The sequence below is a fragment of the Loxodonta africana genome, chromosome 13, assembly GCF_030014295.1.
Source record: "Loxodonta africana isolate mLoxAfr1 chromosome 13, mLoxAfr1.hap2, whole genome shotgun sequence".
Taxonomy (NCBI): domain Eukaryota; kingdom Metazoa; phylum Chordata; class Mammalia; order Proboscidea; family Elephantidae; genus Loxodonta; species Loxodonta africana.
Genome location: NC_087354.1, coordinates 41,026,684 through 41,139,182, shown reverse-complemented (window position 1 = coordinate 41,139,182; position 112,499 = coordinate 41,026,684). Strand labels below are relative to the sequence as shown.

The 112,499-nt window shown below is 48.3% G+C and overlaps 6 protein-coding genes across 18 annotated transcripts; 1 reads left to right on the top strand and 5 right to left on the bottom strand.

Annotated features, from left to right (window-relative positions):
• Positions 1 to 2,930: 2,930 nt before the first annotated feature.
• ULK3 (unc-51 like kinase 3) lies at positions 2,931 to 9,990 on the bottom strand. Of its 7 annotated transcripts, none has more exons than XM_064267270.1 (16): positions 9,825 to 9,990; positions 9,004 to 9,144; positions 8,800 to 8,920; positions 8,148 to 8,252; positions 7,301 to 7,444; positions 7,001 to 7,083; positions 6,351 to 6,506; positions 6,143 to 6,248; positions 5,911 to 5,951; positions 5,520 to 5,562; positions 5,306 to 5,370; positions 5,142 to 5,220; positions 5,028 to 5,068; positions 4,600 to 4,647; positions 4,307 to 4,373; positions 2,931 to 4,183 (listed from the first exon to the last, which is right to left on the bottom strand). In XM_064267270.1, exons 1-16 carry the CDS (start codon positions 9,924 to 9,926, stop codon positions 4,167 to 4,169), a joined length of 1,359 nt encoding a protein of 452 aa, XP_064123340.1. In that variant the 5' UTR covers positions 9,927 to 9,990; the 3' UTR covers positions 2,931 to 4,166. The 7 variants fall into 7 exon arrangements, 4 of the variants coding, with proteins under 4 accessions (XP_064123340.1, XP_064123339.1, XP_010592055.1 ...); XM_064267269.1 differs by having other exon boundaries at positions 5,520 to 5,622; positions 9,825 to 9,989; XR_010317395.1 differs by lacking the exon at positions 5,028 to 5,068 and having other exon boundaries at positions 5,520 to 5,622.
• Positions 9,991 to 11,086: 1,096 nt separating this feature from the next.
• SCAMP2 (secretory carrier membrane protein 2) lies at positions 11,087 to 33,783 on the bottom strand. Of its 3 annotated transcripts, XM_064267268.1 has the most exons (10): positions 33,607 to 33,783; positions 21,205 to 21,273; positions 20,678 to 20,776; positions 20,026 to 20,154; positions 18,638 to 18,755; positions 17,903 to 18,031; positions 17,097 to 17,256; positions 15,943 to 16,044; positions 12,826 to 12,946; positions 11,087 to 12,633 (listed from the first exon to the last, which is right to left on the bottom strand). In XM_064267268.1, the coding sequence occupies exons 1-10, from the start codon at positions 33,661 to 33,663 to the stop codon at positions 12,499 to 12,501; spliced, it is 1,119 nt and encodes a 372-aa protein (XP_064123338.1). In that variant the 5' UTR covers positions 33,664 to 33,783; the 3' UTR covers positions 11,087 to 12,498. The 3 variants fall into 3 exon arrangements, with proteins under 3 accessions (XP_064123338.1, XP_064123337.1, XP_010592058.1); XM_010593756.3 differs by lacking the exon at positions 20,026 to 20,154 and having other exon boundaries at positions 11,089 to 12,633; positions 33,607 to 33,782; XM_064267267.1 differs by lacking the exons at positions 15,943 to 16,044; positions 20,026 to 20,154 and having other exon boundaries at positions 11,088 to 12,633.
• Positions 33,784 to 41,595: 7,812 nt separating this feature from the next.
• MPI (mannose phosphate isomerase) lies at positions 41,596 to 48,949 on the top strand. 2 transcript variants are annotated; one of them, XM_010593757.3, is made up of 8 exons: positions 41,596 to 41,683; positions 42,338 to 42,465; positions 43,251 to 43,451; positions 44,210 to 44,351; positions 44,669 to 44,851; positions 46,683 to 46,856; positions 47,771 to 47,979; positions 48,300 to 48,949. In XM_010593757.3, the coding sequence occupies exons 1-8, from the start codon at positions 41,668 to 41,670 to the stop codon at positions 48,516 to 48,518; spliced, it is 1,272 nt and encodes a 423-aa protein (XP_010592059.3). In that variant the 5' UTR covers positions 41,596 to 41,667; the 3' UTR covers positions 48,519 to 48,949. The 2 variants fall into 2 exon arrangements, with proteins under 2 accessions (XP_010592059.3, XP_064123332.1); XM_064267262.1 differs by lacking the exons at positions 41,596 to 41,683; positions 47,771 to 47,979 and having other exon boundaries at positions 42,302 to 42,465; positions 48,300 to 48,446.
• Positions 48,950 to 50,016: 1,067 nt separating this feature from the next.
• On the bottom strand, positions 50,017 to 65,056 carry FAM219B (family with sequence similarity 219 member B). Of its 3 annotated transcripts, XM_064267264.1 has the most exons (6): positions 60,648 to 65,056; positions 55,613 to 59,149; positions 55,317 to 55,404; positions 54,505 to 54,582; positions 54,018 to 54,066; positions 50,017 to 52,540 (listed from the first exon to the last, which is right to left on the bottom strand). In XM_064267264.1, the coding sequence occupies exons 2-6, from the start codon at positions 55,824 to 55,826 to the stop codon at positions 52,373 to 52,375; spliced, it is 597 nt and encodes a 198-aa protein (XP_064123334.1). In that variant the 5' UTR covers positions 55,827 to 59,149; positions 60,648 to 65,056; the 3' UTR covers positions 50,017 to 52,372. The 3 variants fall into 3 exon arrangements, with proteins under 3 accessions (XP_064123334.1, XP_064123333.1, XP_064123335.1); XM_064267263.1 differs by having other exon boundaries at positions 55,613 to 65,056; XM_064267265.1 differs by having other exon boundaries at positions 50,017 to 52,537; positions 55,613 to 65,056.
• A 129-nt stretch (positions 65,057 to 65,185) lies between these two features.
• On the bottom strand, positions 65,186 to 77,886 carry LOC135227262 (cytochrome c oxidase subunit 5A, mitochondrial). 2 transcript variants are annotated; one of them, XR_010317394.1, is made up of 6 exons: positions 77,731 to 77,886; positions 70,606 to 70,722; positions 69,102 to 69,223; positions 67,458 to 67,581; positions 67,030 to 67,110; positions 65,186 to 65,352 (listed from the first exon to the last, which is right to left on the bottom strand). XR_010317394.1 is itself a non-coding variant. In XM_064267266.1 (5 exons), exons 1-4 carry the CDS (start codon positions 77,828 to 77,830, stop codon positions 67,468 to 67,470), a joined length of 453 nt encoding a protein of 150 aa, XP_064123336.1. In that variant the 5' UTR covers positions 77,831 to 77,882; the 3' UTR covers positions 65,186 to 65,352; positions 67,458 to 67,467. The 2 variants fall into 2 exon arrangements, 1 of the variants encoding a protein (XP_064123336.1); XM_064267266.1 differs by lacking the exon at positions 67,030 to 67,110 and having other exon boundaries at positions 77,731 to 77,882.
• Positions 77,887 to 87,242: 9,356 nt separating this feature from the next.
• Positions 87,243 to 91,458, bottom strand: RPP25 (ribonuclease P and MRP subunit p25). Its single transcript, XM_023552917.2, has one exon. It carries the CDS (start codon positions 91,313 to 91,315, stop codon positions 90,674 to 90,676), a length of 642 nt encoding a protein of 213 aa, XP_023408685.2. The 5' UTR covers positions 91,316 to 91,458; the 3' UTR covers positions 87,243 to 90,673.
• Positions 91,459 to 112,499: the final 21,041 nt, after the last annotated feature.

Here is a 112,499-nt window from a genome sequence, read left to right as displayed (position 1 = left end):
GTGGGAGGGTGACCAGGGAGCTGGCTAGGTCTCCCTTCCCCCCAACAGCCAGATGGTCTCCTCTTCAGACACTGAAGGCCCCAGGCAGGTGCTGGGGACATGTGGGTGACGTTCATTTGCTGAGCCCGAGCTCTGGCAATGCCTACTGACCCAGCTGATGCTCAGCCCTGGTGAGGCAGAGAGTTTCTGCCCTCTGTCCTTACAGACCTGACTGCCCTGTCTCAAACCCAGTGCCTGGCAGGCAAAGCCGTTCCCAGAGTCAGAGGCTTGGGAGAGCATGGGCTGGGTTCAGGGCAGCAGCAGCACTGGCGCTGCCTCGGCCTTATTCAGCGAGAGCTGTGCCTGTGTGCCTGTGTGTATGAGAGAGAGAGGTCATTTGAGTGTCTTAACAGATCTGTAAGCTCATACCAAAACAAAAAAAATCAACCTCGTTGCCGTTGAGTCGATTCTGACTCATAGCGAACCTACAAGACAGAGTGAAACTGCTTCATAGGGTTTCCAAAGCCATACGTCTTTAAGGAAGCAGACTGGTGGGTTCGCACTGCCAACATTTTGGTTAGCAGCATACATGGCTTTAAATGTTTTTGTACGTGTGTCTGTGGCCTGTTGCTGTCTGTATCTGAGTGTCTGTGGGTTTTCGAGTGTATATGTGTGGCTGTGAGTTACCCTGAAGGAGGGTGGTCATTGATGTGTCCCCAGCCTCAGCACTGGGCCATCTCCCTCTGAGGAAGGACTGGGACAGCAGACTGGCCTCTGGGGACAGGATCCCTTCTCCATGGCCTCCTGGAGGAACCAAGGCTCTGTGTCCTTCTCCATGCCCTATTAGCAAGAGACAGGCTGAGCGCAGGGTCACCTGGGTCCCTCAGCTGGCTCCAGAGACACCCTGCCTCTCCCAAGCTGCAGGGGCAACTCTAGGACCCAGGGCTGCCCCCTTGGACACAGAGAAGGCCCAGGCTCAGGCACTCCCAGCTTGACCCAGTGCTGGTTCTGGGCTTGGGAAACTTGAGTAGAGGTGGGAGAACAGGGCAGGGTGGGGCACCCAAAACATTACTGGTGGATGTCTGCCCTGCTTTGGTCACTTTCAGAGTGTTGAGGATGAGAGGTGGAAACAACCCCCACAGACTAGCAAGTGTCCCAGAGGCCTCTGCCATTAGGGGAGGAGAACTCTATTGAGAGTGAGCCCCCACCCCACCCCCAGCCTTGATCCTTGGCAGGTGACCTGGACTCAACCGGCCTGGAGGCCACTCAAACTCTACCCAGGGAAGGCCCCTCCCTAGCAGTCCCAGCTTCCCAGGCCTTCCCTGCACCCAATCCCTCCATTCAGGCCCCTTGTCTCAGCCAGCCAATGTGGGTATCATATTCTCATAAAAAGACCAAACTTAATGGTCTGACTGAGACTGGAGGAATCCCGGCGGCCATGCTCCCCAGACCTTCAGTTGACACAGGACAGGAACCATCCCCGAAGACAACTCATCAGAAATGAAAGGGACTGGTCAGCGGGTGGGAGAGAGACGCTGATGAAGAGTGAGCTAATTATATCAGGTGGACACTTGAGATTGTGTTGGCAACTCTTGTCTGGAAGGGGGATGGGAGGATAGAGAGAGAGGGAAGCCGGCAAAATTGTCAAGAAAGGAGAGACTGAAAGGGCTGACTCTAGAGGGGGAGAGCAAGTGGGAGTAGGGAGTGAGATGTATGTAAACTTATATGTGACAGACGGATTGGATTTGTAAACGTTCACTTGAAGCTTAATAAAAGTTATTAAAAAAAAAAATTGGGGTCTGTGGGCCAGCCTCCAACCTACCATCTTACTGTTCAATTAGTCTTCTAACCTGTCCTTCCTTGTTCCCACTCCACCTCCCTCCAGTCCTCTCCATCACCCCACAGCCAGCTCCATTCATCCCCCTCCTTCCTCTCCCTCACTTTACTTATCGAGGCTTTTGTGTCCAGCCTATTTCCAGAGATAATCTGAAGTACGTTCCTCTCCCCAGATCTGAAAATAACACTTTATTGAATTCTTATTATGTATCAGGCTCATGTACAGTATCTCATTCAATCCTTACAGATTCCCACAAGGTACTTATTATCCTCATCCTCATTTTACAGAGGAAGAAGTTGGGGTTATTCACTGGGCCCCAAGCCTCAAGGCCAAATGTGGTCTAGCCAGGGTCTTCGCCCTGGCAGCCAGCTCCTCCAGTCCTCTGGACCACTACTTCACACTGCCTCCCAATGGCCAGCTCAAGATCTTCAGGGAGATTAGCTCCCTTCTAGAAGCCCTTTCCTGTCTGTAAGGTAGACTGAGCATCTTGGTGGCATCTGAGAAGTCTAAGGAACTGCTCCCTTGGGCAAAGGGTGGCTGCCCAGATATGTGGGCACCCCTCCCTTAAGTTCCCAGGGATGCTCCCAACAAGTGCTGTTCAGATCAAGACCTGAGGTGTGTGTGAGGGCCTGCTGGAAACCACCCCAGTTTGGGGGTCCTAGGGGCTGGTTATAACCACGAGACCCCAAAGGATGCCCTTTCTCCCTACTCCAGCTCACTGCTCACCACCAGCTCAGGATAAGAGAGGTGGGAGCCTAGGCGAGCCTTGTCCAGGGTGAGGGAACATGCAGTCTGAGCACACAGCATCCTGTAACTGAGCCTGTCCTTCTCAAGGTGCAGACGGAGCTCTGGGGTGCAGAGGGGAAGGGCCTTGACAAGGCTTCTAATCCCATGCTTTCCCTCTGCCCCTGGTCCCTTAGATGGTGGGCAGGGATGGCGGCTGGTCAGCCTGAGTCTCCCTATCCCCCAGGGCCTGTGGCTACCACCTCACCACCCCGTGACCCTCCCCCAGCCCTCCTTCAGGTTACCCAGCTTTTTCTGTGACCCCTCTGGCCCCCACCTATGAACAGGGGCTACCTGTGGTGCTTTCCCAGCTCAAGAAAAGAAGCACAAGTACAGAAAATAATTTAATAGACAATGAATTACATTCTTTATACCCAGCCTCCTGCAAGGAGAACAACAGAAGACTTGCCCCAAGGAGCATTTAAGGACAGAAGGGTTAGAGCCACCAGCCCCTTCTCTGATTTTTTGAAAGTGGCCCCAGCTAACCCCAGGTGTGTACATTTTGCTCCAGATTATACTCACTCTGCCCTCTGAAAGCCCACGCTGTGGGCTGGGGGATTTGCAGCCCCACTAGAGAGCTGGGGTAATCAAGGCCCAGAAAGGGGAAGGGGCTTGCCCAAGTCCCCCACGAGGGTAGCAGCAGTGTCAGGCCTAGAACCAGGTCTCCTGGACTGAACTGATTCCCCTGCAGGCACATGGGTCAGGCAGCCCCCATGCTTCTCCCTCCCAGGCCCCTGAATCCAGCCCAGGGCCAGCTCTGCACCAGCGGGGGCATTCCCAGTGATGAAGGAGGTGGAAGGGATGAGGACTGAGGGCCCTTCCTCAGGAACAAAGCATGGGTTTCTCAGATCTGCCCCACCCCTACACAAAGTACATTCTTTTCATGCTTGAAGGTTTTTTTTTTAAATTCTGAGGTGGTGGGCAGGGTTCAGCTCCCAGGAAGACTGGTGAGTTCTGTGAGGCTCAGGAGACACCATGGGGGTGGGTGGTCCCTGAGGGGTCTGAGTGCCCCATTCCAGGACAAGAAAGGAGGTGAGTTGGAATAAGGGCCCTCCAGGAAGGACAGAGGTGGGCAGAGGGGGTGCTGGCTGCTGTTCAGGAGGGGGCCAGCACAGAAGTATCCTGCAGAGGGCCCCTGCCCTCTTCTCACACCAGAAATGCTAGAAGGCTTGATCTCCCCTCCCCCCAGGGTAGGGGGCCAGACACAGAAATAGACAGGCTCAGGACCCAGCAACTACCCTATAACAACTTTTTAAACTTCCAAGGTAGATATCACATGAAAGCAATACTCTTCTCCCAGGAGTCCTGGCCCCTCACCCCCAGGGTGAAGGCCTAGTGCTCACAGGATGGGCCACTGGACCCTCCAGGGGATAAAAGGCATCCCCAGGGAGGCCGGAGGCCCTGGGGTGTGGGGGTGTCAGAGCTGCCCACCCAGGAAGCCCCTCTCTAGGGTGCTCCCCAGGGCTGTAGAGGGCCATGGAACTCAGGGCATTGATCCACAGGCCCTGGAGGTGGTATGCCCCTCAATTCCAGGTGGCCCATGGTCTGTCCAGTCATCCTCCTGAGGTCACTGCAGGGTGCAAGCTATACATACAGGGGCAAGGGGGTGGGTTGGTATCAGGTCTCTGGCAAGAGGCAGAACCTAAGGCCACCCCCAAGCCTTCGCCCCTCCTTGGGAGAAGTATCAGACCCCAGAGAATGACTCACAGCTACGAACCGACTCCAACAGCCCCTCTTTGTCCAGGGTCTCTGCTTCCCAGTGAGACTCCCTCATCTGTGGGACATAAGACAGCACAAGTGGTGAGAGGCAGCCAGAGACAGTGACAGGAGGCCACAACAAAGAGCCATTGAGCAACCAAGAATGTGAAGAAGAGACAGGGATGGAGAGCCCTTTGGATGGAGACTGGAGAGGGAAACACACTGAGGGGTGGGCACAGACAGCCACAGGCAGAAGCAGAGCCCATAAACCCTTGCCCCGTGCAGCCCCCCCATGCCCCCACCTTGACCTGCTCCTTCAGGTATTCAGCTCGAGCCATGAGATTCTGAACCTGCCAAGGGAAGACATGCCCAAAGGTGTCAGACAATAGGCCTCCTCCTCAGCCCTGGAGCTCTCCAGAACCCTCTACCATTAGAATGGCTTCCCCTCTGAGATCGCTACCTGTTCTCTCCTCCAGGAAGCCTTCCTGACAGCACCAGCCCAGCAGACTTTTGGCACCAGTTCCCAGAACGTGACAGTCCTATTGCCCTGATCTGAACACCCCAGCCCCAATGGCGCAAGTGGGGCTACCCACTTACCGAGTCTGGGAGGTTTGACTCCCAGTCTTGGAACACCCTGAGGAGGTCCCCACAGACCAAGGTGGTCCCCAGAGAGAAGCAGAGTGAAAGGGGAAGAGGAAGCCCCCCTAACCCTCCCAACCCCAGCGGGCACCTCAGCATGAAGCAGCTCCCGCCTCCGGCCTGGGGGCTCCGCTGCAAAGAGATAGATGCAGTGAGGGCAGGGCTGTCAGGGGCTGGGCAGGGTGTGGTGCTGGAGGGGCCTCACCTGCAAGCAGCAGCAGCAGCTCCCCCAGGCTATGCTGGTACATGTCCAGGGCATCCTGCTCCCTGCCAGCTTCCTCCTCCTGCAGCCGCACAGACGTGGGTGGGTCACAGACATGACCTGGATTCCCCCCTGCCCCACCTGGGCCCCTCCCACTGGGTACCCACCTTGGCCAGGGCAGCTGAAGCCACTTCCAGGGCAGCTAGGAGGCGTGGCTTGTCCCGGGCCATCTCTGGGAGAAGGGTGCAAAGCCTCAGGGTGAGCAGGGTGAGAGGGGCAGCCTGACTTCTTGTCTCCTGAGCCTCCCCAAGACTGCCTCCCCTGCAGGCTGGAAGAAGGTTTGCTGGGAGCCTGGTGGGTCAGCCAAGGACCAGGGCCTACCTCTGAGCAGGTCCCGAGTGGAGGTTCCCTGCCTTAGCAGGGCCTGATTGGAGGAGGAGACAATGGCCTTGAGCTCCTCAGCCCGGGACACGTACTGCCCCACCTGTAGGAGGGCAAGGGGCTGAGGAGGGCTGCCCCACCCCTGCCTCCCTCCATGGGCCCCACTCGCCAGCACCCACCTCCAAGCCGTCCCTCTGGGTCCTCAGCCACTGCCCCAAGCTGTAACCACATGTAAGGGGTCAACTGAGGCTGGCCTGACTCCCTCCCAGCTCTACGTTGCAGGACAGAAAGTGTAAGTTCTGAGACAGCCATTCCTCCAGGGCCCTGGGGATGCCTGGACTTTCCCCCCACACTCACCCCACTTTCTTGTGGGGACTCCCTACTCACCCACCTTTGCCTTAATTGCCTCCTTCCGTTGAGCATCCATTTCATCTGCAGAAGGTGGGGTTTATATGAGAAGTCTGGGGGGTGACCCCTGCCCCACTCTAAACCCTCCAGGACCCCTAAAGCCTCCAAATTCCAGGTTTACTCCCTGGATGGAAAGTGCTGGAATCAATCCCTGGCCACAATGGCTGACCCCACCCCTGCTGCACCCAGGGCTCCAGGCCTGGCCTGGGACTCACAGTGCAGGGCAGGCACGAAGAAGTCCAGGGCCTTGCAGTAGAGAGATAAGGCGGCCGCCGCATCCCCCTCCTGGTCCTTCTTCACGGCCTGTACCACCAGGGCAGTCTGGGGGGCAGGTGGATTAGGAGGGATGCCCACCTCCCACCCTCCTATGCTCCACAAGAAGAGAAAGATCAGTTCTCCTGAGTCCACCCTTGGGCAGCTTACCGCTTGCGCCAGGCTCTCCCCGCTGGGCATGTGCTCCAGGTCTACCCAGGGATGAGCAAAGAAGTCCTGGAAGGAGATGCGGCGGCCGGGGTCCCGCTCCAGGAGGCGCTGCAGTAGGTCCCGGCAGTCACGGGAGAGCAGGGGTCGCAGGGGAAGCTGCAAGGCCAGGGCACCGATCATATTGGGCTCCAGCATGTCAGCCCCCAGACCAGGGGCCTACAGGATGCCCCAGAGGTACACGCTTGAAAGGTGGAGGATCTGAGACCCGGGACGAACAGTCACGGGGCAAAGTGGTGGCGCCAGCAGAGAGCCAGGCCTCCTTCCTCGGGCTCCTCCAAGCCCCTCACTGCCTTTAAAAAAAAAAAAATTTTTTTTTTTTAACTGCCTTTAGCTGTTATATAATCTGGGGGCTCCTGGGACTACTGGCCCCTTGGGAAGGCTGGCCCGGGTCTACTTTGTTTTCTCCCCACAGAGGCCTGCACAGTTCTCTGTGGGGCGGGACCTGTGCTGCCCATTGTGGGTTGATCTGGGACCCTGGGCGCCTCGACTTCCAGTGGCTTGGAGCCCACACTCCTGTCTGTGGCAGGTGGGACTGAGGTCTCCACCCTCAGGGCCCTGACTCCCTCTATCCCCCCAGTTGCCAGACCCACCTCAATAACCCGGTTGCTACGGATCTTCTCTTCCAGCTCTGAGAATGACCTGGAGGCAAAGGGGGGCTGCCCGAAAAGGGCTTCTGTGGAAGGAGGCAGAGGGGAGGCCAGGAGGAGGTGAGGTCAAGCCTAGCCTGGCCCACTCCTGGGGAGGGGGCCAGACACCCCTCGGAGCTGGGGGCCCAGGGAGGTGGAGTGAGAGTTCTTACTAGAGCCCTTTAGGAGTGGGCCAGAGAGAGGCCCTGACTGAGGACACACAGCGCAGACCCTGGGGAGGGGAGCAGGGGACAAAGCTCTTACCATACAGGATGACCCCCACAGACCAAAGGTCCACACGGGCATCATACTGCCGCTGACACACCATCTCCGGGGCCATATAAAGGGGGGAACCTCGGAGCACATGCTTCTCATCCCACGGGGACATGTGTTGTGCGAAGCCAAAGTCTGCAGGCAAGAGATCGGGCATCAGGGCTCAATTCCCAGCCACTTCCACTCCCGGCCTTTGAAGCCTCTGCCCCGGGCTCCAGCTGCAGGGCCCCACCTCCAGACTCACCAGGATTGATCCTACTTCCCAGCCTTTGCTCATGCCCATTCTCTGCTTAACCTGGAATGCCCTGCTACATCTACCTCCTGGGTTGTAAATCCTGGCCCCTGCACAGCCCCTCAGGCACCTTTTTCCCAGGAAGCTCACCTGATCACACTAGCTACATGGACAAGCCCCTGCTAGGGGTTAGAACTCTCCCTCACTGCCCCATCAAGCTTAGATGATGCAAGACCACATTCTCTGGCTTCTAGCCTCAAGTCAAATATTGTCCAATCTTGTTAGTCCCCTCAACCACCGCCCTCCCTATCCCCAACCTCACACCCTCCTACCCCTGCTATAGACTGAATCACAGTCTGAGCTCCAATCCTGGTGACAGGCTGAGCCCTGATCCTGCCCCCACACTGAGCCTTAACCCCACTCATTACACTACAGGAGTATGAATGACCAATGAAAAGTTCTACCTTTTGACGATGGGGCCCAGCCCTGGCTGGCCAAGCCTGCTACTATTTGATGACTCAATAGAGGTGCTGAGTGAGCCCAGGCAGAGGGAGGTCTCTGCACAGCCCCCCTCCAAGCCACAACTCTGCTGTTCCAGACACAGACCTGCCAATTTGAGGTGGGGCTTCTCCAAGGAGCTCAGCAGAATGTTCTGTGGCTTCAGGTCCAGGTGAGAGATGTTCCGTTCATAAAGGAACTGCAGGGCACTGGCTGGAGGGCGGGACCCATGCAGGGAGAGAGGTTAGAGAAGCCCATCCCCACCTGCCTCTGCAGCTCACACAACCCTCTTCTGGCCTGGCTGGTCCACTGAATACTTCACGTATATGCTCCAAGCTCCTGTCACTTCTAAGAGTTTGCCCCCTTCCCAGAGTGTCCTCCCTCTTCTCTTCTACCCCTTCACAACCCCCACCCCCACCCCAAGAAGCCTCCCAGGATGCTTCAGCACTTTAGGATCTCGTTCTTTTCCTTGACAAAACAGTTGGGTCCTTCCCACTGGGCCTTGGACTATTCTACGAGGTCCTTATATTATGCTCTACACGTGGAAGCCTGGACCCCCACTGATGGGGCCTCCTCTCCCCCTGTTTCTCTCACAACATCCTTAAGCCAGAGCTGGGCACATGGGAAAGGTGAGGCCATGAAAATCCAAGCTGGAGCAGGAGACAATGCAAAGTGTGCCAGGGCTCCAAGCCTGGGGCAGATGGGCTGGGAAAGCAGAGAACATAGGAAGGGGTGTCAGGCTGGGCTCAGAGGCTTTTACCTAACTGCTGCATGAAGACACGAGCCACCTTCTCGGGCAGAATCCTGCGGGTATGGATGAAGCGAGACAGGTCACCACCTGCACAGAACTCCATGATGAGGTAGATGTTGTCGCTGTCCCACTGTGGTTAGAGGTAGAGAGGTAGCCTAAAGAGGGTGTCCCTTCTCCAGGCCCTTTGGGGATGGCTCCACCCCAGGCCTGTACCTGGAAGTCTTTCAGCTGTACGATGTGCGGGTGTCGAATGCCCTTGAGGATCTCAATCTCTGTCAGGAGGTTTTCCACGGACGCCTTGTTCAGACTTTTCTTGGCCACACACTTTATGGCTACAACCTCACGGGTGTCCTTCTGAAAGAAGATTTGGGGGCTCTGCCTTGAGGGGGCCAGAGCACATGCCTGGCTGGAAGGGCCCTGCTTCCCTCTGCCCCCGCCCTCTCACTGGGCCCATCCACTCACTCCAGGCCAACAATAGAGTTTTCCCTTTTCAGCCTAGTGAGGCATCTGGATTCTGGGTTCCCAGTTTGCCAACCCAGACTGGTGTTGTCGAACTCTCTGCTCCATAACTCATTTCACTATATTCTAGAGGATCCCGGCCAAGGGATGTGACTGGGTGCTCTAGAACTGCCCGCTCTCTCTCCTAACTGGGACCAGCCTTTTAGAACCTGTCCCAGCCTCCTCCCAGCCCAGGTGGAATCTTTTGAGCCTGTTCTTCGGCCACAGACACCGAGGCTCCATCGAGGTCTCCAACCCCGGAGGATGTCCACCTGCCTCCCCAGACAACACAGGGGTGTGTAGGTGTGCTTGTTTTTAAGGCCTGGGGGTGGTGGTCAGCTCCAACCTTCATAGACGGTCAGCAGGAGGCAGGACAGGCCGCCTGCCCCTAACTGCTCTCATGCCGTCTCTAACCTCTCCCCGTTTCCCACCCGGCGGGGCTTATTCAGGGTTTGGAGGGCTAGGTGCCAGGCCCTCCAGTTCTCCTCATGCTCCCCAATTCGGCCTCAGACAGGGAGCCAGCCCCCGGCCCTCACCTTGGAGTAGGCCTTGTACACCGTGGCGTACGTGCCACTGCCCAGCCGCTCGGTGAGAATGAAGCCGTCCAGCCTCGGGGGGCCCCAGCCGGGCCCCGCCATCCCGGCCGCCCCGCGCCCGCACACGGGTGCTTCCTGGTTCCCGGCGCGGGGTTCCGGCCGGGAGCGGAGCGGCGGAGCGCGGGCGGCCCGGCTGGACTCTATGCTGCCCCCAGCGCCGCCCGCCGGGAGTGCAGCGCGGCGGGCGGGAGGCGGGGCTGCGGGCAGGGCGCCGGCTCCCCACCGCCCCCGCGGCCCCGCCCCGCGCCCCAGCCTGCACCCTGCAGGGCGCCTCCCCGGACTCTGTCGCTGGAAATCAGCCACCAGCCAGCCCCCTCAATGTCCATTTGGGGATACGGAGGACCTGCGGAGGAAAGCCGGGGATAGCAGAAGATGTCACCCGGGGAATCGAGGGGCGGTTCATCCAATAGGCAAGGTAAGTATTGTTTTCCTTGCCTACCAGATCATCTGTAGTGTTAAATTTCACATTTTTCCACATCAGAAAGATTCTGCTTCTAGGTATGGCGGATGTCTGTCTTTCCCAACCCCGCAGCACCTTCCCACAGAATCAAAGCCTCTTTTCAAATTTACAACCCCTGACAGAGATGGATGAACCCAGTAAGCAAGGTAAATACGGGCTCACTTGTATTTACTAATCTGTAGAGAACAGTTTCACATGGGTTTGAGAACGGCACCCAAGTGAAACAGTAAGAACATACAAGTAAGCGCAATGGTTAAGATCTCCACTGCTAACCAGAAGGTCCGGAGTTCAAATCCACCAGCCACTCCTTGGAAACCTTATGGGGCAGTTCTACTCTGTCCTATAGGGTTGCTTAACTCCACAGCAAAAGCTTTGGTTTTACCTTCTTACTGGGTCATCCGCCCCTGGGGGAATCCCACCCAGGCACAGATGGCATCCCGTGGGGTGGAGGTGTAAGATTCAAGGGGGCCTGCCCCCTTCTCCATCCCCACTGGGCAAGACCCGCAGCTCTGAACTTAGTACTGGGGCAAGAAAAGGCATTTCAAAGAGGTCAATTTGCTTTTTCCAGGGATCCCATCTGCCATTTACTCTTCTGGGTTTGACTTCCTGTTGCAGACCAGCCAGGGAACCAGGGGGCTAGATGCTGCAGCAGCATCTTAACTTCCCTCTCTGGCCTGTTGCTGGAAGTGCCTCAAACCCTACCCAACCCTTAAGACCACTTCCATCCTCCCAAGTCCACCAGACATTAAGACCAGTCTTGTCTGAAAATGTTTTTATTTAAGCACAAAAAATTGAGATAAAACATACACATTTTTATGTACATGGAGAAAAAAATACCAGAAAGGAGTTTACAAAACCTTGGTCACTGTCATCATCATTCAATGGCTCTGCAGCTGGGTGGGCTAGGAGCCTTAGGGCTGCCTCGGGGTGGGTGGGCCCCGGGCCCCAGAAGCAGGGGCTGGCTAACTTTTTGGGAAGCCCCTCAGTCCACACACCATGCAGCTTCTAACCGTGGGCTCTCAGGCTCGCATCACAGTGACACACCTCTTGGGGAGTCCCCAAAATGAGTAAAAGATGACCTAGACTCTACTGGAGGTGTGGGGGGACCTCGGAGGATTCGTCTGCAGCGTTCAGAAAGGTGGCTTGTCAGTCCAGCCTAAAGGGTGCAGTTATGGGCTGATTCACCCTGCCCTCCCCAAGGGTCACACAAGCTGGATATTGCTGATGGTGGTGGGTGAGGGGGAAGAATCTGACGCTAAGGCAAATGGCAGCTGTCCCTCAGAGGAGAGGCAGTCAAAGCAAACAAGGCCAAAGAAACCACACCAAGACAGTAAGACCCCACCCTCCTGGGCAGAACATCATGGGGTCAATGTCCTCTATCCCTCCCGTTCCCACTCCCTAAATCTCAACTCCATTGCATATTCAGTAAGTCTGAAGCAGGAAGGGCTCAGAGAGGGCTCCAGAGGACTCTAGGGCACAAAGTGTTGCCCACACCAGGTGGGTGCCAGGGGCCTAAAGGACTATGAATCTGTGAGAAAAATGGGGCAGAGGTGAGGCTGGACAGCCAGGCTAGAGGCTCTGGAAGCCCAGAGACCATCCTAGAGCAATCCAGGGAACAGAGCTGACCACCTGTCCAGCCTGCAGCTCTTCTATAATGGCACCCTTCAGAGGCTACCCAGCCTGGGCAGTAAAGAAGAGCAGGACTGTGAACGCCACAGGCTGGGTCTGTGGAGCCAGGTTCAGGCTAGGCCTGTAGAGGGAAAAGTGGAGAGGCAGGACTCTGGAAGAAATAAGACTCCGGGGCTGAGGTCGGCCAGGGCAGCCAGTTATCCCACGTGGTGTTGGGGGGGGGGGCTTTAGTCCCACTGCTTCCAAAGAGATAACAGAGCCCTACCAAACCACCTGTAGAGAAAGCAAGCCAGTTTTTTTTTTTTTTCTTTTCTTTTCTCTTGTGTAAAAAATAAGTCCCTTCCTCCCTCACTTCCCCTCAGGTGTAAGGGAGAGCTGGCTGCTGAGGAAGGAAGAAGAGCCATGGCAAGACCCTCTTCAGGTCTGTGCTGGGCATAACCATCATATAAGGCACCCACGGAAAGTGCAGCTCAGAAGGCAGGTGAGAGAAAAAGCTGGGGCAGAAGGAGGACAGAGCCGAGAGGGCTAATTCTCCTGGAAGGCTCCTTGGGCAGCAGAAGAGGCAGCGCTGCGGAAAGTCCTGCTGCTGAAGATGCCCTGGGAAAACTCTGCTTGGGCCTGCTGAAAGCTGGCCCCTGTTCGGCGGTACAGGGAGTGCACCTGGGGAAAGAGGCGGGCGTGAGAAGCACTGCCAGGTACCCAGCTATCCAGGTGATACTCCCAAAGGTGCTACCAGGAAGCCAAGCTTACTGGCCTCCACCCAGAGCCTTGGGGGCCACTGGACATTTGGGGACCCAGGAGGCCCAACTGCAGTGCTAAAGAACATCCCATGATGCAGGCACCCCCACTCACCCGCTTCAGGAGGACGAGTGCAAGCACGGCACAGAGGGTGAAGAAGCCAGCCACCACTAACATGATGATCGACACGGGTAAGTTGTCTTTCTCCGTTGTGGACAGGGCTGCGATCCAACCGCTACAAAGGGAGGAAGTGGCCAGAGGGGGCGTAAGTGGGCTCCTCTCGAAGCGGCTGCTGTGTCCACCCACCACCTGGACATTTCCTGGCAGCACTGAGCCCTGTGGGCCAGAAGCCCTTGGCCTGTGAGAAGCCAGGCGTCTTTGAGCATATGGGGCCTCAGAGATGGATTCACATGGGAATCCCATGCAGGTGGTAAGATGTGGCTGCTGCCCTCACAGAGTCAGGTGGAACACTGGACTGGGCCTTTTCCTGCTGCTTGGGAGTGGAGAGAGGCCTGGCTACCCACTCCTGAGGACCTGCCCTCTGGGAAGGAGGACCATTAGCCAATCTGCTGCACTCCCCCTGCCACCTCACTCCTCCCAACAGAGCCCAGAGACAGCCCCTCTCCTCCCCAGCTCTGCCTTTAGTCAGTCATGTCACTCCCTAAGCCCCAGTGTCCTCATCTGTAAGACAGAATAATATCATCACACTTCCCAATTTCCAAACTTAACACAAAAGTACAGTAATCAAAACAGCGTGGTACTTGGCATAAGGACAGGCATATAGATCAACAGAATTGAGAGTCTAAAAATAAACCACACATCTATGGACAACTGATTTTTGACAAGGGTGCTGAGTTCATTCAGTGGAGGAAGAGTACTCTAACAAATGATGTTGGGACAACTGCATAACCACATGCAAAAGAATTAAGTTGGACCCTTACCTCACACCACATACAAAAAATAAGTCAAATTAGACCAAAGACCTAAAAGTAAGAACTAAAACTATGAACACTTAGAAGAGAATATAAGGGTAAACCCTCATGACCCTAGATTTGACAACGGTTTCTTAGCTATGACACTAAAAGCACAAGTAACAAAAGAAAAAATTGGACTTCATCAAAATTTAAAACTTATGTATCAAAGGATACTATCAGGACAGTGAAAAGATAACCCACAGAAGAGGAGAAAGTATTTGCAAATCACACATCTGATAAGGGGTTAGTATCCTGAATATATAAAAAATCCTCACAACTCAACAACAAAAAGACAAAAACCCAATTTAAAAATGAGCAAAGAACTTGAATATACATTTCTCCAAAGAAGATATACAAATGGCCAATAAGTATATGAAGATGTTCCACATTATTAGATATTCAGGAAATGCAAATCAAAACCACATGGAAATACCACCTGCCATGATGACTATGGAAACCCTGGTGATGGTAGTGGTTAAGAGCTACAGCTGCTAACGAAAAGGCTGACAGAATCCATCAGGCACTCCCTGGAAACCCTGTGGGGCAGTTCTAATCTGTCCAATAGGGTTGCTATGAGTTAGAATTGACTCAACAGCAGTGGGTTCGGTTTTGGTGAGTTTTAGGATGGCTGTTTTTTTTTTTTTTTTTTTTATAGTAAAAGAAAATGGAAAATAAGTGTTGGTGAGGATGCAGAGAAACTGGAACCCTTGCGCATTGCTGGTGGGAACGTAAAATGGCACAGCCACTGTGGGAAACTGTTTATCGGGTTCCTCAAAAAGTTAAACACAATTGTATGATCCAGCAATTCCGATTCTAGATATATGCCCCAAAGAATTGAAATAGGTATTCAAACAAAAACGTGTACATGAAAATTCACATCAGCACTATTCACAGTAGCCAAAAGGCAGAAACAACCCAAATGTCCAACAACTGATGAATGGATAAAAAACGCTGTGTATTCATACAATGGAATATGATTTGGTTATAAACAGGAATGAAGTATTTACACATGCTACAACATGGAGGAACCCTGAAAACATTATACTACGTGAAAAAAGTCAGACACAGAAAACCATATATGTATATGAGATATACAAAGTAAGCAAATCCATAGGAAAAAAAAGCCGAGTATCAGGCTGAGGAGGAGTGAACAGGAAATGAGTGCTTAATAGGAGCAGTTTCTGTTGGGAGCTAGAGAGAGGTGGTGGTTGTACAACATTGTGAATGTACAAAGTGCCACCAAACCGTACACTTTAGCATGGTTAAAACGGTCAATTGTTATATGTATTTTACCACAATCAAATAAATAAAAAATAGAATTAATAACAAAAAAAGGGGGGAATAGTATCACCTATCCATTTCCTAGTATCATGAGGGGAGATGAGAAAATGGTCATGGAAGGCTCCAGGGAAGCATTAGGAGACCAGTCTGCAGAGCTCACCTAGTCTAGCAGGGAGGGGCAGAACCAGGAACAGAACCCAAGTCTCCGATTCCCAGCTGAGGGTGAATCAATCAGCAGTTTTTAATCACAGCCTGTCTACCAGGATCTTGTGAGTAATGAAATTAGGTCACTGTCAGAGAGAAGAGGCCGAGCGAGAAAGAGCAAGGTGAGAAGACGACGTTGGTGGGAGGGCAGTGGTCATGTGCTTGGAGTGCAAGACAGTCCTCTCCCCACCACTTTGGACTTGGCGGCTCTGGTGGAGGAAGGGGACCAAAAATAGTGCAGCCCTTCCAGGCTCAAGCTTTCAGCCAAGTGCTGACCTGACCCTTCTGCAATGCTCCCTGTGCACTGGAGCAGAAAGGAAAACATCAGCCCTCAGCTCTTCTTTTTGAGACTAATTTTGAGCTAAGAACTGCAGTGCTCGAGAAACTCGAGCCAGCCTTATGCTCAAAGAGGGTGGCAGGAAGTGCCTCTCTGGGGAAGGCTCAGGCCCCATCTACTGAGTCACAGGACTGCTGAAAAAAGTCACAGTGGGGCCTGTGGAAGTAGCACCAGCCTCGAAAGGGGTGTGGTAGGAGAAATCCAGTACCAGACACAACATTAGTAGCCTAAGGAGTTAGGCCACGTTCACCCACATTTCAGAAAACGTGGAGAGCAAGGCATACAGTGTATAGTCTGGATCACAACCAAGCTGGTCCACCTGCCTCTCTCCCTGCCGTGGTGAGAGGAGGCTCATCTGGGAGCTGGGAAACAGGGTGAGAGAGGCTGAGCCCCACGTCCAAAGCATAATTCCCTCTGTGCTGCCCCAGGCCTCACCTATTCCCCAGATTGGGAAGGCCGATCATCTGGATGATGTAGACCCCTATTTGACAAAAAAATACAAAGAAGAACACGAAGAAGCTGAAAGAGTTGTCCGACCTGTGGAGAGAGCAGGAAATGAGAAGTCACCCAAGGGCCTGGGCCACGTACCTCTCATTCCTCACTTAGTATGACAGCTGCAGAACCTAGGTGCCAGGAGGCAGGATGGGGGAGTGGGCAGAGCTCAGGGGACCAGCCGCACTGTCCAGGAGGACATACACAGACACCCACAGCCATAGTCAAGAAAGGCTTGCCTTTCACTGCCTTCCAATTTAAAGCTCTTCCAATCAAAGAGCTGATAAAGTCCACTCCTCAGGCAGAGGACAATATAAAGAGCTTAACCTCCATCTCCCAGACCATTTACTTGTGTTTCATAGCAGGCTAAAAAAAAAAAAAAAACACCAAGCCAAAGGCATAAATCTCTAATAATAAAACTGTAGGCCTGGGTGGAGGAAAAAGGTATTTGGGGACGTAGGGAACACCAGATAGAATTCCTAAAAGGTTGTGCACCTCCATCTGTGTGTCCTTGAGGCGTAGAACACAGTGAGGGCTCAGGTCCCCCGCTGAATACATGGGATGATGGAATAGGTCAGCCGTTGTCCCCCACCCCTTTCCGGGGCCTGCTGGGCTCCTAGCCCGGGAAGCATCAGCTCTGACAAGCATCAGCTCTGACGTACAGTTCCAGAGCCCCTAGGGGTCTGGAAGGATTCATTAGTGTGGGGAAGCAGAGAGAGGGGAGAGGAGGGAAAAAGGCGCACAATAAGAGTGGACAGATAAGCCACTGAGAGCACCTATCCAGCTCTATCAGTGAAGCACACCTTAGTCCTCAGAAGGGCCCCCACCCTCTCTGTGACTGGAATCTCACCCACCAGACAGACTGGGAGCAGCAGGAGAGCAGGTAAGGCTCCTGATCGCTCTCTCTGGGTCTCCCGTGCCTAGGCCCAGACAGGCTTCTGATCCCTATCTGCTCTGGCTATTGGTGGCAATGGGAAAGTGAATTTCCCCACCGTTCTGTTCTGCTCCCAGACTGGGATGGGGTGCCAGGGACTATGGCCCTAGGCTTGTTACCTGCAATGTCAGCTGTACACTTACCCTTGCTTCAGCCCACTCACCTAAAGGCCTTATAGATGGGTCGGTACCAACAAAGGAAGGCACAGGGGGTGAAGATCAGAAACCACAAGATCGAGAGGCCAAACTCCACTCCCTTCGAAGTGTTGGCTGTGAACCAGGCCAAGCAGGCAAGCAGGTTCAGAAACAGAGTCAGTGAATGCACTGTGGAGGGAGGAGGGAAGAGAGAGATGAGCTTGCATCAGCATGGCTGGCAGAAGGGCTTCCAACATGTCAGACCACCCCCAGGAGAGGAAATGAGGTCCCTGCTGCAAGGTCAGCTATAAAAATAGTAGATGGCCCTAGGCAGGGTCACCTCCCAAATTCTGGTTTTCTGGGATCTCAAAATTGGGGACCAAACTAAGTTCCTAAGAAGGGCTGGGAAAGCCCAGGTATTGGCAGGGAGGGAAGGGTGCGGACCCAGCTCTGATCCTTGGGGAACAAAATCTTTCAGCAACTCTTTTCCCTGGCTCCGGATGGCTCACAACAGAACTACAGGAAGAGCCTTTTTTGCTCACCCTTAGGAGCCCAGGGGCTTGTGGAGAAGAGATGGCCTTCTCCTAAGGAGGGCCCTTCAGTATAATGAGCTCCCTGGGAAGTTCATCTGGCTAATTCCACCCTACCTGATCTATGGTGTGGACCGCCCCTTGGGAGAAGGTTCCCAGGACAGGGAGCAGACTGGGAGGGCCAACTCTCTGCAGAAAGCTGAGAGGAAGTTTCCCACACCAGGGAGGAGCAGGCAGAAGACTGAGGGCTCTCGAGTCCCACCCCATTTCACCCTTTGGCTCTGAGAGGCAGGAGCCAGACTCACACATCCAGAGATAGTAGAGCATCTTGCATATCCGCTGGTAGTCAGCAGGGATCTCTGTGGAGAAATCCTGGTAGAAGCAGGGCTTGACAGGGCACCAGGAGGGTAGCGGCGGCCAGTTGTTTTCTCGCACTGCATGGAGAGAGGAGAGTGGAGACGAGGTGAAGGCCCAGCCTCAGAAGCAGCACTGAGGCATGCACGCACTCGCCCAGTTTATGAGCCAGACCAGGGCTGTGAGAGGGGCTCCTGTAACTATGGCTCGGGGGTCTTCACAGAGCATGGAGTGGGACAGGAAAAGGGTGATGGGACACAAGGAGACAGAGACGGTCACTCCAAGACAATGGTCCCAAAAGTACTGTGAGATACAAAGGGCAAAACAGCATATGGGATTACCTTTATTAACAACCAGCCCGTGAACATGACAACGGGGGTCACTGTCACGAGCAAGGAGCTGTGGGATCAGTGCCCCCAGTACATCAAAGAATTTTAGAGCTAGGAAGAAGCTCAGAAATAATCTACATCCTTCAAGACTACATTATAGGTCTTCTGACTTCCAGCTGGCTGCTCTTCCCTAGGACCAGCACATTCTAAGGTGGTCAAGAGCTCAGCTAAACCTGTGAGGCTGCCCCAGGAACAAGCAGGTTCAGGGTTGAGTGCTGGGAGGGCCCTCCCTGCAGGGCTCAAGAAGCTCTCCTGCCCCAGGACACAGGCCCCAGGGGCCCCAGCAGCCTCTCTTACCACGTAAGTTGGCCACAGTGTTCTGCAGCTCCCGCTCCTTGCGGTCAAGCTCAGCAGCTTTCCTGTCCAGCTCTTCCTGCTGCCGAAGCAGGCCTGCCTGGGCTGCAGAGGCTACGGCCTGGAGGGAACGAGGGCAGATGGCACAGCCGGGCACAAAAGAGACGGACAGTGTCAGCCTGGGCAGGAAGAGGGGCCTTGACCCGTGCAGGAGAGCCACAGGGAGTCCCAGAGGCAGTCCAGGCCACACAGGAGTGTCTTGGGCACCAGAGTCACCCACGGGGAGGCCAAGGTGACCTGTCTCCCGCTGCCCCCACACCACCTTTGGCCCCTGAGAATCACCAGAGCTCTCCTCTCCCCTTCATCCCTGAGCTTGAGATAAGAGAACTATCCTGAGTGGCTTTCCCTCTCCTCCCCCACACTGGAGTCCAGGCAACATCCAGTTATAGTGACCTTTGGGGGTAATGCAAATGGAAAGGGACCTCTCAAGAGGCTAGCCTATGGCCAGAAAGCAAGACCCAAGCCTCCTTTGAAGAACTTGGAGGGGCACAAGTGTGAAGGGGTGCAGTGCAAGCTGGCTAACAATGAGTGGGGAGGGAAGAAGACACCTGAAGATGGACGTGTGTACCTGAACCTTGACGATTTACACCCCTGCCACCCCCAGGAGCACCTCCTGAGGGGTACCTGAACTGAGGGGATCACCTGCGCTGTGACTGGCTACTGCCCAGGACAGCCCCTTAGGCTTGGCCCTGCTCTGCGCCTTGCTTTCATCACTTGCAGAGTCCAAACTTTATCCGTTCTCCAGGCTGTGCAAGGCCTCTGGGTGAAGTCACTAGGGAACTGTAAGTGAGGCTGAGCAGAACTGGTCCCAGGGCCCGAGTGTTCCAGCCCAGGGCCCTGGTCCTGTGGAGTATGGCACCTATTAGGACTGGGTTCATCCTGAAGAATGATCTAGTTATTTTTACGGAACATGTATCAAACCGGTCATCTTGTAGAGTAACAGGCCAGGCATATGCATATACACACACATACAACCTCTTCAAAAGCAGTTCTCCAAAAGGCTAAGCTTGCCTTTGGGAGGTAAGTTTCAGGCATGAGGGGCAGGAGCAGAGCGGGAACTGACTGCACTGAACCACACTGAGGGTCTTAGCCCCCTCTCCCCAGGTCTATGACTTCAGTTGAGTTGAACCCAGGTCCCTGCAGCCCATCACCCAACTAAACAAGAAAGGCTTGCCTCACCTCCACAGGTTCTAGGGCCACTGGAGGGGCAGCACCTTCACCACAAGCCCGGCCAGACCCTGGGAGCAGCCTGGGGCCCGCTAGGGTCCGAGCCCCGTTTGGAAGGCTCCACGTGCCTTGCCCTCCCTTGTGCTCATCTACACTTTGCCTACCTTCGAAAGCTTTCGCATGTAGCTGTTTCTGAGAATACTATCTCCTCCTAGCAGCATCTGCCTCTCTGAGCGCTCACTCACTGCCAGGAACCTGGTAGGCAGGAACTTGCTGGCCTGTCTAAGCAGGAGCTGCAACACACAACTCCACTTTGTGTCTCGCTCGCAGGACAGCGATGAACATGGGGTGGGCAGTGAGGCGGTGGATGGAATGTGGCCGTACGGGAGACAAGATCCACAGTATTTGGTGAAGGGACAAAGGAAAAGAGGAAGGCAGGCAGGAATATATCAGGGAAGGAAGGAAGAGATGCTGCGTCCTGAGCGAGAGAGAAGAAGCCAAAGGCTCAGGGCGGTTCTGGAGCAGCATGGCAGAGGCAGATGCTCCTCCTTAAGATACCAAGGACCACAGCCTGGTGTGGAGCTTTTTTTTTTATTGTGGTGGTACATGATTTGGGGTGAGGGGTTATCAGGTGGCCAGGCAGTTCCTCCACTTGAAAGATTAAAGTGACCAGCTCCAAAGAAATCAGCCAGAGGACCCTTGAAGGGGAGCCAGAGACTAAGGTCCACTGCCCACCCCCAACCTCAGGGCTCAGTTGCTGGTCTGGTGCTTCCCACACAGGAGAGGAAGGGCCAAAGGACTCTCTGTCCACAGTACCTGCGGGGTTGGCTGGGCTGGTTCCACGGAGGGCTGGAGAACTGCTGGTCCTGAGGACCCAGGGAGCTGTGTGACTGGAACTGTTGTTGCTGCATTTGTCTGCAAGAGACAGACAGGGGGGATGAGTGGGGCAAACATGCAGCAGGCTGAGCAAAGTTCCAGATCTGACGCCCAGGAGCACACAGGTTGCTGGGCCTTGGCCCCTGCCTGTGTGCGGCACTCCCTCTGGGCCTACCTGTGCCACTTCTCGCCCCATCTGATGCCTCGCTGAACCCAGAGCACTCTCCTCTCCCGTCCTCCGGGCAGGCTGCTCTGCTCAGGGAGGAAGCCACATCATGGCTCCCAGGGCAAGAATTTCAGAGAGCCCTTAGTGATTTCCCCCCCTTTACCCCCACCTGAGTTCACTTTAGGACTCTGATGGCTGCAGCTCCTCAAAGCTGCTCCTTCTCTGCCAAGATTCCTTGCCTCAGACACCCCAGCACCACCCAGAGGATCAGGGAACTCAGAAAGACAGCATGCTCACTAACCTCTGAAAAGGGGTTGAATTCAGCCAGGCTACCCTGCGGGGCATTCGTCAGCTGGGTCACAGAGGGATCCTGACCAAAAAACAAAACAAAACAAAACAAAAGCCATTTAGACACTGAGGACAGATGAGAGCCTTGAGGGGGTGGGATTACCATCTCTTGGCCCCCCCTGAGGAGAGGGCTTCTGAAACCTGGGTTCTGGATCTAGGCCCTATTGAGAATTTGCATTTCTAACAAGTTTCCTGCTGAGAACTTGCATTTCCACCCCAGATATACTGAATCAGAATCTACATTTTAACAAGATCCCCAGGTGATTCTTATGTATAACAACCGGGGAACTTGTTAGAAATGCAAATTATCAGCCAGGAACTTGTCAGAAATGCAGCAGGGGTTTGAACTGGATCAGACAGGTTCAAAGGTCTGGAGCCCTGCTGGGGCCAGCATGCAGTCCCAATGACACCTGGCTGCAGTGAGGCTGTTGACTGTCCTTTCCAGTGTCTTGACAAGCCTCTCCTGACAGCACCTCTGCCCACCCCTAGCCATACCACAACCGCAGTCTCTTCACCCTTTCTGGAACACAAGAGGGTTCCGCCCAGGTGACTTCCCAGGAGCGACCCAGAGCCAGCTTTGTATTTGGAGGGAGGCTGGGGAATAGACACTAGTGAGTTCTTGTCAGTGCCCTTTATAGAGTTCAAACTGTTAACAGTATTTACCTCCAGGGAGTGGAGCTTTCTTTTGGGGGGGAGGGTGAATAGGGTGGTGAGGGTGGAGACTTTTCACTTTATAACCTTTCTGTCTGGTTTTATTTCTTATCTGACAGAAAGCATTTACTCCTCTTATTTTTTAAAGGCGCCTGCTTCGGCTGTCCATGCTTTCCTCCTAAAAGCAGGCAGTGCTTGCCATGAGGAGAAATGTGAAGGGCTCAGATGGAAATCCAGGAAAACGTGTGCCTTTTTTTTTTTTTTTTCCTGGATTCTTTTCAAAGAAATGCAAAACTGTCCTCAGAACACAGTCTTTTCCTAAGTTTTCAATCCTCCCTTCTCCCCCTCTGATCTCCACTTGAGGCCAGGCCTTCCAGCCCAGGGCCTGCACGGGGCTCCCTGCTACCCTCTTTACCCAAGTGGCCTTCCTGTTGGCCTGGGGCTGGCTTCAACCTTTCCTGTAACAGGCATGGGGCTCAGGTCCAGCTTGACAGGGACACCTAGCTTGGGAACAACAGCCACGAAGGACAGGCAAACTGCCACTGGACTGCCAACCCTTATTACAAGGCCTCAGTTAGCCCTGGGGAAGAGTATGCTTCCCTGGTCTTATCACCCTGCCCCTCTCACCACTCATCCAGTCACTCAGGACCATCCTCACTTCTACCAGGAAGCCTTCCCAGTCTGAACTCTTAGGCACAACGTTCAAATTAGATAGACCCTTGGAGATCAACCCTTTCAATTTACAGATGGGGAAACCAGCACTTGCCATGGTGAAAAAATAACTTGTCCTAGGTCACAAAATGGGAGCTCCCTCCTATTATGAACATCTACAGAGCTGAGGGTCAGCACTAAATGTGTTCTGACTTCTTTACACACACTAACTTCCCACCCGGGCCACCAGTATTCCCAGAGCCTAGCCCAGAGCTGGGCACACAGCCTGACCTCACTACCTGTCTCTGGAAGGGAGCAGGGTCTTATCCTCTGCACCCTACTCCCCACCAACCTCCTCTGCCAGACACTGCGGTCAGATCATTCCTGTTGGACAACACTCCCTGCTCTGGTAGCTCCTGCAACTTGGACAGAGTGACAAGGTGAGGTTGGGGAGGCCAGCTGGAGCTGGAGGGACTGGGCCTAGGGTTATTTGTTGGCTCAAAAACTGACAGTCTTCTCCCAGATTTACGGGGCTGGCCTCCTACAAGGAAGATTTAGGGCTCAGTATCTGTTCCCCTTCAGACTCCAAAGACACCAAGCCACAGGTGGGTGAGTGAGCTGAAGGCACTGCAATTACATCTGCCATCCCAGGAACTGGTTACTCAAGTCTGAGTCACACAGGAAGCGGGGCAGAGGGATGGCTCTGGTAGCAGTTTCAGGTGCTGCCATAAAACACACCTGGCCAAGGTGCACACGTTTAATAAGCATCCCCCAGGCCCATAAAGAGATGTCATTTCCTTTACCAACATTGGTCAGAAGGGAATTCTGGGGGTGGGGTGAGGAGACGGAGGGCTGACTACCCTGTCCACACTGATCCCTCCTCCTTCCTCTAAAATCTTAAAGACTCGGCCCTGGACCCCTCACCAGGCTCAGGAAGGACAAATCCCACCTCCACTGGAAAGCTGTGAACAGTTTGCAGCCAGATGCACTGGTGCCTCACTCATACTTGTAGCTCTCTGGTGCTCAGTGAAGGGCCTGATGCAGAGCACAGCTCAGTAAATGCTTGAGAATAAACGCCTGCCTGCTGCAGGCCCTCCTCTATTTTTTCTAGGTGGCACAGAGAAATTGCAGCAGCAGCCCCAAGGCCCAGAAGCACCTTGCTTGGGAAGAGAAGCCTCGAGTACTCCAAGGGACATGGGTATTTCCCTTCTGAAGCAATTTGGACATTTCCTAAAAGATGTGGGTGGCTTCAAGAGAAGCTGAGGCCTGGTGAGAGAGTGGGGGAGAAAAAGGGGGCGGAGAAGAGAGCTTACATTTACTGAGTGTCTACTATGTGCAAGGAAACTCTGGTGGCGTAGTGGTTAAAAGCTATGGCTGCTAACCAAAAGATCGGCAGTTCAAAACCCCCAGGCGCTCCTTGGAAACCCTACGGGGTGGTTCTATTCTGTCCTTTAGAGTCGCTATGAGTCGAAATCGATTCAAAGGCAGTGGGTTTGGTTTCTTGGTTTACTATGTGCAAGGCATACCACACACTGACACTACAGTAAAAACCTAGTCGCCCCAGAAATGGCTGCTATGTCAAGCTGCCAGAAAAGACAGTTCTACCAACCTCTGTCAACCTGGTTCCTCAAGAGAATTAATCCTTGCTGCCCTAAACCATTCGTTGTCTGTAATGAATTACCACCTCCTTTGTGCATCTAAAATGGTGCTGGTTCCAGTCTATCCTTGAGTGAGCTGAGAAAGCCATCACTCCAGTTTCTGTGTTCTGTGGCTCAGGTGAAGAATTTGGCTGAGAAGGCAGTCTCCTTATTTAACCCTCACAACCACCCTGTGAGGGAGGAGTATTTATACTTTGCGGCTGGAAAAAGCCCAAGCTCAGAGAAGGCAATTAGTTTACCCAAGATCTCAGGCATACTGGTTGAGCCAGATTCTGAATCCAGGTTTGTCTGTCTCCAAAGACAGGCAATTGCAAATCTGAGAGGGTAAGGCCCAGGTCTCTCTTGGTCACCAGAGCGTCCCCAAAGCCTACGCCAGTGCCTGACCAACAGAAGGCGCTCCATAAATATGTGGCTGAATGAATGCACCTGCTCCAGGGGGACCCTGACCAGGGCAGTGGGAGTGACCAGGATGATGGCTGCTGCCCAGTTCCTGGCTTTCAAAGAGCTAGTTCTTGGGAACATCCTTGGGAAGACACATGCAGAGAGAGTCTTGCAAATAAGGACCACAGTGACGTGTCAGGCTGAGGACCATCAGCTTTTATTCCAAGTCACAAACAGGAAGTCAACAGCATCAACCTTCCTTCTCACTCACCGAGCATCAACTGGCTCTCAAGTGGGTCAGGTAGTTGTTTAAAAAGATGGTGAGGGCTAAGTTTCACCTATGAAGAAGGAACTTAAAACACCCTCAGTGCATTAAGGATGCAGACAGGCTAATGCCCTTTACTGGATTTATAACAAATAAAAAGCTCCTAAACTCAGTTCTTCTCGTTCAGCGACAGTTACAAGCAGTTGCGAGGGATGCACCGAGGTAAACAGGGCACAGCTCTTGCCCTCTGAAGTCACAATCTGGTAGGTGAGATGAGTGTTGTGCTGGGGACCACAGGTGCAGCGTGCTGCCACAGGGCCCAGAGGCGGGTGACGGCAGGAGGGGGAAGGAAGACACTGAGGAGGACCAGGAGGAAGGCAGGAAGAGGTAAGCAAAGCCCACCACAGCTCTAGGCCAGGGCACATTTCCATCTAGCTGGGTGTGAGGTAAGAGAAGAGGCTGGCAGAGTTAGGCTGAAGCTCTGCCCTGAAGGGCCTTGTTTTTAAGTGGTTTGAGAATCTCTTCCCATGTGTCTCACAGGCTCTGGCTGTGCTTGAGCTCTTTGTGACTTCCCCTTGCTTAACCCATCTTATACTGCACCCAAACTCCTAGTGTGGGATTTACTTCAGGCCCCAAACAATACCTCATGGACTAAGAAAAACTCAAGGTCATTCTCTGTGGGAGGCAGAGAGCCAGCAATATTTTGGAACTTTTGGAGATGAGGCTGTATATCATAGAATGAGAAAGGACAATCGTCTCCAGCATGGCTGGCTGGGTCCCAAGCGCACAAAGAGCCATGATTAACCCTGGTACACCCAGAACCTGAGAGTACATCCCAAGGAAATATGATAAAAACACGTAAAAACCAGCATCTGCAAAGGTATTCACTGCAACAGAGCTTATAATGGGGGAAGCAGGAGACAAATATGCAGCAACAGAGAGCACGAGTATGCTTCAGTGCACATCCCCTCAACGGCTTATATGGCCATTAAAAAGATCACAGTTCTGAAGACAGTGCAGCAATAGCCAAAAGGTTCTGCTACAGAAACACCAAACGACGCCTATGTAAAAAGCACACACATGAAAGAAACACAGGCAGGAAAACACATCAAAATAATGGTTACAGAAGACTAGTAGAGACATACGTATGACTTTTTGTTTTCCAAATTTTCCATGTGATTATGGTACGTGTATTTATATTTTAAACACAAACACATTTTTGAAAAGAGCACAGAGAGCCGGGGCTTCAAACTGCTTGTGGTTCGAACCCCTGCTGAGAATTTGTTTTTCTACCCCCAGGTATACTGAATCGGAATCTACAGTTTAACAACATCCCCAGGTGACTGAGATGTACTGAATCAGAACCTACATTTTAACAAGACCCCCAGGTGACTCTGGCCCTTAAGAATCACCTGGGGATCTTGTTAAACTGCAGATTCTGATTCAGTATAGCTAGGGTAGAAATGCAAATTTTCAGCAGGGGGTTAAACCAGAAAGAACCGGTTCAAAGTGCTGGCGAGAACCCACCAAAGGAACAAGGGGTACTCTCAGCTCTCCCTGCCACAGGCAGTGACGTACAGAATTGTCTAGAAAATTAATGCCAAACTACCTGGCCTGGCACTGGAGGTCTTTCGTGGGCTGGCCCCAGTACTCTTCTAAGCATGCTCTACCCTCAGACGAACTGAGCCCCTTGCCACCTCCTCTCATTTTTGTCTGTTTGCTCCCCAAACCACCATTCCACACCAGACACTGGGCCAGGGGCAAGACAGGACAGTACATGATCAATGCTGTGACAACAGCATGAGGGCAAATGCAACAGGATCCCTGAGGAGAGACTGACTAAAGCTGTCTGGCGAGTCAGGGACAGCTTTACTGAGGTGGTATCTGAGCTGGAGCTTGAGAGATGAAGGAAATTTAGCAAGCAGTAAAGAGGGAGATGGGAAATCCTGGTGGCGTAATGGTTAAGAGCTACGACTGCTAACCAAAAGATCAGCAGTTTGAATGCAATCCACCAGGCACTCCTTGGAAACCCTATGGGGCAGTTCTACTCTGTCCTATAGGGTAGCTATGAGTCAGAATCAAACGCTACAAGTTTGGTTTGGTTTTGGTTTAAAGAGACAAGAACGGCACTTGCAAAGAAAAACAGAGGGTGTGCACCTTTAAAAAGGACTTATACGTGTTCAGGAAATGGGAGAAGGTCATGGAGGCGGGGGAGCTGAGGGTGTGTAGAGAGAGAGGAGCCTGAAGAAGGGGTTGGGGCCGGACTGTGGGGGTTTGGACTTTGCCCTGTGAACAATGGGAAACAACCAGAGAACTGTAAGCAGGAAGTGCTGCGATCACCACTGCCAGCAGTGAGCAAGGTGCAATGAGCAAGTGAAAGATGATGGCAGGAAGACAGGCTGAGGACAACAGACAGTCCATGGGGGTAACAGTGAGGAGCAAGGCATGGCAGCTGGGGATGGAGAAGGAGGGATGGACTCCCGAGACCCTTCTCAGGTAGATGCCACAGGCACAGCAACTCTTTAAGTTGTTAAAATGGAGGGACCGCACTAATTAGATAGTAAACAAGAACTAATTTAGGCGAAGGAAAAGACAACGTACAATACAGGAGAGGTCAGCACGACTGGACTAAACCAAAAGCAGTTGCCTGAATAAACCAAACGCTTTGAAAACCAGTGTAGCAGAGGTAGGGCCTGGGGACCATGGTTTCAGGGGACATCTAGGTCAACTGGCATAATAAAACCTATTAAGAATACATTCTGCATCCCATTTTGGAGAGTGGCGTCTGGGGCCTTAAACGCTAGCAAACAGCCATCTAAGAGGCATCAATGGGTCTCAACCCACCTGGAGCAAAGGAGAATGAAGAACGCCAAGGACGCAACGTTAATTATGGGCACAAGAGACAGAAAGGGCCACATAAACCAGAGACTACATCAGCCTAAGACCAGAATAACTAGAAGGTGCCTGGCTACAACTGATGACTGCCATGACAGGGAACACAACAGAGAATCCCTGAAGAAGCAGAATAGTGGGATGCAGATCTCAAATTCTCATAAAAAGACCAGACTTAATAGTCTGAGACTAGAAGGACCCTGGAGATTATGGTCCCCAGACATCCTGCTAGCCCAAGACAGGAACCATTCCCAAAGCTAACTCTTCAAGCAGGGACTGGACTGGACTATAACAGAAAATGCTACTGGTGAAGAGTGAGCCTCTCGGATCAAGTAGACACATGAGACTATGTGGGCACCTCCTGTCTGGAGGGGAGATGTCAAGGCTGAGGGGGACAGAAGCTGGCTGAATGGACACGGAAATACAACGTGGAGAGGAGTGTGCTGTCTCATTGGGGGAGAGCAACTAGGAGTATTCAGCAAGGTATATGTAAGTTTTTGTATGAGAGACTGACTCGATTTGTAAACTTTCACTTAAAGTACAATAAAAATAAAAAAAAAAATGGAGGGACTGCAGGACAAGAGGAGGGAAAGAAATAAGTTGAATGACAGGGGTTGCTAGCTTGGGTAATGGGTGAATAATGCCACCATTAACCAAGGTAAGTGATCATGGGAAGAACAGGTTTTTTCAGGCTCTCTATGTACATGGAAGTAGGGAGAGAGTCTGAAGAGATACTGAGTCAGACTGGAGGTGCCTGTGGAATATATCCGGTTGGATACGTCTAGGTGAGGGTTGGAAATACTGGTTTGAAGCTCAGTAGAAAGGTGAGGGCTAGAGATCTAAATCTTGGGATCACTGGTATATGCAGATGATATTCTGAAGGTATAGGAGTGGAAGAGAAGTAGAGAGGTAGAAAGTGAGTAAAGTGCAGGGGACAGAACTCAGGGACACCCTTAAATATATGACAGGAAGTAAAAACAGGCTGGAGTCCTTGATGTTAAAACAGCCAAGGATGGAGAGCATTTCAAACAAACGTGTGTGTTGCAAGCAGCAGACGTACCCCAGGCCCATGGCTCCCAAAGGGACCGCTGGATCTTAGAGCGCCGAGCAGCAGCAAAGGCTGTAGAGGCAACAGGTGGAACACGGGCACGCAGGGCTGACAACATGCAGAAGCGACTTTTGGTTCTTGATGCTCCTTCACCTGAAACAGCCTCTACTCCCACCTGCCAGGCCTTCTTCTCTCAGCCCCAACCCTTCCTACCACGGGGCTCTGCCCTTCCTCCTCATATTCCTCAGTTCTTTCTGGCAACTTTTTTGATTCCCCCTATCTTACCCACAACATAGTGCGCATTCCTTAGCTCTCCAGCCAGATTAGAAGCTCTGACAGGCCACTGACCACATACTGTGCCCATTCGCCTTTTGCCCCCTACACAGCCCCTGCGGCAGAGGTGCTCAGTGATGTGCACTAAATGTGTGAGCATCTCAAAAGGGCACTTGCTGAAAGGGTCACACCTTGCTAACGCACGTGGCACCCTTCTCTGGGTGGGTGGCAGTGCCCCTTGTTTGTCTAGTTAAATATTACTATTTCTCTGAATACTGGACTATCTACATCAAGTGGCTCCAGAGGAAACTTAATGGAAGTGTACAGTCATAGGTCTGTTTCTGGCCAAGTGCTTCCTAACACTCAGCCTGGCTCCAGGTGCTAACCCTAATGTCTAGCCAAAGAGGGTAAAAGGCAGGAACACCCCATTAGGGCAGCTGTCTGTAGTCAGAGTTAAACTATAAGAACCTTCCATTTTCAAATTTCTTGAGACAACATTCTGCTCATGGGCAAAGTTCTATGCCAGATCCATCTGGTGATTTTGAGAATTCTCAAAGCTGTAATCAGGCCGAGCCAACCTTCTCTGGGAAATGGTGAGGCTGGAATGTCTGTGCAGAAGTCCCTGGGCAAAGCAAATGGTTAAGGGCTTGACTGCTAACTGCTTCAGAAAAATAGGCCATTGAAAACCCTATGGAGACAGTTCTACTCTGACACACATGGCATTGCCATGCATCTGAGTCAACTTGATGTAACTTTGTCACACTCAAATCATGTTTCTGCCACCACTTTCTCCTCCCACTGGAGAAAAATGCTTTAAATCCTTGGGAAGCAGCCACACCATTGAGGTTATCTTTTAACTGCAAGGAGGCAATGTGTGAAAGTGACATCATGTGATTTGGCAACTCAAGAACACTGAAAGGCTTTCTCTGTTCAGCACCATCACCTATTCCACTCCCTCCTTAAGATCAATGCTGTCTGCCTGGGATAACTGGGCAGAAACACTGAGTAAGAAGGCAGTCCTGGCATTTCCCTAGGTGTTCTGATTTTTAGTGGCCTGCTGAAAAACGAAATGAACAGTGCAACCCTTAGCCTCTTGACCACCTGACAAGACTTAATGAAAACCGTTTGGAGAGAGGAGCCCTTGAATCAGACAAATGCAGGGGCCCACATATCCACACGGTACAAAGCAGATGTGCCGTAGTTAACACAGGGATCAGGGTGTGCTAGGGGAGGTTGTGAAATTCCAACACTTGGCTTGCAGTTTCCTGCTTCCTCCTAGGAGTCTGGTAAACCTCTGCTGCACTCTCATGACTTAACTCTCCATTCACAGTTCCGTTGCTTTGCAGAAAGTTTTAGAATAGTCACAGTTATACCCATTCCTAAGGAAGAGATCATCAAAGCACACACCTACACCATGGGGCAGGAGGCTGGTAAAGAATCAAACCAAGCCTACTGATGTCCAGTTGATTCTGACTCATAGCGACCCTACAGGACAGAGCAGAACTGCCCCAATAGGACTTCCAAGGCTGAAATCTTTACGGAAGCAGACTGCCATATCTTTCTCCTGCGGAGCAGCTGGTGGGTTTGAACTCCAAGGGTGCCTTTAAGTTGATTTCCTTATCCTGGTAAACAGTTTTACAGGATATTACAAGAGTCAGCAGAAAAAGGGTTCCATGGTTGAGTAGTTTTGAGAAATGCTGGGTCAAATAAAGTTGAACAAATGTCTTCATTGTAGGGTTTCTCAGAACCTTTAGCAAACTAGCGGGCCTTGTCAATCTTTAAGAAAAATGGAATAGGCAGCAATTCCCAAACTTCTCTGACCATAGGCCCTTGAGCACATTTCCGGACAGGTGTTACTCAGAACATAATGTGGCACATGCTGCTTTGAAGTGCTGTCCTAAAAAGCACAATAAAACCTCTATTGCTGCATCCCCACACACAGGGGGAAAAATAGCTTGGCGAATACTAATGTGTTACTCTCACCACTACCACTGCTCTCATTTCAGGACTGGTGAGGACAGTGACATCGCATTCTTTCCTCAGCTGGCCTAAAATAACCCCACGGCATTTAATATCAATGTACGTGCTTCTAAAACAGGTCTGTCCTGAGAATGAGACCCAAGTCTGGGCCCCTTCCTGCTGCTAATTAACTAGTGACTTTGGCAGGTGCCAGCCTCCCTGGGGTCTTGGTTTCCTCATCTCTAAACAGTACGGGTTAGACTAGATTTCTAGGGCCCTTTCTAGCGTTAACAGTCAACCATGGATTCTAGAATGCTAAGTTTATTTCTGTAACCCACCTTCATGGTGTGAAGGAAAAAATGACTTTGCTCTGAAAGCTGACTCAGTGTGACACTTTCTAAGCCTATTGGCTAACTGCTGTCTCCTCAGCTCTGTGCCAACGTCTTGGGTAAATGAATCTGGGCTCACGCCCTGCCACCCAGAGCTGCACCCTCCCAAAGACCCAGGGAAGCAGACAGACACTACCATCTCAAGGAGAGGGAGAGCAGCTCTGACCAGGAGAAGGAACTCAGGGGCTTCACGTCCAAAGTTGCTTCTCCCCATACAACCATGTGTCAAGAGGAAAAACTCAGCCCAAGATGAGGAGGGACAGAATGGCAGCCAGCCAGCTCTCCTCTTCCCACACAGGATTCCCCACCAGCTGCTGCTGTTTATAGGACCACAGCTGCTTCCTGTCCTGCCATATCCTGGGGCTGCCTGACAGACAGGCTGTCTGGCTTGAATGCAGAAGTTACTTCTACTATAGTCTGCGCAATCATTCCTGGGGCTGGAGATGTGGTCTGAGACTTTCAAGTAGCTACTAATATAGGGCAGGACTCAGCCCAGTTATCTTGCCCACTGCCAGCATCGGAGACAGGCTCTCTGCATCTCTGGACAGCTGGCTGCCTGCCTATCAGATAGCAGACATTTTATTTCTGATTCTGACAGGACTGGGGAAAAAAAAAAAAAGTAAATCATCATGTATCACATGCACCAAAAGGCTACCTAAATCCTTACTGAAACCCAAATTCCAATATTATGTACCAATTTTGTAATCAAAGCAAAACGGTTACCAGAAGACACTGCAGGATAAAATGCAAATGTTCTTTCTTTACAGCTACTAGAGGTGACTGTCTTACATAAGAGACAAGGTCCTTCCAAAGGTTCTGTCAAGAAGTATTAAGCTGCAAGAGAAGCGCTCAGAATTCCCGGATGTTACAAGGAACAAGCTACCAAAAATTGCCTTGAGGGCTCCCATTGGATAAGTCACCCTGAGTCGAGTAAGAAGCAAAATGCTTTCACTCTCCTGACAGCATATAATTATTTAAAGTCTCTTTGTCTTTGATTGGGAAGGTTATGCTCTGACCCTTTGAGGGATTCAAGGTGGAAAAGCTCACGCTGTTTTGAGTCTCAGGAAGGGACCCACCAAACACTTCCCCAAACCTGCAGGAAACTTTGAAGCTGCCAATGACCAAAACAAAGTAACAAAGAACAAAATAAAGTACAAAATAATGTGCCTGGTGACACCCTGACAGAGCAGAAAACATCAGGGCTCATAAAGCATTGGTCAGCACAAGTAAGCTTCCCTAGAACTGTTTTGAGCATCCATGAAACAAAAGGCACAAGGAGCTCTGGGGCTAACAGGAGTCCCAGCTTTTCATCATGGAAAGAGAACATCCCTGTGCTCTCAGTTCAAAGGCAGAAAGGTTTTGGCTTTAAGTAGGAAGACTATCTCTTCCTTGACCGTTTACCCAAAAGGTCAGGCCAACTCATAGGTCAGTGTGTCTCAACTACCCTGTCACCACCCACCCACACACACCTCAGGCCAACATTCCTTTGTGCTTAAAGACCCTCAGAGCCCTCACACTTTTCTTCCCTCCCTAAACTGATCTCTTCCTATCTGGTCAAAACCGACTCCAAACTAGACCCATGACCAAGGTGTGGAATTCTTATTAAGGCCATTTTTCAGCTTGGGCTACCTTCCCAACTTCTCCCAGCCTTCCTTTCCTGACAATTCTCCGGGGCTCTCCTATATGCTATTACGCTAGTTTGCCTGTTGGGGTGAGGGGTTTGGGCTTTTCCCAGGTTTCTCCATTCCATCAGAGGCTTCCATCTCCTCACTGAGTTGCTGTCGCCCCCTCTCCTAAGGTGACTCAAGACAGGTGACTCCCCTGGACGGCAAGATGTGGTAGCAACATTTCCCCCTCAGGTGGGGTGGCTTCTCTCCCTGACGCTGGGGGAATCTCGAGGGTCCAACCGTGCCTGTTCCCGTCTCCCTCCCCAATAGTGCCCACTGAGGGGTGCTACGTCTTGGTGGCTAAAAGATCCCACCTCCTCCTAAGCTACCGCGCCCCGCCCCCTCCACAGTGCCACCTGCTGCTAGTCCCGCCCCCCAAACTCTACCATAGGCCAGCCCTCAGAGCCCGCTTTCCCATTGGGCAGATGGCCCGTGCCTCCTACGCCACGTCTCCGGACTCTGGCGAAGGAGGCCCGGGCGGCGGCCCTTGGCCCCAGAAAGGTGTCAGCTGGGGGCTCTACCTGGAAGGGGTTTACGTCCACTGGGTCCGCGAAGGGGTTGGTATCGAAGGCCGACATGGTGGTCGGGGCCGGACGGACAAGCTCCGCGAGCGCTGCAGCCTCCCGGCACCCAGACCCAGCGGCGCTCCGTGTAGACCCTTCACTTCCGGGAGCGAGGGAGCGGTTCTGGCGCAGGCGCAGTGTCCTCCCGAGAGGGGCGTTCCTGTGACGTCACAGAGGTCCGCCCCTCCCATCCCACCGCAGGGCCCAGCCCTGGGTTACAGGGTGTTCTGCTTGTAATCCCAGTGCTTGGGGGTTGGGGCCTTGCTGAGCGACAAGGAAGCCAGAAGCGGGGCTGGAGCCATTCCAACTGTCTCTGTCTTATAGCTTCAAATTTTGTGTTTCTTAAGTATACTTAGTCTGTTCACTTCCTTGGAGGCCAAGTTCGGAAGTCGGCCCTGGTCCCATAAGAATTACGGACCCTAAAGGATAATTAAGATTTAGACAGAGGAAAAGACCGTAGAGCAAGAGCATAGACCTCTACTCTGCTAAACCTCCTCCCTTGTTGAATGAGTGAATAAACAAATGGCATCTCTCTCACTGGGAAGTGGACAAACCTTAGGAAGTCATGGGGAACAGGAGCCTGAGCCTACCTCCCCGGGATTGGTGGATGGAGTTCCCGACCTGAGAGGCCTTCGCAGGGCTAGGAAAGGGATCTAGTGGAGGGGGCTGAGCAGAAGGGTCCTGAGGAGCTGTGCTCTGGGAGAAAAAACACAGGACCGTGCAGCTGCCTCCTACTGAGCTGAAACCCCTGATGTCAGCAAGTTTCCCTATTTAGGGAAGAGGATCCCTGGGCCCAGATGAGTTTAAGGCCTGAGCTGGGATTTGAACCTGGCCATCAAACATTTATTAAACGAATGAGGGAGTGAAGTAAAAGGGCTATCAGCCTTGGGGGAGATGGCTGATTGACTCCCCACATCACATCTGTTGCTGTAGAGTTGATTTCAATTCTAGTGACCCCATGTGAGAGTAGAACTACTCCATTGCCGTTTTCTTGGCAGTAATCTTTTTTTTTTATAACTTTTATTGTGCTTTAAGTGAAAGTCCACAAATCAAGCCAGTCTTCCACACAAAAGTCCACATACACCCTGCTACACATTCCCAATTACTCTCCCCGCAATGAGACAGCCGGCTCTCTCCCTCCACTCTCTCTTTTCTGTTGTGTCCTTTTCACTAGCCTCTAACCCCCTCCACCCTCTCATCTCCCCTCCAGGGAGGAGATGCCAACATAGTCTCAAGTGTCCACCTGATCCAAGAAGCTCACTCCTCACCAGCATCCCTCTCCAATCCATTGTCCAGTCCAATCCATGTCTGAAGAGTTGGCTTCAGGAATGGTTCCTGTCCTGGGGCAACAGAAGGTCTGGGGGCTATGACAACCGGGGTCCTTCTAGTCTCATTCAGACCATTAAGTCTGGTCTTAAGAGAATTTAGAGTCTCCATGCCACTGCTCTCCTGCTCCCTCAAGGGTTCTCTGTTACGTTCCCTGTCAGGGCTGTCACTGGTTGTAGCCAGGCACCAACTAGTTCTTCTGGTCTCAGGATGATATAGTGTCTGGTTCATGTGGCCCTTTCTGTCTCTTGGGCTTGTAATCGCCTTGTGTCTTTGGTGTTCTTCATTCTCCTTTGATCCAGGTGGATTGAGACTCATTGATGTATCTTAGATGGCAGCTTGCTAGCGTTTAAGACCCCAGACTCTTGGCAGTAATCTTTATGGAAGCAGATCTCCGGGCCTTCTTTCTGCAGAGCGGCTGGGTGGGTTCTAACCACCAACCTTTAGGTTAGTAGCAGATGGAAAAGCACTTTCACCACCCAGGCTCCTGCACTCCCCACATACCCACCTTATTTGTTCACATCTCTCTACCTTTGTTTATTTCTGCTGCCACCAAATCCAGTCACAGTCATTTCTTACCCTAGACTAGTACAGGTCTGCTAATTTGTCTCCTTCCCCTTTTATCATCTTATGGTATATTATTTTTCATGTTGCAAGCAGAGATCTATTTAAAGGGGCAAAATTATTTTGGAACTTTTTAAAGTCTTTCAATTGCTTTCCATAAAGGCCCAAATTCTTAATATGGCCTCAAGGTCCTACAGGATCAGCCACCACCTATCTCTCCTTCTCACCTCTCCTCCTACTCACTCCATTGCATTCCAGCCTTCCTGGTGGCTTTTCAGTTCCTCAAACTTCCCAAGTTCCCTACTGTCTCAGGGCCTTCCCCAGCATTGCTGTTCTTTTTTGTGATTTTAGCCCATGTCCCCTGTCTTCCTCCAGTTAACAATCCAAACTCAGATGCTCCTCCCCAGAGGCAGACTCCCCTCACTCCCTAGGTTACATCAGGCTCCCCCATCGTAGGCTCTCATATTACCCTGTACTTTTCCTTCATATGCCTATTTTTGCAGATTGTAATTACACACTTGTATAGGTGGTTATTTTTGTCTGACTTCCCCCCTCAATTGTTAAGTTTCATGAGGGCAGGGACAAAGTCTATTTCACTCACCATTGTATTTCTGGCACTCACATAGTGCCAAGCACATAATAGGCCATTAGTAAATAATTGCTTTTTCCCCCATCCAATTCTCTTACCTTCCTCAACTCTGTCTAAATGTCAACTATCCTTTAGGATCTGGCTTAACTCTTCTCTAAGAAACATACCCAAGTGGGAGGATAGGAAGGCATGCGTGTTTGTGTCTGTCATGGATTGGATTGTGTCCCCCCAAAATTTGTGTATCAATTTGGCTAGGCCATGATTCCCAGTATTGTGTGATTGTCACCATTTTGTCATTGCTGTGATTTTCCTATGTGTTGTAAATCTTTTCTTTATGATGTTGATGAGATAGGATTAGCGGCAGTTATGTTAATGAGGCAGGACTCATTCTACAAGATTGGATTGTGTTTTGAGCCAAACTCTTTTTTTTTTTAATAATTTTTATTGTGCTTTAAGTGAAAGTTTACAAATCAAGTCAGTCTCTCACTCAAAAACCCATATACACCTTGCTACACACTCCCAATTATTCTTCCCCCAATGAGACAGCCTGCTCTCTCCCTCCACTCTCTCTTTTCTGTTGTGTCCTTTTCACCAGCTTCTAACCCCCTCCACCCTCTCATCTCCCCTCCAGGGAGGAAATGCCAACATAGTCTCAAGTGTCCACCTGATCCAAGAAGCTCACTCCTCACCAGCATCCCTCTCTAACCCATTGTCCAGTCCAATCCATGTCTGAAGAGTTGGCTTCAGGAATGGTTCCTTGTCCTGGGGCAACAGAAGGTCTGGGGTCCATGACCACCGGGGTCCTTCCAGTCTCATTCAGACCATTAAGTCTGGCCTTATGAGAATTTGGGGTCTGCATCCCACTGCTCTTCTGCTCCCTCAGGGGTTCTCTGTTGTGTTCCCTGTCAGGGCTGTCAGGGTTGTAGCCAGGCACCATCTAGTTCTTCTGGTCTCAGGATGATGTAGTTTCTGGTTCATGTGGCCCTTTCTGTCTCTTGCACTCGTAATCACCTTGTGCCCTTGGTGTTCTTCATTGACCTTTGCTCCAGGTGGATTGAGACCAATTGATGCATCTTAGATGGAGGCTTGCTAGCGTTTAAGACCCCAGACACCACTCTTCAAAGTGGGATGCAGAATGTTTTGTTAATAGATTTTATTATGCCAATTGACTTAGATGTCCCCTGAAACCATGGTCCCCAGACCCCTGCCCCTGCTACACTGGCCTTTGAAGCATTCAGTTTATTCAGGAAACTTCTTTGCTTTTGGTTTAGTCCAATTGTGCTGACCTCCCCTGTACTCTGTGCTGTCTTTCCCTTCACCTAAAGTAGTTCTTATCTACTATCTAATTAATGAATACCCTTCTTCCACCCTCCCTCCCTCTCCCCTCTCCTAACCACAAAAGAATGTTTTCTTCTCAGTTGAAGCTATTTCTCAAGTTCTTATAATAGTGGTCTTATACAATATTTGTCCTTTTGCAACTGACTAATTTCACTCAGCATAATGCCTTCCAGGTTCCTCCATGTTATGAAATGTTTCACAGATTCCTCACTGTTCTTTATCGATGCGTAGTATTCCATTGTGTGAATATACCATAATTTATTTATCCATTCATCTGTCGATGGGCACCTTGGTTGCTTCCATGTTTTTGCTATTGTAAACAGTGCTGCAGTAAACATGGATGTGCATATATCTGTTCGTGTAAAGGCTCTTATTTCTCTAGAATATATTCCAAGGAGTGTGATTGCTGGATCGTATGGTAGTTCTATTTCTAGCTTTTTAAGGAAGTGCCAAATCGATTTCCAAAGTGGTTGTACCATTTGACATTCCTACCAGCAGTGTAGAAGTGTTCCAATCTCTCCACAGCCTCTCCAACATTTATTATTTCGTGTTCTTTGCATTAATGCCAGCCTTGTTGGAGTGAGATGAAATCTCATTGTAGTTTTGATCTGCATTTCTCTAATGGCTAATGATCGTGAACATTTCCTCATATATCTGTTAGCTACGTGAATGTCTTCTTTAGTGGAGTATCTATTCATATCTTTTGCCCATTTTTTAATTGGGTTATTTGTCTTTTTGCAGTTGAGTTTTTGAAGTATTACGTAGATTTTAGAGATCAGGCGCTGATCAGAAAGGTCATAGCTAAAAACTTTTTCTCAGTCTGTGGGTAGTCTTTTTTACTCTTTTGGTGAAGTCTTTGGATGAGCATAAGTGTTTGATTTTTAGGAGCTCCAGTTATCTAGTTTTTCTTCTACGTTCTTCATAATGTTTTCTATAATGTTTATGCCATGTATTAGGGCTTCTAACGTTGTCACCATTTTTTCTTCCATGATTTTTATCATTTTAGATTTTATATTTAGGTCTTTGATCCATTTTGAGTTAGTTTTTGTGCATGGAGTGAGTTATGGGTCTTGTTTCATTTTTTTGCAGATGGATATCCAGTTATGCCAGCACCATTTGTTAAAAAGACTGTCTTTTCCCCATTTAACTGTTTTGGGGCCTTTGTCAAATATCAGCTGCTCATATGTGGATGGATTTATGCCTGGGTTCTCAATTCTGTCCATTGGTCCATGTATCTGTTGTTGTACCAGTACCAGGCTGTTTTGACTACTATGAGCCAATCTCTTTTGAGATATAAGAAAGAAGCAAGCAGAGAGACAAGGGGACCACATAACACCAAGAAAGCAGCACTGGGAGCAGAGTATGTCCTTTGGACCCAGGGTTTCTGCTTAGAGAAGCTCCTAGACAAAGGGGAGATTGATGACAAGGACCGTCCCCCAGAGCAGACAGAGAGAGAAAGCCTTCCCCTGGAGCTGGCACCCTGGATTTGAACTTCTAGCCAACTAGATTGTGAGAGAATAAACTTCTCTTTGTTAAAGCTATCCACTTGGTATTTCTGTTATAGCAGCACCAGACAACTAATACAATGTCTCTTTAGAAACAACCTACCCCTAAGTCCCTACAGCCGCTCCTCCCAGGGCAGCATACAGAAATCTTTTCTGTCTGCAGCCTGAGAGAACAGACTTAGGTACCCACAACTGAGGCTGTCCTGCCTCCTTGTCTGCTCCATCCTAGTCCAGTGCTGGACTGGTGAATAAATAATAAGATTTACTATTGCCAGTGTAGAGTCCACCCACCCATCTATCTCTGAAGATCTCCTAGGATCTGTCCACTTCCCTATGAGAGCGACACCATTTATTCACTCATTCTCTCATTCGTCACGGGAGGAGGTAGAGCAGAATAGAGCCCAGTACTCTTGGCTTAGTTACTTCGCCTCTTCAAGACTCATCTTTTTCATCTCTAAAATGGGGCTAATGACAGTACCTATCTGATAGAGAGCCCTGGTGGCTGCAGTGGTTAAAAGCTATGGCTGCTAACCAAAAGTTTGACAGTTCAAATCCACTGCTTGGAAACCCTATCGGGCAGTTTTACTCTGTCCTATAGGGTCACTATGAGTTGGAATCAACTCAATGGCAATGAGAAAAAAAAAAAAAAATCTCATAGGGTTGCCTTAAGAATGTGATAAAATTCTTGAAAAGGTTTAGTAGCACAATATCCAGTGTGTAACAAATGTTAGCTGCTGTTATAGCTTGACCTACAGCCTAGGCACTGGCAGAAATGTGAAGCTGAATTAGACATTACAATGTGGTAGGAAAAAGAGAGATGAAAGTGTATCTTTACCAGATAATAAAATGGAATTAGTTCTACTAGAGGAGCAAGAGGTGAAGGTGGAAGGATCTAGGTTCTCAAACACCCTGGTTTCCCTTACGGTTGTATTTTTTTGTGTGTATATGGGGGTAGGGTTTCTAGTCCCCTGTCAATCTGAATTCCTTCTTCTGTGTGAAGAGACTATAAGGAAATGATCCTAGTTCTGACTTCGGTGGTGGTGGTGGTAGTGGTGGGTGTTCTGAGAACCCCTTGTGCCTTAGCTAATCCCTCCTTCTTCTCGCAGAAGGTTCATATGGTGAGGAGATTGGGAATGAGGAGGAGGGATATTCCAAAATAAGAGATAGGTGAGCTGCACAGTTTCCATGATTCTTGTATTTTCCATTTTCTTATCCCTTTATGTCTGGTAAAGCTGCTTTTGAAATGTGGACTGATTTAGTAAGCCAAGGACCCCAAGGGAGATTGCTGTCCACATCTGGACAGAACATAACAGAGAAAACAGCACCCCTTCTTTTCCTGAGACAAGTGTGCTAGAGGCTGTGGGAATCAGTGTTCGGGGGGGTGGCTGCGGGTGGAGGGCAGAGTCAGGACTGCAGTCTCTCACTCCAGGTTTCCTGGGGCTTTGGCTGCTGTGCACCTGGGCCCCTCCAGCTGGCTGCCCTCTTCCTAGGCTGTTGCCTGAGGAGGTCTGGATGTTAGAGCCTTTCTCCACAGGATGTAACAAGATTACTCCACAGCCAAGTCCCAATCCCAGCTGTTCTTCCCCTTGAAGAGCTCCTGGTGACTCTCCTGACTTCTGTGTGTGCTACTGTGAGGAGTTCAGCCTGGAGGAGGGGCCAGAGTGCTGAGCTCTTGCAGCACTTAGGGCAGGCAAGGTCAGAGGAGCATGGAGCAGACTGCTTTACACCCCTCATCATCCCACCTGACCCCCAAACAAGTCTGCAAGGCAGGCATTATGGTTCCCATTTTACAGAGGAAGAAAGACAAACTCAGAGAGGTTAAGGGCCTTGCGTATGACATTTGCAACCAGCCATGAAGCATCAGTGAGTTCCCACTTGGATCATAAGCAGTTCTTTGCTGAAACCCTCTACTGACTGAGATAGGGTGAAACCCGAAGTCCTCTCTGACCACCTCGCTACTCCACGCCCCTCTACGTCCTGTTCACTCTGCTCCAGCCACACAAGCCTTTTGCTATTTACTCCTTGAACATGACAGATGACAGGTATGTTCCCGTGTTCCCACCTTACAGCCATTGTTCTAGCTGTTTTCTTTGCCTGAAACTGAAACGCTCTTCCCTCATTCCTCACCTCCAAGTCTTTTCTCAAATCTTATTACCTCATTGAGGCTTACACAGACAGCCTTTAAATTCGGCAAACTGTCTCCCACTCTGCCTTACTTTTTTACCTTTCAATACTTATTACTTTTCAACATACTCTATGATTTAGTTATTTATTATGCTTGTTTGTCTCTCTTCCAGCCGTAGAATGGAATCTCTAAAAAGGCAGAGCTTCTTGCTTTCAGGTCATTATCTTGTTCTCTGACCTGACGTGTCTGCAGTCTTTAGAACAGTGCCTGGTGCTTCGTAGGTGCTCACGAAGTTTGTGTTGGATGAAGGGATGAATGAATGACTACTGAGATTTAAGACGGTGTACTGGAAAACCCTGGGCTGATGTGGGCTCTTCCTGATAGGTAGAGGGTGAGAGAAGGAATCCATTCACAGAGTGTCTAGTCATGTGTCCCGGATGGCAGCGGGGAGTTCAAGGGCTTCCGAGGCGGCGTACAAGAACTACATTTCCCGTGAAGCTCTGGGCCCAGCGGGGCCGCGGGTGCTGCCGGGAAGAGCATACGTGTGGGAAACCAGGTCCGGTGCTGCGAGGATGGCGGTTCAACGAGGTGAGGTGTTGGCCGAGGTGCCGGCTAGTGTGGGGGTGTCCTGTGGAACCTTCCCGGCTTCATCTGCCAGGTCGAACCCACCCCATGGGGCTCTGCTGAAAGATAAATGGGTGCCAGACAGGGGTGGGAGCACCTGCTACGGGGATGGAGCAGTTAGTGCAGCCCCAAGGGAGGATCTCGGGGGAGGGGGCTCTGCTGTCCGCACGTCTGCGCGTGGGTCACTTCGAGACGGGGTGCCGTGGGATGGGTACCTCACGTTTTCTCCCCGTCACCTCAAGGTAGTTGGCAGCTTCAAGTCTGCAGAAGATTCTTACTGCCCGTTTTACAGAGGGGAATATTGAGGCCTGCAGAGCAGGCCTTAACCTACCAACTTACGACTCCGTCCCCAGTCAGAGGAGCCCTGGTGGCTCAGTGGTTAACCGAAAGATCGGTGGTTCGCCGGAGCAAGATGTGGCAGTCTGCTTCCTGAAGATTTACAGCCTTGGAAACGCTATGGGACAGTTCGCCTCTGTCCTACGGGGTTGCTATGAGTCGAAATAGACTCAGTGGCAGTGGTTTTGGTTTGGTCTCCAATCAGAACTCTCAGCTCATTGCCAGTACTCTAGGGTTAGACCTGACAAGTGAAGTTGAAACTGACCCTCTCTCTGTCCCCAGTGTTTGCACTCTCCTGTGTGGTGCAGCAGTATGCCTGGGGGAAGTTGGGGTCCAACAGTGAAGTGGCCCTACTGCTGGCCAGCAGTGATCCACTGGCCCAGATCTCAGAGGACAAGCCATATGCAGAGGTGAGACTTGGACTGTATTTCAACCCACCACACCCTCAGAAGAGACTCTTCTGCTCAAAGAGCCTGAGGCAGGCCATATGGATCAGCTGCGAGGGCAGCAAGGTGGAGGGGCCCCTCTTAGCTCTTCAAATCAGTGCACGTTGATGGACCTAGATGGTGGGACCAAAAAAAGAGAGATTTTGATATAATGGGTTGGGATTTCCAGTACCCTTCTTCCCCCAAGAACTCTCAGAACTCTTAGTACTTACTGAATTGTAATTCAGCCTGGGGGCACACTCTTTGCCAATTAAAAGTTTTCTTTGACTAATTTTTGCAGTTTTATTAATCTGAAATATGTATTTCTCCTGCCCATTTAGTAGGAAAACAGCCAAGGCATGGGAAAGAAAGCTTTAGCCTCTGCTTCTGAGACTGGAATAAATGAATGTTAACCTCTCTCAGAGCTATGTGAGAGTCACAGCTCTTCAGTGACCTTGACAGTACAGGTGTCATTCTCTTCATGGGACAGAGGAGGAAACTGAAGCCCAGAGAAGGGCAATAACTAGCCCAAGGGTCCACAGCTGGTTAGAGGCAGAGCCTGGACTAGAGCCTGGCTTTCCTGACTCCTCGTGTTTGCGGGTCTACTGCCTTCTGTAAGTTGATGATGGCGTGAGCATAAACACCCAGTCCTGGGGGTCTGTCCCAGGACTTGAATGCCCTGTGGAGAGCATGGGGGTAACTGGGATTAGGCAGGCAGCCTGGTGGCGCCAGGTTCTTCTGCATTTCTCCCAAGTTTTCTGTCTTTCCAGCTGTGGATGGGAACCCACCCCCGGGGGGATGCCAAGATCCTTGACAACCACATCTCACAGAAGACCCTAGGCCAGTGGATTGCTGAGAACCAGGACTCGTTGGGGTCAAAGGTCAAGGACACTTTTAATGGCCAGCTGCCCTTCCTCTTCAAAGTGCTTTCCGTTAAAACGGCCCTGTCCATTCAGGCACATCCTAATAAGGTACAGGATTGGGGCAGGGTAGAGAGGTGAGGGTAGAGAAACGCTTGTCAAGGACCTCCCATGGCTTTCACTGATGTTTTTATACCACCCATGCCAGGCTCTAGCCCAAAGCTAAATCCAAACCTGACAACTCCCAATTTAGCTCTACAAGGCCAGTTGCTAGGTGACATATGCTGGGCAGCTGGGTCTAAGTTGACAGCTGACCAGCCTGTACGTGGGAAGCTTCTCTAAGCCCTTTCCTAGGCAGCTCGTTCTGAGCTCTCCTCACTCAACCCAGGTTTGTTAATACATACCTGCCATCTTCCCATCTGGCTATCGGCGAGAGTTACCTTCTAGGGCAGTGCCGGTACCCTAGCTGTTGCCTCAGCCCTATCCCTGTGGAGCCTTCTGCACAAACACTGAGTCACCACCTAAGCAATTATGTGTCCAAACCCCTCATTTCTAGATGGGAAAAGACCTGGAAAGGAGAGATTTGTCCAAAGTCACACAGCTTATGTCAGAGCTTGGCCTGGTGTCTGGGTTTCCTGATTCGCAGGCCAGGCCTCTTAAAGTCAGCCCCAGCTCTCCCTGTCCTGGGTTGCCTGAACCCCAAATTTCCCCATCATGCCTTGACTAAGCCTGGGTTCATTGCCAGGGCCAGGAAGCCACTGCCATCTGGCGAGTGGGGAGAGTGGTGAGCAGGGGCTGGGTAGGACTCGTGTTCCTGCTAGGTGATGCTTCACCCCAGCCATCCTCCTCTTCCCCTGGTCACCCCACAGGAGCTGGCAGAGAAGCTGCACCTCCAGGCTCCAGAGCACTACCCCGATGCCAACCACAAGCCGGAGATGGCCATTGCCCTCACCTCCTTCCAGGGCTTGTGTGGCTTCCGGCCAGTTGAGGAGATTGTGACCTTTCTGAAGAGTAAGGTTGGGCAAAATGCTGAGGATGTGCTTATTGGGTCTCTTATATGTGGGGAGTGGGAATGATAGCAGAGAACAGGCTGCATGTCACAGGAACTGAGCAGCAGGTTGGCCTCAGAGCAATTCTCAGAGCCAGTGGGACAGGCTTGGATGTTGTCACCTAGGGCTAGTGGTGAGCCGTCAGTTTCATTAGCAGTGCCTGGCTCCTTGGGCTTGTGATGGGCTAGGGTTGAGGTGGAGAGGCCTCCTCCAACTCCCCACTTCTGCCAATTCCATCTTGCCATTCCTGATATGAGCCTGGGCCTGGCCTTCCTGCAGAGGTGCCTGAGTTCCAGTTTCTGGTTGGAGATAATGCAGTGACAGAGCTGAAGCAGAGTATGAGCCATGACTCCCGGGCTGTGGCCTCCGCTCTGCAGAACTGTTTCTCCCACTTGATGAAGAGCGAGAAGAAGGTGGTAGCAGAGCAGCTCAACCTGTTGGTGAAGCGGATCTCCCAGCAAGGTAGGCATGGTTGTAGGCCTGGGGAAGAGGGGTGCAAAGCCCCATCCTGGGCACCCTGGTATAGACAGACATTAAGCTATGGAGACAGTGTTCTCAACCCTGTTGTCCAAGTGGGACACTAAATTGGGCCTGATGTAGATGGCCTGTGGCGACTTAGCATTTCTTTCCCAGTCTTTGTGGAGCAGGGCACTAAGTTGAGTGCTGTCTCCTAACTGGTCATTTTCTCTAGATGGTTGGAGGTAGCCTGGCCTAGAAGACTGTTAAGATGCTTCCACCTAGGGATTCTGAGATCTTCCTCAGCCCTGTGGCTGCACCCAGTAGATGGACTTGTGTTTTGGGGCTAGAAAGCATGAAGAGAACAAGGGAGGTCCTTCCTCCTCCAAAGGCCTGATGCCCAGAGTTCTCAATTATTAGATCTTTCCTTGAATACCTACTATTTGTCCAGCCTTGTGCTAAGGAGAATTTAGCAAATGACCATGGTGGGTGTGGTCCTGGCATCTTTGGGTTGGGGGCTCAACATAGGCAGTGAGAAACATAAGGCAGAACCAACTCTCAGCTTTGAGATGATGTGGTCCAGAGGATGGGTCTCAGCTCTTTAGCCTGGCAGCCCAAGCCCCTTCTCCAGATGGCCCCACAGGTCTTTTCTGGTTCTATCTTGAGTTTTCCCTACCACCTCTGAGCCACAAGGAACTGTTTATTTTACCCAAATTTGCCCTGTATGTTTATTTTGGAGATTTCTCTGCTTGCATGCCTTTCCCATAGGGCTTATTGTACTCACGGCAGAACTGATACTCCTGCCCTAAGCTCCCATAACACCCTGTTCATAGGTCGGGTATAGCCCTTGGCACCTATGAGTCTGTGTCACGATGTCTACACTTGTTAAACTGGGTTTTTCTCCAGGCCAGTGACCTGTGTCCGCAGTCTTTATGTGTGTCTCCAATGCTTGGCAGAGTAGGCATTCAGCAAGTCTGTGTATGAAGACTCAGACCAGCCCTCCAGCCCATCAGCTGGTTTCTTCATTGCACCCCTCATACACTGCTTTTACTTACAAATACCCTTCCTGCTTCTCTGCACATTCAAGAAGACCCAGCTCACTCCTACCTCCTCCAAGAAGTCTTCCCTCCCAACTCTAGTCCAGGCAGAGCCCATCTGTCCATGGGCAGTCTCCAGGACACATTTTGGCCCTTTGCATGCTCCACTTCGTGGTATCTAGGGTGGCCAAACATCCCAGTTTGCCTGGGACTGAGGAACTTCCTGAGACATGGGACTTTCATGGTAAAACCAGTAAAGTCCTGGGCTAACCAGGACAGTTGGCTATATGTATCTCTTTTGGGTTATCTCTCTAACTAGATTTTAAGCTCCTATGACAGTGGTTCTCAACCAGAGGTGAGTTTGGCTCCAGGGAACATTTGGCAATTATCTGGAGACATTTTTGGTTGTTACAGCTGCTACTGGTATCTTATGGATAGAGGCCAGGGATGCTGCTAGACATCCTTCAATGCCCAGAACAGCCCCCAGCAATAATTATCCAGACCAAAATGTCATTAGTGCCAAGGTTGAGAAACCCTCAAAGGCCATACTCTGGCCCTCTTGGTACTCAGTATAGTCCTGGGCACATAACAGTCAAGATGTGGTAGGGAGAATGGCATTTTTGTGGCCTGAAATATCAAGGAAAGCTGGACCTCATGGGGCTGGGGATGTGCCTAGGACAGGCCCACCATGCTCCTGGATCTGTGCAGGCAGGAACTCTTCCCTAGGGTTCCTGGTCAAGGCAGGACTATGAACACAACTGACTGTTCCTGAGTGGCCTGTGGGTGCTTTGTGACCTTAGTGGCTGCTGGAAACAACATGGAAGACATCTATGGAGAGCTCTTGCTGGAGCTGCACCAGCAGTACCCAGGGGATATCGGTTGCTTTGCCATCTACTTCCTGAACCTGCTTACCTTGAAGCCGGGGGAGGCCATGTTTCTGGAGGCCAATGTGCCCCATGCCTACCTGAAAGGAGGTGAGCCACATTTCAGCGGTGAGCCCCACTACATCCCCTTCAGGCCTTGTTTCCCCATATGGACAAAAGAGTGGTTGAGGAGACGTTTTTCTAAGGGTCCGGCCAGCTCTGACCCCCTAGGGTTCCTGGGGTCAGCATGGGAATGGCCAGCAGGATGCTGCTGAATGCTAGGTTGGTGTTGGACACTGCTTGAATCCTCACACCAACCTAGTGAGGTCACGATACTCGATGTTAAGGCTAATAAGTGTACATACCCATTGCTGTTGAGTCAATTCCCATTAATAGGGACTCTATAGGACAGAGTTAGAACCGCCCCGTAGGGTTTCCAAGGCTATAATCTTTACAGAAGCAGACTGCCACATCTTCCTCCTGCAGAGTGGCTCGTGGGTTCAAACCACTGACCTTTTGTTTAGCAACTGAGTGCTTTAACCACTGTGCCACCAGGGCTCCTTCTAATAAGTGTAGGAATCACAATTTGAATCCAGGCTATGCTGGGTTCAAGGCTGGAGATCATTCCCTGCATTACACTGCCTTTGCATGTCTCTCATTTACCTAGAGATTTTTAATATTAAACTGAGCATGTTGCCATAGAAGGGTGTCCCATTTTGACACTTGGCTACTTATGTACTCACGCACAGTATTTCATGGTAGAAGTGGGAGAAGAAAGAGCTGGGAAGGTACAGGGCCGTTCCAAGGGCTAACGTGACTTCCCTTGACTATAGCGGGTAACCTGTTACCTATTTTTGTATGATATCTTTCTTGGCCTCTTTTCCCAGAAAGAATGCAAATTAACACAGCATTTTTACCTAACTCTTCGGGGCTTCATGGAGCTCACGTTAAAAGGCCCAGCCCCTGAGGGCCAAGCTCTAAGGCATACTTTATCAGCTTAGCCCATATCAGCTGCTTGTCCCCAGACTGCGTGGAGTGCATGGCGTGTTCAGACAACACAGTGCGTGCCGGCCTGACACCCAAGTTCATTGATGTGCCAACTCTGTGTGAAATGCTCAACTACACCCCCAGTCCCAGCACGGACAGGCTCTTTCCCCCAACACGGAGTCAGGAAGACCCTTACCTCTCCATCTATGACCCCCCTGTGCCAGACTTCACTGTTATGAAGATCGAGGTGAGTGCGTGGCCATGGTAGGTGGCCTTTGTGTGGCACGAGGAACCCTGGCAAAGGTCACAATGTGGAGTATACCTGGGCTGGCAGCACCTGGGGCTAGGTTTCCCTTTTGTCAAGTTCACGTGCTAGCTGGTGGCCCCGGGGGTCTGCCCACTCCTTTGTATCAGGAAACTGGCCTGGCCTCCTTGCTGCCAAGGCCCTGAGCAGTGGGGGAGAGAGTGGCAGAGCTGTCCCGCTCAATGCCCTGGGGTTGGCCTGGGCCTCTATGAGCTGAAGGGAGCAGTCTGTGTTGCACCATTCTATTCTTTCTTCCTGCCCAGGTCCCTGGCTCTGTCACTGAATACAAGGTCTTGTCATTGGACTCTGCCAGCATCCTCCTGATGGTGCAGGGGACAGTCACAGCCAGCACGCCCACAGGCCAGGCACCCATCCCCCTGCAGCGTGGTGGGGTGCTCTTCATTGGGGCCAACGAGAGTGTCTCACTGAAGCTTACTGTGCCTAAGGACCTGCTGATATTCCGAGCCTGCTGTTTGCTATAGAGGCTATAGCCTCTGCAGTTGCCCTAGATGTAGGCCAGCCTCACCTCCTCAGGCCCAGCCTAAACCCCTTCCCTGCTCTGGACTCTTCAGGTACACCCTGGAAGGTCTGGGGAAGAAAACAATCACACAGAGGAATGAGCTAGAAGGTAATGACTCTGAGCAACCCCAGGTTGAACCATCCTCTTTGGAAGACTAAGGACCAACGCTCCTCACACCTGAGCCAGGCTCGCCTATGACCGACATTAGCATCACCCAGAGCAAGAGGCTAGGTAATTACTATCTGCGAGCAGGGCTCTGGCTGTGGGACTGCCTGCTTCCTCAGCGGAAGAGAAGGCAGGCAGGAAGGCCTGTGGACTGACGTTGCTCATCCTCATCCTCTTACTGTGTCAAAGCAATTAAAGATCCCGTGTTGTGGCTGCGGGGTGACGAGCTGTCGGCCTCTGATGTTCCAGTCCCTGAAGTGAGCTGAAAGCCCTCCCTGCATGTTTCATTTCCGCTTTCTTCCTGCTTCAAAAAGCTCCCTGAGAGCAGGCAAGCTAGACTCCAGAATCCTTTTATTAGGAAGGAGTGGGAGGGGAGGAGGCCAGCTTCAGCCTCAGGTGGAGAGCTTGCAGGCAGGCCTTGGGTCCTCCAGGTCTGCAGGCAATACAGTAGTCATCAGTGGATGGTTCTCCTGTGTTTCATTTGGTTCAACAGCAGGGTCTGCACACTGAAGCCAGCAGACGGAGGCTGGCCCCACCCACTCATTTACTTACGTACTGCCTGGCTTTCAGGCTACAATGGCAAAGTTGAATAGTTGTGCCAGAGACCGAATGGCCTGCAAACCTGAAACTTGACTATTTGACCCTTTCCCCTAGAGCACATTCAGTCATTGTAGATTATAAGGATTTGGGGACAGGATGATCAGTTTGTGTCATGAGGACAACCCAATCTTTTCTGAGCTGGCAGGAGGTGCCTAGAAAGGGGTCTACTCTTTCTGTGCCTACTTTTTAGGAATTGGACACACCTCAGCAAGATGCTGTACAGCTGTGTTGCTGCTGAGGTTTCTGACCTGTAATCTTCTCTCCAGACCAGAAAGAGACCGCGGCCATTGGCTCCTTCCTGTGGAGTGGGGTTTTGACTTGCACAAAAGAATCTTTCTGGGCACCCCTTACAATGAAGTTCTACGGAATCTCCTTCAAAAAGTTCTGGTCAATCTTCTGGATTGTTTGGCCTTCAAAATTTCTTCAGCTAAAACAAAAGGTGACCTGGCAAGAAAGGGTCTGCTAGAAGGAATGTATCCTAAAGAGAAAAGTGATCTGCAAGGGCCCATTCTGCTCATGGTCTCCCATGAAGCAGGCCTAAACAGATGTCCGTGGAGAAGAGCTGCAGAAAGTGTGAGTGTGGCGGTCTCCAGGAGGAACGACCACAGCAGGGGCTATATTCACCACAGGTCAGGTGCAATGACTGGAGTGCAGGCCTTTCTCAAAAAGTATATTGCAACACAGGTACACACGGCTCAATTAGCATGATGGCATTTATTCTTACAAACTTACAGAGCTGTAGAAGGGCAAGCCATAGAGTTCTGTGTAAACACTGAATAGTGCCACCCCATCTGTGACGTAAGCCTGGATACACCCCTCCCTCCCCAGGGGACTGTCACCTGCAGAACACCCAGCACCCTGAATTAAGGCCTTTGGCTCTGGCTACCTTGGTGCCTTTGTTGATACTTTGACCTGTGGCAGCTGGGCCCCAAAAAGCTAACCACTTCACCCTGCCTTATTGCACACTGTCTTCTGCTTCAGGACCTACAGTTTTTCCACACAGGAAATGCCTCCTACATGGGGTCAACCAGCTCTGGGACATCATCTCCAGGGACAGCTGCAGCCAAACATCAGCGTTGATCATAGCAACGGCGCCCGGAGGGCCTTGGTCTTGGGGGCCTGTTGTTGCCTTCACTCCCTGCAGATGCCAAATGCCCAGGCAACTGAGTCCTAGCCAGCTACGCCACAGAAATGTGGCTCCACACTTGGCTTCCGCAGCCACCTTCTGGCCCCCACTGAGCTCTCCCCACCCCCAGCACACACTCCTATACCTGAGCCCTATCCTTGTGCACACTTCTCCTCCTCTGCAGAAGCCAGAAGGGCCTGGACAGTCTGTGGATGGGCAAAGGGGTCAGAATGGAATGTTTTCCCTCCCTGCCAGCATTTGCACAAAGTGCTTAGAAGGTTGGGCACCTGGGCAGAGCTTGCAGAGTCCCGTTTCAGAATAACCATCTAGCTGCCTTCCCTATTCCCAGACCCCAGCCTGATCTGTCTCTGGGCACTGTTCCACCTCCCTACTGCTGTGGAGCTGCTAGCTAGTAGCATAAAAGTCAGCTATAGCCCCTTAGATACTGTGTATCCCCCTTGACCTTCCACAGTTTGAGAAAAATACGAAGACAGGTGCCAATCAAGCACTGATGGGATTGCTCTCATGGGGATGGTGGTCCAGCAATGACAAGGCCTCATCTGTTTATCTTTCTCAGTCTTCTGCTCACCTCATGGTAGCATAAGAAAAGTCAGTGCCATCCCTCATGCCTCTAAGCAGTCACAGGACATATATGAAGCCACACATTCGCAGGTGGGGTCTAATCCTAACTGTCATGCCCCTTGGGCTGGGAACCCTGTCCATTCCCGTTCAGACCAGCCCTGGGTGAGGCAAAAAGAACCACTGAAAAGCAAATTCTAGAGGCCCAGTACAGCAAAGGATGCTGCCTAGTGGGGACCACTGGGAAACTGCTGTCTCTGCTGTGTTCAGGCTGGGGGCTGAGAGGCTCTGCTGCACCTGAGCTGGACCCACACTGTGGACTGAGGAATCTGGAGGACTGATGACAGTAGGAATGGGCCATGCTGGGGTGAGGGGAGGTCTCTTGCATTGGCAGATTGGTCTCAGGCCTTGTGAACTGGCTTAGTTCCCTCCTCCTCGTCCTGTCTGTGAGCCTCAGTCTAGGCCAGAGCACACACAGCTGCACCAGCTATACCTCTTAAGTTTAAAAAGCTGTATAGACAAGGGACCAGACTGCTCCCTGCGGCTCCCTCTGCTGGTAACTACAAAAACTTCAGGCTTCTGGGGCCCGCCCATTTCCTCACCCAACCCTTAGTTCAAAGACTGGGTGGAGAAACTAGCCAAGACGGAGGTGGAGAATAGCAATCAAGGAGTATAGTTAAATACATATGTGGTAGAGCGGTTTTTCTCTTAAGCAAGGACTGACCACTAACTAAACCTACCCAGAGAGACCACTTGGGGGAGGCACCAAATCCAGGGATTCTAGAAGCCATGATCCTGCTGTGTCAAGTAACCTGCTGTACTCCCTGCAGGAGCTCTGGTGGCACAGTGGCTAAAGTGCTCGGCTGCGAACCGAAAGGTCCGCAGTTCCAACCCACCAGCCGCTCCTTGGAAACTATGGGCCAGTTCTACTTGCTATAAGTCGGAATCGACTCGACCGCAACAGGTTTGGTTTTTTTGGTTTAGAGCATGATGACAAATACCAGTCAAGATGTCTCTAGTGCTTTTCTTAGCCACTTTGTCATCCACCATAAGAACCAAAATTCCTGTATTTTCTGCTCTTATTAAAGTGGTTTCTCCAAACTGCTCCAACAGCAGAGTGAAAACTGCAGAATTCCACCTATGACCCCATGGCCCAGATAGGGGCTTCTGGCCCAAGAAGCAGAAGGTAAGGTCCACCTGTTGGTTACTGACCTTCCCAGGGGCTCTCAGTGCCCCCAATGAGTCAGGGGCTAACAGCAGTTTCCACTGCACTCTTTGAGCTATGAAGGGCCACCAGGGCCCTGCAGGCCTTGTGGCCCAACTCTGGTGTCTGCCTGAGGTTATGCCTACTGGAGGGTGCAGGAGGAAGAGTCCCCAAGGCAGCACCAGCAGCAGGAGCAAGTTGAGGAGGTCATAGGCTTGGGGGGAATAAGGTCCAAGTCCTCATCATCTGGAATCTCATCCAGGTGATACCCATCCTGGAGCAGCTGCTGGCTCACCTCCTGGTTCACCTGCTAAAAGCAGAAGGGGAGGACGGAACTGTAAGCCAGGCTGCAAAGCAGAAATAACTGCTGCCCAAAAGGCAGGCGTACATTCCCTTACCAGGGCTTCCTGTCGGTGGTGCCCCCCACCTCCCCATGGGCCAACCCCCAACATCCTTGGACTACAGGCGGAAGTGCCACCTTTTCCTAGCTGTGTCTCACCCAGCAGTGAGGGGTACCTAGGAGCTACAGCCAGTACTGCCCGGCCTGCATTATCACTGACCCCCAGGGGAAGTGTTCTCACTAAAGAACCCTGAAGCATCTGACATAAAGATCAGATTCCAGATTATGTTTGAAACTCAGTGCCCACTGGGAACCCGGACTGGTCTGAAGACTATGGGCACAATGACACCAGAATAGGACAGACCAGTAGGGAATAGGGATTATAGTGGAGCAGGGTGGGGAGCAGCTTTGCACTGCTGGTGAGACATGTTAACCTCTGATGTCAGCAGGGCTGGGTCCCTGCAAAGTGGAACCTATCAGCAGCCTGGCTTTACCAGTTCTGCTGAGCTGAAAGAAAATGAGGCTGGAAACAGTGTAGGACTTCCTCTGGTTCTTGCCTAATTTTTCTTAGTTTTAACAATCTTAGACACCCATACATTCAAGGAGGACACAATTTACAAACTGCCCCTATTCTCTTTGGCAGAAACTCAGAAGGTAGCCAAGGGTTTCCAGGAGAATAAGAAATACCAGTGGTGCACACTTATGTCCCCGCACTTTACCTCTGTCAAAGGCAATAAGCTGCACATGGCAGAACTTTATGTCCCTGTGTTCCTGTCTAGGACAATCAGAATATTCACTCTGGACACATGTCCACAAGGCCAGCTCAGGAGTATCTCAGTCTGTGTCCCATAGATGGAACAACTGAAGAACAAGTTGTCTGGCCTGGAAGAAAGCAAGCTTGGTGGAAGGTAGGTGGGGGAGGGACAGGAATGCTGACCTTAGAAAAAAGACAATCAAAAGAAGGGAGACTAGAATTATTTATACACTGGAGAACAGGCATAGGACCAATGGGACCAGACCAAGGAGACATTTCAAATCATTAAAGTCTTTTCTAAGAGCTCTCCAAGGGAATTGTGTGTGTGTGTTGGGAGTGGGCAGGAGGCTGCTTTGAGGTAGTGAGTACCCAATTATAAGAAACATCCAAGCAAGCAGAATAGTAAACACCTAGCTGGGATTTATCAAGAGGATTCCTTTTCTAAGTGGTGGCCTGGACTAGAAAACTTTGGAGGTCATTTCCAGCTCTGGGGTCTATGGTCTCCTGGACTTTCAACAGTCCTTCTCAGACACCTACACTTCTGTTGGGGGAAGAGGGCAGAATGGAAGATGGGAGAACAGACTGGAAGTCTAGCATAGTGCTGTGCATATGGCAGGCACCAGACAAGCATTTGGGAGTAGCGGTGATGCTGCCTGCAGCCTGGCCCCACACAGAAAGGTGCTCTGGACTTGCCTCTGCAGAGGAATACCCGGAGGAGTATCTGGATTCCAGCTCCCCATCACTAGGAGAAGAGGAAGACAGTCAGTTCAGGGGGATGCCTGTGGAGAACAGCTGCAAAAGGCAAGGTGGAAAGCATGCAGACGGGTCTGGAAGATTTGTGGAGCAAAGATCACACACCATAAAACTCAAGCCCAGAATCCATGAGTACAAACAGCTCCCTCATTTGGCTCTGGCAGGGCAGGTCATTCTCACTAACGGTACATACGTAACAGGGCACGATGAGTCCCCCAGACAACGCTGGCGCTCCAAATCCAAGAGCAGCAGCATCACCCGTGAGTTCTCTAACCAAGCCACCCTAGGAAGGGCTAGTGGTCAGAAGAAGACAGGCCTGGGACATGCATAAAGGGCCGTGGTAGAGACAGGGAACAAGCACAGGCACCACGCATCTGCAGCTGTATCCAAGTCACTTTTCAAGGGGCATTTCCAAGGAAGCACTCACCTGTCAGAGTCAAGGGACACCAGGTTTTCATCTGGACTCTGGCTAAGAGAGGTATAGCCCTTGTTAAACTTCACTGACCTGTGGGGAGGTAGAGGAGGAGAGACCATGCACAGAAGAGAAATCACCAGCATTTCACAGGGACAGCCGTATGGACACTCCTTATGGGAACAGAACTGACTGCACTACTCCTGACTTGCCTTCTGCCCATCACACAGCCACCACTGCCTGCAGCTCCTCATATCTGGCTACTGCTCCTCTGAATAGGCACTCAGGCCACTGCCCCCACCTTCTCCTCGGGAAAAGCACACCTCCCTTTTCCTGACTCAGGATAAGTCCCCCATAGGGACCTTAAGCCCTTTATTTAACTAGAAGACAGAAAAACAGCAAGTCCTTAGGCAAATCCCTTCACCTCTCTGAGTTTCAGCTCTTATCTGTTTAAAAGCAGGCACTGGATAAGGTCCTATACAGCTCTGAGAGTTTACTATTCTGTTAAAAAAACAGCACTGGCTGTTCCCACGCTGCTTTCTAACCTCACTCTTGGGGTCTCCGGCCGCAATCCTCCTCCCTAATTCAGACACATGAATGATCCTATATGCACTAAACAGAACCCCCTTATTCCAAAGCCCTTTCCTAATATCACATCCTTAAAGGAAGAGATGCTTGTTCCTCTCCCCGTTTTAAAGGCAGTGATCTGACAGGCCGCCGTCTAGGGACACCAGCTCGGCCTTAAACATGAGCACTGTCTCCCACCCTGAGGACTAAGGCCTTCTCTGAGAACTGCCCGGCTTAAAGGAGGTGGTGCCTGCTGAGACCTTTTCCCTGAAGAGTCGGGGCGGTTCGGTGAGGCCCCCAGCATGCCTTTTCTCCGCAGAACGGCCTTGGCCAGGTCCCGGTGCTTCTCTGGAAGTCAAAGGGCCCGGGTCAGAGGGGTCTTCCCACTCCGCCATGTCTCCCGAGCGCCGGGAGGCTGCTCTTTCCGGGCAGATTTCGGGGGCGGGGGTGGGCTGCACCTAACCCCTTCCCTCCGGGGCCGAGAGCCAGCGGGGCTCCCGGAGCCCGCCCCAGGGACGCGGCAGCCCGCCCGGGCTCCCCATCGAGCCACACTCACGCAGCTTGGCCTGAATGGAGGGCGCGCGCGTCACCATGTACGGCCCGCGCTTCTCTACGGCCGCAGAGGTCCGTTCCCCCTGCTGGGGGACGCCGCCGCCGCTTCTCCCGGAGCGCGGCCCCGCAGCCCCTGCTGTGCGGCCCGGAGCCCCAGTGGGCCGGGGTCTCTGGGCAGACGCCCGCGCCGCGCGCGCCGTGGGCTCCGCGGCGGCCATGACCCGCCCCCGCCCCGCCGGATCGCGCAGCCCCGCCTCATAGCTAAGGAGCGGTCGCCCGGGAGGGAAGCCGAGTCTGCCTTAGCAAGATGGCGGCGCGCAGGCGCGGGTTGTCCTCTCCGGGTCCTTTCCGGCCTGTCCTGCCCTGGGCTTGTCCCAAGTGTTCCGCGGGATCGCGTAGTGTCCGTTCCTCCTTTCGGGGACACTACGGTCTGAGTCTTCGTTGGTCCGAGCCTGGGGCTGTCGAGGTTTAGTTCTGTCTACGGTCGAAGTTAGGTATTGATATTGATGCCGGGCTGGGGCTGTGCGCCGAGTGTTCGCGAACTCAACGCCTTGGCGCACACCCGCCCTCCGCGCCTCTTGCAGTGTCCCGCGGACGACCTCTCGCCGCAGCTGGCGCAACCCCAGGCCCGAGCCGGCAGAACCTGAGTTGAACTGAAAGCCGCCGTACAAAGAAGGGAGGTATTAGCGCCCTTCTCCGCAAAAGGAAACAGGCCCGAGAGGTTCAGGGACCTGTAGGCAGTGCCTAGGTCGACAGTCTAACGGCAGAGCCCGCGCGGTGCCCGAGACCTTGTACGAGGCATGCCGCTCCCTAAGCGTGACCAATGGCACTGCACTACAGCGACAAACAAGGACAAAGTAGGCCGTGGGCGAAAGGACGCTGTCTGTGTGGCCGGCCGTGGAGCCTGTGTCAAGGCTCTTGGCTTCTTCGGTCCCCAAGGGATGTGCTTGTGGCTGGCTGCCAAACTTTTTTGTAGGATTCTTCTAGGAACTGCTAAATCCCAGGAGGCTGTCCCGTGGCTAATTTATTGGACTCCACGGTAGGTCAACAGTGTGCAGCCTCTCAGCCCTCAGGGCCACACAAAGCGTTGGGCAGAAATATGCCTTAGGCAGGAGAATTTAGGGCTGGAGATTTTGGACCTCTGGGCCCCAAGGGCCACCCAAACCCTTGGGTGGAACAATGTCTTAGGCAAGATAAAGAATTTAGGGTTGGGATTTTTGAAAAATCAGGAGCGCAAAGGAAAGAATCGTTACCGTTTTGATAGATTTCACCAGCGCATAACGTTAGACCGTTTCTGACCTCCAGAAACAGCAATTTCAAGCAGCTCAATTTAATACTTAATCCTCATAATCTCCCAGTAAAGAAGATGGTTATTCCTGTTACACAAATGAGGTTCAGGCTTGGTTATGTTCACCAGTCAAGTGGTGTATCTAGAATTTGAACTCAGGTCCTGGTGGACTCTAAAAAAGCCCCACCCCCCATGCGACCTGTTAAACTGATGGAAACCTCACGAAAGTCCAAGGAAAATGTGATCAAAACCTACTTGATGTCACAAAATCGCCAGGAACTTGCAGCAATAAAGAATCTGAGCACTTTCATACATGTCCCTCCCAGGTGTCTCATTAGTAATGAAGACTGTGATAGAACATGGCCACTAAAGCCAGATTGTCTAGGTTTGAATCTTTGCCACTTACTGGCAAGTTTGTTAAGCTCTTTATGTCTCAGTTTCTTTAGCTAAGAAATGGGGAGTCCTCAGGTGGTACAACGGGTTAACAGGCTCTGCTGCTAAATGAACGTGCGGAGGTTTGAGTCCACTCGGGAGTGCATCAGAAGAAAGACCTGGCCATCTACTTAGGAATAATCAGCTATTTGTATTCTGAAGGCTGATAATCAGCACAGCCCTAACACACATGGGGTCGCCATGAGTCAGAGTCTACTCGATAGCATCTGGTTTTTAATTTAGTGGAACTATCGTGAGGTTAAATAAATTGTAAAGTGCTTAGAATGGTGCCTGGCATACAATATGTGTTGAAGAAATGAACCTTACTACAAACCTTACACAGTGTTCTAAGCATTTAGTGGCACTAAATTCTCACTTGACTTTGCACCACCCAAGGGTAGACTAACCTATTCATTTTGTATCCCTTGTTTCTAGCACAAGGTCACAGTAATATTTATTGAATGAATGCCCTATCCCCCTTAAAACTTTTAAACTAAAATCACAAAGCTTTGGGGCTGAGAGGGATCTCAGAAATTACCTATATAGTCTAAATTTTCTATTAATGAAGAAACTGTGATCACCCAACTATCCTATAGGATAGTTTTTTTTTCCACTTACTATGTTCACCAGGAATCTATGAAAAACAAATTACACCTGGGGCCCCAAACAACAAAACAGGTTGTAAGGGAATGAAGCTCTAGGGCAAGAATTGACATAGCACACAGGGCACAAACTCCTCTTTCTCACTCCTGCTACTCAGACCTTAACCGAGTGACTGTGCTGGCTCCTTTGCTGGGTCTGGGGAGCCTCAGCGCTGCCACTTTATAAAAGTTTTACTCATCTCAAATTGTGTGGCAGGTCCTATACTAAGTCCCGGGGACCTAATGATGAACAGGACAATTACAGGGGCAGACTAATCAGTAAGCAAGGTACACACGACTTATTTATGTCCTACTCTTTGATGTGTTGAAAAACAGGTGAAATTGTGCACTACAGATTAGTAAGCAACACAAGTAAGCCCATGCATACCTTGCTTATTAGGTAATTTGTCCCCAGCAAAGTACCTCCCAGGCCACGGTTCTCAGTCTTGTTTCTTATTTTTTAGTAGGGATGGTAGGTTCTTGGTGGTTGTCATGGCTTTAAGTATCTCCCCCAAAAAATACATCAATTTGGCTGGGCCATGGTTCCCAATATTGCATGGTTGTCCTCCATTTTGTGATTGCAACTTTACGTTAAAGAGGATTAAGGTGGGATCGTAACACCCTTGCTCACGTCACATCCCTGATCCAACGTAAAGGGAGTTTCCCTTGGTTGTGGCCTGCACCACCTTTTATCTTAGATGAAAGGGAAACAAGCAGAGTTGGGGACCTCATACCACCAAGAAAGCAGTGCTGGGAGCAAAGCGTGTCCTTTGGATGCCGGGTCCCCGAGCGGAGAAGCTCCTAGTTCAGGGGAAGATTGATGAGAAGGCCAACAGAGAGAGCGAGCCCTCCCCTGGAGCTGATGCCCTAAATTTGGACTTTTAGCCTACTTTACTGTGAAGAAAATAAATTTCTCTTTGTTAAAGCCATTCACTTGTGGTATTTCTATTATAGCAGCATGAGATGACTGCGACAGTGATGGTGGGGACTATTGGCTGTTAGTAGTAAAGACTCCCACCCTAGCTTTTGGGCCCTCCTGTCCCATTGGGTAGTCACATCCTTTACCTTCCTGGGTTCCGGCTCTTGGGAATCCCAATTCCCTAACTGTTCTCTGTCCATCATCAGTTGAGAATTCTCGTTTTTCCATCCACTGGAGCCAAATTCTTTCATCAGGAAGTATCTGGGGTTAGACATGGAAAGGGATGGAGAGGGATGGTGGTGATTTTGTTACCTTGCCACTTCCCTGAGGCTTTCTTCCCATCTCAGAAGTCCTTGTTTCACCAGGTTTCAGATTACTGCCCAAAGAACCTTCAACTTTTCCCATTACATTCCACAGATAATAGACCAATGGAGCCCATGAACCAGCAGGACCTCCTGGGCTCCCAGGTCACCAGCTAGCCCCCCCCCTTTGTCCCCACAGTAATTCATGTCACCTCTCTCTTTGGGAAGAGATTACTTCCCAATCATCACATCCTTATCTGGTACTGTCATACTCACTTCACAGATGAGGAAACTGAGGCTCACGGGTTAACTAATGTGCCTAAGGTCACAAAGTTGCACTGTTGAGTCCACATCTGCCTCAAAAGCCTGTCCTCGTTTATACCAGGCAAGTGTGTATCTTAAATGACATTCTCCATGTTTTCAGAGAAATGTGCAGAATCTAATCTTAGAGCATAGACTTGCTCAAACAAGGTAATTCTAAAATCAAAATACTGGGGACTAATCGTCAGATACAAAGGGATGGCTACAGCTGTGAAGAGCCAGGAGCTGCACAGAAGCATCTCACTTGTGTCTTTGTGTTCAACTGAACTTCCCAATGTCGGTAAATGAAATGAAACTGGGCAACCTGAACAATGCCTCTGCAAACTTGTGCTGGTAAGGACAAGCTTCCCAGGTAAACAGTGAAGAAAACCTGCAGGGCTTAGGAGGATGGCTAGGCCTATACCATTTTCCCAAGCACAACCATTAACATAAGACACAATCTCACCAATTTTTCACTCTCATAGCCCTGTAAAGTAGCTCCCGTTTTCAGATAAGAAAACTGCAGCATAGGAAGGATGGGTAACTTATCCACAATCACAGCTACAACATGTAAGTCAGATTTGAATGAAGGTCTGAACACAAACCCCATTTTTCCCACCTTATTGCTACTTTACGCTGCGTTTCATCAGCTGGTGGGTAGATGTAATAAAAAGCTAGAACTGACATTTATGTGCCTCTTGAGGGCATATGGAAATCCTGGTGGCGCAGTGGTTAAAAGCTACAGCTGCTAACCAAAAGGCTGGCAGTTTGAATCCACCTGGTGCTCCTTGGAAACCCTATGGGGCAGTCCTACTCTGTTCTATAGGGTTGCTGTGAGTTGGAATCGACTCAACAATGGGTTTGGTTTGGATTTTGAGGGGATATAATTGGAAGCTCACATCATCTGTGCAGTATCCTTGCCAAAACGTTTAACCAGGTTCTAAAGAGAGGACACTGGTGGTTCTGTGGTAGATTTCACCCTGCATGCAGGAGAACAGGGTTCATTTCCCAGCCAACGCACCTCATGTTCAGCCACCACCTGTCCGGCAGTGGAGTTTCCAGACTAAGATGGACTAGGAAGAAAGGCCTGGTGACCTACTTCCTAAAATCAACCAATAAAAGCCCCGTGGATCACAATGGAACAATCCCCAACTGACCAGGCGAATGGCGCTGGACTAGGCAGTTTTGTTCCGTTGTACATGTGGTAGATGCGAGGCAGGCTTGATGGCAGCTGGAAGTAACAACAGTGAGGAAACAATCAAGATTTAGGGCATCGTGCAACACAACCAGAAACCCTGGTGGCGTAGTGGTTAAGAGCTATGGCTGCTAACCAACAAGGCCAGCAGTTTGAATCCACCAGGCACTCCTTGGAAACTCTATGAGGCAGTTCTACCCTGTCCTATAGGGTCCCATGAGTCGGAATAGACTTGACGGCAATGGGTTCTTTTTTTTTTTTTTTTGGTTTACAACTGTTATGGACTCTTCAAAAACGTCAGTAGCATGAGATTGAAGCTGAGGAGGAGGGGCCTATTCTGGACTGGAGTATTTAATCCTTGATAGCACGCTGGATAAAAAGTTTAAAGGCCATCATTGTTTAATTGGGGGAAATATGAATACATACTATATATTTTATGCCAAACTTCTTATGGTTATGTAAGGAGAAAGTCCTTATCCTTAGGTGATGTATGCTAAAATATTTAAGGGTGAAACATCATGCCTGTAACTTATTTTCAAAGGGTTGAGCCAAAAAAAGTATATATATATATACTATGCATAAAGCAAAAGCGGCAAACCACTAATTGGTTTGAAATTTTGCACAATAAAGTAGAGAAAGAAAAAGCTAGAGACCCTATGCTGTTAGAGTAGAAGCCCCACCCACCCCTAGTTAAGCTGTGAAAAGATCCTCTTCTTTAAGCTATGAATAACATTTGCCATCTACTTCCTTTAGGATACTTTGATTGGATATTAAGATCCACCAAGCTAAAGATGTACCTGCTTTAGCACAGGAAAGGAGTCTATCCAATTTGACTAGTTGGTATATGTATGGGGGACACAGACATTTAATGGAGACAAGAAATTTATCAGTAGATTTATTTACCTACCATCTTTGCCTCTTGTTAACAAGCCTTATGATTTAGAGGTCTGCTTGTTTTGAAAATGATTCCTATTATTTTAGAGTAGGGGTTGGCAAACCTTTTCTGTAGAGAGTCAGTTTTCTTTTTACTTTGTGGACCGTGCAGCCTTTGTCTCAACTACTCAACTGTCAGTGTAGTGCAAAAGCAGCCATAGACAATACATAAATGAGTAAGTGTGGCTGAGTTCCACTAAAATCTTATTTATGGACAATGACATTTTAATTTATTTTCATGTGTCACAAGAAGTTATTCTTTTATTAATTTTTTAACCCGTTACAAACACAAAAACAATTCTTAACTAGTGGGATGTACAAAAAGAGGGGGTGGGGTGAATTTGGCCCACAGACCAGTTTGCTGACGAGTCTTAGAGAAAAAGGAGATTAAAAAGCATAATCACTGAGGCAAAAAATAAAATTTAGAAATCTCAACAGAATTTAAGATGCCAAGGAAACAGTAACAACCATTTTCCAGCTACCAGTTCTATCTAGTTATGTTCTAAATTTCCAGCATGTCAGAGCAATGCCAATGCCCTCTTCAGCCATCACCACCCTTCAAGTCACCCTCATGGGACTTCATCATTCCTCAGGACTCCTCCCTCATTATGTCCACTCACTCCTTAACCCCCTCCATTTGGCCTTGACTTTCCTTAATTCCACTGCTAACCACTTCATGTAATCTCATTTAATCCTCACAACAATGGCTGTACATTTTAAGATTTGCACACTTAACTGTATATAAGATATGCCTTAATAACAAAATTTTAACAGCTATCACCCAAGCTGAAGCACCCACACAATGGAATATCATGCCCCATTAAAAAGCAGGAGACAGGTGAACATTTACCTATATAAAAAGTTATCTACAGTAATGATCTTGACCTAGCAAATGGGGGAAAGTACACATGCATGTACACGTGTATATTTATATTAACAGAGAAAAGTTTGCAAGGATGGTCACCAAAACACTAGTCATGGATTTAACTGGGTGGTGGAATTTCGAGTATTTTTTAATCTTTGGTGGTGCAGTGCTTTAGTGCTCAGCTGCTAACCGAAAGGTTGGTGGTTGAAATTCACCAGCCGCTCTGTGGGAAAACGATTTGGCAGTCTGCTTCTGTAAAAATTACAGCCTTGGAAACCCTATGGGGCAGTTCTACTGTCCTACAGAGTTGCTGTAAGCGAAATCAACTTGACACCAATGGGTTTATACTTCTCTGTATTGTTTCATGGGCATGTATTAGCTTTATAATCAGGAAAACCAGTAGAGGTTTTTTATTTGAGGAAAAAAGGCCACCACCAAAACTTTCTTTAAAAACATAAACCAAAAAAAAAAACAAAAAAAAAACCACGAACAGTCCTTCCTTATTACAATTGTGCCTAAAAACAACAAAGAAAGATAAACTTTGAGATATACTAATATATTTACTTACAGATGAAATGACAGGATACCTAAGATTTGATTCAAAATATCTGGTGAGTGGGACTACAGGTGAAAAATGATTGGCCATGAATCACTGAGTATGAAAGTAGAGTGATGGTACATAGGGATTTATAGATGCTATTGTCTCTGCTTTGGTAAATGCTCGATATTTTCTATAGTAAGAAGTTAAAAAACAATAAATTGAATGAACAAAAATGAAAGCCTTTCCTCAGCTGTCATCAACTTAATGTTCTCCTAGAGCTTTCCTCTTTGCCTCTAAATGTACCTGCTCCCACCATTTCGGCCTTCAGCCTACTTCTGCCTTCAAATGTCATTTCTTGGAAATCTCAGCTTTTGCTGTCTCAAACCTTAATTCTTCTCTCTAGTCTCAATCTCTTTTCAGAGCTCTAGGCCTACCCTCCCCACTGATGCCTGAAATTTAACAGATGCAGAATCAAATGCAGACCTTTTCCACCCAGCATCAAGCTCCTGTTCTTGCTGGCTCCTATTTGCCTATGAATGGCACCATCACTAAAATATGTAAGGTGAGTCTTTCCAGAGTTTGCATTCCCACACACCTAATAAGCTACCGTATACCTCATACTGTGATTCTCAAAATTCATCTCCTCTTTCCATTTCTACTGCTACCACTTTCATTCAAAATCCTCACTGAGTCCCTGGGCAGTGCAAATGGTTAATGCTTTCTGCTGCTGAGGCAGGTTAGAGGCTTGAGTCCACCCAGAAGCACCTCGACAAAAAGACGTGATGATCTACTTCCAAAAAATCAGTCCCTGAAAATGCTATGGAGCACAGTTCTACTCTAACAACACACATGGGATCACCATGAGTCCAAATCGACTTGATGGCAACTGGTTTACACTCTACAACTGCCCAACTTGGATCCTTACCTTTAGCTTCTCCTGGCTCCAGCTGTATGTCCATTGTTCACTGCTTTAACTTCAGTGACTGGTACAATGCTTGGTATATAGTAGGTGCTGAATAAACGTTTATGACACGAGGACCATCACAGCACTTATTCTGCCGTTTTAGACAACTGTGAGCCTGTGTACCCTCTTTACCCTCTATGACCTTGAGAACAGAGAACATTTTATTCATGTTGCCTTCCTCCTTTATGTTAAGAGCCCGTGACACCAACATGGTCTTCTTTCAGCTAGTTTTAGGAATTTTTTAAGATCTTGGTAAGTAAGATTTAAATGCGATTATGTATGTATGTAATATAAGAGCTGTCAATAAAATCCCTCCTCCACACCCCACTGGTGCAAAGGCCAGATATGTCATACAATAAATCAGCTTTTTGATAAGTCCCATGGTAGCACCCCACTCCCAACCCTCTAAGCTTCACCTTCAGTGTCATTTCCTCAGAAGCCTTCTGTTCTCACCATACCTACGTCTGTTCAGTGAACTTTAAAAATCTACCATGACATATTTATATATAATACATACTAACATCTGTTTAACATCTCCCTCTCCAGCCTCTAGGATCTGTGAGGGCAAGATGACGTTGGTGTTCATCCTGGGATGGGGGGGCAAGGGGAGACAGGGGACAACATGAAACGGCTCTGGAGGAAAAAAAGGAAGATCAGTGGTGGCTGGGGAGCTGTAACACACGGGATAAAGGGGAAAGCGCTGGCTCACAGAGGGATGAATCGAAGAACTATGGCCTACCGACTATACATTAAATACGCACGCGTGGCTGTTTAACACTCCCACTTCTTAAAAAAGGAACAGATGCAAGGAGCTTTTTGGGTAGCGGATCAGTGTTTTATAAAAAGTCATGAGCAGTAAAACCTTACTGAGATTGTTTTTACTAACAATTTGTGACATGATTTTAGGAAAGGGGACATCTTAAGGTACACAATTTGATCTGTCCCCAGACAACTAGTCTTCTAAGTCTAGGGTGCATACTGGCACTGGCAATAAGGAAATACTATATAAATCACTTTTACTCTTCAGCTAACCAGAGCACCCAAACATGTTTTTGTACCTGACTTTCATGTCAGATGATTTCCAGAGAATTAAAGCAGCAGTTCTCTCAGTACACAAGGCAACAAAACCATGAAACTGATGGGCCCTATGGCATTTCATTTTCTGCTTCTCAATTCAAACACATGGAACAATACCTATTTTCAGTTCAAACTCGTTTCCCTTTTATTAACATCCAAGTTACCATTACATGGTTTGGTATTCAATAAAGGAAAACTTGTTCAAATAAGGTAATATGTTATCATCAGTATTTCCAGGTGACTTTTACAATCAAGTAGCAACACCAATACATCCTTAGGAAGCCCATCTGTAAGAAAAAACACGAAGCATTGGTCAGGAAAGAATAAAGAAAAGGCAGAAGTGCTGCTAACAATAACCTTCTTTGGAGCTTACAGTCTGGGCGGGGCGGGGGGCCCCTTGCCTGTTCACAGCCTTTTTTGCTCGTACTCATTCTTGGCTATAGCCAATGCACGGGGCATTGGCTTTGTGACCTTTTAATTTATACCACTGGTACTTACTGGGGTATTCTTTTCCAATCTGAGAAATATTAGGCAGTTGCTTTTCTGTTTTGTTTTAAAGAAGTAAAATTAATTGCAGGTGTAACAAAGACCTTCTGAACCCCCTGGCGTACTTGATAAAATGAAAATTAAGTCCAAGAGTTTAGACAACCCGTTAAGAGTTCATTTTGGAATATGAACCACAGACATGAGCTTAAATAATATAACTAGAGAAATCATTAATAATACACACACATACAAAGACCTTTCCATTTATTACAAAGATGAGCTACCTGACTGTGGGGAGGTGGTAGTGGCGTGGTGGTGTATAAAGATAAAAATGGAAAGACTCCTAACTCCAGGCAAACTTTAAAAAATGCATTCCAAAAGTCGATTACAAAAACTCACGTATTTTCTGCTTAGTCTAACACAAGTAGGAAGACTGAGGATAGAGATTCTTTGAATTTTAGGTTTTTTAAGTGTTTCAACACGTATACACTAACTAACCTAACAAGGCTCACTGCTTCATCTTGTGAGGGACCTGATATTAGCAACTTAAAATAATTCTGGACTCACTTTTATTGAAACTTTTATAAGTTAGTTTAAAAATAAACTTCCTCTTAGCCCAGAGAGCAAATCCTCTATTCAAGCCTCATCAACTAATGCCCGCACAGGACGCACAGCACATTAACAGCAGCTGACTCTGGAGCCAGACTGCCCAGGTTCAAATGCAGATTTCACCACTAGCTACATAGCAGCCTGCTTCCATAAAGACGTACCGCCTTGGAAACCCTATGGGGCAGTTCTCCTCTGTCCTGTAGGGTCACTTTGAGTTGGACTTGACAGCAGTGGGTTTTTTTGGTATGTGACACTGGACAAGGTGCTTTAGTTTCCTCATCAGTAAAATGGGACCAATCACAATCATAATAGCCACCTCACATGACTGTTGTAAGGGTTAAATGAGGTAATACGTACAGAGCACTTAGAACAGTGTCTGACACCTAGTAAGGGTTAGATAAACTGTGTGTTTGTTAAATAAAATCTATGAGCTATTGCTTACATATTTTCTTAGAGGATTTTCTGCATCCTACTCACTGCCTGCCCTAGACAATCCTGTGACTGTTTTCATTACCTAATTCGTCTTTCCATAGAGAACAAGGTTATCAAGTAAGTTTTTATTATAGAATAAACCAAACCAAACCCACTGTGGTTGACTAGATTCCCACTCATAGCGACCCTGCAGGACAGAGTAGAACTGCTCCATAGAGTCTCTGAGGCTGCAAACTTTATGAAAGCAGGCTGCCATATCTTTCTCCCGCAGAGCGTCTGACACAGCACCTGCTGACACAGCACCACCAAGCCTCCTTTTATTGTAGAACAGTGACTGTTAAAATCTAACACGGGTATACAAAAACAACAGCATTGCATTAATGTACACTTGCTGTTAAAAATAAACAAAAAACATTCACGATGAACCCTTCATATACCTTTGGTTTGTGGGAGGTTAAGGAACTGGAATTAGAGAAGGGTATGCAGAGGGCTTCAATTCTGTATGAAATGAGTCATTTCTTGGAGAGAAAAAAAGAAAAAGAAACTAAAGCAATTATGGCAAAATATCATCTCAAAATCTGAGTGTGGGTATATAGGTTCACTATACCACTCTCTATGCGATTCTTTGTTTTTGTTTTTAATTAAGGAGGCTCTTATTTGCCTTCATACAACAACCACAACTAAACAAAACAACTCTAGCTCCTTAAATTTATCACTGCTGGTACTACACTCATGGCCACTACTCTAACAAAGACATTAAAAAGGTCCTAGACTCTGGGTCCGAGAGCACTGGAACCGCCCCCCACCCCTCAGCCATTCTTCTCCTGCCTTGTTTAGTGGTGTGTCAGTGGTATTGCTTCCTTACCCACAGGAGGTTACACTTTGTCAAGGCCCAGTTCTTCTGGAGTGGAGATTCCCAATTCATTTAAAGTTGGTCTAAGTTCCTGGATGACATAGGGGTATATTTCCTTATGAGGTCCTGCTTTGTCCTGATGGAAAAGAGAAAAATCACATTTAGCTCTCCATTAACAAAATGAACTTGAAAATGTTTTTAATCACATATACAGAAATTTGTAGCGTAGAATTAATATAGGTCACCTACTTGTAAGTTAAACATTTGTTCAATAAAGACAGCACCTTATTTAGGTACTATTCAAGGTAGGTTTTCAATACACTTTGAGAATAAGTCATTGTAAGACAATTAGATTAAATCTAGAAAACCATTTTAAAGCTTTGAGCTACTGGAAAAGAAGGTGGTGATGACAGAATTTTGTGAAGGTAATTAAATGTGCCCAGCACGCTACAGGAATAATTCAGTTAACACAGGAAAAGTTTTTTAATTTGTCTCCAATTTGAGACCCTAACTGAATTAACTTCCAGTGTTGAATGGATTGATAGCCTACAGAGCCCTTAGCTGTCTTACCCTTTGTAGATAAAGTAATGTCACACTTGCCCCCTTACAGACCTTGAGCTTCTCTCACTATGCTGTATCTTTCCATGGAGAGCTGCACCTGGAGACTACTTATTTTCAGGGCAGGAGGGTTTTGAAGAAAACTCACCAGAACATGTAGTTATATATGTAGTGTCACAAGGTTTCTCAGCTGTAACTGTTAAAAAGGCAAATGGACTAAGAAAGTGCCAAGCTGTTATTCTGCCTTTAGCAAACTCTAGGTTTCCTTTAATTGAATTTTTTTTTTTTATTTAAAATGCAATCTCTTTATTCATTACAGAAAAGTCAGAAATTACAATCAAGCAAGGAGACAGGGAATTGGTATATATCTTCCTACGTTTTCATATATGTTATCTTTTTAAATAAAATGAGGTCATACCACAAATAAATGTTTCGAAACTTCACCAATTATATTATACCATGAACATTCTCAATGCCAAACACATTTCTACAAAATTAATAGTTGTGTAATAATAAACTGTTCTGGGAAGTTCCATCTTAAGAAACCACTCCATTTAATTTCTTCATATCTAATATAGCAGAAAGATGAATACCCTTTTAAACCACTGTACATCCTTAATTATTTCCTTAAGATAAATTCTCAAATAGAACTGCTGAGCAAAATGGTATCATGCACAATTTTTAAGGCCTTTGATAAATGCTGCCAAACTGCCCTCCAGAAAGACTACAACTGCAATGTACATTCCTTCTGGCTATGTTATTGCTGTTGGGTGTTGCGAAGTAGATCCAGACTCATAGGGACGCCGTGTGAAAGAGTGCAACTGCCCCAGAGGGTTTTCCTGACTGTAATTTTTACAGAAGCAGATCACCAGGGCCTTCTCTCAAGGAGCCACTGGGTAGGTTCAAACCACCAACCTTTCTGTTAGCAGCTGATCACTTAACCAGGTCACTTAACCATCATACCAGCAGGGCTCCTTCCTCTAGCTATATGACAACTAATTTTAGGAATTTTAACATATGCAAAACCACAGAATATGCTGATACCTATCGACAACCCACCCACTTCCAGAACAACTTTAACATAGTTATTTCACTGACCTTAACAACCTCTAGGATGCGAACAGCACTAGCAAAATCATTTAACCGTCTGCACGCCCGTAAAGCAGCATCGATGATTTTGGGTTCCGGAACCAGATCATAACCAACAAGTGTGTTCATCCCTATCAAATTAAAAGAGGGCCATGTCAACCTGGAACATCACACCTGGAAAACCACAATTTAGTAATCTTTTCCCTGAACCATGCCCATGTTATCTGTTAGGGCTTCCATTCTCTTATCTATAAGGACCTTTAGGAAAGTCTAGATGATAAGATCACAGTGACTTAATAGAAAGAATTATGCAACAGCATGGAAATGGAAGAACACATGTGCAAACACCATTTCCACAATAATTAGCTGGTATCTATTCAAGCAAGAGGGCCATTTTCAACTCACATCTTTAACTCTTAGTGCAATGTATATACTTCAATTGCTTTAAAACAGATCTGACAGGAAAAGAATCTAAAGCCACAAAAAAAAATGCTTAAGGAGAGTTAATGAAGCCCAAATGAGGACATTAAGGATGTATTATAGAGAAACATTAGTGCAGACTCAGAAACATTCAACCAGAAAATGTCTGGGTGTGATTACTTTCAGCTCTGCACAAAATGACACATCATAACATTTAAGATTCTCTTAATGGGAATGCAGAATTGCCGTTCTTTTCATTACTTCTACTCGAGATTGTGCAATACGAATTTCCCCGGCTGCAGCAAAATGGAGTCATCACATTTCCTGCAGGGAAGCTTGAAGCACTTAGGTTTCTTGCTTTTATTTATTTAAAAATATTTAAACAAAGGACGCCAGTGAACAAAATGCTAGAGTACAGTCACCAAGACTGAATTACTCTCCACTTAAAATTAGTGACTAGTTATCATTCATACTATTTACCCATTTTAAGAGGGCATTTACAATTTAGGAAAAATAAGTTCCTAGCTTACTTAGAATGGACATTTATTCAGGGCAAGACAAACCTTACCTGAGAATAGAAATAACAAACAACTCAAACCATTACCCAGAGGGGTAGAGAACCAAGTGACCACTATGTAAGTCATTTGCAAGGTACAAAAATGTTAACTCTTGCTCACTTTGATGTATCATTACAGCAATGGTTCTTGGCCAGAGGTGATTCTGTCCCCCAGGGGACATTTGGCAATGTCTGGAGACATTTCTGGTTGTCCCAAGTGGGGCAGGGGATGCTACCGGCATCTAGTGGGTAGAGGTCAGATGCTGCTAAACATCCGACAACGCACAGGACAGTCCTCCCTCTCGCAAAGAATTATCTGGCCCAAAACATCAATAATATCTGCTTCAAAACCCTGCTGTATAGGAAATATACTCACTGGAGAAGCCACAAACTTTCCTAACTGTAAGGTGCATGATGATAACCAGTTTACATGATGTAATGCTTTTAAAATAGTTGCTTTTGACAAAGTAGTGGAATATTACACAGCAGTTCATATTTCCATGCCAAAATACACAAATATGCCCATGTTCCAATTACCTTTACGCAATTCCCAGGCATCGATATTTGGCTTGTTGAAGTATGTCACCCAGCGAGCATCAAACTCCTCATCTGTCTCATGAGACCCATGGGAGTAGCAGCGAACTGACTGAATAGCTACAATGGAGAAAAACCAATAACTTCAATGTACAAAATAGTACTTATTTTATTTAACGCATTAAATATGTACATTCTGGCAGGGAAAGTATTCAGCAGGTTAAATGAGATAAATCTTCTGTATTGATACGGAAATATATCTTAAAAAATTAAGCAAAAATCAAGTAGAACAAAGTAATATATATGCATATTTATGTTTTTTTTCCCCTAGAGTCTAATGCTAGCTTAAAATTGTTAACAATGGTTCCACATGGGAGGAGTTTTTGTTTCAATTATTAACAGTGGTCAACTTTGAGAGAGAAGAACCTCCATACTGTTCGAATTTTTACAAGCAGAGTATTAATTACTAATTAAAAATAATGTCCAATTCAGCTTTTAAACAAATTTATAATACTTTCTTGATAATTTTTAAAAACCTTATACTCTCCATTAAATTATATTTCAAAATAAATTATATATCACAACAAAGCAATGATAATTTTAGATACTGCTTTATCAAACTACAGATTCTGATAAACCCTCTAAGGGGAAACGTGCCCTCTGACCTACTCCCACTGAAAAAAGATTGTTTTATAGGATTTCTAAGAAGTGAGATATTTGAGTATCACACGATGAGGAAAACAGGCTTTTTCTTGCCTTTAGCATTCTGCTGTCAATCAGCATACCCTTTGTGGTACCTTAAGAAAAGCTTTTCCATTTTTCTTTTTGCCTGTCAAACTGACATTGAATTGGGAGCTGGATTCCTTCTCGACAGTCACTAACGGTATAGGGGAAAAGGAAATTTTACCTTTGGGTCTTAGGAGGAGGCTCTGGCTTTACTCTCCCACTGTTTAATCTTGGGAAAATTAGCTTAAGTTTGTCTCCTACGTGAAAAATGGGAATACCAATATCTTAGCAGATTATGAGGATTAAATATAAAAGCAGGTAAAACATTACAAAGGGCTTGTCACCTGGTAGGTATTCAATAAATGGTAGCTATAAATTAATCTGTATCTAAAAATATCTTAACTGATCTTCTATTCATAGCAATAATTATTTGTAGAAATAAAAATTCCCCAATTGTATTTCCTGTTATACTTAAATTACCACGAGGCTATAGGGAAAAAAAAAAAAAAAAAGTTTTTTTTTTTTTAATAGGAAATTAGTCCTGCAGCATCACGGCATAAGTCCCAATCTTTCCAAAGACCTACATTATCTCCACAACCCAAGGCCAGAATGAAGGAGGACATGTATATAAATCGACTGGTATCAGACATGTTTTAATTTCCACGACAAGAAAAAAGAATGGATCTCTAGACCTAAATGTGTTTGATAAGTGAAAATATTTAATCAAAACTACATGAATATTTAATAAATCCCACTAAATAGTTAAAATATCAGGAAGCAAAGATTACGACAGCTCTCTAAACCACTGTTTTCAAGACTTTAAAACCCGCTTTTTCAAAAACTAGAGCTGTCTTTAATGTAATACTTAAAGTGCAAGGGTAAAATGCTGTATCCACTTTGGAAAATGCAGTTTTTCATCAAGTTGACACTTACATTATAGCTCAGTAAGTCCATTCCTACGTACTTACCCAAGAAAATGAAAACATATGTCCACACAAAAATGTGCATATACCAGCTTTATTTATAATAGCAAAAAAAAAAAACAAACAAACAAACCCAGAAACCCAATGCCCATCAACAGATGAATGGATAAACAAATTAAACACTACTCAGCAACTGAAAAACAACCTAGATACAAGCCAATAACATGGATAAATCTCAAAACCATTAGCTGAAAGAAGCCAGACACAAAAGAGTCCATAATGTAGAATTCCATTTACATGAAATTCTAGAAAACACCAACTATAGTGCCAAAAAGTAGATCGGTGGTTGCTTGGGATGGAGGGTAGAAGGCAGGTGTACTGAGAGACACAAGGGACGGTTTTGAGGGGATGGAACTATTTTGTATCTTTTTTTGTGGTAGTGGTCACAGAGGTGTCCTGGTGGAGCAGTGGTTAAGTGCCTGGCTACTAACAGGGAGGTCTGTGGTTTGAACCCACCAGACGTTCCATAGGAGAAAGATGCAGCAGTCTGCTTCCACAAAGACTACATCCTTGGAAACCCTATGGGGCCATTCTACTCTGTCCCCTGCGGTGGCTACGAGTCGAAATCGACTTGACGGCAATACGTTATGGTGGTCATACAACAAGTTTTTGTCAAAACTCAAACTATACACTTAAAAATAGTAGTTTATTTTATGTACATCATACTTCCAGTGAAGCTGATTAAGAACACATTGAGAAAAAGTGAAGAAACAACTGCCCTTTGTGTGGCAGATTTGAACAGAAATACTTTCCTTAGAAGAGACTCCTAGAACATGATTTCTCTTGAGTGAAATCACTTCAGATCAATTTTGCTTTACGATAAACAGATGCATCTGGGAAAATATGAAAATACGTTTTATGGCCACTGGCTACAGTTTTCCCTAACTGTTCTACTGAGAAGTCAAGTCATAGCTATATAACCTTTCTTTCATAAAACATTACTGTATAACTTAAGAGGTTTAATTTATCCACATGAGATCTCCCTAATTAGCACCCCAGACCTTGGGTATAACTTTGATAAAAGCTGCTAGAGCCTTGAAGAATAGGCCACTGAAACATTTAATATATTCACTGGGACACTTGCCTGGAATTCAGGAGGGGGCCCCATTCGGTGTTTATAAACTGAGTTGCCTATAGAAACGTCAGCCCCAAAGACTGAAATGCTGCTGGTCTGGCACCTGGATCTGCCATGTTCGGGACACAGGGCTCCACGCAGACCCAATGGCTATCTTCACGATGGTTTTCTCCCAATGACTAACAGCTAATAACCTAATTTGCTTCTGTATGAAAAATGGTTTGAGAACCTGAGACCTGAACAATGGTTTTCATCAGAACAGGGTTTCCCTTCTTTACAAAGTCATAGGAGGCACCGACATGAAGAATAGGTTTAACCCCTGGTGGTTCCTTCTCCTCATACTGAACCTCTCATGCTCCCTAACTTAACCGATTCTCTCATCCTTAGCCTTTTAAAATGAAATACTGGTCCACCAAATAAAGCACCAAACCAGTTTGAATATTAAACAGATTTTTGTCTATTTCCAACCAATTCACTAGCACCTGGTTTTAAGGAAAAAATTCTTGCCATATCATACCAGTTGACATTTGAGGCCATTATAATTATCGCAACCGTGCTCCACAGGGTTTTCAATGGCTGATTTTTCACTAAGCCTTTCTTCCAAGGTGCTTCTGGGGGGATCTGAACCTCCAACCTTTCAGTTAGTAGCTGAGCACGTTAACTGTTTGCATTCTCAGGGACTCCATCCTTAAAAAAAAAAATACTGTACTTACATGGTTTGGTCAGGCTGGTGTGGTTCATTCTGATTTAGGATCAACTGAGTCACATAGCATAGCTCTTCTTTGTCACCTCTTTTGTTGATATTCTTCAAATTAGGTTACCAAAGCATAGCCACTTAAAACTTTCTCATATTATAAATCATCTATACACTGTACTTTATCAACTGCAGTATACTAGGTATACTAAGGAAAAAAGGCCCCTAATACTCTCACCTTTGAAGAATGTAGTTTTGAGTCATCAGTATAATTAAAGTCCCTCATTATAAAGGTTAAAAAAAAAAAAAAAAAGCCCTCTGTGGGTGATATTTTCATGATATTTAAATACATTAGATAATTAAATACTTCCAACTTGGTCACTCTCAGTAAACTACTGTTGAGCTGATGTGCAATACATGAACATTCTTTAAGATTTGAGCTTCCTCCCTGGGAGGGAGAAGGGGTAGGGTGGAAAGTGCTCATGCTTTAGGGGAAGACTAACAGGGGTGTTAATCCTGGCTCCATAATTTACTGGCTGTGTGACTCGGCTGCTAACCAAAAAGTCAGCAGTTCAAATCCACCAGCTGCTCCTTGGAAACCCTATGGGGCAGCTCTACTCTGTCCGACAGAGTCACTATGAGTTGGAACTGACTTCAATGACACTTAACAACAACTCCTCTGTCACATGGGGTTGCTATGAGTCAAAAGACCTGACGGCACCTAACAACAACTTATAGGCATTAGGACCCTGGGTGGTGCAAGCAGTTTGTGCTCAACTACTAGCCTAAAGGTTGGCAGTTGAAACCCACCCAGCAGCACCGTTAAGAAAGGCCTGGGGATCTGCTTCTGTAAAAACTACAGCCAAGAAAACCCTATGAAGGAGTTCTATTCTAGGACACATGAAGTTGCCATGACTTGGAAATGACTCCATGACAACGGGTTATACAGGCATTTAAACACAAACACACCAGCCCCACTTCCGTACAGCATTTCCACTTAGTTTTGAGGCTTCTAAGGTAAGCTATTTTGGACAATAGTCAGTGCTTTTGTACAACCTAAAGGTTCCAGAGTAGGAAAAGGGAAGCAGCTGTGAAACATGAGGACAATTTAAAGTAACTGACCAGTGCTAGGGCCTCAATTTAAAAAAGTATTTCTAGTACTGCTTTTTGGCATTCAGTCAAGCACTCATTAAAAAAAAAAAAAAAAGCTAATTAATAGATTTAGAAAAACTAAGGGACTCATTAATTCCTTGGTTTTAAATATAGTTAAATCAGATGGCTTTCCATTTAGTAACTAATCAGCTTGGAAAAGCCTTGAAGAATGCACATTTTGGAGGTGGTAATTCTAGGAGTGAGAGAAGGAAGCAAACAGTGGGAAGGGCACATTAACAGGTTCCAAGGCAAGGTTACTAAGGCGCTTGGCTTAAAAACTCCTCCCACTCTTTCAGGTGTTCCTGGCACTCAGGGTAGGGCTGTAGGAGCCAGATGCATAGGTTTTAATGATTGACTAAAGAACCTGTTATTTAAAATGGAATCTTCTTGTTGAGCAGTTATTGGAAAACAATTCAATTTCAACTTCGGGCTTCTTCACGGACCAGAGGGGAATTTGGGTTGCGACTTAATTAGAGCGAACTTGACCCCTCAGGTCAATTCCTCTAGAGCTCTCTTTCAAGCACACTACTATTTGAGCTAGGATCTATAGGGTCGCTATGAGTCGGAATCAACTCGACGGCACTGGGGTTTGTTACTGGGTTACCTTCATCCAAGAACCTTAATTCTTTAGACTTTTCAATTGTATAAAATCTCTTCACTCCTATACTGATAACAAATCCCAATCTGTAATATGCGAAAAAATGCAACGAACTCTAATAAAGCAAATATGTACTGTCTTTAGGCATTTTCTATGTGCCAAGGGTTACATTATCTTATTTAAATCTCACAGCTACCAAGTATTATAGAAAGTTTAAAGATTAGGCAGCTGAGGCTTACGAAGGCTAAATAATATGCCCAAGGTCACACAAGTAGTGCCTGAAAGTAGCTGATACTACTTGTAACCAATACTGCCTCCTTGTGGTAAATACTAAGGTGTATGGGAGAAACAAGGAGCCTTGGGACAGAAACACAAAGATTTTGTTAGGGATTACACTTAGGTTGGGGAATATAACACCTACAAGATAAATCTGTGTTAACACTAAGAAAAGCGGAATTCAGTGAAACTATAATTTGCCAAAAACTTCTGATATTTTCCCGACCCACCACAACAATGTAAGAAATCTTCCCCAAAACCCATCTACACGAAAAACTTGAATAGTATGCGATACTTTACCCGTTAGAGAAGAAACAAAAAACAAAATCTGACAAATAGCAGGATGGGCTAAACCTAACTAGGGCTAAGAACAGAAAATAGTCGCATCACCAGTAAAGCAGTCAATTTTCCAAGGCAGGCCTCAGTTTCCTCTTCTGTAAAACTAGATGGCCTCCATGGTCTCTTAAAGTGCACTCTAGCCTTAACATTCTATAATAAATTAGAGAACACAAAGTCTAAATTTAATGAAGCAAGATGTATTCTATGGGTTCTGAAATGTCTAGCTAAAACACCCAAAATAGTCAAGAGAAGGACGTTACTAGCTTTGAGTTTCTGAAATGTTTGCTTAGGGGCTGAATTTCACAACGTAACATATACTACCCTCATGGACCAAAATAAAGTGCAGTGACTGTAACTATATGTGGACAGAACATCGCTCAGAACACATATAAGGTAAAAACAGAAGACAAGAATTAGCAGCCCGTGCCATATTCCTGCAACCAGACTTCTCATTCGAAGACAAAAACGAAGCTTCCCCATGTTTGTAGAACCCAGTATCCCTAAACCTGTGGTACTCAATTTTCCAAACAATAATGCATTCTTACCATGAGACCTACCAGCATTCAGGCTCTCTCGACCTCAGGAAACATGTAAATCCATTTTAAACGTGGAAGAATAAGAACGTGGCATAAACACCAAACAACCAAACCCACTGCCGTGGAGCCGATTCCGAGAGCCCCAAAAGAGCAGTCCCTAAAATTGACAGAACGGGCTGTGGACACACAAAACGCTAACCGAAAGAAACGCCGGATTAAAATATACGCATATACTGTGTTCACACGGAAGCATATTGTGTCCTCGGAAAACGCTGGGGACGACGGTGCCCGGGTCTTGGAGGGGCCACCCCGCCCCCACCCGGAACGAGGCGCCCAGGGGCTCAATGTCACCTTCGCCGAGGCGCTGCAGGCCGGCGGCGGCCGCTCCCGGCCAGGTGACGGCGGGGCCAGCGCCAGGACACTGTCACGGCCCGAAACCGAAAGGGCCCGGTGGGAGCGGAAGAAGCCGCGGTGCCCGGAAGCGCTGCACCCGCTGCTCTGTCCGCCCGAACCTGCTCCGTCCGTGGTGCCCGCGCCATAAAGTCGCGCTGAGGGAGACCACGCGGGTACGTCCCTGAGTCCTCCACAAGTCAAAACGGCTGCCAGAGCGGCCCTACAGTTACCGGGTACGGCCGCCGGCCCGCAGGGCAGAGGCTAGGCCGCGGGGGGAGCCTGCCCTCGAGTGGCGGCGGGGACCCAGGTCACCGCAAGGACACGCGGGAGCGGGCAGTGGCAGGCGGGTGCCTTACCGGCGGTGGGGCTGGGGGCTGGGCCGGAGTGCCTAAGACCTCGAGGGCCGGCCCGGGAGGCTGCAGCTGCGGCGCAGCGGCGGAGAGCGGCGCCCAGCATGACGGCGATGGCGGCTCGCAGGCTAAGGCTGAAGCGAAGCCGGGTGTGAGCGCGCGGGCACCTCCGGAGCTCGCGGGGGCCGGACTCACGCACCGACGCACGGTAGGCGGAGCGTGTGGACCCGCCCACTGCGGCGCTCCCGCTGCGGGCTGGCTACGGCGGCGCGCTGGGGACAAACCAGGGTGCCGCCGTGCACCAACGCTACTGGTCGCGTGACCTGTAGCCGCCATCATCGAGCGAGGATGGAAGGAAGGGGAGGGAAAAGAGGACAGTGTCTGTGGTCCTAGTGCGGCTCAGGAGGCGAGTCCATCTCTTCAAAATGGGAACGATAACAGTAATAATAAGCATAAATTATAATAAGAATTCTTTGCTTACCACGAAGGTTTGAGCCAACAATCAGAATGAATGGAAAAAGTCTGCTTAATATAAGGGAGTTTACAATGAACTATACTTTATCAGAGCACAGGCAGCGCAATGGTTAAGAGCTTTGTCAGCTAACCAAAAGGTTGGCAGTTGGAATCCACCAGCCTCTCCTTGGAAACCCTGTGGGGCAGTTCTGTTCTGTCCCGAAGGGCCAGTGTGAGTCGAAATCGACTGGATGGCACTGGGTTTTGGAGTTTATTCTTATATCACAAACCGGCAAGCATTAAAAAATGAGTCCAACCATTTCACTTCACAGAGGAGATAGGCTCAGAAGTTAGCTCGTAATCAAGGCTCTTTAAACCACATCCCCAGTTCCAAGGATTTTCACCTGGATGTTTATGGTCAAACACCAGCCCCCACTCCCCGCAGAAGGGTGCTGGATCTACGGCAAACCACTCTGAAATGGGGTTGTTCAAGTGCCAACCTTCTTATATCTAATCTGAGCTCATTAACTGGATCCTGATTTTGAGCCCCAGGGCAGGCAGTACGGCACTTTTCCGAGGCCTGAATTATCTCGGCACCACTCAGAGTTGAAGAGATGGTCTCATTTGCCTTGGTATCGCTCATTCTCTAATCCTGGGACCATTGAAGAAAAAAGAGATGGACATTCAGGCCCCTCTTCCTCACTCCAGAGCCCTGGTAGTGCAGTGGTTAAGAGCTCCGTTGCTAACCAAAAGTTTGGCAGTTTGAAACCAGCCACTCCTTGGAAACCCTATGGGGGCAGTTCTGCTCTGTCCTATAGGGTCACTATGAGTCCGAATTGACTGGATGCAACAGGTTTTTTTTTTTTTTTTTTCTGGGGTTCCTCACTCCTTGCCCACTCCATAGGGCATCAGCAGCTGCCCACTTTTTTATCCCTAGCAGTGTGGCTTTAGGAGATAGGAACCTGGCTGGGAAAAGGATAAAAAAGCTTTTCAAAGTACCTGCCCTCACCCCCTCCCACCAACCTAACCAAAGGACATCTGCAGAAGCTTTGACCTCTTTGCAGTTCAATTGATATTCCTCAAATCTCCCAACACTGGAAGCTCAGGATGAGGTCCAAAACCCAGACCCACTGCCATCAAGTCGATTCCGACCCATAGTGACCTTATAGGACAGTGAACTGCCCCATAGGATTTTCAAGGCTGTAAGTTTTATGAAAGAGCCCTGGTAGTGTAGTGGTTAAGAGCTTGTGTGCTAACCAAAAGGTGGGCAGTTTGAATCCACCAGCTTCTCCTTGGAAAACCTGTGGACAGTTCTAGTCTGTCCTGTAGGGTTGCTATGAGCCAAAATCAACTCAATGGCAGTGGGTAGTCTTTATGAAAGCAGATTGCCACACCTTTCTCCCATGGAGCAGCTGTTAGGTTCAAACTGCCATCCTTTTGGTTAGCAGCTGAGCACTTAACCACTGCACCAAAAGAGCACCTTAGGATAAGGTCAGGGCTCCCATAATTGAGAAATCACCAGGCTCAATTGCAACTGAGTTCCAGCTGGTCTCCCTGCTGTCAGAGTCTCTCCACTTCGCCAGTAGTCCTTTAGATTGGCTACCGGAGTGTTTTTGTTTAAATGTACAATTATGACTATAATTTTTATGTGGCCACTGTATTTCATCAACTATTTATTATCCCATCTAAGCCTCTTAACAGCCCTGAGATAAGTATTCCTATTTTATGGGTGAAGGAATATACTCAAAGGATACTTGCCCAAGAATCAAAAACCCATTGCCATTGAGTCAATTCCAACTCCTAGCAACCCTGTAGAATCATACAGCTAATAAACAGTGGTCCTTAGAGTTGAACCCAAACTTGTCTGACTCCAGAACTGTTTTCTTTCTCCACCACCACTGAAAGTAGCTTTTGCTAACCTCTCAGTGAATGCGAACCCCGTTACCTTCAGGGAAGTTCTCGGTCTTCATCACCTGTATTTGCTATTGCTGTATAACAATTTACCACAAACTTCTTGTTAGGTGCTGTCAAGTGGGTTCCAGCTCATAGAAGCCCCATGAACAACAGAACAAAACACTGCCTGGTCTTGTGCCATCCTCACAACACCTGCCACACTTGAGCCCACTGTTGCAGCCACTGTGTCAGTCCATCGTTGAGGGTCTTTCTCTTTTTTGCTGACCCTCTACCAAGCATGATGCCCTTCTCCAGGGACTGGTCCCTCCTGATAACATGTTCAAAGTATGTGAGACGAAGTCTCGCCATCGTTGTTTCTGAAGAGCATCCTGGCTGTACTTCTTCCAAGACAGATTTGTTCATCCTTCTGGCAGTCCACTGTATATTCAGCATTCTTCCCCAACACCATAATTCAAAGGCATCAATTCTTCGTTCTTCCTTATGCATTGTCCAGCTTTCATGTGCATATGAGGTGGTTGGAAACACCATACCACAAACTTAGCAGCTTAAAACAACACGCATTTATTATCTCCCAATTTCTGCAGGTCAGAAGTCTAGGCATAAGTGGGTTCTCTGCTCGGGATCTCACAAGGCTGAAATCGAGATATCAGCCAGGTCTGGAGGCTGAGGTTGTCTTCCAAGCTCATTCAAGTTGTTGGCAGAAACCAATTCCTTGTAGTTGAGGACCGAGTCCCCATTTTTTCTTACTAGTGGTCAGCTGAGAACCACTCACAGCTCTTAAAGGCCGTCTTAAGATCCTTGACACATGTCCTCCTCCATAGGCCCTCTCACAACACTGCAGCTTCTTTCTTCAAGTCAGCAGAAGAGTATTTCTCTGACACTTCACCTGCTATGAAAGACTTCACAAGATTATATCAGGTCTACCAAGGATAATCTCCCTTTTGATTAACTCAAAGTCAACTGATGAGTACCCTAATCTCAGGAATGATATCCCATCAAATTCATAGGTTCTGCCTCCCACTCAAGAGGAGGGAATTATTCAAGGTATGTATACCAGGGTAAATAAATCTTAGGGGTCACCTTAGACTTAAACCTAGTACACTTAAGTAGGGCAGCCCCTGCCAGTTGCCAAGTCTGCCCTCAGGTGTGTTCCCAGGTCCCAGCAATTCTGCTGCTTCTGGGGGGGTTCCTTCCCTGATGGTTTTAGAGCCACCTCCTGGCCCTTGCCCAAGGCCATCAGGGTCTTTTGTCTCTTCTTGCCACCTCCTACCCTGAAATTCTTTCCTGTTCCTCTGGAGAAGCAGTAGCTGGACTCCTAATACCTCGGGGATGTCATCCTAACCAGTTGAGCAGCCTGTCAGCTTCCTGCTGCAGCCCAGAGCCTTCATCCTGGAAGACTTGTGATGAGGCATTTCTCTTGATGTGTGCAGGAGGGAGGGATGACATTATTAAGGAGCTTGTGAGGACAAAGACACTGCTCCACCACCTGAATTTCTAATAAAGGGAAGTTCACATGCAAGAAAAGCTGTCTTCTCTGGTAGAAATTAAGCATACATGAGGTCAGGACGGGGGGTGGGGAGAAGAATCCTGCCATTTCAAGGCTGGAAATGGCCCCTGAGACCATTAGTCTGACTGATCTTACATTGCTTTTATCTCCTCAGGCCTTTACTTGAGCACTTCCAGTGATGGGATCTCACTACTAGACTGCTCTGAAAATGGAGATGAACAAGAGAAGGCACCCGAGAGAATGACAGTCTTACTGCTGTTGAACTATAGCACTGCTTCCATTAGTCATATGCCTTTGGAAAGTTACTCCAATTCCTTGAATCTCGATTTTCTCGTCTATAAAATGAGAATAATAATGGAACCTAGCTAATAGGTTGCTGGGAAGGTTACATGAAATAATGTACATAAAACACCATGTCCTGGACGGCACCCAGTAAGGGCTCAAAAACAGTAACTGTTGTTCTCTAGATAGTGTTTTCCTGTTGAAAATTGTAGGAAGTTCTTTTCCCAGGGCAGGGCAGGTTGTGAGATGGAGGACAAAGCATGGAGGTGGGCAAACACAGTATGGATCACCTGGGAGTCTGGGAAGAGGGGTGGGAGGAGGAAACAGCCCTTGAAGGCAGTCCTGTGGGGAGGCCATCAAATAGGGGTATGAGGGCTCTAACGGCACTTTTTCCTCCCCTTCCCACACCCACTATATCAATGTGTAAGGATGTTGATTGTAACATTGTTCAAAATAATGAGCTTAACCTGAACAACGGAACACTTCTTGTTGTATGCCCTCAAGTCAGTTCCAACTCATAGTGACCCTATAGAACAGAGTAGAACTGCTACATAAAGTTTCCTAGGCTGAAAGCTTTAAAAAAAAAAATTATTGTGCTTTAAGTGAAAGTTTACAAATCAAGTCAGTCTCTCATACAAAAATGTATATACACCTTGCCATATACTCCTAATTGCTCTCCCTCTAATGAGACGGTACACTCCTTCCTTCCACTATCTGTTTTCGTGTCCATTCACCCAGCTTCTGACCCCTCTGCCCTCTCATCTCCCCTCCAAACAGGAGATGCCAACATAGTCTCCTGTCTACTTGATCCAAGAAGCTCACTCTTCACCAGTATCATTTTCTATCCCACAGTCCAATCCCTGTCTGAAGAGTTGGCTTTGGGAATGGTTCCTGTCTTGGGCTAACATAAGGTCTGGGGACCATAACCTCTGGGGTCCTTCTAGTCTCAGTCAGACCATTGAGTCTGGTCTTTTTATGAGAATTTGGAGTCTGCATCCCACTGCTGTCCTGCCCCCTCAGGGGTTCTCTGTTGTGTTGTAGGCACGCACCTTCTAGTTTTTCTGGTCTCAGGCTGATGTAGTCTCTGGTTTATGTGGTCTTTTTTGTCTCTTGGGCTCATCATTACCTTGTGTCTTTGGTGTTCTTCATTCTCCTTTGCTCCAGGTGGGTTGAGACCCATTGATGCATCTTAGATGGCCACTTGCTAGCGTTTAAGACCCCAGATGCCACTCTCCAAAGTGGGATGCAGAATGTTTTCTTAATAGATTTTATTATGCCAGTTGACTTAGATGTCCCCTGAAACCATGGTCCCCAAACCCCTGCCCCTGCTATGCTGGCCTTCGAAGCGTTCAGTTTATTCAGGAAACTTCTTTACTTTTGGTTTAGTCCAGTTGTGCTGACCTCACCTGTATTGTATTGTCTTTTCCTTCACCTAAAATAATTCCTGTGTGAAAACCCTTCTCCCTCCCTTCCTCCATCCCAACTCTCGTAACCATCAAAGAATATTTTCTTCTCTTTTTAAACTATTTCTCCAGTTCTTATAATAGTGGTCTTAAATAATATTTGTCCTTTTGCAACTAATTTCACTCAGCATAATGCCTTCCAGATTCCTCCACGTTATGAAATTTTTCACAGATTCCTCACTGTTCTTTATCAATGCGTAGTATTCCATTTTGTGAATATACCATAATTTATCCATTCATCTGTTGATGGGCACCACGGTTGCTTCCATCTTTTTGCTATTGTAAACAGTGCTGCAATGTGTAAAGGCTCTTAATTCTCTAGGATATATTCCAAGGAGTGGGATTGCTGGATTGTATGGTAATTCTATTTCTAGTTTTTCAAGGAAGCGCCAAATCAATTTCCAAAGTCGTCATACCATTTTACATTCCCACCAGCAGTGTGTAAGTGTTCCAGTCTCTCTACAATCTCTGCAACATTTATTATTTTGTGTTTTTTGGATTAATGCCAGCCTTGTTGGAAACCCTGGTGGCATAGTGGTTAAGTGCTACAGCTGCTAACCAAACGGTCGACAGTTCGAATCCGCCAGGCCCTCCTTGGGAACTCCATGGGGCGGTTCTACTCTGTCCTATAGGGTTGTTATGAGTTGGAATCGACTCGACGGCACTGGGTTTGCCTTTTTTTGGTTGTTGGAGTGAGATGGAATCTCATAGTAGTTTTGATTTGCATTTCTCTAATGGCTAATGATCGTGAGCATTCCTTCATGTTTCTGTTACCTACCTGAATGTCTTCTTTAGTGAAGTGCCTGTTCATACCCTTTTAGGCTAGAATCTTTACAGGAGCAGATCCCCAGGTCTTTTCTTCCACAGAGCCGCTGGTGGGTTCGAACCGCTGACTTCTCGCTTAGCAGTGGTAAGCTTAACCATTGCGCCACCAGAGGGCAGCTGTCAAAAAAATGATGCAGAGCTGATGCACTGTTAGAAGATGCCCAGGATGTAGTATTAAGTGAAAAAGGCACTTTACAAAACAGTAAGAATCCATTTTATTTTTTAAATACACTTTATCCGTGCACAGAAAAAAAGTCTGGAGAGATACAAATCACATTAACAGTGTTTTTGTTTTTAGCAAGATTTAAGGTATTATAGCACGGATGACTCAGTTTTTTATATTTTCTAAATTAATACTTTTATGATCAGAAAATCATTAAAGAATATAATTTTTTATTGAGCTATAATTCATATACCGTAAAATTCAGTGTACTTTTTAAAGTGTACGATGCAGTGGTTTTTAGTATATGTTGTGCAACCTTCACCATTATCTAATTCCAGACAATTTCATCGCCCCAAACAGAAACACCATACCCACTAGCAGCCACTCCCCATTCCCCCAATACCACCAGTCCTCGGCAATCACTCATCTACTTTCTGTCCTTATGGACATTTCATATAAGTGGAATGATACAATATTTAGCCCTTTGTGTCTGGATTCTTTCACTTAGCATAATGTTTTCAAGGTTCATTTATGTGGTTACATGCCTACTTATGGTAGAATACAATTTCATTGTATAGATATACCACATTTTGTTACTCATTCACCAGCTGATGGACATTTCGGTGGTTTCCACTTTTTGGCTGTCACGAATAGTGCTGCTATGAACATTCACGTACAAGTTTTTACGTAGATAGATGTTTTAAATTCTTTTGACATATACGTAAGAATGTCATATGGTAACTGTGTTTAACTTTTGGAGGAACTGCCAAACAATTTTCCAAAGTGGCCACACTATTTTACATTCCCACCAGCAATGTATGAAGGCTCCAATTTTTTCACAACCTTATAATTTTTTCTTTTTTATACAAAGAAATCTGGGTCCTTGTAGCTGTCTGAGCTGCGTCCTATGCGCTCAGGTTTCCTGTCAGGAAATGACCCAGGGTAGGGGAATTCTGTGTTCGGAATTCATCAGCTGCTGTCCTGTGGGACCTCTCGCACTGCTTTCCCAGCACCACCTCTAGGGGGCAGCTCATAGCATTCTTTACTAGTGAGTTTCTCTCCAGAAATGTGTTCAAATAATTTCTGAACGTGAAGAGAAGGGGATTTAATTTTGTGTCTCTCGTACCAGTTGGAGTGTTGACTATATTATCGCAGAGAATAAAAACCTTCACTAGTTGTCAAAATCACCTGAAGATTATATTAAAAGGCATATTCCCAGGTCCCTGGTTGGATAGTCTGATCCTGTTGGTTTGTAGTTCACCCCAGGCAATCTGCGTGTTTAACAAGTGCCCTGGGTGATTCTGATGATGAGCTACGGTTGAGAAGCCTAGTATTATTTCCTTATCCCGACAGCAATCTTGCCCCATTTTGCAGATGAGAAAGCTGAGACTCAGAGAAGTAACTTGTCCAAAGTCACAGTCAGCATGACTCCCTCCCAAGCCTATGATCTTGTCAATACAAGAGCGGGCATTACATTTGCTAGCACAAACCTGCAGAGTAGAGACCTTCCATGGAGGACTGGAAATTCTGATAATAGGGGCCTTGGCAAATATCCCTCATTCATCTTCCCAATTTCCACCAAAGGTAGAGAGAATACCTATGATAGTTGGGAGGTGTCATAAACAACACCAGAATCCCCAAGCCAGGTATACAAACCCAACCCCCATGATGACTTTAGCTTCTCCAAAAGGTGGGAGTGTGGGGCAGGGGATCCAAGGGCTCAAATGGGGAGAGAAGCCATAGTGGGGATAGGGGCAACTTCGGCCACTGTCCACAGGGTTGGACAGCTAAGGACTTTGGTGTGGCATCAGAACAGTTCAGAAACCTGGCTCAGCAAATCATTCATTCAGTCTGAGGGCCTCCTATATGCCAGGAGCTGGGCAGGGAGCAAGGCAGACAGGATCTTTCCAATCATGGGCTTATGGTTTAATGGGATGACTGACAATCAAAGGACCACACTAATGAGGGCACAATTACAAAGTGAGATGGGTGCCCACAGAGGAATAAACCTGGTCTCACCAAGGAGACCTTCCTGTGGCTGAATTCATCTCAGTGAAACAGAGGGAACTAGAGTGTCCCTGGAGCCCTGGTGGCAAAGTGGTTAAGAGCTCAGGTTGCTAACTCAAAGGTTGACAGTTCAAATCCACCAGCCACTCCTTGGAAGCCCTATGGAGCAGCTCTACTCTGTCACTTAGGGTCACTATGAGTCAGAATCAAAGGCACACAGAACGTCCCTAGTGGCCAGTGTGGGCATAGCGATGACCAAAACGGCTACGCTGATGAGGAAGGGGGCTGAGAGATGGAAGAGCCTGGTCTAGCTCAGGTCTTCTGGACGCTGTGCAGTGAACACAGCCCTGCAGATTCAGGGCCAGTGGATGACAGTTCCCAAAGCTTTAACCAATTTGAATCTGTGGAAACCAAGGCCACACAGTGGACCCTTGCAAACAGACCTCTAGGACAGCAGCCCCAGCTCGCACAACAAAAATCTCTATTGTTTGGCTCTTACACGGCAAGTCCCTTGGGATGCCAAGAAGGTAGGTCAAGTCCCGTCCAGACGAGGGTTAATGCCACAAGGAGAAGCCCTCCTCTTCCCTGGCTGTTTTTGTTAGGTGCTATTGAGTAGATTTTGACTCATAGTGAACCCATGTGACTGAGCAGAATTGCCCCATAGGGTTTCCTAGACTGTAATCTTTACAGGAGCAGATCACCAGCCAGGTCTTTCTCCCGCAGAGCTGCTGGGTGGGTTCAAACCGCCAACCTTTCCATTAGCAGCCAAGTGTTTAACTTTGCACTATCAGGGCTGTAATGGCAGTGAAATCTTAGTAAGATAGGGTAGCTCTCAAATCTGTCCCTATCTCCATCCCCACTGCCACTTCCTCATCTCTTAGCTCCCTGGAGCTTCCTGGACCCACTCAGGGCCCCTCCAGTCCACCTCCCACATACAGAGGTGTCAGAGAGAGAGTTCTCAAACACGAATTGGACCAGGGTATTCCCTGGCTTCCACTGACTGCCCACTTCCTTCAGGGAGGCTCCCTGTGACCTGGCTCCTACCTGCTACTCCAGTCCCACCTGCCTCTCACCATAGACACGCTATCCTTCAACCACATGCAGCTGCTTGAACACACCATCACATCCTTGTGCTCTGCCTGGAATTTCTTTCCCTGTCCTGTCCAGCTGGCTAACTCCTTCTGGTCCTTGGAGAACGCACTCCATCAGCACTTCTGGGTGAATTATGTAAGTGCCCCTTCTCAGAGCACCCATCTTCTCCTGTTATCATCACACTGTGCTGTCACTTCCTACTTTTCTTTGTCCCCACTAGGCTGGGACCTCCTCGAGGCAGGAGCCATGTCTGATTTTACCCCTACCCCCATGCCTAGACCTGGCGTAACAAAAAAATGCTTGTTGAGTGAAGTCCCTCAAGGCCCAGCTGGAGTTCTTCCACCCATCTGACCACAGGTTCTGGTCTTGGATTACATAGTTTACTTTCTCAAATAGAGAACACACCCGACAGTTATCTGGGTGAGAACCTTCACTGCCACCTCTACCCTGGAAGTGCTCCAAGGCAGGGTCCAGGCAAGCACCAGATTGGGCCCAGTAGGCAAAGATGGACAGCCTGGGCTCCAGGATAAAGGTCAGTATTGGGAAGATGGGGTCTTACAAGGGGGGCTTCCCACTCCTACTCATTAGTCAGTTCCTGAAGTGGGTCCTGTCTCTGAGGTGCTCCCCTAACCCCCGTTCCTCCCGTGTTCCAGATCTTCTCAGGCTTCACCCGCTTCCTGCCTCAGCCTTGAAAGGGTGGTATGGGAACATCTGTCACTTTCCTTTGGACCCTGCTCCTAGGTCAGCAGGGCCAGAGGATCAGTGAGGCAGGGTTGGGGAGCTCAAAGGTGCTGGGTCCCAGTGGCAAGTTAGCACGCCTATCAGAAGCCTGGGAACTGAACCTGCTGAGGGGTGCAGAAAAGAAAGCCAGTTTCATGACTCGCTTTCTGGCATCTGAAGTAGAAACTCAGCCCACCATGTTGTTGTTACCAAAACCCATTGCCATTAATTCTGATTCACGCAACCTTGGAGGGCAGGGTAGAACTGCCCCTAGGGTTCCAAAGGCTATAAATCTTTACTGAAGCAGACTGCTACATCTTTCTCCCACAGAGTGACTGGTGAATTTGAATGGCCTACCTTTCTGTTAGCAACCAAGGCACTTAACCACTGAGCCACCAGGGCTCCTTGGCCCACCATAGGGCCTTGCTAATGCTCTGAAGCTGAAGAAATGGGAAACAATGGGTTCCCTCTCTTCTCTCCCTGCTCCCAGATGAGTTTCTAGGTTGGGAGACTTACCTGACCCAACCTCCTTTCCAAACAGGAAGCCTCTGCAACCTCCCCTCCATGACATGACAGTGGCAGCCTCTTGGTTGCACACTCCTGGTGACGGAGCACTCAGTACTTCAGACCACTAGTGATCTTGGAAGGTTGGTTCTTTTCCAGAACCAAGACCAGTCTCCCTTATTTTAAGCTTCTACCCTGCAGCACCTCTTCCAGGTTTTATCATTTATTTTATATGCTTAAGTCCAGGATGAGCCCAGGGCATCTTAGTTGTCAGGATAGTTTACATTCTTTCCCCCCTTCATGGGCACCACTGAGAGGAGTCAGACAAGCACATCCAAGCCCCCAGCCCTTCCCAGGGACTCATGAAGAACAGGAACTTGGGGAGGGCAACCAGTGGCAGGGTCCAATAACAACAGACCTCCCTGCCTCAAAGCTCAAGCAGAGGTACTGGGGGGGGGGTCCTTGAAGAGCCCCTCCTGTCAGCTGCAGAATCTACCTCTTGTCACCAGCAGGACTTGTTTCAGGGTTCTGCCAGCAAACTGACTTAGAAATACCTTCTTCCCCATCTCCTTCCTTCCAGGGGGCTGCTGAATTGCATGGGGTGGGGTCTGCTTATGACATCCTGGGGATATATGCCCCCCTTACTCATCAGAGCTCTTCCAGAAACCACTCCCCCAGCTGACTTGGAGCTGGGCAGAAAGGCTTATGAGACTGTTATCTCTCAGCAGTCAGCTGTGTGGCGCTGGAAGCATCAGCTTATCAGGAAGCCTGCAGTGATTCACAGTCCGAGTCCCAGCTTCTCTGCTGAATAGTAATTTCCAGCAGTGGATTTGTGCTCAATCTCTCTCCTCCCCCTCCCCCAAGGGTGTGCTGTGCTGTCCTTTCTCAGGGAGAGAGGGCAGTGAAGGGGAGAGCTCATCCATGGGAATGGGGTGCCTTGTGCCATCTTCTGCTTATAGCTCAGTTTGCTGGCAGAAGGCTGCAGACCTAGGGACCCCAGCAGTGGCTGCCATTCTTGGGGATGACCCTCAGGAGAGTTCACCATTGCACTCCTTACTTCTCCCCCTAGACAAGCAATGTGCTGCTCCCTTTCTCTAGTGTGATCACAGGGGGATACAGGCCCCCTTCCAGCCCCAAGTCTCTGAGGCCAGAGCCAGCCAGGGACTGAGCAATGTGTCCCTTGCACTCTTCTGAGGCTGTCCAGTCTCTGTGCCAGATCCTGAAGACTCCAAAGGCCAAGGATACCTGGCCAGAGGGACTGAGACACAAGGGGGCAGGCCAGAGCTGCTCTGCAAAGGCAGGTGATTAGGAAAAAACCTGGGGACAGTGCCATTTTTGTTTGTTTTATTGAAAGCAAGATGCCAGCTGTGGGGCTCAGGGGAGGAGGCACGCAGAGTTCGGTCCTCAATCTCTCTCTGGGCCAACATGGCAAAGCGTGGATGTTAAGAGCCCACAGAAACACCCACCCCTGCCCCCATGATATCAGTACACTCCTCTGAAGCAAGGAAAGGAAAATTATAAGGGAAACTGTGTCCTGGAGGGGGGCCAGAATAGCAGACCCCCACAACTCCACACTCTTCTACTCTCAAGCAGTTTCTTACCCCTCGCCCTCTGATGTGCAGGGTGGGGTGACTCCAAGAACTCTTCATGGCTCATGGACTCAGGCTCCTCAGGAATGCTAGGTGCCTTTAACCCTCGAGGATCTCGAGCAAAGCTCCAGTCTAACTGCCCACCATTCCCTCCCTGAAGAGGTTCCAGTGTGGTCCAGAAAAGCTGAAAGTGGAGTCTTGTGTTTTCAGGCAACACAAGCAAGGGGCAACCAACCCACGAAGCTTCCCTGGGGTCGTTGGGGGATCCTCTCCTGTCACTCCAAGGGCCCCTCTACTGCTGCCTTAGCGGTCCAAGCTGTCCAGGTTATGGGCTCCAGAGGACCGACGCGTGAAAGGCTGGAGGAACGTCTGAAAGCGAAGGCGCTGGGATGGAATCCAGCCCGTCTAGGTGACCGTGATCCCGCAGTTCTCAGGCTGTCCGGTCCTCGTGCGCAGCCCCTGGCTCGGGCTGTGACCTCTTCGCGGAACCTTCTCCAGTTGCGGGCTCCCCTAGGCTCCTCTTGAGCGTTGGCGCAGCTAACTGGGACGAGGGACCAGGATGCGGGTCCGGGGGCTGGTAGCCAGGTTGACGCGGATCTAGCGCGTCTTTGGAAAGTAGGATGGCGAGCGCCGGCACATTCTTGAGCACACTGAGACTAGCCGGCGGCTCTCCTGGTGGATGATCCGGAGTGGGCTCGGGCGGGACGCTCTGCCACACCTCGCGCACGCTCCGGTAGCGCAGCCGCGTGACCTGGTGCAGGCCCGCCAGGCGGCGCTTGAGGATCTCAGCGCACGTGACGGTCTTGGTGGTGGCCCGACCGCAGCCGCTGAAGACGATGGCGCGTGTGGCCGGCTGCGCCATGCTGGCGGTGGCGAAGGCCAGCAGATTCCGGATCTTGCTGCCCTCTTTGACCCGCATGTGCACGGCGCCGGGTGCCAGGTCCGCGAAAGGGCTGGATCCCGGGCCGCCCCCCTCGGCCCCGCCCCCCGCCGGCGCCTCCTCGGAGCGCACCTTACGGAAGTTCTCCATGCGCCGTCGTCGCCGGGGCCTCGGGGACGCGGGCTTCGCCATGGGGCCGCCTTCAGCCCCGGGACTGCATGGCCGCCGGCCGCGCCCGGCAACGGCAGCAGGGGTAAGGGTGCGAGGGGGACGTAGACGTCGACAGGCGGGCTGGGACGGCGCGACCCTCGGCCCCTATGTGTCTCCGGTGGGCGCCGCTCCACTCTGCGCGCTCTGCGCCCAGCGCTCCGCGCCTTTAGCAGCCTGGGAGGCCCCGCCCCTGACCACGCCCCTAACTCGGGCCCGCCCCGCCCAGTCCCAGCCTTACCAGCCTCTCTGCCCAAGTCGGGGTCCTCGGCTACCCCGGCGTGGGAGCGTGGCGCGCTGTAGGGCGCAGCGGCGGCGCCAACGGGTGACTGGAGAGGCGAAGTTCCCCTGTAATGGCCATCTGCCCACCCCGAGCCTCATAAACGGGCAACCAAAATCAAAAGCGCTTGCGGTGCAAACGCCGCTTCAAGCCGGCTCCGGGGAAGAGATTTCTGAGCGGCCTTGCAGGGCTGCTGCCCTCCCATTCCCCAGAGGTTCACCTCCCTCGTCTCTTCGGCTCCCGAGCCGGCTTTCTCGCCTCAAGGACAGCCTCTGCGCCGTCAGCAGAGTGCAGGAAGCGCCGGCTCCTGCTCCACGCCGCAAGTCCCCTCGAATGGCTGCGCCGCGGAGGGGCCTTCGAGGGGCGGCGGGACACCGAGGTCTCAGCCTGGCCACGCCTGACTGGAGCTCAAGGCTTCCGGACCTCCGTGCTCCCCTGGGGCGCGGGGAATGAGCCTCTGGGCCAGGCAGCTGTCAGAGGTGAATGGCGAAGGGAGCAGAGAGAGACGCCTTTCTCCAGCGGAGTTAGGCTTCTCCCACCCATGCCTGAGAGTCCTCTCTCAGAGCAGACATTGCTTCCTGTTTCAGTGGATCCCTGTGCCTCTCAGGTGGAATTTGTTGTCAGTCAACCTTGGCCGCCACCCTGAGACCCAATGGGGCCCTTTTTCAAAGAGGAGTCTGGGTGAGGGCAGGTTTGGAGAGGAAGGTCGGGAGTTGAAGCCATGGGGCGTTATGAAGCTACTGGATGCCCTCCTCCTGGAACTCCACCGGACCAAGGGGGTGGGCCGGTGTCTCCTGCCAGGTGAGAAAGGTGAGCCTGGGATGGAAAGATTGCTGGTGGGAGGGAAGGTTTAAGGAGGAGCTGGACCCGCCCCCCCCAACTGCCCCAAAACCTTGCCCTTCATCCTGTCACTCTTCTCACGCAGACCGTCTGAACTGAGGGAATGGGGCCGACCTTGGCCGGGTGGGGGTGACAGCAGAGCGCCTGTTGGGCTAGGCCAGGGCGTGGTGTTGGGGGAGACCGAGAGGTGGGGCGGGCGGGTAAACTAGAAAATGATGGGGGCGTGACGGTGCCTGCTGGAGCAGGCACCCAGTCCTGAGAAGGGGCCGCTGGGCGCTCCTCTCCCTCCTCAAGGCTGTTCTCCCCTCCTTGACATCCAGAAACTACTCTGGGCCTTGCTGCGCAGAACCTGGGGCCGACACCATCACCACCCCTTGGGGATGGCTGGAGCCACTGGACCTCTGCGCACTGACGCCAGCGTGACTGACGCCCTCCCCGAGACCAGTGGCCCTCGGGGCCGCCTTCTGCTCGGAACTCGGACTTAGGCCAAGCCCCAGCCCCCGCGAACCCCAAGAAGAACAGCCCTAGGAGCCGGAGGCCCAGTGGCCTCGGGAAGACTGTCTGCAGCAGCTCGTGGCGGGAACCGCGGGCTGGGCAAGGCCGGGGCGGCTGTGGGATTTTCAGGGCAGCAGTTTCGGTTAGGCCTAAGGAAAAGCCCCCGAAGGCTGTACTCGGAGTTGGAATGGACTGGTTACGGGACGCAGCGAGCTCTCCGTCCCCGGGGGTTATGCAACCCCGGGTTGAACGCTCACTTGAAGGAGATGTAGGCGGGGGTCTGCAATTTGGGGAAAGGAGCCTGGGAGCTCTAGGGCTGTTCAGTGTTCGCCCAGACTGGTTTTCGCGGGCGCTGCCTTCCCCACCTCCTGCATTGCAGCCTGCTGTAGAGGACCCTCGCAGGCTACACTCCCCAGTCAGAAGGGAGAGCTCCGAAAGGGCCCGCAGCCCCCCCACCCCCGCTGGTCCCCTCCCTTCCCGCTCCCTCTGCAGCACTTAAAATGTAAATGTACATGGTGATTAGCCGCAGGGTCACTAATTATTGCTGAAGCCATTCATTACACTGTCAGCTTTCGTCTTAGCCCGCCGGCTGTGCGCTCCAGCCGGCCGCGGGAGGCGGGAGAAAGGGGAGAATAAAGCGGAGGGACAGAAAGATCCGAGGATGGGGAGTAACTGTGAGTAGGGGTAACGCGCTTGGCAGGAGGAAGCCTGAGCGGGGTCGGGAGAGGGGGCAGTGAATGAGGGTGAAGAACCGGGGTGGGCAAGAAGAGTGCAGAAACGCGGGGGTGGGTGGGTGGGGAAAAGAGGGAAGGAGAGGTGGGGACGATTTGGAGAAGAGGGCGGTGTGAGAGGGAGATGGGTGGGGGTTAGGGTGAAGGGAGAAAACTCGTGGAAGGGAGAAAGACCCTCTAAAGGGGGATAGTAGAGGGTTAAACTCTTGGAAAATAAAAGTGCCGGTCTTTCCGGCGCTTCCTACCGGGGTTAGAAAAGGGGGTTAGAAATGTAGAACGACTAAAGAGACATTCAATGAAAAGAGCCAAATGCCAGCCATACACTCAGTAGGACTCCAGCTAATTTTTTTAAAGGGATCTATTTCTTTGTTTATGGATGTAAATGTATTTTTTAAATTTTATTGTGGTAAAAGAGTATATTAAAAAAAGGTTGCCATTTTAGCTATTTTTTTTTTAAATGCACCATTCGGTGACATTAATTACTCTCACCATGTTGTGATACCATCACCACTATCCATTTCCAAAAGTTTTCCATCACCATGAACAGAAACTCAGTAACCATTCAGTAATAATGCTCATTCCTTCCTCCCCGGAAGACTAATCAATTTTTGTCTCTATGCGTTTGCCTATTCTAGATATTTCATGTAAGTGGAAACATACAATATTTGTCCTTTGGCATCTGATATATTTCACTCGGCCTAATGTTTTCAAGGGTCACTCATGTCGTAGTGTGTATCAGAACTTCATTTCTCTTTATGGCTGAAAATATGTATTGCATTATATGTATATGCCACATTTTGTTTATTCATCTGTTGATGGACATTTGGGTTGTTTCCATACGGATGTAAGTATATTGTTAAAATATCTGCAAGACAACAGCATTTGGACATCTTACCACTTTTGAGGCTGGATCCAGTTTTTTGGGGGGGCCTCTTTAAGAAAAGAAATGCTAAATATGAATACAAAATTAAGTGCAGGATCTTGGAACAGCCTGTGTGAGTGACAGACTAACCCTGAAACCTCAGCTTCATTCTGCCTGTGTGACCTTGGGCAATTTACCTCTGTGCCTTGGTTTTCTTATCTGTAAAATGGAACTAGCGGTAGTAACCTGCCCCATAGAGTGGTTGTGAGGTGTACAGACATATAACACCCTTAGAACCTTAGTAAGTTTTCAGGAAATGTTGCCTGTTATTATTTTCCATATATTATTTGTGTGATTAAAATAAGTAAAATAAAAAGGGAGATGAGGGGAAAGAAAGACTAATGAAAAGCAAAGGAAATGGGAAAGCCAGGGACATAGAATTTTCCTAATTTTTTAGGGATGGTTAAGTGGCAGATTAGACTCCTTACACTCTCCAAAGAGGCCTGTAGGGTGGCAGTTAAAGCTGAAGGCTAGCCAGTGTGGCAGCAGCCCCTCCTCTGCAAAGGTTCTTTCCTATTTTTTGCAGTACACACCTACCTCCTATGGACAAGTCTCCTCTCACCGTGCTCCCCCCACCCCCAGAGAAATCCCTGAGACAAGGAAGGTCTTCTCTGTCTCCTATAGCAGGAAGAAGATGTGGAGCCCCTAAAGCTATAGGTCCTAGTCTCAAAGGGGCCTTGGGGGCCTTCCAAGTACAGCCAGGAACCCAGTTCCATGGTCCTAGGACTCCTGCTGTAGTCCCCTGGAAAGTTACAGAAGGCCAGAGGGAACTCAGATTTTTCATGGACCCACCAGCACCCAGCATAGGACCAGGTACTCTCACAGGTCTATTCCCTGATTTAATCTTTTCAATCTTCCTTTCCAGGAAGGTATCATTGTTTGACCTATGTGGAAACTGAGGCCCAGAGAGAGTAACTTGCCCAATGTAGCACAGCTAGAAAGCAGCAACCATGAGTATTTGAACCCAAGCACTCTGACTCTTTACTACCTCAGCTTAGTATAAGAGAAAAACCTTTAAATGACTAGAGCTGCCCGACAAAGCTATGGATTGGCTTTGGGGGCAGAGGGGGTGTGTCTAGTGGGGAATATGTATTAGTTATCTATTGCTGCGTAACAAGCAGCAGCTTAAAACAAGAAACATTTATTTCCAAAGGGTGGAAATCCGAGAACAGCTTATAAGAGTGATTCTAGCTCAGAGTCTCTCATGAGGATACAGATAAGATGCTGGTTGGGCTGCAGTCATCTGTAGGCTTGACTGGGGCTGAAGAATCTGCTTCTAAGCTCACTCCCATGTCTGTTGGTCAAAGGCCTCAGTTCTTCAACACAAGGGCCTCCCTATAGCTCTGCTCAGGGCAAGTAATCCAAGAGACAGAGTCAGAGAACAAGCAGGAAGACGCAGTCCCTTTTATGACTCCGCTTCTGTAGTTGTACATCATCACTTCCGCTTTATTCTATTCATTGGAAGCAAGCCCAGCCCATATTCAAGGGGAGGGGAATTGGGCCCTGTTATGGATTGAATTGTGTCCTCCCAAAATATGTGTTGGAATCCTAATCTCTGTACTTGTGGATGTAATCCCATTTGGGAACAGAGTTTTCTTTGTTATGTTGTTGAAGCTATATCAGAGTAGGGTGTGCCTTAAGCCAATTACTTCTGAGATATAAAAAGAGCAGATTAGGCACAGAAGCAAGGAAGCATAGTTGGGGAAAGATAGATGCCACGCCACATGAAGACTGTCAAGCAGCCAAGGAACAGAAGCTGAAGAGAGACAAGGACCTTCTCCCAGAACTGACAGAGAAATGCTTCCCTTAGAGCTGGTGCCCTCAATTAGGACTTTGGTCTCCTAAACTGTGAGGAAATAAATTTCTGTTCATTAAAGCCACTTGTGATATTTCTGTTGTAGCAGCTCTTAATAACTAAGACAGGTTCTGCCTTTTTTTTTTAATTGTGCTTTAGATGAAGGTTTACAGAACAAACTAGCTTCTCATTAAATAATTAGTACACATATTGTTTTGTGACGTTGGTTTCCAACCCCACGATATGTCAACGCTCTCCCTTCTCAACCTTGGGTTCCCAATTATTAGTTTTCGACAAGCTCCACTTCTTGAAGGGAGGGAGTGTCAAAGAACTTGTAGATATTTCAAAGCCACAACAGAAGGGGAGTGTTTGGGGGGCAAATTTAGAAGGAGAGGGAAGCAGGAATTAACATATTGAAGCACATATGTAGAAAGAGCACTGACCTTGGATCAAGAGAGCTGTATTTATTTCCTGGCACACAGCAAGCACTTAATAAATGTTTGTTAAATGAATGTATGAAGGACAACTTCCCTAAGATTGTTTTTAACTCTTTAGTCATGGGCATATAAGCAGTCACCACCTTAAACAGCTCTTCTGAGGGTTATGTGGAATTATGGGTGTGTGATTTAACACTGCTAGGCAAATAATGGAAACCCTGGTGGCATAGTGGTTAGGTGCTACGGCTGCTAACCAAAGGGCTGGCAGTTCGAATCGTCAGGCACTCCTTGGGAACTCTATGGGGCAGTTCTACTCTGTCCTATAGGGTTGCTATGAGTCAGAATCGACTCGATGGCACTGGGGTGGGTAAAGGGAAATAATAAGGAGTCCTGGTGGCACAGTGGTTAAACACTCAGCTGCTATCCAAAAAGTCGGGAGTTTGAACCTACCAGCTGCTCCATGAGGAGAAAGATGTGGCAGTCAGCTTCACTAAAGATTAAAAAAAAAAAAGATTACAGCCTTGGAAATACTATGGAGCAGTTCTACTCTGTCTTATAGAGTTAGTTGCTATGAGTCACAGTCAACTCATTTGCCTGGTTTTTATGGAGGCAAATAATGCCTGTAGGCTTACATCTGGGAGAGGCCAGAGGGTTGGGCACCTCTCCTGTTCCTCTGAGTCACAGGCCCTGGGGCAGCACTCTGATTTTGTCTCCGCATCTCTCTTGGTCCAGCCTCTCAAAACGTCTCACCTCCAGCCCTTGATGTTCTCCTTGGGCCAGCCAGGACGGGACCCAGGAGTCCTGCCACCAACAAGCCGCTAGCCTTCAGGTCACTCATCCTCTTGTGCAGGCCCTGGCCCCACAGATGGGAGACAGGGGTTTGTACTGAAGACCCAGTGAACAGTGCCATTTGGGGACAAGAGCCATTAATCTTGCATGAAATTCAATTGCTTTCCTTGCAGACAGGCCAAGTCACCTGAGTCCTGGAAGAAGAAGGAGGAAAGGGGATGTGTGGAGCCCCGAATGAATGTACTGAGAGATCTCGGGGAGGAAGAGGGAAAGGCAAAAGCAGGCCTTGGAGCTCCTTCCCCATCTCCTAAAAGTTGGATGCCACCATTCCGTACAGGTCCACCATCTTCCTTCCAGACTCCAGAGGCAAGTGGAGTAAAAAGCCACTTACCTGGGCAAAGTGAGTTTCCAGAGGAGCACCTGTCCCCAAAAGACTTCCTAAGAGCCTCCTGTGATGCCTGAAATCTTTCATTACTACTTCCAACCTTTGGATCTTCCTGAAATTGAGGCCACTCTTTCAGCTCAGCTCAACTCCAAGGGGAGAATTGATCAAAAATAAACAAAAGAATTGTGCTGTCTGAGAGCCTTGGGGTGGGAGGAAGGTATAGAGCTGATAATATAAGGGAGTAGTTTAGTTACCATTTACTGTTTGCCAGGCACTGTACTAAGCACTTCACATGTTTTAATTCATCTAATGCAACAAACACTATGAGGTAGCTGCTACCCATTTCACAAGTAGAGCCAGATCCAAAGTTAGACAGACTGGCTCCAGAGCCTCTGTTCTTAACCATGGCGCTAGATGACCTGAAGGAAGAAGGGATAGCAGGGCAGAAAGCCAAGCCCACCCCCCCACACCACCCCATCGATCCATAATGAAGACTCCAGAACTCTAGGGTGGTGTGTTTTGCTGTGCCAGATGCTTGCTAGGGGTGGAGGGCACCAGGGCTGGCTTCTGTTTCCAGTTTTGACCTAGGGCACAGGTAGGTTGCTTGGTTTATGCCTTCCCAGAATTACAGCATTACCATTGTGAAAATGGCATGGGGGGCAGCATCTGACCTCTAATTTCACAAGGGGGAAGGAGAATCAAAATCAATAGCCCCAGGCTGATTCCTATGAGGCAGAGGTCAGACATGGCTCCTCCTTCTGTCATCTTTACCAAATCTGACACCAACCGTCCCTCCCACGACACTTTCTACTTCTCTGCTGAGTTCGCTAATTCATTGCAATGGCCACATAGAACTCACTGGCAACACTTATGATTATGGGGTTTATTAGGGAAGTAACAAGTTACAGTTAAGGTTCAGAAACACTCGGGATACAGATCTTCCATCAGGACAGCCTCTCCTCAGCTGTGCCCACAGGCACGCCTTTCTCTGGCTCCTTGGCCTCTGCACTGCTTGGGCAAGTGTTAGGAAGCTCTTTTAGCTCTGCTGAGAAGTGCCTCCAGGGCACACTACTCTGCCCATAAGCCTGGGCCCAAAGGTGCTCATCTCTAGCTCCATGAGTCAGCAAACCTAGCTCCACCAAGTGCCCAGAAGCACCCTACTCCACCAGCAAGCCTCCTGTCCGAAGACACTCAGCTTTCTTGGTCCGTAGGCCAGGAAGCCCACTGTGCAGTCTCTCCTGGTCCTGCTGCTTCTGCTTCTCGCCGTCTTCAGTGTCAAGCTCTCCCTCTCGGGCTCCTGGTTCCAGTAGTCTCTCGGCACAGGGATCCCAGGTCCAAAGGATACACTCGACTCCTGCCTCTTCTTCCTTGGTGGTGGTGAGATGCTCTCCTCCTGCCTTTGGGATGGCTCATTTTAAGCCTAGTGGGATGGCAAAACTGACCAATCCCTCTGTTAGGGTTCCGTAGACCTTATTTACATGGTACCACCCAATCACTCGAGCGGGAGTTATAAGACCATGGCAAGAAAGGCCATATAAAAGAAATCCGTGGACCACAACCATCCTTCATTGGGACACTGAGTTTTACAACTTACAAAATGCTTTCCCATCTAACACCAAAGAAGCAGTTAGTGGCGTGGTTAACAGTACTGTACTGACTCTGGAGCCCAACTGCCTGGACTTGATTCCCAGCTTGCCACTTGCTAGCTATGGTTAAGCCATGGAACCTCTCTGTGGCTCAGCCTCCTCCCTTGAAAAACAGAAACATGAATTGTCTCGGTTTATCTCCCCAATAGGATCATCACCCCCACTTTTCAGAGACAGGATAAATCCCTTGCCCAAAGAAAGATTCAACTGTCCATTATAGCCTGGAAGCTTGGCTGAAACCTGTTCGGTATCACAGCAACATGCAAGCCTCCACTGACACACATGTGACTGGCTGTGCATGAGGTGTATTGACCATTCCCGGGTCTCCTGCATGGAAGATGAGACTTCTACCACTGAAACACCACTGCCCTCAAAGCAGTAAAGCTCTGGGAGAAGGCAAGAGGGCAGTGGAGGGTAAAAAGAATAGGGAGACAGAGAGGGGTTGACAATCCCCATAGGGCCCCCAGAGCTGTTTGGCCCAGCTGTTTGTTGCCAGGCAGGGATGTGGGCACGGTGGTTTGGTTTTGATTGTGTGTGATTTAACATTTTCTGCTTCATTTCAATGGGGGGTGGCTGTGTCAGCTTTTCTGAATTTCACGTACACAGAGCTCTTCTCCCATCACATCCTGTGGAGTAAGGCTTATGATAAACAATATAATGTTTTTGCTGTTAAAAAAAACCCCTAGGGTCTGAAGTACCAGGAAGAAGGCAAGAAATAGTTTCTTCTTTCCTCCATCATCTCTTTTCCAGCAATTGTCTCTTCCCCACCTCTTCATGGTAAGCGTGGAAGCAGCTCTATTCACATACCACCCTGACACCCCCATTCCCCATAGCCTAGGAGCAGAAGGACAGAACTGCCAAATCAAGCTGGATGGCTTATCGTTCCTCCAGGTTCAGGGAGACACTTGGTCAGAGATTCCCCTTTATGGCCATGAGAACTGACATCAGGTAATTAACTATGTCTTCCCCTCTCTTGAGCAAAAGATGAAGTTAACAGAGTATGCCTGCCATCTATTGTTCTGAAGTAAATCACAAGGCACCCCGTACATGCTTTCTTGGAAGATAAATGTTATTTATTTCAACAAGGGAAAAGAATGTATTTTGTTTGCAAAATTCCTGTGAGGACGCTCTCTCTCTCTCTGCCTGAAAATTATGTGTACTTGGCTGATTAATGACCTGCCCAGTGAATCTGCCTCGGGAGAGATAGTCAAGTTATGATTGGATGTCACCAGCTCCTGTCATTTCTGCCTCAGGAGAAGTCAGAGAAGCGGGCAGGACTCCTCCGCTCCATGAAGCAGTTACCTTGTTGTACCCATAGGTCTTCACTGTGGGTTGTGGACAAACCTTTTGGATTCTGCCCTAAAGTCCAAGTGAGCTATGCAGCTCCAGCATTTTCAAAAAAAAAAAAGCCAAAAAAAAAATTTCATACTTTTTAAAATTGTGGCAAGAAAAACATTTGCCATCTCAACATTTTTTGTATGTACAATTCAGTGGCTTTAATTATGTTTCACCATACTGTGCAACCTTCACCACTATCTGTTTCCACAATTTTCCATCACCATTAACAGAAAGTTAGTGCCCCTTAAGCAATAACTCTTTCCCCTTCCCTCCCTCCTCTTCTCCCTCTATACTTTGGTCTCTATACAATTGCCTAGACTAGGTATTTCATAAAATGAGATTATACAATATGTGGTTTTGTGACTGACTTATTTCACCTAACACTTTCAAGTTTCATCCATGTCATAACATGTACCAGAACTTCATTTCTCTTTATGGCTGAGTAGTAGTATTCCATTAAAAACTTAAGGTTTTTATGTGACAGTTTTTCAAATGTTGCAGGTAAATCTTGCTGGGTAACAAATCATCTTAAAACTTAGTGGTTAAAAATAACAATGTTTTGTTATTTCTGTAACTCCCTGTGGGTTGCCTGGGCTCAGCTGATGGTTCTTCTGCTTTACTTGGTCCTTATTGGGGTCATTCAGCTAAGAGCTTGACTTGGACTCGAATACCCAAGATGGCTTCACTTATGTGTCTGGAGCCTCAGTTGGGGCAGCTGGAAAGGCTGGCTGGAATGGCTGGCAGGGCTGGCTGGGCCTCTTCCTCCACGTGGTCTGCACACAGTCATTTCCTGAGTGGCTTGAAAATGGAGGCTGCAAGGCCTCTTAAAGTCTAGACCTGGAAGTCACACATTATCATTTCCTCTGCATTCTATTGACCAAACCAAGATACAGGTCCAGCCTGTACAGATAAAGGTGTGGGGAAATAGACACCACCTCTTGGTGGGAGGCTTAGCACACATGTGAAGGGGTGGGAGGAATTGTTGGCAGCCATTTCTATGACCAACCTACCTATAGTGTGATGGATTGCTTTTGTGTGGCCATTCGTGCCATGGTCTTGTAACTACTACCCAAGTGATTGGGTGTGACTGTGAAAACAGGATAATTGTGGTCTGTCAAAGGGATTGATTAGTTTTGACATCCCGCTGAGCATAAGATGAACCACCCTAGAGGCAGGAAGGAGAGGATTCCACCACCACCAATGAAGACAAGCCAGCACATCCTTTGGACCCAGGATCCCTGTGCTGAGAAGCTCCTGGAACCAGGAGACAGAGAGAAAGAGAGAGAGAGAGACAGCTTTAACACTGAAGAGCCAGAGAATCTGGGTATTAGATGGAAAACAAGAAAGCCGAGTGCCTGGGAGCCAAGCTTACTGGTGGAGTGGGGTGCCTCGGAGTACTTATTGGCAGAACTAAAAGAGTTTTGTAACACTTGCCTGAGCAAGGCAGAGACCTAGGGCCAGGGAGAGGCCTACCTATAAGCACAGCTGGAAAGAGGTTATCCTGATAGAAGAACTGTACCTGAGCAATCCTGAACCTGAATTATAACCTGTTACTTCCCTAATAAACCCCATAACTATGAGTATGGTCTGTGAGTTCTGTGTGGCCATTGCAATGAATTACTGAACCTAGCAGAGAAGTAGAGAATACAGTGGGAGGGATGGTTGGTGTCAGAACTGGTAAAGACGGAGGAGAGAGGAGGCATGTCTGACATCCACCTCATAGGAATCAGCCTTGGGCTGTTGATCTTGATTCTCCTTCCCCTTCTGGAATGAGAGGAGGTCAGATGCTGCTCCCATGCTGTTTTCACACTACCACATCAACTAATTTATGTATTTTAAACTAATATGGTGATAGGTCAGTTTGGTCCACGGTTGCAACTTCGATTTTAAAATTTTAAGGAATTCACCTGGAAATCCTTCATGACCAGAGGCTTTTCATGGTTAGGCGTAGGGGTGGGGAGTGACAGGGGAAGGAGACCTTGGGTTTTTTTGTGGCCTCTGTGCATTTGAGGAGAAGAATGACAGTGACTAAGCATTGCCTATGTCTGACTATTATTGTTGTTAGTTGCTGTCAAGTCATGGCAACTCCATGTTGTTCTTAGGTGCCTTTATGGCATTTTTTGACTCATGGCAACCTCATGTGACAGAATAGAACTGCCCCATAGGGTTTTCTTGGCTGTAATCTTTACAGAAGTAGATCGCCAGGTCTTTCCATCATGGAGCATCTGAGTGGGTTCGAACCGCCAGCACTCTGGTTAGCAGCTGAGTACTTATCGGTTTGCACTGTTTTGTACCTTCTTACTAACGTTTTCTGGGACTGCTTCCATCCATCAGCCTGAATCCCAAAGCTACCCAGTTCATACCCTGGAGGGAAGAAGGCCAGGTGATTACTGAGATCTCTCACCAGCTTTGACTTTAGCCTAAGGAATCACGGCAGGATTTTAACCAGGCCTTTCTTGATTAGATTTATACATTGGAAAGTTCACATAGGATTCTAAGATGCCTCTGTTCCAGTTACCAACTGCTGTATAACAAATTATCCAAAACTTGTTATTGTTGTTGTTAGGTGCCATCGAGTTTGTTCCAACTCATAGCAAACCTATAGGACAGAGTAGAACTGCCCCCATAGGGTTTCTAAGGAGCAGCTGGCAGATTTGAACTGCTAATCTTTTGGTTAGCAGCTGAGCTCTTAATCACTACGCTTCGAGGGCTCCTATCCAAAATTTAGTTGTGTAAAACAACCATTTATTATGCTCACAGTTTCTGTGGGTTAGGAATTTAAACAGGGTACAATGAAGGTTGCTTGTCTCTGCTCCAAGATGGCTGGAGTTTCTGCTGGAAGACTCTTGAAGGTTGGGGGCTGGAATAATCTGAAAGCGTGTTCACTCACATGTCTGGTGGTTGTTGCTGGTTGTCAGCTGAAAGCCTCAGAGCTCCATGTGGTCCTCTCCATGTAGTCTGTCTGCTTGCGCTCATTTGGGTTTCCTCACATCATGGTGGCTGGATTCCAAAGACAAGCATCCTGTGACACACAGAGAGCCAGGCAGAAACCGTATTGTATTTTATGACCTCACCTTGGGTGTCACTTTTGGCACATTCTGTTCATCAAGGAAGTCAAAGAGCTCAGCTCAGTCTTAAGGGAAAGGAAGTAGACTCAATCTCTGTATGGAGAATGGCAAGGCTGTGGAAGACCATGTGGGACCCGGAATATTGCTGGGGTCGGTTTTTGGAGAACTTGATCTGCTGCAGCCTCAAAGAGAGACGTTCATTCAATTAAGTCACGATTATCCCTTCAAAGAATACCCAGAATCTGAGTACCCCTCTCCCTCTGACCACATCCTACCACCGTCCAGTCACTCATTCCATTCAAGCCCACCAGCTTCCTTGCTTTTCCTCCAGCCTGAGGAATACATTTCCACATCAGGGCTTTACACTTTCTGCTCCTTCCTCATGGAATGCTTGTCCCTCCTGTGTTAAGTCTCTGCTCAAATGTCACCTCTTCAGAGAGGCCTCCCTGACTACCCTAATGTAACAGTCCTCCTCCTTTATTTTTCTTCATAAGCACTTATTATCATATGACATATCTATATTTGTTTATTGCTTGTCTCCTTCCACTAGACTGTGGACCCTGTGAAGGTGTGGACTTCCTTTTGTTTCTGGCTGCATCTCCAGCATCTAGAGTGGTGCTTGACACTCAGTAGTTCTTCAACAAATACTTGTTGAGTGAATGAATGAAGGGTGTCTTTGGGTGTGGTAGGTCAGTAAACCATCCTCAAGACATAGCCTAGAACGATGGTTCTTAAAAATGTGGTCTTTTAAAGTGTGATCCAGGGACTTCTGGGGGCCCCTAAGATCATTTCTTGGGGGTATCTGTGAGATCAGAACTATTTTTATAACAATATTAAGACATTATTTACCTTTTTCATTCTTATTTTCTGTCATGGATTGAATTATGTCCCCCCAAAAAATGTGTGTATCAATTTGGCTGGGCTGTGATTTCCTCCATTTTTGTGATTGTAATTTTATGTTAAAAAGGATTAGGGTGGGATTGTAATGCCACCCTTACCCAGATCACATCCCTGATCCAATGTAAAGAGAGTTTCCCTGGGGAGCGGCCTACACAACCTTTTCTCTCTGAAGAGATAAAAAGGAAAGGGAAGGAAGCAGAGAGTTGGAGACCTTACACAACTGGAAAGAAGTCAGCACAACAGGACCAAGGCAAAGGGAGCACTGAGAGGAAAGCAAGAATAAAGGGCAATCACAGTAATTACCATAACATAGACAACCCACAACCATAGTATTAACAAATAATAATCTATGAATGGATATATAGGTAGAAAGGTATGCTGAAGAGGAGTGGGAGGGTGCAAAGGAGCACACCTACCTGCAGATATAGATTTGGTTGTGAATATTACTATACACATATTAGTAGATGTTGCATGTATATTAATACAGACAATAGAACGCAAAAGGAGCATACCCAAAACCCAGTGCCGTCGAGTCGATTCCGACTCATAGCAACCCTATAGGACAGAGTAGAACTGCCCCATAGAGTTTCCAAGGAGTGCCTGGCGGATTTGAACTGCTGACCCTTTGGTTAGCAGCCATAGCACTTAACCATTACGCCACCAGGGTTTCCCATAAGGAGCATAGCCATGGAAATTTCCCAGATATAACCAAACACCTTGTGGGGCGGCGGGGAGGGGGGGCAGTTACTAGGCTTGAAGATTAAGGATCATAGACTCAGGGGACATCTACATCAATTGGCATAACATAGTTCATAAAGACAACGTTCTACATCCTACTTTAGTGAGTAGTGTTGAGATGGATAGGGTTAACCATGCTGGTGGAACAAAAGAGCTGTTAAAAGATTGCCATCTAGAAGTTGGGTAAACAGGAACCACACCCTGTCAACACGAGATAAGGACGAAACAACCTTCTTTGTGTTTTTCTAGTCCCTTCCTCCTTTGCAGGCTCCCCGCATGCGCAGAAGAACAAAGTGTGACCACTGTTTAACCTTTAGCCTTCTGAAGATGGCAATGTAGTGCCAAAGATCAGTGTGCTTGCGCTATATCCCATAATAAATGATGCCAAGGGGTCCCAAGAGGACTCCATCTTGGATATCAGCAGGTTCCGTCTTGGGTTCTAGATGCATGTGCAACCTAATTAACATGGAACGCCATTCTTAGAAGTACCTGCCCCTTGAAAAAGACCACTAAATATTCACTACTCTATTGTCTCCAATAGACAATGCAAAGGCATTCGACTGAGTGGATCATAACAAATTACAGATAACATTGTGAAGAATGGTAATTCCAGAACACTTAATTGTGCTCATGAGGAACCTTTACATAGATCAAGAGGCAGTTGTTTGGACAGAACAAGGGGATACTGATTGGTTTAAAGACAGGAAAGGTGTGCGTCAGGGTTATATTCTTTCACCATACCTATTCAGTCTGTATGCTGAGCAAATAATCTGAGAAGCTGGACTGTATGAAGAAGAACAGGGCTTCAGGATGGGAGGAAGACTCATTAACAACCTGCATTATGCAGATGACACAACCTTGCTTGCTGAAAGTGAAGAGGACTTGAAGCACTTACTAATGAAGATCAAAGATGACAACCTTCAGAATGGATCACACCTCAACATAAAGAAAACAAAAATCCTCACAACTGGACCAATGAGCAACATCATGATAAATGGAGAAAAGACTGAAGTTGTCAAGGATTTCATTTTACTTGGATCCACAATCAACAGCCATGGAAGCAGCAGACGAGAAATCAAAAGATGCATTTTATTGGGTAAAAACCAAAACTAAACCCAGTGCCGTTGAGTTGATTCCAACTCATAGCAACCCTAAAGGACAGAGTTGAACTGCCCCATAGAGTTTCCAAGGAGTGCCTGGTGGATTCGAACTGCTCACCCTTATGGTTAGCAGCCATAGCACTTAACCACTATGCCACCAGGGTTTATACTGGGTAAATCTGCTGCAAAAGACCTCTTTAAAGGGTCGAAGAGCAAAGATGTCACCTTGAAGACTAAGGTGCGCCTGACCCAAGCCATGGTATTTTCAATCACATCATATGCATGTGAAAGCTGGACAGTGAATAAGGAAGACCGAAGAAGAGTTGACGCCTTTGATGGTGTTGGCGAAGAATGTTGGACTGCCAAAAGAATGAACAAATCTGTCTTAGAAGAAGTACAACCAGAATGCTCCTTAGAAGCAAGGATGGCGAGACAGCATCTTACATACTTTGGACATGTTGTCAGGAGGGATTAGTCCCTGGAGAAGGACATCATGCTTGACAGAGGACAGGGTCAGCAGAAAAGAGGAAGACCCTCAACGAGGTGAATTGACACAGTGGCTGCAACAATCAGCTCAAGCATAACAACAATTGTAAGGATGGCTCAGGACCAGGCGGTGTTTCGTTCTGTTGTGCATAGAGTTGCTATGAGTCAGAACCGACTTGACGGCACCTAACAACAACCACAACAACAACAACATTGTCTCCACCGAACCCATATAAGCCCTAGCCTTGTTGGTTTCTGGGTTGTTTCCCTTTTCGAGTCAGCCTTTTGGAGAGGCTTAGATCCCCGCTTGACTCAAGCAAAATACAGCATGCTGAAGATTAAGTTTGTCTTTCGCATGTATTCTTACTCGGGAAAAGTCACGGACCCTTTGTGTCAGCATGGTGATTGGTAACTGTCTGGGCTCTTAAAAGCTTGCGAGCAGCGATCTAAGATACAACTATTGGTCTCATCCAGTCCAGAGCAAAGGAGAGTAAAGAAAAACCGACCACAGAAGGGAGCCATCAGTCTACAGGTCTAATGGACCACATGAACAACAGTGTACATTACCCCACGACCAGAAGAACCAGACGGTGCCCGGCTACCACTACAGGCCACTCTGACCAGGATCACAAGAGAGAGCCCTGGTCAGAGTGGGAGAAAAATGTAGAACAAAAATCAAATCCATAAAAAATACCATATTCACTGGTCTGATAAAGACTGGAGGAACCCCTGAGACTATGGTCCTAAGACACCTTTCTAACATAGAACTGAAGCCATACCTGGAGACCACCTTTCAGCCAAACGATAGACAGGCCTATAAAATAAACAGTAACACCCTAGAGGAACGAGATCCTTAGAACTGTTAATTATATGAGACCAAAAGGCCAGCATCTGCCCAAGAGCAAAGACAAGAAGGCAGGGAGGGATAGGAAAACCAGACTAAAGGTGATGGGGAACCCAGAGAGGAAATGGGGGAGAGTTCTAACATATTGAGGGGGCTGTGACCAATGTCTTGGAACATGCTGTGTACAAATCGTTGAGTGGGAATCTATTTTGCTCTGTAAACCTTCACCTAAAGCACAGTAACATATTTATAAAGAAGAAGGAGGAGAAGGAGAAGAAGAAGAAATAGAGAGGCTAAAGTGCTCTTCATGCTACAGAATTGGGGAATTTGGAGCTGAACAACTTCCAGAGAGGTGGGGGTGGGGAGGAGGCTGAGAGGCCTGGACCAGGAAAGAGCTGAGGTGTGCAAAGGGGGGCAGCAACACAGTGGTCCACACACCCATGGGGAACAAAGCTAGTGCAACATTCTCTAAATTCAGGGATGACCAAATATGTTCCAGGAACATATATATGATAGTTACTGTTTATTGTTTTAATTGGTTCAAATAGATTTTCTTTGTTTGGAGGAATATGCATAACAATGTTTTCATTTTCATAGTAAATTGCATGTAATAACAAAAGAATAAAGTAGCCAGATCTTTTAGATCAAAAGTGAAAAAAGCTTAACACTGGTGTGAATTAGATTTAGTTTCTAAAAATAAAAGTCAAGCAGGGAAAGTAGTATTTTGTTGTTATTAAGTAATGAATGGTCACAAAATTACCAATTCAAGAAAGGGGAAGCTGACTTACAGCAAACTAACTCATAAAAGACTGACGAATAAACCGGGCAAATTGCCAAAGGGCCTGGCAGTCACATCCTCTGAGTCATCACACTACTAGCAAAGCTCCATGGAAGACCAAGTAACCACCAGGGTTACAAATGATGGGCCTTAAGTCAGAGCAAAGATAGTTTTATGAGCTACATGACACCTTTCCAATAAATTTTTTTTTCTGCCTTCATTAATCAGAGTGGCTTCTTTGCACTTATAGCCAAGAACTCTAGCTGGTCAAGAAGTCTTCAGCACACTGGGGTGCTTACTGTCTTGGGATGGCTGAAGTCATCCAAGGATAGGAGTTAAACAATAGCTTGACTGGTCTGTTGACTGCTTTTGTTTTCTGTTGGGAGAGATAAGGTAAAATAGAAGAAAGAGAAGGCAAAGATGAAAGCACCAGGGAAAGAGGACAATAAATGGATCAAAATCCCTGAGGAGATAAGAAAGGATGAGAATAGAAGAATAGTTAGGAAAACTGGCCTCAGCCTGGAAGGGGATGGGAGAGATATCTTCTCTTCTGAGACTGGTAGGAAGGAGAAAGGATGCAGGGCATATTAGTAAATTTATGCTTCTGAAGGAGTTGAGGTTATTTGCTATTAGGGTTTGGATTGTGCCCCTAAAGACGATAGGTTGAAGTCTTAACCCCTGGAACCTCAGAATGGGACCTGATTTGGAAATAGAGTCTTTGGAGATGTAATTAGTTAATATGAGGTCATAATGGAGTAAGGCAGGCCCTAGTCTCTTTATGACTGGTGTCCTTACAGAAAGAGTAAAACAGAGATGCAGACACAGAGAGAGATGCACACACGAGGGGAAAATGATCATGGAAAGAGGGAGGCAGAGTTTGGAGTTATGCTGCCATAAACCAAAGAGCCTGGGTCTACCCGCAGCTGAAACTAACAAGCAAAGATTCTTCTTTAGAGTCTTTGGAGGGAGCCTGCCAATGTATTGATTTCAAACTTCTAGCCTCTAGAACAGTGAGAGAATAAATTTCCTTTGTTTTAAGCCACCCAGTTTGTGGTACTTTGTTCAGGCAGCCCTCAGAGACTACTACACCTTCTCAGAGTGAATGGGTAGTATTGGGGAGGAATTATCCAAACTCAAGGACATCAGGTGATGGGAGTTTATCAAAAGGATACCCAGGGAAGGAAGCAACATTCAGGATACTTGCTGGGTATCATTCGAATACTTACTGGGTATCTATTACGTGGCAGACACCATTGTAGGCTCTGGGAATATGGCCGTGAACAAAACAAGAACAGTTCTACTCAGTGGGGCTCGAAAGTTAGTGAGTAAAAGTAACCCAGTAGATGTGCTCATCATCACCTCCATGACACTGAGTCATCAGATGAGCTGACGGTCCCCGTTGTGGCTGCAGAACAACACACAGAACGAAGCCAGCGGCATCCTGAGTGCACTTGGCTGGTAGCTGACCACTCTGTAGTGTGCTACTGTTTACCAAGTGTGGCAGACACTGCTGGTAGGCTCCTCGGGATCCACTCTCCCCTTCTTGCTTACTACTACAACCCTGATTTTATTGGCAGAGGCAATACACCCAGTAAAATGTATTTCCCAGCCTTCCTTGCAAAATAGAAGAGGCTATGTGATAGTTCTGGCTGATGAGAGATAATGGAAATTGCTAGTTAGGGCTTTCTGGAAAGCTGATTAAATGGGAGCGAGGGAGCTGATTTAGCTGGCATGCCCTTTGCCCTTTGCTCTTCCTCCTTCCAACTGCCTGGAATATAGCCATGACGGCCGGTGTTAAGAAGCCATCTTACAACTCTGAGGGAAAGGCCAAGAAAATCGCAGAGATTTCTATGCCAGATTTTAGAGGCAATGAGGCAACTCTGGTAACCATCTGCTCCTGGACATCTCCTTATGCGAGAAAAAGAAGACCTGTCTTGTTTAAGCCACTGCTCCATGCAACCAAGCTAAATCCATATCTGATACACCAAGAATCAGCTGTGTTTGTTACCTGTAGTGACCATGAGAATGGCTTCTCAGACCTCTGACTGCAAAGAGTATAATCGAACAAGTGTCCCAGCTGCTGCACTCTGAAATCCATCACTGCATTTGCGCCAAAGCCAAGTTTCTCATGGGCTGCTGCCAACCAATGATTTAGCATGGTTAGGATACTAATGTAGGTCTTTTCCTGGGAGGTAGGTGAGAGATGGGTGGGAGAGCAGTGACTTTGGCTAGAGGATTCCCCAATGGCCTTGCTGAACTTTCCTTTAGAACTGTCGCACAGTCTAAGATGCTTTTCCCGACTTTCTTCCCTCTCTCCTTCATTCTTGGTCAGACTTGCAGCACGGTCTGATAGCTCTCTCAGCCTTTTCTAGCTCCCTCCCCGTTTTCTCTAAAAGATGTTTCCCCTAATAAATGCCTTGCATATTTAATCCCATCTTGGTGTTAGCTTCTCTGAGGACCTGGACACAACACATTCCCAAACCTCTTTATGCCTGTCGTACTTGTTAAACACAGCTAAACCACAGAAAAGGAAAGTAAGTTGTTATTTCCATGAAAACTAAGTTGACTACTTGGGAAAATTTTGAAAAATGTAGTTGCTAAAAGAAAAAAATTGCTGTTAATTTTGGCCTAGAGAAACCTCCATAAAAGATTGGGGAGCTCTAGAAACTCAAGTCTGGACTCGGGTTACTTTGCAAGTGTCTTAAAATTCTTATTCACTGTGTAGAAACTGGAAGTCTTGACAATTTTTTATAGATATTATTATGCAAGAAAAAAATGTGAAATTCCAATTAGCAGACCCATACTCAAAGAAAAAGCCTTACCGTTGCGTCGAAAGATTGTCAAATGAATATACTTTCATGTTTTAAGTTAAAATGTCCAAATGTGTATCATGATTCTCCTTTTAAACTGATTTTGTTGTTGTTTAATTGACCAACTTCTGGTCTCAATTGCATCAGATAAGAGGGCTTCTATTGAAATAGTAATATTAAGTGTGAATAGTTTTATTGTGCGTATACCTAGGGATGAAAGGCTTGAGTACAGATACAGCAGAAGTGTGGGAAAGGAAGAAGGATGTTCCAGGAAGCAGGAGGAGGCTGATAAACAGAGACCAAGTGAGGGCTCAGGAAAGGATGTCCCTCTAGGGTGAAGGACATATGAGAGGGCTGGAAGCAGGGAAGGCTGCAGTCCAGAAGTGAGAGAGGAGAGTAGGGTACAATTCTTGGGTGAATCCAGATGATGGCAACACCTATGGTGAGGCTGTGGGAGCAGGTGGGTAGTGAAGGGGAGAAAAACGTTACTGGAGTTGAAGAGGAATCATAAGCCCAAGGTGTTGGATGGGTCATTCAATGAACTCAGAAGGCTCCTACATTGGCAAGCAAGATCGGGGCTGGAGAGGAAATTGTAGGCCAGGGGCTAGAGCAGTGGTGTGCTAGAGTCAACTCCTACTCGTTCATGAGAGCCAATTGTTAAACTTTACAAGCTCTTTGTTTGTTTTTTGAACAGCAGAAATTTATTCTCCCACAGTTCTAGAGGCCAATAGCCCAAATTTAGGGTATTGACAGGGCCATATTCTCTCCGAATACTCCAGGGGAAGAT

What these genes read in the sequence shown, in the direction of transcription:
- SCAMP2 (XM_064267268.1), bottom strand. Translation starts at nt 33,663, where the DNA reads ATGTCGGCCTTCGATACCAACCCCTTCGCGGACCCAGTGGACGTAAAC. An exon ending in ACATGCGAAAGCTTTCGAAG is followed by an intron (nt 18,756 to 20,025) that starts GTAGGCAAAGTG and finishes CGTTCCCTCCAG; the next exon opens with GCCGTAGCCTCTGCAGCCCA. An exon ending in CTTCCCAATCTGGGGAATAG is followed by an intron (nt 12,947 to 15,942) that starts GTGAGGCCTGGG and finishes CTCCCTTTGTAG; the next exon opens with CGGTTGGATCGCAGCCCTGT.
- LOC135227262 (XM_064267266.1), bottom strand. Translation starts at nt 77,830, where the DNA reads ATGCTGGGCGCCGCTCTCCGCCGCTGCGCCGCAGCTGCAGCCTCCCGG. An exon ending in AGCCCCCAGCCCCACCGCCG is followed by an intron (nt 70,723 to 77,730) that starts GTAAGGCACCCG and finishes TCTCCATTGTAG; the next exon opens with CTATTCAGTCAGTTCGCTGC. An exon ending in TGCCTGGGAATTGCGTAAAG is followed by an intron (nt 69,224 to 70,605) that starts GTAATTGGAACA and finishes TTAATTTGATAG; the next exon opens with GGATGAACACACTTGTTGGT.
- FAM219B (XM_064267263.1), bottom strand. Translation starts at nt 55,826, where the DNA reads ATGGCCGCCGCGGAGCCCACGGCGCGCGCGGCGCGGGCGTCTGCCCAG. An exon ending in GTGTCCCTTGACTCTGACAG is followed by an intron (nt 54,067 to 54,504) that starts GTGAGTGCTTCC and finishes CTCTTCTCCTAG; the next exon opens with TGATGGGGAGCTGGAATCCA. An exon ending in CCGGGTATTCCTCTGCAGAG is followed by an intron (nt 52,541 to 54,017) that starts GCAAGTCCAGAG and finishes TTCTGCTTTTAG; the next exon opens with CAGGTGAACCAGGAGGTGAG.
- ULK3 (XM_064267269.1), bottom strand. Translation starts at nt 9,926, where the DNA reads ATGGCGGGGCCCGGCTGGGGCCCCCCGAGGCTGGACGGCTTCATTCTC. An exon ending in GCCCCACCTCAAATTGGCAG is followed by an intron (nt 7,445 to 8,147) that starts GTCTGTGTCTGG and finishes TCTTGCCTGCAG; the next exon opens with ACTTTGGCTTCGCACAACAC. An exon ending in GCTGCTGCTGCTGCTTGCAG is followed by an intron (nt 5,069 to 5,141) that starts GTGAGGCCCCTC and finishes ATCTCTTTGCAG; the next exon opens with CGGAGCCCCCAGGCCGGAGG.
- RPP25 (XM_023552917.2), bottom strand. Translation starts at nt 91,315, where the DNA reads ATGGCGAAGCCCGCGTCCCCGAGGCCCCGGCGACGACGGCGCATGGAG.
- MPI (XM_010593757.3), top strand. An exon ending in GATTGTGACCTTTCTGAAGA is followed by an intron (nt 44,352 to 44,668) that starts GTAAGGTTGGGC and finishes GCCTTCCTGCAG; the next exon opens with AGGTGCCTGAGTTCCAGTTT. An exon ending in GAAGCGGATCTCCCAGCAAG is followed by an intron (nt 44,852 to 46,682) that starts GTAGGCATGGTT and finishes TTGTGACCTTAG; the next exon opens with TGGCTGCTGGAAACAACATG.